At 41.3% G+C, this 124,552-nt stretch overlaps 2 protein-coding genes across 4 annotated transcripts; both read left to right on the forward strand.

The window, feature by feature from the left end:
• Positions 1–32,501: 32,501 nt before the first annotated feature.
• Positions 32,502–66,602, forward strand: LOC123801781 (adhesion G protein-coupled receptor E2-like). 3 transcript variants are annotated; one of them, XM_045812018.2, is made up of 19 exons: positions 32,503–32,651; positions 33,650–33,700; positions 33,962–34,084; positions 35,985–36,140; positions 40,200–40,346; positions 40,529–40,575; positions 40,698–40,775; positions 41,403–41,580; positions 48,463–48,570; positions 48,761–48,984; positions 49,212–49,391; positions 53,545–53,742; positions 54,022–54,257; positions 59,192–59,258; positions 59,667–59,758; positions 60,961–61,129; positions 61,214–61,324; positions 63,723–63,893; positions 64,201–64,422. In XM_045812018.2, exons 1-18 carry the CDS (start codon positions 32,621–32,623, stop codon positions 63,846–63,848), a joined length of 2,322 nt encoding a protein of 773 aa, XP_045667974.2. In that variant the 5' UTR covers positions 32,503–32,620; the 3' UTR covers positions 63,849–63,893; positions 64,201–64,422. The 3 variants fall into 3 exon arrangements, with proteins under 3 accessions (XP_045667976.1, XP_045667974.2, XP_045667975.1); XM_045812020.2 differs by lacking the exons at positions 63,723–63,893; positions 64,201–64,422 and adding an exon at positions 66,196–66,602 and having other exon boundaries at positions 32,502–32,651; XM_045812019.2 differs by lacking the exon at positions 63,723–63,893.
• A 3,151-nt stretch (positions 66,603–69,753) lies between these two features.
• LOC123801777 (adhesion G protein-coupled receptor E2-like) lies at positions 69,754–110,034 on the forward strand. The gene is made up of 20 exons (XM_045812013.2): positions 69,754–69,995; positions 71,942–71,995; positions 85,720–85,869; positions 87,807–87,857; positions 88,149–88,283; positions 91,649–91,804; positions 92,363–92,530; positions 93,016–93,062; positions 93,200–93,277; positions 93,701–93,878; positions 99,819–99,926; positions 100,094–100,317; positions 100,521–100,700; positions 102,054–102,251; positions 102,531–102,766; positions 104,961–105,027; positions 105,135–105,226; positions 106,422–106,590; positions 106,675–106,785; positions 107,803–110,034. The coding sequence occupies exons 1-20, from the start codon at positions 69,860–69,862 to the stop codon at positions 107,851–107,853; spliced, it is 2,589 nt and encodes an 862-aa protein (XP_045667969.2). The 5' UTR covers positions 69,754–69,859; the 3' UTR covers positions 107,854–110,034.
• Positions 110,035–124,552: the final 14,518 nt, after the last annotated feature.

The raw sequence follows: 124,552 nt of genomic DNA on the forward strand, positions 1-124,552 counted from the left end.
TGTGGAAAGCTGCTAACACATGAGCTCTCAAGTTGCTGCTTTTTACAAGTATATATTGTTAAATATAATATATTTAAGTGCATATATTATAAATAATGTATATAAATGATATATAATTTATCCCTCCATAAACTAAATTTATCTCCCTTAAATTCCATTTTCTCTAAATTCTGCACTTTCAATTGTAGAATACAAATTCAGCATAGGATATATGCTCAACTTGTTTCCCCTTTACTGGTAACTTCCCTTACTCTATCTACACACACACTCAGAGCCATGACAATGGTGTTGTGTCCTCCCACATCTGAAGCATAGATGAATGGGCAGCAGAGGACACTCTACAAGATAAACTTATTAGCTCACTTTCTTCTGAGAATTGAGTTTTGTAGTCAAACATTCATTAATGGGATAGCCATGCCTGAAGGAATCTCAAGAATGAGCCAACTCTGAAGCAGGGAATTTTGTGGTGGTCTTCTGCTATGTGCATGAAGAGGGAGAGAAGACTAGTCTACAGAGAGGGAGAGAAGAATGAAACCAACAAGAGGGAAGAAAAGAAAAGGCTGCATTCAACTGAGAGTGGGAGTGATGGGGAATCAACTTCTTTAGGTGCTGGTAATGCTACACATCCAAGTTATAGTCCCCAGAATGCCCAGAAAAAAATAACAATACTGTTAATACCCAACTTGATAATATTTTCAATCTTTATGGCCTAAAAGGATTCATATCCTCACAGTATCATAATAACTTACAAATAAAGATCAATAAAGTTTTTTCAATAAAAAATTGAAAATACACATAGTAAAATTGAAATATTTCCAATGATTTTTTTCAAAGTCCAATGAGTTGCAGAAATGTTTTGTATGTGAAAAAGTCATTTTTAAAAAATATTATAGAAATGCTAGTAAATTCTAGCAAATCTTTAAGGAAGAAATTATACCAATTGTTCATAATACTTCCAGGAAATAGAAGCAGTCAGAATACTTCTTAACTCATTCTCTAAGACCAATATTAACTAACACTGGAACTAAAGATGTTACAAGACAGGAAAACTACAGGCCAATATCTCTCATGAACATAGATGTATAATCTTCAACAAAATATTAGCAAATCAAAATCAACAATATGAAGAAATGATTTGACACCAAGACCAAGTGGAATTTATTCCAGATATGTAATATTGGATCAATATTTGAAAATAAATGCAATTCGTGCCTAGAGTTAACAATATAGAATTTTTTCTTGAAAATGTATTAACCATGAGATACTATGGACTCTGGGAACCAAAGTGAGGGCTTCAGAGGGGAGTGGGGTGGGGAAATGGGATAGGCTGGTGATGGGTATTAAGGAGGGTACTCATTGCATGGTGCACTGGGTGTTATACACAACTAATGAATTATGAAATTTTAAATCAAAAACCAGGGATGTACTGTATGGTGACTAGCATAATATAATTTAAAAAATTATATTAAAGCCTAAAAAAATGAAAATGTATTAATAGGATAATACTCTCTAGCTCCCCCCATCCATGTAGTTGCTTATTCAAAGCAAAGTAAGTCAGTCAGAGAAAGACAAATACCATATGATCTCACCCATATGTGGAATTTAAGAAACTAAACAAACAAAGGGGGGAAATCAGAGAGAGACAGAGAGAAAGAGAGAGAGAGAGAGACAAACCAATAAGCAGATTCTAAGTGTAGAGACCAAACTGATTGTTGGGGGGGTGGGGGGTGATGAGTGAAATAGGTGACTGGGATACACTGTATATTAACTAACTGGAATTTAAATAAAAACTTGAAAAATATAATAAAAACTTTTTTAAAAATAAAAGGAAGTAAAGGTATACAGACTGAGAAGGAAGAAATAACTATCTTTGTTCACAGTTGACATGATCGGCCATGTGGAAAATCCCAAAGAACCAACAAGAAAACCCAAGGAACTAATTAGCAAATACAGCAAGTTTGTAGAAAACAATGTAAAGTTGCAAAAGTTAATAACTTTCCTACATACCAAAAATGAACAACTGGAATCTGAAATTTAAAAACATGCCCCAAAAATGAAATACTTAGATAAATTTAAAAAGATAGGTGCAGAACCTATATGTGGAAAACTATAAAAAATGAAAGAAATCACAGAAGATCCAAATAGGTGGAGAGATAGCCTATATTCATGGATAGATTGGGAGCACCAACGTTGTAAGAATTCAATCTTCCCAACTTGATCTATACATTCAATGCAATCCCACTCAAAATGCCAGCAAGCTATTTTGGAGATATCAACAAACTGATTCTAAAGTTTATATGGGAAAGAAAAAAGACCTACAGTAGCCAACACAATAATGAAGAAAAGGGGGAAAGTTGGAGAACTCACACCCTGATTTCAGTACTTACTGTAAGCAACCTACAGTAATCAAGACAACATTATGTTTGCAAAAGAATAAACACATGGATTAATGGAACAGAGTTAAAAATCCAGAAAAGGGGCACCTGGGTGGCACAGCAGTTAAAGTGTCTGCCTTTGGCTCAGGGCATGATCCTGGCGTTATGGGATCGAGACCCACATCAGGCTCCTCTGCTATGAGCCTGCTTCTTCCTCTCCCACTCCCCCTGCTTGTGTTCCCTCTCTCTCTCTCTGGCTGTCTCTATCTCTTTCAAATAAATAAATAAAATCTTTTTTTAAAAAAATCCAGAAAGAGACCCATGCAAATAGAGGAAACTGGTCTATGACATAGAAGCAAAGAAAATTCAAGTGAAAAATTCAATGATATTTTCAACAACTGAAGCAAGAATAATCAGTCATGCACGTGCAAACAAAACAAACCTAGACACAAACCTTACACCTTTCACAAAAATTAATTCAAAATGTAACATACACTTAAAATGCTAAACTATAAAACTTTCAGAAGAAAGCATTGGAGAAAATCTAGGGGTCTTGTGTTTGGTAATGAGTTTTTAGATACAACACCAAAAAATAATTCAAGAAAGAAAAAATTAAGTTGGACTTCAAGTAAAATTAAAAACCTCCACTTGCAAAAAGCATTGTTAAGAGAAACAACACAGACCAGCCTAAATAACCACGGAATCAGCCTGAGACGAAGGAAGATACATCTGGATCCCTACAAATGAACATCTCCAGCGCTGAGTATTGAGGTACCACGACGGGAGCCATAAAACCGCGCACGGATATCGGAAGATAAACGGAAGGGGGAGGGAGCCGCCGCGTTTGGGCGCCAGGAAGCGGCAGCCACCTGCGCGGGGGAGCGGGCGGACCCGTGGTGGGCACCCGCGAGAGAGTGGACTGAGACCGGTGAGCCGTGAATGCGCACCACCAGGCATCTCGCGGAACACCGGAATCCCGGTGTGCTCACGGGATCCAGACTGAGACCAGGAGCTCCCGGAGCGTGCGCGGGGCGGCTGGCAGCTGGCGGGCCACCTGCACGGGGGAGCGAGCGGACTCACGGTAGGCTACCCACAAAACAGCAGACTGAGACCCTGAACCAGGTGCACGCGACACCAGGCTTCTCATGGAACTCCGGAATCGAGGTGTGCTCACTAGGCATAGACTGAGACCTGGAGACCCGGGAGCACGCGGGGCGGCCGGTGGCTGGCGATATTAGAAACACAAAGGACAGAGATGCGCCAGCCATGGAAGTGAGGGCAGGGACGCCGGGGGTGGGGCGCACATCCCGGGATGCTGCAGGGTTGAGCAGCACTAACAGTAACAGAGATAAAGTGGCCAGAACATCAGTGGAGAACGGGCCGCAATCCCGCTGTTCTGTGACAATGCAGCCTCTGCTGCTCTGACTCTCAGAAGAGGCATAGCTGACCGCCAGGGAAAGCTGCCAGAGAACAAAAGCCTGGAAATACCGGCTCACAGCGTGCCCATCCCCATCCCCCCTTGCGGGGGACACGAAGACTCTACCCAAACAGGGTTGCCTGAGTATCCGTGTGGCAGGCCCCTCCCCCAGAACACAGAAGGCAGGCTGAAAAATCAAGAAGCCCACAACCCAGGGCACCTGGGTGGCGCAGTCATTGAGCGCCTGTCTCGGGCTAAGGGCGTGATCCCAGCGTTCCGGAAAGGAGTCCCTCATCGGGCTCCTCCGCTGGGAGCCTGCTTCTTCCTCTCCCACTCCCCTGCTTCTGTTCCCGATCTTGCTGACTGTCTGTCTCCCTCTCTCAGATAAGTAAATAAATAAAATCTTTAAAGAAGAAGCACACATCTCTAAGATCCCTATAAAACAAGGGGCACGGCCTGGGACCCAGTCAATAATTTGGGCTCTGGACAACCACACAACCTCTCCTCATCAGAATGACAAGAAGGAGAAGCCCCCCCACAAAGAAAAGACAGTGAGTCTGTGGCCTCTGCCACAGAAATAACGAATATGGATGTAACCAAATTATCAGAAATGGAATTCAGAGTAACAAAGGTCAAGATGATGAGTAGACTTGAAAAAAGTATTAAGGAAAATGTTACTGAGAATATAGAATCCCTAAGGGCGTAAATGAGAGCAAATTTGACAGAAATTAAAAATTCTATGAGCCAAATACATTAAAACTAGAGGCTCCTACAGACAGGGTCACCGAAGCAGAGGAAAGGGTTAGTGAATTGGAGGATGGGTTAATAGAGGAAAAAATGAAAATAGAAGATGCTTTTAAAAAAATCCACGCCCATGAATGTTGGCTACGGGAGATTACTGACTCAACGAAACGATCTAATGTTAGAATCATCGGCATCCGCGAGGGGTAGAGAAAAACAGAGGTCTAGAAGAGATATTTGAACAAATTGTACCTCAAAACTTCCCTAATCTAGCGAGGGAAACAAACATTCGTGTCCAAGAGGCAGAGAGGACCCCTCCCAAGCTCAACCACGACAAACCTACGCCACGTCACGTCATAGTGCATTTCGCAAATATTAGATCCAAGGATACAGTATTGAAAGCGGCCAGGGCAAAGAACGTTCTCACGTACCAAGGCAAAGTCATCAGAATTACGTCAGACCTGTCTACACAGTCCTGGAATGAGAGAAAGGGTTGGGGGAGCATTTTTAAAGCTCTTTCAGAGAAAAACATGCAGCCAAGGATCCTTTATCCAGCAAGGCTGTCATTCAGAATTGATGGAGAAATAAAGACATTTCAGAATCGACAGTCACTAACCAAGTTCGTAACCATGAAACCAGCCCTACAGGAGATATTACGGGGGGCTCTATGAAAGTAAAAAGGCCCCAAGAGTGATACGGAACAGAAAGTCACAGCCAATACAAACAAAGACTTTACTGGCAACATGGCATCATTAAAAGCATATCTCTCAGTACTCAGTCTTAATATTAATGGCTTAAATTCTCCCTTAAAAAGCCACAGGGTTGCAGATTGGATGAAAAGAAATGACCAATCCATTTACTGTCTACAAGAGACTCATTTCGAACCCAAAGATGCATTCAGACTGAGAGTAAGGGGATGGAGTACCATCTTTCATGCAAATGGACCTCAAAAGAAAGCTGGGGTAGCAACTCTCATATCAGATAAACTGGATTTTAAACTACAGACTATAGTTAGACACACAGAAGGGCACTATATTATTCTTAAAGGAAGTATTCAACAAGTGGATATGATAATTATAAATATATATGCCCCCAACAGGGCAGCCGCAAGATACACAAGCCAACTCTTAACCAGAATAAAGAGACATATAAATAAAAATACATTAATAGTAGGGGACCTCAACACTCCACTCTCAGAAATAGACAGAACACCCTGGCAAAAACTAAGCAAAGAATCAAAGGCTTTGAATGCCATACTCGACGAGTTGGACCTCATAGATATATATAGAACACTACACCCCAGAACCAAAGAATACTCATTCTATTCTAATGCCCATGGAACATTCTCAAGAATAGACCATGTTCTGGGACACAAAACAGGTCTCAGCCGATACCAAAAGATTGAAATTATCCCCTGCATATTCTCAGACCACAACGCTCTGAAATTGGAACTCAAACACAAGGAAAAACATGGAAGAAACTCAAACACTTGGAGACTAAGAACCATCCTGCTCAGGAATGACTTGATAAACCAGGAAATCAAAAATCAAATTAAACAATTTATGGAGACCAATGAGAATGAAAATACAACAGTCCAAAACCTATGGGATACTGCAAAGGCAGTCCTAAGGGGGAAATACATAGCCATCTAAGCCTTACTCAAAAGAATAGAAAAATCTAAAATGCAGTTTTCATATTCTCACCTCAAGAAGCTGGAACAGCAACAGAGGGACAGGCCTAATCCACGCACGAGGAAGCAGTTGACCAAAATTAGAGCTGAAATCAATCAAGCAGAAACCAGAAGTACAGTAGAGCAGATCAACAGGACTAGAAGCTGGTTCTTGGAGAGAATCAATAAAATTGACAGACCACTGGCAACACTTATCCAAAAAAAAAAAGAGAAAGGACCCAGATTATTAAAATTATGAATGAAAAAGGAGAGGTCACAACGAACACCATTGAAATTAGAAGGATTATTAGAAATTTTTATCAACAGCTATATGCCAACAAACTAAGCAATCTGGAAGAGATGGAATCCTTCCTGGAAACCTATAAACTACCAAGATTGAAACAGGAAGAAATTGATTTCTTAAACAGGCCAATTAATTATGAAGAAATTGAGTCAGTGATAAACAACCTTCCAAAGAACAAAACTCCAGGCCCGGACGGTTTTCCTGGGGAATTCTACCAAACATTCAAAGAAGAAATAATACCTATTCTCCGAAAGCTATTTCAAAAAATAGAAACAGAAGGAAAGCTACCAAACTCATTCTATGAGGCCAATATTACCTTGATCCCCAAACCAGGCAAAGAACCCCTCAAAAAGGAGAATTACAGACCGATTTCCCTAATGAATATGGACGCCAAAATCCTCAACAAGATACTTGCTAATAGAATCCAACAGTTCATTAAAAGGATTATCCACCACGATCAAGTGGGATTCATACCTGGGATGCAAGCGTGGTTCAATATTCGCAAATCAATCAGCGTGATACATCATATCAACAAGAAAAGACTCAGGAACCATATGATCCTCTCAATCGATGCCGAAAAAGCATTTGACAAAATACAGCCTCCTTTCCTGATTAAAACCCTTCAGAGTGTAGGAATAGAAGGTACATTTCTCAATCTCATAAAAGCCATCTATAAAAAGCCTACTGCAAATATTATTCTCAATGGGGAAAAGCTGGAAGCCTTTCCCTTAAGATCAGGAACACGACAAGGATGCCCACTCTCGCCACTATTATTCAACATAGTACTAGAAGTCCTTGCAACAGCAATCACACAACAAAAAGGGATCAAAGGTATTCAAATCGGCAAAGAAGAAGTCAAAATGTCTCTCTTCGCAGACGACATGATACTCTATATGGAAAACCCAAAAGAAGCCACTCCCAAACTATTAGAAGTTATAGAGCAATTCAGTAACGTGGCGGGATACAAAATCAATGCTCAGAAATCAGTTGCATTTCTGTACACGAATAACGAGAACGAAGAAAGAGAAATCAGGGAATCCATCCCATTTACAATAGCACCAAAAACCATACGTTACCTTGGAATTAACTTAACCAGAGACGTAAAGGACCTTTATTCTAGAAACTATAAATCACTCTTAAAAGACATTGAGGAAGACATAAAAAGATGGAAAGATATTCCATGCTCATGGATCGGAAGAATTAACATAGTTAAAATGTCCATGCTACCCAGAGCAATCTACACTTTCAATGCTATCCCGATCAAAATACCGAGAACGTTTTTCAAAGAACTGGAACAAATAGTCCTTAAATTTGTATGGAACCAGAAAAGACCCCGAATCTCCAAGGAACTGTTGAAAAGGAAAAACAAAGCTGGGGGCATCACAATGCCGGATTTCGAGCTGTACTACAAAGCTGTGATCACAAAGACAGCATGGTACTGGCACAAAAACAGACACATAGACCAATGGAACAGAATAGAGAGCCCAGAAATGGACCCTCAGCTCTTTGGGCAACTAATATTTGATAAAGCAGGAAAAAACATCCGGTGGGAAAAAGACAGTCTCTTCAATAAATGGTGCTGGGAAAATTGGACAGCTACATGCAAAAGAATGAAACTTGACCACTATCTCACACCATACACAAAAATAAACTCCAAATGGATGAAAGACCTCGATGTGAGACAGGAATCCATCAAAATTCTAGAGGAGAACATAGGCAGCAACCTCTACGACATCAGCCAAAGCAACCTTTTTCATGACACATCCCCAAAGGCAAGAGAAACAAAAGATAAAATGAATTTATGGGACTTCATCAAGATTAAAAGCTTCTGCACATCCAAGGAAACAGTCAGAAAAACTAAGAGGCAGCCCACGGAATGGGAGAATATATTTGCAAATGACACTACAGATAAAGGACTGGTATCCAAGATCTACAAAGAACTTCTCAAACTCAATACACGAGAAACAAATAAACAAATCAAAAAATGGGCAGAAGATATGAACAGACACTTTTCCAATGAAGACATACAAATGGCTAACAGACACATGAAAAAATGTTCAAAATCATTAGCCATCAAGGAAATTCAAATCAAAACCACACTGAGATACCACCTTACGCCAGTTAGAATGGCAAAAATAGACAAGGTAAGAAACAACAATTGTTGGAGAGGATGTGGAGAAAGGGGATCCCTCCTACATTGTTGGTGGGAATGCAAGTTGGTACAGCCACTCTGGAAAACCGTGTGGAGGTCCCTTAAAAAGTTAAAAATTGAGCTACCCTATGATCCAGCCATTGCACTACTGGGTGTTTACCCCAAAGATACAGACGTAGTGAAGAGAAGGGCCATATGCACCCCAATGTTCATAGCAGCAATGTCCACAATAGCTAAATCGTGGAAGGAGCCGAGATGCCCTGCAACAGATGACTGGATTAAGAAGTTGTGGTCCATATATACAATGGAATACTACTCAGCAATCAGAAAGAATGAGTTCTCAACATTTGCTACAACATGGACGGCACTGGAGGAGATAATGCTTAGTGAAATAAGTCAAGCAGAGAAAGACAACTATCATATGATTTCTCTCATCTATAGAACATAAGAACTAGAATGATCAGTAGGGGAAGAAAGGGATAAAGAAAGGGGGGGTAATCAGAAGGGGGAATGAAACATGAGAGACTATGGACTATGAGAAACAAACTGAGGGCTACAGAGGGGAGGGGGTTGGGGGAATGGGATAGACCGCGTGATGGGTAGTAAGGAGGGCACATATTGCATGGTGCACTGGGTGTTATACACAACTAACGAATCATCGAGCCTTACATCGAAAACCGGGGATGTACTATATGGTGACTAACATAATATAATAAAAAATCATTATTAATAAAAATAAAAAAAAAATCGGCAAAGAAGAAGTCAAAATGTCTCTCTTCGCAGATGACATGATACTCTATATGGAAAACCCAAAAGAAGCCACTCCCAAACTATTAGAAGTTATAGAGCAATTCAGTAACGTGGCGGGATACAAAATCAATGCTCAGAAATCAGTTGCATTTCTGTACACGAATAACGAGAACGAAGAAAGAGAAATTAGGGAATCCATCCCATTTACAATAGCACCAAAAGCCATATGTTACCTTGGAATGAACTTAACCAGAGACGTAAAGGACCTATATTCTAGAAACTATAAATCAATCTTAAAAGACATTGAGGAAGACATAAAAAGATGGAAAGATATTCCATGCTCATGGATCGGAAGAATTAACATAGTTAAAATGTCCATGCTACCCAGAGCAATCTACACTTTCAATGCTATCCCGATCAAAATACCGATGACATTTTTCAAAGAACTGGAACAAATAGTCCTTAAATTTGTATGGAAACAGAAACGACCCCAAATCTCCAAGGAACTGTTAAAAAGGAAAAACAAAGCTGGGGGCATCACAATGCCAGATTTCGAGCTGTACTACAAAGCTGTGATCACAAAGACAGCATGGTACTGGCACAAAAACAGACACATAGACCAATGGAACAGAATAGAGAGCCCAGAAATGGACCCTCAGCTCTTTGGGCAACTAATATTTGATAAAGCAGGAAAAAACATCCGGTGGGAAAAAGACAGTCTCTTCAATAAATGGTGCTGGGAAACTTGGACAGCTACATGCAAAAGAATGAAACTTGACCACTATCTCACACCATACACAAAAATAAACTCCAAATGGATGAAAGACCTCGAGGTGAGACAGGAATCCATCAAAATTCTAGAGGAGAACATAGGCAGCAACCTCTACGACATCAGCCAAAGCAACCTTTTTCATGATACATCCCCAAAGGCAAGAGAAACAAAAGATAAAATGAATTTATGGGACTTCATCAAGATTAAAAGTTTCTGCACAGCCAGGGAAACAGTCAGAAAAACTAAGAGGCAGCCCACGGAATGGGAGAAGATATTTGCAAATGACACTACAGATAAAGGACTGGTATCCAAGATCTACAAAGAACTTCTCAAACTCAATACACGAGAAACAAATAAACAAATCAAAAAATGGGCAGAAGATATGAACAGACACTTTTCCAATGAAGACAAACAAATGGCTAACAGACACATGAAAAAATGTTCAAAATCATTAGCCATCAAGGAAATTCAAATCAAAACCACACTGAGATACCACCTTACGCCAGTTAGAATGGCAAAAATAGACAAGGCAAGAAACAACAATTGTTGGAGAGGATGTGGAGAAAGGGGATCCCTCCTACATTGTTGGTGGGAATGCAAGTTGGTACAGCCACTCTGGAAAACCGTGTGGAGGTCCCTTAAAAAGTTAAAAATTGAGCTACCCTATGATCCAGCCATTGCACTACTGGGTGTTTACCCCAAAGATACAGACGTAGTGAAGAGAAGGGCCATATGCACCTCAATGTTCATAGCAGCAATGTCCACAATAGCTAAATCATGGAAGGAGCCGAGATGCCCTGCAACAGATGACTGGATTAAGAAGTTGTGGTCCATATATACAATGGAATATTACTCAGCAATCAGAAAGAATGAGTTCTCAACATTTGCTACAACATGGACGGCACTGGAGGAGATAATGCTTAGTGAAATAAGTCAAGCAGAGAAAGACAACTATCATATGATTTCTCTCATCTATGGAACATAAGAACTAGAATGATCAGTAGGGGAAGAAAGGGATAAAGAAAGGGGGGGTAATCAGAAGGGGGAATGAAACATGAGAGACTATGGACTATGAGAAACAAACTGAGGGCTACAGAGGGGAGGGGGTTGGGGGAATGGGATAGACCGCGTGATGGGTAGTAAGGAGGACACATATTGCATGGTGCACTGGGTGTTATACACAACTAATGAAACATCGAGCCTTACATCGAAAACCGGGGATGTATTGTATGGTGACTAACATAATATAATAAAAATCATTATTAAAAAAAAAAAAGAAAGAAAGAACGAGTTCTCAACATTTGCTACAACATGGATGGCACTGGAGGAGATAATGCTAAGTGAAATAAGTCAAGCAGAGAAAGACAACTATCATATGATTTCTCTCATCTATGGAACATAAGAACTAGAATGATCAGTAGGGGAAGAAAGGGATAAAAAAAGGGGGGGTAATCAGAAGGGGGAATGAAACATGAGAGACTATGGACTATGAGAAACAAACTGAGGGCTACAGAGGGGAGGGGGTGGGTGAATGGGATAGGCCGGTGATGGGTAGTAAGGAGGGCACGTATTGCATGGTGCACTGGGTGTTATACACAACTAATGAATCTTCGAGCCTTACATCGGAACCCGGGAATGTACTGTATGTTGACTAACATAATATAATAAAAAATCATTATAAAAAGAAAAAAAATTCAAGAATAAAAAATAAACAACCCAACCAATTTAATAATGGGCAAAATATCTGAACAGACACCTCATTAATGAAGGTATAGTGATGGCAAATAAGCATCTGGAAAGATGCACAACATAATTTTTCATTAGAATATTAGAAAGTGCAGGAATGAGATACCACTATACACCTATTTGAATGGTTAAAAAAATAAATAAAACAAAGCTGGGGATATCACGTTGCTGGATTTCAAGCTGTACTACAAAGCTGTGATCACAAAGACAGCATAGTACTGGCACAAAAACAGACACATAGACCAATGGAACAGAATAGAGAACCCAGAAATGGACCCTCAGCTCCTTGGGCAACTAATTTTTGACAAAACAGGAAAAAAACATCCAGTGGAAAAAAGACAGTCTCTTCAATAAGTGGTGCTGGGAAAATTGGACAGCTACATGCAAAAGAATGAAACTTGACCACTCTCTCACACCATACACAAAGATAAATTCCAAATGGATGAAAGACCTTGATGTGAGACAGGAATCCATCAAAATCCTAGAGGAGAGTATAGGCAGCGATCTCTTTGACATAGGCCACAGCAACTTTTTTCATGACACATCTCCAAAGGCAAGAGAAACAAAAGAAAAAATGAACTTGTGGGACTTCAAGATAAAAAGCTTCTGCACAGCCAAGGAAACAATCAAAAAATCTAAGAGGCAGCCCACAGAATGGGAGAAGATATTTGCAAATGACACTACAGATAAAAGGCTGGTATCCAAGATCTACAAAGAACTTCTCAACCTCAATACACAAGAAACAAATAAGCAAATCAAAAAATAGGCAGAAGATATGAATAAACACTTTTCCAATGAAGACATACAAATGGCTAACAGACACATGAAAAATGTTCAAAACCATTAGCCATCAAGGAAATTCAAATCAAAACCACACTGAGATATCACCTTATGCCAGTTAGAATGGCAAAAATCAACAAGGCAGGAAATAGCAATTGCTGGAGAGGATGTGGAGAAAGGGGATCCCTCCTACATTGTTGGTGGGAATGCAGGTTGGTGCAGCCACCCTGGAAAACAGTGTGGAGGTCCCTTAAAAAGTTAAAGATTGAGCTACCCTATGATCCAGCAATTACACTGCTGGGTATTTACCCCAAAGATACAGACGTAGTGAAGAGAAGGGCCATATGCACCCCAATGTTCATAGCAGAATTGTCCACAATAGCTAAATTGTGGAAGGAGCCGAGATGCCCTTCAACAGATGACTGGATCAAAAAGTTGTGGTCCATATATACAATGGAATATATTCAGCTATCAAAAAGAACGATTTCTCAACATTTGCTGCAACATGGACAGCCTTGGAGGAGATAATGCTAAGTGAAATAAGTCAAGCAGAGAAAGACAATTATCATATGATTTCTCTCATCTATGGAACATAAGAACTAGGAAGATCAGTAGGGGAAGAAAGGGATAAAGAAAGGGGGGTAATCAGAAGGGGGAATGAAACATGAGAGACTATGGACTATGAGAAACAAACTGAGGGCCTCAGAGGGGAGGGGGTGGGGGAATGGGATAGACTGGTGATGGGTAGTAAGGAGGGCACGTATTGCATGGTGCACTGGGTGTTATATGCAACTAATGAATCATCGAGCCTTACATCGGAAACCGGGGATGTACTGTATGGTGACTAACATAATATAATAAAAATCATTAAAAAAAAAAAGAAGAAGAAGATGTGGTCCATATATACAATGGAATATTACTCAGCTATCAAAAAGAACGATTTCTCAACATTTGCTGCAACATGGATGGAACTGGAGGAGATAATGCTAAGCAAAATAAGTCAAGCAGAGAAAGACAATTATCATATGGTTTCACTCATTTATGGAACATAAGAAGTAGGAAGATCGGTAGGAGAAGAAAGGGATAAAGAAAGGGGGGTAATCAGAAGGGGGAATGAAACATGAGAGACTATGGACTCTGAGAAACAAACTGAGGGCTTCAGAGGGGAGGGCATGAGGGAATGGGATAGGCTGGTGATGGGTAGTAAGGAGGGCACATATTGCATGGTGCACTCGGTGTTATACGCAACTAATGTATCATCGAACTTTACATCAGAAACCAGGGATGTACTGTATGGTGACTAACATAATAAAATAAAAAAAATTTAAAAATAAAAATAAAAAGTAAAAAAGAGGCTTTGTTAGAAAAAAAAGATTTGTAATAAAGAGAAAACTCATATAAAAAAAAACTATGAAAAATTTCCTAAGCATGCTTTTACAGCCTATTTAATCCCCACGTTTGATTCCCTACCACCTCATTCCCTTTCTCCACTGGAAGCATTGCACTCCTACTTTAGGGCTTGGTAAGAATTAAAAATATAAGCTTGTCTATGAAGCCTCCACTCACCACCCCAGAAAGGGTTGAGTAATTTTGGATCCACTTCACCAGGATTACAGTGCCACATCAGGATATTTTCTTTATTTGTTTTCCCTTTTTGAACTATAAGGCCCTTGAGAGAAGGAATAATGTCTAATGCTTTTCTTCAATCCCAGAACATAATTTAGTGCCTAACATGCAGTAATTACTGAATAAATATTCATTGAACAGCTAAAGGGACAAATGTCAGAATGGGGTTAGACAGACATTTCCATCAATGGGAAAGAAAGGAGAAGCAGCAAAACAAGAACAAATGCTATTGAGGAAGGAAGGCCCAATGATTTGAGAGCCAACACTAGAGGAGACAGATTGAGGAAAACAATTTCTTACTATATACAGAATCTTTGTCCAGAATCATGGATGGTAACTTGGCAGAGCTTTGTATCATTAAATTTTCCTTTACTTGTTATCCCTGTTGATTCCCCTCAAAGTTATTACCAATAAAAGGAGTCCCTTGTGCTACACCATACAACCTCCAACATCTGTAAAGATGCTGCGGCTCACCCATAAATTATCAGGTAACAGCCTGAGCTCAGTGATCCAGTTTCCTCCTTAGGTAATGGATGAAGTTGGAGACTCTGCTCCTAGCAAGGGCAGCGGGATGGAACCACTCATGAGCATCCAGAGGAAGACACTGTTGGGTTTTCTCATCACCTGATATTAGTGAAGTAGCCTTGGAGAGGTGTAGCAAAAGCATTTACAGTTTCTGCGGCTTTGGGGGATGAATTCCCATTGAGTCTCATTAAGGAAGTATTCTTTTTTGTCTCTCTACTTCCTGGAGATTTGGTTCTCTGGAGGTAGAAGAAAAAAACAAAATACAAACATACACAGTTTTGACCCCTGGGAGATATCTTTGGAGCTCCATGTGTGCTCTTATCTCATTGGACTCCTTTCCCCCAGCAGGATATCTCTCCATAGGTATGATCTCTAGCATGCAGTACTCTTAATGATTGCCCCGTCCGTCTCTGCAATGCATTCCTCCTCCAAAAACCTAAAAAACAGTTGGACATCCTGGTGTTGTGAGAAGACTTCTGACCACATGCAACCTTACCCAGGCTCACCACTGCATTTTTATTATTATCCCCATGTTGATTAGTTGGTAATTGGAACAAAATAAAGGAAAAGTCATCCTTATCAAGAGGGCAAAAGGAGACAGGCCTATAAAATGGTTTCACAGGCAAGAGCTCTGGGAGTATCTATACATGTTAGGGGTCACAAGAAGCAGAAACTGGTCATCATCTTTCTAGGTTTCTGTGTAGAAGGGAACAGGTCCTGGGAATAAGTACATTTACCATGATGAGCACTGACTAATTATATAGAATTGTTGAATCACTATACTGTACATCTGAAACTAATATCACACTGTATATTAATTATACTGGAATTTTTAAAAAGAATTAATTCTCAAAATGAAAAAAAGAAAGGAACAGGTTCTGTTATGAGACTGGCTCATACATGGTGCTCAAAATTTATTTCATAATATTGCATGCCATCTAACAATATGTAAGTGTATTCAAGGAATTATATTATTAGCTATAAAGATGACTGTACAATCCAAATCAATGAGAAAGGTTATACTCGTGTTAACACTTCATGGGAAAATTGAATATGCTCTTTGGTAGATTTCTGCCCTGTGAATGGGAAGCACAGAGAGTTATGTGTACATATTGCAGAAGAATCCAATCTGTTTGGGGATATTGGCAGAGAAGAGGGAAAACTAGTGAGGAGGAGCCACTTAAATCCTGATCAAAAGGATGAGGGGAGTTATCTAGATGAACGTAGTGAGGACAGACATGCAAATTGGGCAGAATCCTCATTTGCATATCCATTTCTCATCCCAAAATCCATTTCTCTTAAATCAAAATAGACAAGGTGGAACCCACCTAATTAGGATGCCAGGTTACAAAATTCCTTGCAACAAATAAGAAGAAACTCGAGGGGTTTTTTTGACAGAAATAATTGGTTGTGATTGGCCGTAAGGATTCAAAACCATTTCCTAACACTGACTACTTGAACTAGGCATCTAGTCCTTTCATCCGGATGATGGTGATGAAGATGATGATGATGATGATGATGATGATGATACATTGTTAATACACTGGGACCGGAGTGAACTGATGCCCACGAACTTTTTTTTAATTATTATGTTCAATTAGCCAACATATAGTACATTATTAGTTTTTGATGTAGTGTTCAATAATTCATTAGTTGCGTATAACACCCAGTGCTCATCACAACACGTGCTCTCCTTAATACCCATCACTTGTTTACCCCATCTCCCATCCCCCTCCCTTCTGTAACCCTCAGTTTGCTTCCTGGAGTCCAGAGTCTCTCATGGTTTGTCTCCCTCCCTGATTTCTCCCCCTTCGGTTTTCCCTCCCTTCCTCCATGCTATTCCTTATGTTCCACATATTAGTGAAACCATATGATAATTGTCTTTCTCTGCTTGACTTATTTCACTTAGTATAACCCTCTCCAGTTCCATCATGTCGCTGCAAATGGTAGATATTCATCCTTTCTGATGGCTGAGTAATATTCCATTGTATATATGGACCACATCTTCTTAATCCAGTCATCTGTTGAAGGGCATGATTTCACAGTGGTCGCTGGAAACTAGTAATACCGAAAATAGTTACACCTGGGTTTAGTTTTAATACATGGAATCTACTTCTAGTCTCTAAATGGTTGGCTTTAAATGTTCAAAATTTGCACTTAAATACATTTTTTCCAACAAAGTCTGAAATTATTCAGCATTTATATTCACTTTACTAACAAGATTTCCCTCTGACCCCTCTCTCTTCCTATTTTTCATGTGATTTGTTATCTAGTATTTTGGTTAAGTTTTGTTTTAAACACTAAGAGTTATTTCTTACCATGATGTCTTAAAAATAAGTATCACAATAAGCCTCAGACCGGGAGAAGCTATTTGCAAAAGACATAGATGACAAAGGACTTTTATACCAAATAAAGAAAGAACTCAAAAATTCAACAGTGAGGGGCGCCTGGGTGGCGCAGTCGTTAAGCGTCTGCCTTCGGCTCAGGGCATGATCCTGGCGTTCCGGGATCGAGCCCCACATCAGGCTCCTCTGCTAGGAGCCTGCTTCTTCCTCTCACACTCCCCCTGCTGTGTTCCCTCTCTCACTGGCTGTCTCTCTGTCAAATAAATAAATAAAATCTTTAAAAAAAAATTCAACAGTGAAAAAACAATCTTATTTAAAAGTGGCAAAAGATATGAACACATGTCACGTCAAATAATATATGCAGATGACAAATAAGTATATGAAAAGGTGCTCAACTTCATATGTCACTAGGGAACTGAAAATTAAAACAATAAGACATCACTAGAAACTGATTGGAATGGGAAAAAATCACAACACCAAGAGCTGGTGAAGATGTAAAACAATAACACCTCTGATTCGTTGTTTGTGGGAATGCAAAATAGTACAGCCACTTTGGAAGACAACTTGGCATTTCTTTACAAAACTGAATGTACTTTTACCATATGATCCAGCAATCTTCTCCCTGGTAATTACCCAAATGAATTTAAAACCTATGTCCACATGAAAATCTGCACACATATATTTGTCACATCTTTATTCATAATTGCCAACACTAAGAAGAGACCAAGGTGTCCTTCAGTAGACGAATGGGTAAATAAGTTATGGTACTTCCAGGCAATGAAATATTATTTAGTGCTAAAAAAAGAAACGAACTACCAGGAAATGAAAAAAAAATAGAGGAAACTGAAGTGCATATCACTAAGTGAAAGAAGCGAATATGAAGAGGCCACATATTCTATAATTCCAACTATGTGACATTCTGGAAAAGGCAAAACTAAGAAAACAGTAAAAATATCAGTGATTGACAGTGATTGAGGGGGAGGGAGGGGTGAATATGCACTGCATGGAGGATTTTTAGTACAGTGGGACAATGCCATGTGATACAATAATGGTAGATACACTTCATTGTAAATTTGTCAAAACATTTAGAATGTACAATAATACAAGTGAACCCAATGTAAACTATTGCCAAAGGAATCTTGAAAGGAAACAACAAAGTTGGAGGCCTCACACTTACTAATTTTCAAACACATTAAAAAGCCATAGTAATCCAAGCAACATGGTACTGTCACAAAGACAGATATATAGAATAAAGGAACAGAATAGACAGCCCAGAAATAAACACACATGTATATGGCCAAATGATCCTCAACAAGGGTGCCACAACCACTCAATTTTGAAAGAACAGTCTACTCAAGAAATGGTGTTGGGAAAACTGGATATCCACAAAAGAATGAAGTTGGAATCTTACCTCACACCATACACAAAAATTTATTTCAAGTTCATCACAGACCTAAATATAAAAACTAAAAATATAAAACTCATGGAAGAAAACATAGAGAAAAATCTTTGTGGCATTAGCCTCCGCAATCATTTCTTGGCTATGACACCAAAAGCAGAAGCAACAAAAGAAAATATAGATACGTGCGACCACACAAAACTTAAAAACTTCTGTGCATCAAAGGACACAATCAACAGAGTGAAAAGGCAATCTGAAATAGGAGGAAATATCTGCAAATCATATATCTGATAAGGAGTTAATATTCAAAACATATAAGGACTCCAACAACTCAACAACAACAAAAAACAAAGAATCCAATTTAAAAATGGACAAAGAACATGAATAGACATTTCTCCAAAGATGATAATGACCAATCAACAAGCATATGTAAAGATACTCAACATCACTGATCATCAGAGAAATGCAAATCAAAACTGCAAAGAGATGTCACCTCATACATCCTCGGTGAGGATATACAGAAATTGGAACCCTGTGCCTTGTTGCTGGAAACATAAAAAGGTGCAGTCACTATGGAAAACAGTAATTCCTGGCAATTCCTCAAAATATCAAAAATAGAATTATCATATGATCCAAAAATCCTACTTCTGGGTATATATCCAAAAGAATTGAATGAGGCTTTTGAAGAGATTTCTGCATGTCCATGTTCATAGTAACATGATTCACATTAGCTTAGAGGTGGACGCAATCCAAGGGTCCATCAATAGATAAACTAAATGGGGTATACAAATACAATGGAATATTACTCAGCCTTAAAAAGATGGAAAATTCCGTCTGACGCTACAGCATTGATGAGCCTTGAGGACATTATCTTAAGCGAAATAAGCCAGTTACAAAAAGACAAAGGTTGCATGATCCCACTTATATGTGATATCTAAAATAGCCAAATTCATAGAAACAGAAGATAAGATGGTGATTTCCAGGGCCTGGGAGAGGGGATAATGGAGAGTTGTTGTTTAATGGGTAGAGAGTTTCAGTCTTGCAAGATGAAAAAGTTCTAGAGATCCATTGCATAACACTGTGAATATATGTAGAACTGAAGTGTACATTTAAAAAAGGCTAAGAAGGTAAGAAAAATGTATCAAATTGTATATTTTAAAGATGTGAAGGTTCTCGCATGTCAATAATACCTCAAAAAAGATGCTTATAAAAAGATACAACCACAAAAGGAAATGCTACTAAATTGGGCTTTATTAAGATGGAAAATTTCTTCTATTCATGAGAAGATAGTTCACAATACCAATATCCTACAAAGGACTACAGAATATACAAAGAGCTTCCACAAACAGAAAAAGAAACACAGGAGAGGGAGTTAAGATGGCGGAGGAGTAGGGGACCCCTTTTTCAGCCGGTCCCCTGAGTCGAGCTGGATAGGTTAACAGACCAGCCTAAATAACCACGGAATCAGCCTGAGACGCAGGAAGATACATCTGGATCTCTACAAATGAACATCTCCAGTGCTGAGTATTGAGATACCAAGAGGGGAGCCATAAAACCGCGCACAGATATCGGAAGATAAACAGAAAGGGGAGGGAGCCGCCGCATTTGGGCTCCGGGAAGATGCAGCCACCTGCATGGGGGAGCGGGCGGACTCATGGACAGCACCCGGGAGAGAGAGCGGACTGAGACCGGTGAGCCGTGAACGCGCCACCAGGATTCTCGCGGAACACCGGAATCCCGGTGTGCTCAGGGGATCCAGACAGAGACCGGGAGCTCCCGGAGCACGCACGGGGCGGCTGGCGGCTGGCGGGCCACCTGCACAGGGGAGCGGGCAGACTCGCAGTCGGCACCCGCGAAACAGCAGACTGAGACCCTGAACCGGGTGCGCACGACACCAGGCTTCTCACGGAACTCCGGAATCCCGGTGTGCTCACCCGGCATAGACTGAGACCCGGAGACCCAGGAGCGCGCGGGGCGGCCAGTGGCTGGCGATATTAGAAACACAAAGGACAGAGACACGCTGGCCCTGGAAGTGAGGGCAGGGACGCCGGGTGTGGGGCGCACATCCCGGGACTCTGCAGGGTTGAGCAGCACCAACAGTAACAGAGTTAAAGTGGCCAGAACATCAGTGGAGAATGGGCCGCAATCCTGCTGTTCTGTGACAATGCAGCCTCTGCTGCTCTGACTCTCAGAAGAGGCATAGCCGGCCACCAGGGAAAGCTGCCAGAGAACAAAAGCCTGGAAATACCGGCTCACAGCATGCCCATCCCCATCCTCCTTCGCGGGGGACACGGAGACTGTACCCAAACAGGGTTGCCTGAGTATTGGTGCGGCAGGCCCCTCCCCCAGAACACAGAAGGCAGGCTGAAAAATCAAGAAGCCCACAACCCAGGGCACCTGGGTGGCGCAGTCATTGAGTGCCTGTCTCTGGCTTAGGGCGTAATCCCGGTGTTCCGGAAAGGAGTCCCTCATTGGTCTCTTCTGCTGGGAGTCTGCTTCTTCCTCTCCCACTCCCCTGCTTCTGTTCCCGTTCTTGCTGACTCTCTGTCTCTCTCTCTCAGATAAATAAATAAATAAAATCTTTAAAGAAGAGCCCACATCCCTAAGATCCCTATAAAACAAGGGGCACGGCCTGGGACCCAGTCAATAATTTGGGCTCTGTTACATCGAAAACCGGGGATGTACTGTATGCTGACGAACATAATATAATAAAAAATCATTATAAAAAATAATAATAATAATTTGGGCTCTGGACAACCCCGCAACCTCTCCTCATCAGAATGACAAGAAGGAGAAGCCCCCCCCCACAGCAAAGAAAAGACAGAGTCTGTGGCCTCTGCCACAGAAATAATGGATATGGATGTAACCAAATTATCAGAAATGGAATTCAGAGTAACGATGGTCAAAATGATGAGCAGAATTGAAAAAAGTATTAACGAAAAGGTTACTGAGAATATAGAATCCCTAAGGACAGAAATGAGGGCGAATTTGACAGAAATTAAAAATGCTATGAGCCAAATGCAGGCAAAACTAGAGGCTCTGACGGCCAGGGTCACCGAAGCAGAGGAAAGGGTTAGTGAATTGGAGGATGGGTTAATAGAGGAAAAAATGAAAATAGAAGATGGTCTTAAAAAAATCCACACCCACGAATGTAGGTTACGGGAGATAACTGACTCAATGAAACGATCCAATGTTAGAATCATCGGCATCCCCGAAGGGGTGGAGAAAAACAGAGGTCTAGAAGAGATATTTGAAAAATTGTAGCAGAAAACTTTCCTAATCTAGCAAGGGAAACAAAAATTCGTGTCCAAGAGGCAGAGAGGACCCCTCCTAAGCTCAACCATGACAAACCTACGCCACGTCACGTCATAGTGCATTTCGCAGATATTAGACCAAGGATACAGTACTGAAAGTGGCCAGGGCAAAGAAATTTCTCACGTACCAAGGCAAAGGCATCAGAATTACGTCAGACCTGTCTACACAGACCTGGAATGAGAGAAAGGGTTGGGGGAGCATATTTAAAGCTCTTTCAGAGAAAAACATGCAGCCAAGGGTCCTTTATCCAGCAAGGCTGTCATTCAGAATTGATGGAGAAATAAAGACATTTCAGAATCGCCAGTCACTAACCAATTTCGTAACCATGAAACCAGCCCTACATGAAATATTACAGGGGGTTCTATAAAAGTAAAAAGGCCCCAAGAGTGATACAGAACAAAAAGTCACAGCCAATATGAACAAAGACTTTACTGACAACATGGCATCATTAAAAGCATATCTCTCAGTACTCAGTCTTAATATTAATGGCTTAAATTGTCCCATAAAGCGCCACAGGGTTTCAGATTGGATAAAAAGAAATGACCCATCCATTTGCTGTCTACAAGAGACTCATTTTGAACCCAAAGATGCATTCAGACTGAGAGTAAGGGGATGGAGTACCATCTTTCAAGCAAATGGACCTCAAAAGAAAGCTGGGGTAGCAATTCTCATATCAGATAAATTGGATTTTAAACTACAGACTATAGTTAGAGATGCAGAAGGGCACTGTATTATTCTTAAAGGAAGTATTCAACAAGTGGATATGACAATTATAAATATATATGCCCCCAACAGGGCAGCCGCAAGATACACAAGCCAACTCTTAACCAGAATAAAGAGACATATAAATAAAAATACATTAATAGTAGGGGACCTCAACACTCCACTCTCAGAAATAGACAGAACACCCTGGCAAAAACTAAGCAAAGAATCAAAGGCTTTGAATGCCATACTTGACGAGTTGGACCTCATAGATATATATAGAACACTACACCCCAGAACCAAAGAATACTCATTCTATTCTAATGCCCATGGAACATTCTCAAGAATAGACCATGTTCTGGGACACAAAACAGGTCTCAGCTGATACCAAAAGATTGAAATTATCCCCTGCATATTCTCAGACCACAACACTCTGAAATTGGAACTCAACCACAAGGAAAAATTTGGAAGACTCTAACACTTGGAGACTAAGAACCATCCTGCTCAGGAATGACTCGATAAACCAGGAAATCAAAAATCAAATTAAACAATTTATGGAGACCAAAGAGAATGAAAATACAACAGTCCAAAACCTATGGGATACTGCAAAGGTGGTCCTAAGGGGGAAATACATAGCCATCCAAGCCTCACTCAAAAGAATAGAAAAATCTAAAATGCAGTTTTCATATTCTCACCTCAAGAAGCTGAAACAGCAACAGAGGGACAGGCCTAATCCATGCACGAGGAAGCAGTTGACCAAAATTAGAGCTGAAATCAATCAAACAGAAATCAGAAGTACAGTAGAGCAGATCAACAGGACTAGAAGCTGGTTCTTGGAGAGAATCAATAAAATTGACAGACCACTGGCAACACTTATCCAAAAAAAAAGAGAAAGGACCCAGATTATTAAAATTATGAATGAACAAGGAGAGGTCACGACGAACACCATTGAAATTGGAAGGATTATTAGAAATTTTTATCAACAGCTATATGCCAATAAATTAAGCAATCTGGAAGAGATGGAATCCTTCCTGGAAACCTATAAACTACCAAGATTGAAACCAGAAGAAATTGATTTCTTAAACAGGCCAATTAATTATGAAGAAATTGAGTCAGTGATAAACAACCTTCCAAAGAACAAAACTCCAGGCCTGGACGGTTTTCCTGGGGAATTCTACCAAACATTCAAAGAAGAAATAATACCTATTCTCCTAAAGCTATTTCAAAAAATAGAAACAGAAGGAAAGCTACCAAACTCATTCTATGAGGCCAATATTACCTTGATCCCCAAACCAGGCAAAGACCCCTTCAAAAGGGACAATTACAGACCGATCTACCTAATGAATATGGACGTCAAAATCCTCAACAAGATACTTGCTAATAGAATCCAACAGTTCATTAAAAGGATTATCCACCACGATCAAGTGGGATTCATACCTGGGATGCAAGCATGGTTCAATATTCGCAAATCAATCAGCGTGATACATCATATCAACAAGAAAAGACTCAGGAACCATATGATCCTCTCAATCGATGCCGAAAAAGCATTTGACAAAATACAGCATCCTTTCCTGATTAAAACCCTTCAGAGTGTAGGAATAGAAGGTACATTTCTCAATCTCATAAAAGCCATCTATGAAAAGCCTACTGCAAATATTATTCTCAATGGGGAAAAGCTGGAAGCCTTTCCCTTAAGATCAGGAACACGATAAGGATGCCCACTCTCACCACTATTATTCAACATAGTACTAGAAGTCCTTGCAACAGCAATCACACAACAAAAAGGGATCAAAGGTATTCAAATCGGCAAAGAAGAAGTCAAAATGTCTCTCTTCGCAGATGACATGATACTCTATATGGAAAACCCAAAAGAAGCCACTCCCAAACTATTAGAACTTATAGAGCAATTCAGTAACATGGCAGGATACAAAATCAATGCTCAGAAATCAGTTGCATTTCTGTACACGAATAACGAGAACGAAGAAAGAGAAATTAGGGAATCCATCCCATTTACAATAGCACCAAAAACCATATGTTACCTTGGAATTAACCAGAGACGTAAAGGACCTTTATTCTAGAAACTATAAATCACTCTTGAAAGACATTGAGGAAGACATAAAAAGATGGAAAGATATTCCATGCTCATGGATCAGAAGAATTAACATAGTTAAAATGTCCATGCTACCCAGAGCAATCTACACTTTCAGTGCTATCCCGATCAAAATACCGAGGACATTTTTCAAAGAACTGGAACAAATAATCCTTAAATTTGTATGGAACCAGAAAAGACCCCGAATCTCCAAGGAACTGTTGAAAAGGAAAAACAAAGCTGGGGGCATCACAATGCCGGATTTTGAGCTGTACTACAAAGCTGTGATCACAAAGACAGCATGGTACTGGCACAAAAACAGACACATAGACCAATGGAACAGAATAGAGAGCCCAGAAATGGACCCTCAGCTCTTTGGGCAACTAATATTTGATAAAGCAGGAAAAAACATCCGGTGGGAAAAAGACAGTCTCTTCAATAAATGGTGCTGGGAAACTTGGACAGCTACATGCAAAAGAATGAAACTTGACCACTATCTCACACCATACACAAAAATAAACTCCAAATGGATGAAAGACCTCGAGGTGAGACAGGAATCCATCAAAATTCTAGAGGAGAACATAGGCAGCAACCTCTACGACATCGGCCAAAGCAACCTTTTTCATGATACATCCCCAAAGGCAAGAGAAACAAAAGACAAAATGAATTTATGGGACTTCATCAAGATTAAGTTTCTGCACAGCCAAGGAAACAGTCAGAAAAACTAAGAGGCAGCCCACGGAATGGGAGAAGATATTTGCAAATGACACTACAGGTAAAGGACTGGTATCCAAGATCTACAAAGAACTTCTCAAACTCAATACACGAGAAACAAATAAACAAATCAAAAAATGGGCAGAAGATATGAACAGACACTTTTCCAATGAAGACATACAAATGGCTAACAGACACATGAAAAAATGTTCAAAATCATTAGCCATCAGGGAAATTCAAATCAAAACCACACTGAGATACCACCTTACGCCAGTTAGAATGGCAAAAATAGACGAGGCAAGAAACAACAATTGTTGGAGAGGATGTGGAGAAAGGGGATCCCTCCTACATTGTTGGTGGGAATGCAAGTTGGTACAGCCACTCTGGAAAACAGTGTGGAGGTCCCTTAAAAAGTTAAAAATTGAGCTACCCTATGATCCAGCCATTGCACTACTGGGTGTTTACCCCAAAGATACAGACGTAGTAAAGAGAAGGGCCATATGTACACCAATGTTCATAGCAGTAATGTCCACAATAGCTAAATCGTGGAAGGAGCTGAGATGCCCTGCAACAGATGACTGGATTAAGTAGTTGTGGTCCATATATACAATGGAATATTACTCAGCTATCAGAAAGAACGAGTTCTCAACATTTGCTACAACATGGACGACACTGGAGGAGATAATGCTAAGTGAAATAAGTCAAGCAGAGAAAGACAACTATCATATGATTTCTCTCATCTATGGAACATAAGAACTAGGATGATCGGTAGGGGAAGAAAGGGATAAAGAAAGGGGGGGTAATCAGAAGGGGGAATGAAACATGAGAGACTATGGACTATGAGAAACAAACTGAGGGCTACAAAGGGGAGGGGGGTGGGGGAATGGGATAGACCGGTGATGGGAAGTAAGGAGGGCACATATTGCATGGTGCACTGGGTGTTATACACAACTTATGAATCATCGAGCCTTACATCGGAAACCGGGTATATTGTATGGTGACTAACATAATAAAATAAAAAGTAATTATAAAAAAAGTGAAGAATTGTTACATATAAAAATATTCTTACCTTAATAAAACTGAAATTTTGTTCTTTTAAAAAAAAGAAAGAAAAGAAAAAAAAGAAACACAACCAAAATGAGAGTAGGGAAAAGATTTGAGTTTCACAGAGAAGGCTATGCAAATGATCACTATGCGTAACATCATTAGTCTTCAGAAACATGCAAATAAAAACCACAAAAAAACCCTAAATGGGAAGAAGTTTCCTGTATTTAACTCAAAACAGGAAAAGGCCACTAATGGGGAAAAAATGGTGAAGTCCAAATAAAGTCTGTGGTGAACAGTAACATACTTCTCATGGTTTTGATGTTAATTTCCTATTCTCGATAAATGTGTCATAGTTACGTAAGATTCTGACATAGGAAAAGCTGAGTGAAGGGCACATGGGAATTCTCTATACTGCCTATGCAACTTTTCTAGAAATCTAAAATTATTCCAAAATAATGTATTTTTTTTAGGAATTATAAAAATGAGAAAGCCCTACATACCCACTACATACCTGCTGGGATACCCAAAATTTTACAGTAGAAAAATAGTAAACATTGTGGGAAATGTGGACATTGACACTCTCACAGTGATGATGGAAATATAAACTGGTAGGACCACTTTAGAAAAGTGTCTAGCAATGCTACTGAAATTATATGTAACCTGTGACCCATCATTTCATTCTTATGAATGCCCAAAAACTGAGTGCATGAATGTGTCAAAAATGTACAGGAATGTTTATGGAAGCTTGATTTATAATAACAAAAAAAATAAAACTGGAAATAATCCAAATGATCCTGAACAGTAAAGTGAATAAATAAACTGTAGTGTTTTCATACAAGGGAACACTACTTGGACTCCACACTGGGCATGGAGCCTACTTAAAAACAAAATCAGAAAAAGAACAAATTATAGTTACATGTTAGCACACAGATGAATCTCACAAACATAACAGTGAGGCGTCTGGGTGGTTCAGTCAGTTAACCATCTGCCTTTGTCTCAGGTCATGATCTCAGGATCCTGGGATCGAGTTCTGCATTGGGTTCCCTGCTCAGCTCTTAGAAACCATAATTCATTGAAATTAATCCAAAAAAGATATAGAAAATTTACAGCCCAATAATTTTTCCAGCTTTATGGAGGTATAATTGACAAATAAAATGTGTATGTATTTTGGATACATATGCAAAAATTAGATTGCTGGGTCATATGGTAGCTATACATTTTTCAAATTTCTATGCAGTTTTCCATAATAGTTGTACCAATTTATATTCCCACCAACAGTGCATCAGGGTTCCTTTTTTTCCCCTGCATCCTTGCCAACACCTGTTATCATTTGTCTTTTTAATAGTAGTCATCCTAGGGTGCCTGGGTGGCTCAGTCAGTTAAGCATCTGCCTTCTGTTCAGGTCATGATCCCAGGGTCCTGGGATTGAGTCTCGCCTCAGGCTCCCTGCTCAGCGGGAAGTCTGCTTCTCCCTCTGCCCCTCTCACCTGCTTGTGCTCTCTTTCTCTCTCTTGTTTTCTCTCTCTCTCTCAAAAATAAATAAATAAAATCTTTCTTTAAAAATAGGAGCCATCCTAATAGGTGGGAGGTGACATCTCACTGTGGCTTAAATTTGCATTTCCCTAATAACTAATGATGTTGGGGAACTTTTCATATATCAGCTGGCCTTTCATATATCTTCCTTGGAGAAATGTCTGTTCAGGTCCTTTGCTCATTTTTTAATTGGGTTATTATTTTTTTGTTGTTATTGAGTTGTATAAGTTCTTTATATATTTTGGATATTAACCCCTTAACAGATACAGTTGACCCTTGAACAACACAGGCTTAAACTGCATGGATCCACTTATACATGGATTTTTTTCCATAAACATATGTTCAGTACTAGAAATATATTGTTTCTCCCTTATGATTTTCTTCATAACATTTTCTTTTCTCTACCTTAGTTTATTGTAAGGATATAGTAAAAAAAAATACACTTAACATACAAAATGTGTATTAATCAACTATGTTACCAGTAAGGTTTCTGGTCAACAGTAAGCTATTTGTCATTAAGTTTTGGGGGAGTCAAAAGCTATACATGGATTTTTGACTACACAAGGGGTCAACACCCCTCACCCCCACGTTGTTCAAGGGTCAATTGTATATAGTTTGCAAATATTTTTTTCCATTCTATAGGTTGTCTTTTCACATTTTGATGTTTCCTTTTTCAGTACAGAAGCTTTTTGGTTTAATGTAGTCCCAATTGTTTATTTTAATTTTGTTGCTTGTGCTTTAGGTGTCATATCCAAAAAATCATTATGAAGACCCATGTCAAGCAAGTTTATTGTTGTTTTCCTCTAAGATTTTTATGGTTTCAGGTCTCACATGTACACCTTTTCTCCATTGAGTATTGTTGGCTCCCTTGTCAGATATTAGCTGACCATATGTGCTTGGGCTTATTTCTGGGCTCTTCATTCTGTTCCAGTGGTCTATTTGTCTGTTTTTATGCCAGTACCATGCTGTTTTGATGACTGGAGATTTATACTATAGCTTGAAATCAAGGAGTGTGATGCCCCTGGCTTTGTACTTTTTTCTCAGGATTTCTCTGACTATTCAGGGTCTTTTGTGGTTCCATATAAATTTTAGGAGTGTTTTTCCTACTTCTGGGAAAATACCATTGGGATCTTGATAAGTATTTCTTTGACTCTATAGATGACTCCTGTTGGTATTGACATTTTAACAATATTAATTCTTCCAAACCATGAACACAAGATACCTTCCCATTTATATGTGTCTTCTTTGGTTTCTTTCAACAATGTCCTACAGTTTTCAATGCAGAAATTTTTCATCTTCTTAGTTAAATTTTCATTTTAATGCTCAGTTTAATTTTAATTTTAAACTCATCTCTTAGACATTTTATTATTTTTATGCTATTGTAAAAGGTATCAATTTATTTCTTTTTCATAAATTTTACTGTTGGTGTATAGAAATGCTACTGATTTTTGTATGTTAATTTTGTATCCGGTAACTTCACTGAATTTGTTAATTAGATCTAACAGTTTTTTGGTTGGGTCTATGAATATGAATTATGCCATCCGCAAATAGAGACAATTTTACCTTTTTTTTTTCCAATTCTGATACCTTTATTTCTTTTACTTGCCTGATTGTTCTAGCTATAACTTCCAGTACTATGTTGAATAGTTGTGATGAGAGTGGGCAACCCTGTCTTATTCTTGATCTTTGAGGGAAAACTTTCAACCTTTCACCACTGAACATGATATTAGCCATGGGCTTGTCATTTGTGCTTTTCATTATGTTAAGTATGTTCCTTCTATGCCTAATTTGTTAAGAGTTTTTACCATAAATGGATGTTGAATTTTGTCAAATCCTTTCTGTGTCTATTGAGATTATAAAATGATTCTTTTCTTTTGTTTTATTAATGTGATGCATCACACTGATTTGTGAATGTTGAAACATTCCTTTTTAAGATTTTATTTATTTATTATTGATTGATTGATTTGAGAGAGAGAGCATGAGTGGGGGAGGAGCAGAGGGGAAGAGAGAGGGAGGGAAAAAGAATCTCAAGCAGACTCCATGCTGAGCATGGAGCCCAATGTGAGGCTCGATCTCAAGACCCTGAGACTATGATCTGAGCTGAAACCAAGAGTCAGATGCTTACCCACTGAGCCATTCAGGTGCCCCTAATGTTGAACGATTCTTGCATCTCAGGAAGAAAATCCCACTTGATTATGTGAATAATCCTTTTAAATGTGCTACTGAATTCAGTATGCCAGTATTTTTTAATGCAACTTTATTTTTTTTTAATTCAATTAACCAAAGTAAAGTTCATTGTTAGTTTCAGATGTAAAATTCAGTTAATGGTCAGTTGTATATAATACCCAGTGGTCATTACATCACATGCCCTCCTTAATGCCCATTACCCAGTTACCCCATCCCCCCACCTCCCTCCCCTCCAGCAACCCTCAGTTTGTTTCCTATACTTAAGAGTCTCTCATGGTTTGTCTCCCTCTCTGATTTCTTTCCAATTCATTTTCCCTTGCTTCCCCTATAATCCTCTGTGCTGTTTCTTATATTTCACATATTAGTGAAACCATATGATAATTGTCTTTCCCTGATTAACTTATTTTCCTCAGCATAATACCCTCCAGTTCCATCCACATTGATGTAAATGGTCAGTATCCATCCTTTTTGATAGCTGAGTAATATTCCATTATTATATACATATACCACCTCTTCTTTATCCATTCATATGAGGATGGACAACTGGGCTCTTTCCACAGTTTGGCTATTGTGGACATTGCTGCTATAAACATTGGGATGCAAGTGCCCCTTCAGACCACTACATTTGTATCTTTGGCTAAATACCTAGTAGTGCAATTGCTCAGTCAGAGAGTATTTTTAACTTTTTGAGGAACCTCATTACTGTTTTCCAGAGTGGCTGTAGCAGCTTGCATTCCCACCAACATAGTGAGAGAGTTCCCCTTTCTCCAAATCATCACCAACATTTGTTGTTTCCTGTTTTGTTAATTTTAGCCATTCTGATGGGTGTGAGGTGGTATCTCATTGTGGTTTTGATTTGTATTTTCCTGATGGCTAGTGATGTGGAGCATTTTTTCTTGTGTCTGTTAGCCATTTGTAAGTCTTCTTTGAAGAAATGTCTTTTCTTGTCTTCTGACCATTTCTTGACTGATTCTTTGTCTTTTGGGTGTTGAGTTTGATAAGTTCTTCAGAGATCTTAGATACTAGCCGTTTATATGATATGTCATTTGAAAACATCTTCTCCCATTATGTAGGCTGCCTTCTAGTTTTGTTGATTCTTTCCTTTGCTGTGCAAAAGCTTTTTTCTTGATGAAGTCCCAATAGTTCAGTTTTGCTTTTGTTTCCCTTGCCTTTGAAGATGTGTCTTGCAAGAAGTTGCTGTGGCCAAGGTCAAAGAGATTGCTGCCTCTGTTCTCCTGTAGGATTTTGATGGACTCCTGTCTCACATTGACATCTTTCATCCATTTTGAGTTTATCTTTGTGTATGCTGTAAGAAAATGATCCAGTTTCATTCTTCTACATGTGGCTGTCATTTTCCCAGCACCATTTATTGAAGAGATTTTTTTCCATTGGATATTCTTTCCTGCTTTGTTGAAGATTAGTTGGCCATAGAGTTGAGTGGCAATTTCTGGGTTTTTTATTGAGAATTTTTGCATTTACATTCATCAGGAATATTGGCCTATAGTTACAAGAAATATTTCTAACAATGAAATGTAAAATTGTATAATTTGTCAATGAAAACCTAAGATATAAAACTTTTAAGTCATTCATGTGGAATATCAATACCAGTTCTACTTATCTTGGGATTATAATATGGGGACAACTGAATAATTTTAAGGAATTTCAGAAAAAAAGCAAAAATTAATAATGGTAATATACTGTTGGTGAAATAATGGAAATAACTAATATTTGCATGATTAACTGCCTTTCACAAAGAAAGATATAAAGAATATTGTTTGTTAGGTATTTCCAATAGACCATGTAATGTGTCAGGTCCTTCTCCTGTTTTATCTCATTGAATGCTCCCAACACCCTGGTAGGAGTAAGTATTTCCAGCTTACAAAAATCTTAAGTGATGTATGTTCCTGATATCATAAAACTAGGAGCTATAAATTCACTAGCCTTCCCACCTTAACACATTCTTGTTTGATTGGAACCACTAGAGTGAAAACAATGAAGAAAACTAAGAATGAAGAAAAGTAATCTATATGGCTCAAATCTCAGGATGTAGAAGATACTCAATGAATATTAGCTAGATAGTGGTCTTATTCAACAATACTGAACTGCATCATTGGCCAGGGACCAACAGATTTACTCTTTTAGAAAGACCCTCTAAATAGATTCACCATCACTCACTCTTTCATCATTAGAAATTAAGAAATATCAGCAAGGAGGCTGGCAGTACAAAGAGTTGTAATGCTAGGCAAAGAATAAAAAGCAGAACAGGAAGATCTGATAAGTTCAAATTGGTGGAGGAAGGGGAAGAAAGCATTCAGGCTAGCTGTTTGCCAAGTCAGTTCTTCTAGGGTACATATTTGCTTCAACAGGAAGTATTATCAGCCCACAGCTCAAGATCGAATTCCCCCACTGCTGAGGCTTCATGTTTCTGTACCATGAGGGGCAGGTATTTTGCATTTCATTCAGGTAGGTAGAATTGTAAGAATCTTCCATTAAAACCATTTTAGTGTTCTTGATGCCTTTGAAGAACTGTCTTTTTCCTCTGCTTGATTCACAGCTCATTCTTGCACTATTCTCCAGAAGGATAATAACAAAAAAGGACATTTTTTTTCAAGAAGGAAGTGGTTTGAATTTGCAGCCAAGGGAAAATGTGGGGCTTATTTTGGGATTTCTCAATTTATGATCTATATATTTTTGTTATTATTACCTATAAATAATTTTGTTCTTAGAATAAATCGTGTGAAATAATATGGTACGTGGAATTTGCCTCCAAAATATCCAGTGGGGGAAGGGACTGAATAAAGTTGTAGATGAAATAAAAGTGACCATAAGTTTATGATTATTGTAGCAGGCTGATAATACACATAGGTTCAGTTGACTGTTTTTCCACATTTTACTATGTTTGAAATTTTCTATTAAACGGAAAAACATGTAAAATAAAGATCAAGTTGCACGAAGTCACAGAGCCAGTGAGGGTCAGAGCTAAAATTCAAATTTAATCACGTTCAACTCCAAGACCAGTGGTGTAATCTCAGGCCGGCCTGAAAGTGAAAATGGATTTAAGCCACTTCAAAAGAAGAAAGATCCTGGGTGTTAAGAACTAGTATTAGTATCTGAATAAAGACAGGCAGATCTGAAATTTTCCTCATAAGATGTATGTCGTAAAATGGATGGGAAAAGATGTTCTATTAATTTCCATCTGTGTAGATCTTGATCCCTATACTAAAAGCCTGCTGCTATCAATTCCGCAGGAGACTTCTGGAAGATAAAAGGGAGAGAGAACATGTGCCCCCCCTAGGTCCTGTGGGAAAGTCTAGGAGCCTGTCCAGAAGGAAACACTGGGTTGCTCCAGAAGCCATGGGGCCATAGGGGAGAGTCGTCTTAACCAGGTGGTAGTAGATATTTCTGTGGGTGGTTTGGATTTCATTCCTCAGCCATATTTACCTTCTCTCTCTCTGCTCTAGGACTTTGTGTCCTGCTATTATCACTGGGAACTATTGCCCAGAAGAAGAGAGGTGAGTATGTGTAACAAACCCCATCCATCCCCGAAGCTGAGGAAAGGGACTTCACACTAGCAAGGGCATTTTCTTGGGAATAGTCTTCTTAGGCTTTGAGAATTTGACCCTGCTTCTCCCCCAAACTTCCAGTCCATTACGAAGGATGATTCCTTGTATGAAGACAGGCATCACTTCCTTCTCTTCCTTCCATCTCCTCGTTCCCATCTGGGAGTTGGCATCTTCTCAGGGCCTTCAAACCCATATATCCATTCCCCACAGCTGCCTGTGCTCGATGCCCACGAAATGCCCACTGTACCAATGCCACTTCCTGCCGCTGTGATCCTGGATTCACTTCTCTGTCTGGAGAGGTCATCTTTAGCAACCCCTCAGAGATCTGTACAGGTAAAGAGGCTGAGAGACAGTAGAGGGGGTCATCATAGAGGGTTCACCTGGGGGAGTATCCAGATTCCTCAGCCCTTGAAGCACACTGAAGTTCTTTGTCAAGGGCAGGAGAGGAATGCCAAGAGATGGGCAATCATGTCTCATGGTCAAGGAGTACGGTGTTAAAAGTTTAGGATTTGGAGCTGGACTATCTGAATTCCAGCTGTGTGAGTCCAAGCAAATTATTTCATCTTCCAGTGCCTCAATCTCCTTATCTGTAGATCAGGGATAATGACATCAACCCATTTAGCTATTATGTGCTTTAAATCAATGAATACATATAAATGGAATCCACACAAACAGAAAGCAAATTGATGATTGCCAGTTGCTGGGGGAGGGAAGAATGGGGAGTGACTACTTAATTGGGTAAGGGGCTTTTTTTTAATTAAGTTTTTAATTTTAATTCCAGTATTGTTAACATACAGTGTTATATTAGTTTCTGGTGTACAAGGTAGTGATTCAACAATTCTCAGTTTTACACAATTACTCAGTGCTCATCATGAGAACTGTACTCTTAATCCCCTTCAAGCCCCTAAGGGGGTTTTCTTTTGGAGTGACAAAAATGTTCTGGAACTAGAGAGAGGTGGTGGTTGCCCAACATTGTGAATGTAATAAATGCCAGTGAGTTGTTCACTTTAAAACAGTTGTTTTTTTTCTATACCCTTTTTTTTATTTAAATTCAATTAGTCAACCTATGGTACATCATTAGTTTCAGCTATAGTGTTCTTTTGTTATGTGAATGTTACCTCAATCAAAAAATACATAAATGACGAATTAATATATGTAAAACACAGTGCGTTGCACTTGATAAGAAGCCAATACATTTTGCAACAACAGCAAAATGTAGCTGTTGTTGTTGTTGTTGTTGGCTGTTAATTGGTCAAAGACAGAGGCAGCATGTTGAAGGAGGTGGTCAGGGTGGTCCATACAGCCATCAGAGATTTGGAATGTTCTACCAACCCTAGCACTAACTTGCTGGGAACTCCCTATAATCTCAGTTCCTCTGTCCAAAAATACCCACATGCAACCTCATGCCAAGATGGCCATTTGCCATTTGTAAAACACTATTTCCAAAGTTAAAATTAATTTAAACTACCTAACAACCAGACAAGTGGATACTGTTATTATCCCCGATTTATAGGTAAGGGAACTGAGACTTGGAGAGGTGGTTTGCTCATATTCACACAGCTGGTCATACAACTGGAATTTAGATAGAGATAATCTGAAGTCCACAAATCTCTCAAACAAACACTGTCCCTGGAGAAGTTCAGATCAGCCCCTTGAGAAAGTCAATATTGGAGCCATCTTGTAAATAAGGAAACTGAGCCTGGAGAGGAGAAGCCATTTGTCCAAAGTCACACAGCTAAGAAGTGGAAGAATCTGGATCCATGGTTCAAACTGTGGTATTCCAATGAGTTTGATAAAATATGAAATGTTCCTACTGTGGAATATCTATAAGCATTAAAATTATTTTTTATTTTGATGTGGAAAAGTAGTCATAAGATATTCTAAAATTCTGGGAGAATTCGTATATACCAAAAGGTGTGAAAAAAAATTTTTAAGCTGTGGTCTGAAACCTTGGGAAATTGATGAAAAAGGACTGTGTTATCTTCATAACTGGTAATGCTGGGTGACAGGTTCATGTGGGGTTATTATACAGTTCTCCATTATTTAAAAGCTGTTGCAGTCTCAGTGGTTGGATAGTTCTGTGTTCTTTGCCTTTTCTGATTTCCCAGTTTTCTCCTGTAAACACATTATGTTGTTTGGAAAGAAAAGGCAAAGGGTAAAATCATTTGAATCTGGTTGCTACAGATTCTACCAGAATTTTGGGTGTTCCTAGCAGTTCCCACTTATGTTCCAGATATCAACGAGTGTGGCCCACCTCTATATGTGTCTTGTGGAAGCCTTGCACATTGTCACAATGTTGAGGGGAGTCACTACTGTGAATGTGCCTCTGGGCATGAGCTCCTTTCAGGGGGTACCAAATTCCAAAGTGAGAAGGAGAACACTTGTCAAGGTAAGTAGCTTCCCATACCACACATTTCTCCCACTCCCATGACCAACCTCATCCTGTCAATTTTGAGGACTGTCTTGGAACCATTATCCCTTATGTCCGAGAGTCCAAGAGAGAGCATCCTTGGGTCTATCAGGGGCTCATTCCTCCCGTTTCTTGTTCTTGTTCAGACTTACAATGCCATGTTAAAGTATATCTAGAAGATTCTTTACTGCAGCATCATATGCAATAGTCAAAGATTAGAAACAGATGACTTCCATTAGTGGAGAATAGTTTAACATATTATGGTACCTCCATACAATGATAAGCTTCAGAACATTTTATCAACTTGTTCTTCTCTTTGATGGACAATTCTATGAATTTTTTTAAAGATTTTATTTTTAAATAATCTCTACACCCAACATGGGACTCAAACTTACAACCTCAAGATCGAGAGTCACATGTTCTTTCGACTGAGCCAGACTGGTGCTCCAAACAGTTCTATGAATTTTCGCACACGTACACATTTGGGTTACCACCACTACATTCGGGATGCAGACCAACTAGTTCCATTATCCCAAAACACTCCTTCCTTCTGATCCTTTATAGTCACCCCACCCCTCCACCCTGGCAACCCCTAACCTACAGATGTTTTCTTTCACCTGTAACATTTTCTCTTGAAAATGTCATATGGATAGAATGATACAATGTGTAGCTTTTTGAGTCAGATTCCTTCCACTCAGTGTGACATATTTGAGGTTTTGTGTATCAATAGTTCATTTCCTTTTTTCCCCCAGTTTTTGATGTTTTTATTTTCCAGAAAGAAAATTGGCTACAATTAGCTTGGATTTAGATTTACAATGACTGCTTTCTTCTCCTATTTATCTGGATCTTGGGTTTGGCCAACAGTACAATTGCATAAAGTTACTTCCCCTGTGTGGGCTGCAAAATTCTAATCTGTTGCTAAACACACATGTCACATTAGTCTATAGATCACTGTTTTAGAGAGATGGGTATAGTAACCCTCATTTCTGGCTCTCTGGTAGAATCACCCTATATTTTTTAAAATACAGATGCCTGGGCCCTCCCTACCTGAGATGTACTGAACCATACCCAGACATGGAGCCCAGATATATATATTTCTTTAAAGTTCCAATCATAATTTTGATACTAGTTCATTCCTTTTTATTGCTAAGTAATATTCCCTTATATACAGCTGTGCCACGGTTGGGTTATCCATTCATCCATTGAGGGACATTTGGGTTGTTTCCAGTTTGGAGTGATTAAGAATAGAGCTAAATGAGATATCTCTCAATGAATTAAATTGGAATGCTTTCTGAGTTGTTTTAAACAGAAAAGCATGCTGTGGGGTGGTACCTATAGTATGCCAATGGCTTTTCTTCTCCCTTATCTTCCTTTTTATTAATCTCAAGCATGTTTCCATAAGTATATTTTAATCTTAAAGCTTTTTAAGTAGTAGTCCAAAAAGTAAATACTACTTTTTAGTAGTATTTAGACAATAATTTCGTCATAGACATGACTTGATTTTCTACCACTGCTCTGAGCTCTATGCCAGGCACTGTGACTCCAACCCGAAAGTATAGGCTCTGTCTCCTGGAGCTTTTACTCCAGTGGGCAGACAGACCTGTAGACAAATGAAATAGAAATCAAATATTTGTGAAAAATAATAGTCACTCTTCACAAACCATCCACTTCATGGGTAAACGATGTCTTTCTCACCACCGTTACCCAGTGCCTAGCATAGAAGGCATTCTGGAAATATGCATAAGTGAATAACTGGAAGAAGCTCCATCGTCACAGTGATCTGAGCTGTGGTCACATCTTGGCCCTGACAGTTGGCTTCAATTTTGGCCAAGTTTTTACAATCTCTGGTCTTGGTTTCCTCATCTCTAAGTCAGGAGCAAAAATACCTGCTCTTGAACAGATTAAGGGTTTAAAAAAAAAACCTGAATATTGAGTTATCTTACAAAGCTGAGTGCAATACACTTTTAAGAAAAACTTCATAGTCTTACATTAAATGAGGACTTTTCAATCCATTATTCATTTCCACACTAGTCATTTTTAGTTTACACAGTTGTTTGACCAATGTTTGAAAGTATCCAAAATGGCTAAGAGGCAAAGGGTGTTTAGTAACCACAAAAAGGAAAGTACCCATTAAATCTTTCAACATTAAGAAACGGGACAGCAATGTATTTGCTTTGAAATGGTTCACTTTTTTAAGATTTTATTTATTTGAAAGAGAGAGAGCATGTGAACAAGGGGGGCAGAGGGAGAGGGGGAAGCAGACTCTGCACTGAGTGGGGAGCCCAATGTGGGGCTCAATCCCAGACCCTGAGATCATGACCCGAGCTGAAGGCAGACACTTAACCAACTGAGCCATCTTGGTGCCAAAATGGGTTCACTTCTAAACATCAGTCTTACTGGGAGCATGATGCGTGTATGAGCTACTCACCATCCCTAAAGAAGAAAAATCTCTGATCTTAAGAGAAACATCCCCTACCCCACTGTCTAGATTACAAACAGAAAAATATATAGCAAGTATTGTCCAAACTCCACTCTCCTGGTTTCTAAGTCAGCAAAAGAGGATCAAATTTCTCTCCTAATTAGAAAAGAGGGAAAGATAAGTTGGAGCCAAGTGGATGTGAAGACACCCACACTTATTCAATGCTGTGACCATAGTCACATGCCTTCCTCATTTTTCACTCACAAACTGCTCAGAGGAGGAACTTCCTTTGGGTGGGGAGATAGCAGGGATGCCTGAGACTTTCTGGGGCCAAAACAAGTTCCTTCTGGGTGTGGCACTTAGGACAGATCTACCACCCACCCCACGGGCTATAGGCACTACAGAGAACTGTGTGAACCCAGAGCCCTAAAGGATAGAGCTGTGGCTGGGGCCATAGAAAATTGAGGGGTGGCATTAGGCAGTGGGGCTAGAGGCTTTGTGAGCTGGCTAAGCATACCTCCAGGTCATCCACCAGACTCCTGCAGCAACATAAGGGGCTGATACCAACACCCTTGGCTGGAAGCGATTCCCAGGCTCCTCAATGGACCACTGTATTAGTTTCCTATTGCTGATACAATAAACTTAGTAGTTTAAACAGTATAAATATATCCTCTTGCAGTGTCGAAGGTCAGAAGTTTTTAATGTTTCTTTCTAGAGACCCTAAGGGAGAATCTGTTTCCTTGCCTTTTCTGGCTTCTGGAAGCTGCCTTCCTTCCTTGGTACAGGGCTCCTTTCCCCATCTTCAAAGCCAACATCATATGTGTCATCTCCTCTCTTCTCTGATCTTCTCCCTCCCTTTCATAAGAACCTTGTGATTACATTAGGTACACCCAGATCATCAGAATAATCCCCCAAGATTCTCAGTCACCAAGTTCAAAATTTCTTTAGGATGAAAGTAACATAATCACAGGCTCCAGGCGTAAGGACTTGAACATCTTTGAAAGGACCATTATTCTGTCTACCATACTCACATCCACCAAGCAGCTCTGACCTGAGATATCACACACTCACACATATACACAGAGTTCTCATCTTGCCGACCTTGCTTGAAAGTAGAGGCCAGCCAACTCCTCATGAGAAAGGCTACATAACAAATATCTTAGGTTTTGTGGGCCAGAAGGTCCCTGTCACAACTTCTCAACTCTGCCATTATAGTGTGAAAGTAGACAGAGCCAACACATAAATGAACAGGAGTGATGGCATTCCAATAAAATTTTATCTATGGATACTAAAATTTGAATTTCGTATCATTTTCATGTGTCACAAAAGACGGCTCTTCCTTCGATTTTTTTTCTTTTTTAGCCAGTTAAAAATATAAAACCTATTCTTTACAGAAACAGGCAAAAGCTGGGTTTGGCTGTGAGCCATAGTTTGCAACCCCTGCTCGGAGGTGGCTGATGAGTTGGGAGTGCAATCACCAGATGGCATCCATCCATTTCAGCTATGATGGACTCCTTGATTCCTGACCTTAAGGAAGGTGGAGGGTAGTCGGGCTGGAGTTGAGTAGAGAAAAGGCCTGAGCTGGGATAGGGGACTGATCCTCTCTTTTATGTCTTCAGATGTGGACGAGTGCAGCTCTGGAAATCACCAATGTCACAACTCAACCCATTGCATCAATGTGAAGGGCAGCTATAGATGCTACTGTCACCATGACTGGGTGGCCAGGTCCAAGCCTCTGCATGGCCTGAAGCTCACCATCTGTGAAGGTATATAATCCTGACACACATACATGCATGCACACATGAGTATTACATGCATGAGCAAGTGTGTGCACATACTCTTGCACATGAACATGTGTGTGCATACATGCATTCACAAAACAAAAAGCAAGCACACACACACACACACACGCACACACCAGTGATGCTCCTGCCCCTTTTCCCTGCAGAGGTCCCCTTCTCCTCATGGACATCACCTTCCGGAGTCAGCAGCCAGGTGAGTAGAACTTCAGCAGAAGACCAGAAGCAGAAAGATTTTCACCAATCATCTTGTGTCCACCCTCTCCCCAAACTCCCTCTTCAGGCTCTCTGACCCAACCTCATGTCCCCTTTCCCCAGAGTCTCTCCCGCTTCTTTGACAAAGTCCAGCAGTTATCCCAAGATTTCAAGCCAGCCTTGGCCGAGAACACCATCCAGGTAAAATTGGAACCAAGAAAGAAGCAAGATATGGGAATCCCACAGAGACCTTCGGTAGGAGTGGAGAAAAGTCCCCATGCAGTGGGCACTGCAACTGGTCCCTCACCCATGGTGGTGAGAATACTAGGGCACTCAGCTATCTAGAAGGACTTTTAAAGACACCCAGATGCAATAATTTTTTTTAAAGATTTTATTTATTTATTTGACAGAGAGACAGCCAGCGAGAGAGGGAACACAAGCAGGGGGAGTGGGAGAGGAAGAAGCAGGCTCATAGCAGAAGAGCCTGAAGTGGGGCTCGATCCCATAACACCGGGATCACGCCCTGAGCCAAAGGCAGATGCTTAACCGCTGTGCCACCCAGGCGCCCCCCAGATGCAATAATTATTTCCCTATTTCCTTATTACTTGTTCTGGGCTTTGGGCTTATGTCAGCCTTGGCCTTTCTGACCTGGGTTGACCTCCAAGTAGCTGAGATCAAAGCAGCAAGAACCATCCTGGGATGTAATCCAGTGCCATTGTTACCCTCCAAATATCATCTCTAGGGTGTGTTCTCTAGGGCTGAATGGCCAGGTCTTGGTGCAACCCCTTTGATCCACTGCCCACTGGCTCTGTGTCTGCGTCTCCCCAGGACCTCATGCAGGAAGTAGGTGAGCTGCTGGAGACCCCAGGGGACCTGAAGACCCTGACCCCCTCAGAGCAGCACTGTGTAGCCACAAACCTGCTCATTGGCCTGGAGGACATCCTAAGAGTGCTAAGCAAGTTCCTACCCAATGGGCAATTGACTGTGCATGCTCCTGCAGGCACGGGTAAGTACCTGGGTCTGCATCAGACTCCTGATCCCCCTGTTCACCTTCTCACTCCTCCTTCTTCCGAGAGACGGCCCCTCTGGAGCCAGGTGACCACACTCCCAACGCAGAATTTTATTTAAAAGAACTTATATCATTTAAAAAAAGAAAAGCCACGAAACTACCTTTATTTCTTTTAAGCACAAAAGCTTAAGATTCTTTTATGTTTTTATTTATTGATCTTTTATGATATGTTAATCACCATACAGTACATCATTAGCTTTTGATGTAGTGTTCCATGATTCATTGTTTGCATATAACACCCGGTGCTCATTGCAATACGTGCCCTCCTTAATACCCAACACCGGGCTAGCCCATCCCCCCACCCCTCTCCCCTCTGACACCCTCAGTTTGTTTCCCAGAGTCCATAGTCTCTCATGGTAAATCTCCCCCGCTGATTCCCCCCCTTCATTTTTCCCTTCCTTCTCCTAATGTTCTCCCTGCTATTCCTTATGTTCCACAAATAAGTGAAACCATATGATAATTGTCTTTCTCTGCTTGACTTATTTCACTTAGCATAATCCCCTCCAGTTCCATCCATGTTGATGCATATGTGGGGTATTCATCCTTTCTGATGGCTGAGTAATATTCCATTGTATATATGGACCACATCTTCGTTATCCAGTCATCTGTTGAAGGGCATCTTGGCTCCTTCCACAGTTTGGCTATTGTGGACATTGCTGCTCTGAACAATTGGGTGCGTGTGCCCTTCTTTTCACTACATCTGTATCGTTGGGGTAAATACCCAGTAGTGCTATTGCTGGGTCATAGTGTAGCTCAATTTTTAACTTTTTGAGGGACCTCCACACTGTTTTCCAAAGTGGCTGTACAAACTTGCATTCCCACCAACAGTGTAAGATGGTTCCCCTTTCTCCACATCCTCTCCAACATTTGTTGTTTCTTGCCTTGTCAATTTTTGCCATTCTAACTGGTGTAAGGTGGTATCTCAATGTGGTTTTGATTTGAATTTCCCTGATGGCTAATGATTTGAACATTTTTTCATGTGTCTGTTAGCCATTTGTATGTATTCTTTGGAGAAGTGTCTGTTCATGTCTTCTGTCCATTTTTTTATTATTATTATGTTATGTTAGTCACCATACAATACATCATTAGCTTTTGATGCAGTGTTCCAGGATTCATTGTTTGAATGTAACACCCAGTGCTCCATGCAATACATGCCCTCCTTTTCTTTTTTTAAATAATAATTTTTTATTATGTTATGTTAGACACCATACAGTACATCCTTAGTTTTTGATGTAGTGTTTCATGATTCATTATTTGCGTATAACACCCAGTGCTCCATGCAATATGTGCCCTCCTTAATACCCATCACCAGCCTATCCCAATCCCCCACCCTCCTCCCCTCTAAAGCCCTCAGTTTGTTTCCCAGAGTCCATAGTCTCTCATGGTTCATTCCCCCTTCTCTTTACTCCCCCTTCATTCTTCCCTTCCTTCTCTTACTGATATCCCTGCTATTTCTTATGTTCCATAAATGAGTGAAACCATATGATAATTGTCTTTCTCTGCTTACTTATTTCACTTAGCATAATCTCCTCCAGTCCCATCCATGTTGCTGCAAATGTTGGGTAATCATTCTTTCTGATGGTTGAGTAATATTCCATTGTATATATGGACCACATCTTCTTGGTCCATACATGCCCTCCTTAATACCCTTCACCGGGCTAGCTCATCTCCCCAACCCCCTCCCCTCTAAAACCCTCAGTTTGTTTCTTCTGCCCATTTTTTGACTTGATTAGTTGCTTTTTGGGTGTTGACTTTGAGAAGTTCTTTAGAGATCTTGGATACCAGCCCTTCAACTGTAATGTCATTTGCAAATATCTTCTCCCATTCTGTGGGTTGCCTCTTTGTTTTGTCGACAGTTTCTTTGCTGTGCAGAGACTTTTTATCTTGATGAAGTCCCAAAAGTTCATTTTTGCTTTTGTTTCCCTTGCCTTTGGAAACGTGTGTTGAAAGAAGTTGCTGTGGCTGACGTCAAAGAGGTTACTGCCTCTGTTCTCCTCTAGGATTTTGATGGATTCCTATCTCACATTGAGGTCTTTCATCCATTTAGAGTTTATCTTTGTGTATGGTGTGAGAGAATGGTTGAGCTTCATTCTTTTGTATATAGCTGTCCAATTTTCCCAGCACCATTTATTGAACAGACTGTCCTTTTTACATTGGATGATTTTCCTGCTTTGTCAAAGACTAGTTGACCATGGATTTGAGGGTCCATATCTGTGTTCTCTATTCTGTTCCATTGATCAGTGAGTCTGTTTTCGTGCCAGTACCATGCTGTCTTGATGATCACAGCTTTGTAGTATAGCTTGAAATCAGCCATCATGATACCCCCAGCTCTTTTTTTCTTTTTCAACATTGCTTTGGTGATTGGCATTGAAAGTAGAGATTGCTCTGGGTAGCACGGAAATTTTAACTATGTTTATTCTTCTGATCCATGAGCATGGAATGTTTTTCTATCTTTTTGTGTCTTCTTCAATGTCTTTCATAAATGTTCTGTAGTTTCTAAAGTATAGGTCCTTTACCTCTTTGGTTAGGTTTATTCCACGATATCTTATGGTTTTCGCTGCTATTGTAAATGGAGTCAATTCCATAACTTCTCTTTCTACAGTTACATTGTTAGTGTATACGAAAGCAACTGATTTCTGTGCATTGATTTTGTATCCTGCCACATTACTAAATTGCTGTATGAGTTCTAGTATCTAAATCATAGAGGAGAACAGAGGCAGATAACCTATTCTACACTGGCCACAGCAACTTCTTTCAAGACATGTCTCCAAAGGCAAGGGAAACAAAAGCAAAAATAAATGACTGAGAAGATAAAAAGCTTCTGCACAGCAAAGGAAACTGTCAACAAAACAAAGAGGCAACCCATGGAATGGGAGAAGATATTTGCAAATAACATTACAGATAAAGGGCTGGTATCCAAGATCTCTAAAGAACTTTTCAAAGTCAACACCCATAAAACAAATAATCAAGTCAAGTCAAAAAATGGGCAGAAGACATGAACAGACATTTCTCCAATGAAGACATACAAATGGCTAACAGACACATGAAAAAATGTTCAAATCATTAGCCATCAGGGAAATTCAAATCAAAACCACAATGAGATGCCACCTTACACCAGTTAGAATGGCAAAAATTGAGAAGGCAAGAAACAACAATTTCTGGAGAGGATGTGGAGAAAGGGGATCCCTCCTACATTGTTGGTAGGAATGCAAGTTGGTACAGCCACTCTGGAAAACAGTGTGGAGGTCCCTTAAAAAGTTAAAAATTGAGCTACTCTATGACCCAGCCATTGCACTACTGGGTATTTACCCCAAAGATACAGACGTAGTGAAGAGAAGGGCCATATGCACCCCAATGTTCATAGCAGCATTGTCCACAATAGCTAAATCGTGGAAGGACCTGAGATGCCCTTCAACAGATGAATGGATTAAGAAGATGTGGTCCATACATACAATAGAATATTACTCAGCCATCAGAAAAGATGAATACCCCACATTTGCATCAACATGGATGGAACTGGAGGAGATTATGCTAAGTGAAATAAGTCAAGCAGAGAAAGACAATTATCATACGGTTTCACTTATTTGTGGAACATAAGGAATAGCAGGGAGGATATTAGGAGAAGGAAGGGGAAAATGAAGGGGGGGAATCAGAGGGGAAGACGAACCATGAGAGACTATGGACTCAGGAAACAAACTGAGGGTGTCAGAGGGGAGAGGGGTGGGGGGATGGACTAGCCTGGTGATGGGTATTAAGGAGGGGCACGTACTGTTCAGAGCACCGGGTGTTATGCACAAACAATGAATCATGGAACACTACATCAAAAACAAATGAAGTACTGCATGATGACTAACATAACATAATTTTAAAAAAAGAAATAATTTCCAGGCTAAGTTTTTAAATATTTATTTATTTATTTATTTATTTATTTATTTATTTATTTGAGAGAGAGAGCAGGGAGGGGAGGGGCAAAGGGAGAGGGAGAGAGAATACCAAGATCCACACTGAGCACAGGGCTTATATCAGATCTTCATTCCTTTTGATTGACAAATAGTATGCTTCATAGGGTTATACACATTTGATTTATCCATTCATCAGTTGGTGGACATTTAGGTTGTTTCTGCTTTGAGACTATTATGAATAATACAGCAATTAACATTCATGTTCAAATCATTGTGCAGATGTATGTTTTCATTTCTTTTGGGTAGATACCTAAGAGTGGAATTGCTGGGTCATACAGTAACTCTACGTTTAACATTTTGAGAAACTGCCAGACTGTTTTACAAAGTGGCTGGACCATTTACCTTCCCACCAGCAATGGATAAGCATTCCAATTTCTCCACATCATTCCAAACACTTGTTATTTGGGGGAGTTTTGATATTATAGCCATCTTTGTGGGTATAAAGTGGTATCTCATTCTGGTTTTAATTTTCATTTACCTAATAACTAATGGTGTTAATGATATTTTCATGTACTTATGAGCATTTTGTATATTTCTCTGGAGAAATGTCTATTTGAATCTTTTGCCCACTTTTTAAATTTTTTATTTAAATTCAATTAGCCAACATCATTAGTTTTAGATGTAGAGTTCAATAATTCATCAGTTGTGTAAAACACCCAGTGTTCATCACATCATATGCCCTCCTTAAAGCCCATCACCCAATTACCCTATTCCCCACCCACCTCCCCTCCAGCAACCCTCAATTTGTGTCCTAGAGTTAAGAGTTTCTCATAGTTTGTCTCCCTCTCTGATGACTTCCCATTCAGTTTTCCCTCCCTTCCCTTATGAGCCTCTGCACCTTTTCTTATATTCCACATACGAGTAAAACAGTATGATAATTGTCTTTCTCTGATTGACTTATTTCGCTCAGCAAAATACCTTCCAATTCCATCCACGTTGATGTCAATGGTAAGTATTCATCCTTTCTGATGACTAATATTCCATTGTATGTGTGTGTGTGTGTGTGTATCACATCTAAATGGTCCACATCACTTGGCATCAGAGAAATACAAATCAATATACAATGGAATATTATTCAGCTATCTAAAAGAACGATTTCTCAACATTTGCTGCAACATGGACGGCACTGGAGGAGATAATGCTAAGTGAAATAAGTCAAGCAGAGAAAGACAATTATCATATGGTTTCTCTCATCTATGGAACATAAGAACTAGGAAGATCAGTAGGAGAAGAAAGGGATAAAGAAAGGGGGGGTAATCAGAAGGGGGAATAAAACATGAGAGACTATGGACTCTGGGAAACAAACTGAGGGCTTCAGAGGGGAGGGGGGTGGGGGAATGGGATAAACCGGTGATGGGTAGTAAGGAGGGCACATATTGCATGGTGCACTGGGTGTTTTACGCAACTAATGAATCATCAAACTTTTCATCAAAAACTAGGGATGTACTGTATGGTGACTAACATAATATAATAAAAAAAATTTTAAAAATAATAATAATAAATAAAAATACTATTTTGTAAAAAAAAATCACAATGAGATATCACCTCACACCAGTCAGAATGACTAAAATGAACAAGTCAGGAAACAACAAATGTTGGACTTACACTGGACTTACACTGTTGGTGGGAATGCAAGTTGGTGCAGCCAGGCTGGAAAACAGTGTGGAGGTTCCTCAAAAAGTTGAAAATAGAGCTACCCTATGACCCATGATTGCACTACCAGGTATTTACCCCAAAGATACAAATATAATGATCCCCAACGTTTATAGCAGCAATGTTCACAATAGCCAAACTATTGTGGAAAGAGCCCAGATGTCCATAAACAGATGAATGGATAAAGCAAATGTGATAAAAATACAATGGAATATTTTTTATTTAAACTCCACTTAGTTAACATACAGTGAAATATGAGTTCAGGTGTACAATATAATGATTCAACACTTCCATACCTCACCTGGTGTTCATCACAACAAGTGCCCTCCTTAATCCCATCACCTGCTTCACCCATCCCCCCCACCTCCCTTTTGGTAACCATCAGTTTTTTCTCTATAGTTGAGTCTATTTCTTTGTTTGCCTCTCAGGTTTCTTTTTCCCTATGATCATTTGTTTTGTTTCTTAAATTCCACATATGAGTGAAATCCTATGGTATTTGTCTTTCTCTAACTGATTTATTTCACTTAGCATAATAGTCTCTAGCTCCATCCACATTGCTGCAAATGGTAAGATTTCATTCTTTTTGATGGTTGAGTAATATTCCATTGTACATATAAATCACATATTCTTTATCCATTTATCAGTTGATGGACATTTGGCCTCTTTCCCATAGTTTGGCTATTGTTGATAATGTTGCTATAAACATAGGGGTACATGTAGCCCTTCAAATTAGCATATGGTATTCTTCGGGTTTTTTAATTGGGTTATTTGTCCTATTATTGGGTTATTTAGAATTCTTTATATAGTCCGGATACCAGACCTTGTGAGACTTTGAGCTGCAAATACCAACATCAGCTTTAACAGTAGTGTTGTATATATTCTATATATTCTAATTTAGAAAATCTTTGAAATAGAATTAGAATTGTCATAGCAACAGAAGCCTTGACTTGTCCATTAGCATTTCCTCCCTTTTCCTGAGATTATGCAAGTTTAGTAGAAAATTTTCTAAATAAGTGCAATCTTTGGAGACCCTTTGGTTTTCAGCTTTCAAAAATGCTCAAATAACAGTATTAAACCAGCCACATTACTCTCACATTAGTACCTAAAATTCCTGTGGTTTATCAGCATATCGAAAAATGTAATCCCAATTCTGCAAGTGGTAACCTGACTTCTCCCATCCCTCCCGTCATTGCCACCACCATAGAACTGTCCCTGAAGGTGCAAGAGCAAGGAATCGGGGATGTCACCTTGGGCCAGAGCCATGCAAAGATGCAGCTGAACTGGGATGTGGTGCAGGAATCCAGTGACTTCGGTAATGACTAAAATGGGGAATGAGGGCCACTGAGACCTTGCGATGGGACAAGACAGCCAGGATGAGCCATGCACAGAATTAAAGATTAAAGGAAAGAGTGGGGTGGGTGGGGCTACAGGGGAAAATCCATCTGAGGAGAAAGGGGCCCTGTTGGACACCCCAACATATCAACATTGGCCTTTTCCTGCAGGTCCTTCTGTGGTGGGCCTCATCTCCACTCCAGGGATGGGCAGGTTGCTGGCTGAGGTCCCCCTGGTCCTGGACCCTGAGAAGCAGACAGTTCTGCATGAGGCACACAAGGGCGTGCTGCAAGGAGTCCCCTCTGTCCTGCTCTCAGATGTCATCTCCGCCTTTACGAGCAACAGGGACACCCAGAACCTCAGCTCCCCTGTCACCTTCATCTTCTCTCACCATGTGAGTGCTGGGTGAGTGCTCTCACCATGTGAGAGATGGGGCTGTGGGTGTGGAAGCCTGGGTCCTGGGCACAGCCTCGCTGCTCAGCTCAGCTTTGGGGCTCTGGGGAGCTCCCCTGCCAGTGAGTACCTCCCCAGTAAAGTCAGCCCTCCCTGAGTCAGCTCTGAGTCAACATCTCTGAGCACCAGAACCACCAACCAGCTCACACCTATGCCCTGTTCCTATAGTCAGTGACTCCTGGACCAAGGGAGGAGGTGTTCTGTGCCTTCTGGAAACATGGTCAGAATGGATATGGTCACTGGGCCACCACGGGCTGCAGGATGGTGGCCACCGGAGACACGAGCACCACCTGCCAGTGCACCCACCTCAGCAGCTTTGCCGTCCTCATGGCCCACTACGACGTGCAGGTGAGAGCCCATGGAGACAAGGATGCTAGGGACTACAGGCACCAGAAGGGAACAGATGTGATGAGAGAGGTCAGAGGGGAGCCAGGGAGAGTGGCAGCATCGAGGGCCAAACCATCCTCCTCTCCTGGCTGGGCGACAGGATTACTTCTTCTTGAGGTTCACCCAGGTGACAGCAGGTAAGGAACCACATGGAGATAAGAATGAGAACTGTTTTAGGCCTCGTGGATATCCAATTTCAAACAGCACCCCCAAAACAGTGTGTTTCCTCCTGCCACTTTGCTAAAGAATAGAATACATTGTACAAGTTTTCCCAGTTAAATTTTTGAAGAGATGAAAAATATGGTTTAAAACTCAAAAGGAACAGAAGGAGTAACATTGAGAAGTCTCTTTCCTTCCCATGGCCCCCAGCGATCAGAGTCCTTCTTGGAAGAAATCTGTTTCTTTTTAGCCCTTTTAGAGATATACTGTGTATAAAGCAAACACATATAATATATGGTTTTATTTTCACTCAAGCCATTGCCTACCATTTTCACTCTTATGCATTTTTCCACTTAAAATACTTGTGAGATTCTATATTAATACATAAAGACCTTCAGCATTCATTTTTACATCTGCATAACATTCCATTCTGTGGATGTTCCCTACTTTAACAAATCTCCAATGACAAACATTTTCTTTGTAATATTTGGTTTCTACAATGTTGCAGTAACAATGCTAGGTCATTTGTTATATATATATCTCCACATTTCTGTAGCCACCCAATGGATTCCTTTAAATTTTAAAATAGGTCATATTTTAATATAGTTTACAGTTTAATATAGTAAAATCTTAATACAGTTTAAAATAAACTGTATTATCATTCTTGGCTATTCCCCACCACCACCCATGCAAGGTGTTTAAGTGTATAGATTTGACTTTTATTTCATTTTTGACAATATATCTTGAAATCTATTTTTCAACATTTGCTCTCTTCATTGGTTGGGTTTTCTTCATTGAATGCATATAGTGGCTCTCATTTGCCTTGTTCCATATTTCTTTCTCCTTTGATTTCCTTTTACTTCTCTCCTTATATTAATAATTTTTATTATTATGTTCAGTTAGCCAACATATAGTACAGTATTAGTTTCTGATGTAGTGTTCAATGATTCATTAGTTGCATATAACACCCAGTGCTCATCACAACACGTGCCTTCCTTAATACCCACCACCTGGTTACCCCATACTCCCAACCCTCTCCTTTCTGTAACCCTCAGTTTGTTTCCTGGGATTTTTTGAAAAGCATCTTTCAACTAACATCTTCTTTCATGAAGATAGAAGTGTTCTCTTTTTTTTAATCTAAATTCACGTTAGTTAACATACAGTGCGTTAGTTTCAGGGGTAGAGTGTAACTCATCAGTTGCATGTAACACAGAGTGTTCATTACATCACATGCCCTCCTTAATGTCCATCACCCAGTTACCCCATCCCCCCACCCACCTTCCCTCCAGCAACCTTCAGTTTGTTTCCTAGAGTTAAGAGTCTCTTATGGTTTGCCTCCCTCTCTGTTTTCATCTTACTTTATTTTTCCTTCCTTTCCCCTGTGTTCTTCTGTTTTGTTTCTTAAATTCCACATATGAGTGAAAAGACATGGTAGTCTTTCTCTGACTTATTTCACTAAGCATAATACCCTCTAGCTCTATCCACATCATTGCAAATGGCAAGATTTCATTCTTTTTGATGGCTGAGTAATCACCCATTGTATATATTAACTTAATTTTGCCCATCTTTTTCATTTCTGTTCTCTATATCTTTTGAACTGTGCTTCAATAGGGTCCATTTTTAATATGACCTCTTTAAATTTTGCCTTCAATACTACAGGGTTTTTTTCTTCCATTTATGCACTTGGCTTTTGTAACACACAACTTCACAAGATTTCTCTTCTCTGATGCCTTGTATCTCTGCTTCAATTTCTTGCTTATAAAGGCAAGCTCTTCCTTACATCGGAAACCGGGGATGTACTGTATGGTGACTAACATAATATAATAAAAAATCATTATAAAAAAAATAAAATAAATAAAGGCAAGCTCTTCCTTCCACGTTTTGATTCAGGGTAAATCATGTCACAACTTTCATCTGCTCCATTTTAACAATTATTTCTTGAGTAATCCTTACTAACCTTTTTTTTCTTTTTTCCTCCTTTATTTCTCGTGATATTTTGTATAGATCTTGTGTTTGTTCCTTTTAATCACTTATCTTTAAGGCAGATGGTGTTTCCTGCAGGAGTGATTTCCAAGATGTGTATGTAAAAACATGGTCAGGGCTATATTACAGGTTTTTATGTGAGTTTTAAAAATTTATCTAAGCAAAATTAAGTCGGCAATGGGGCTTTCACATACAAAAACCAGTTTTCCTCCACAACTAGAGCCAAACTTCTTCCTGCAAATACGGTCCTTTTGTATAAGTAAACACTTAGCTTCAACTCCTCTGAATCTTTAAACAAACTGGTAGAAGGAGACTCCTGCCCACATCATTCCCACTATTGTCGTCGTGAAACAGATTATTCAGGTTTCCTCCGATGTGCACTCTCAGTCAATCTTATCTGATTTTAACATCTCTTCCAATTATTCTCTATTTTCACAGAAAGTGGAAATGATGTTTTTCGTTTTCATTACATTTGTGACATTTTAATTATTTCCAAGAACAGGTGTGCGTGTGTGTGTATGTGTGTATGTGGGTGTGTGTGCACATGCAACCTTTGGGCCACCGTTTTAAATTCCAAAATAATTAGCTTTTTCTTCCAAACAAGGATTTCAAACAAGGATTTCCTTTAAAACTTAATAAGTACTAGGGGGGTGCCTGGGTGGCACAGCGGTTAAGCGTCTGCCTTCGGCTCAGGGCGTGATCCCGGCGTTCTGGGATCGAGCCCCACATCAGGCTCCTCCACTGTGAGCCTGCTTCTTCCTCTCGCACTCCCCCTGCTTGTGTTCCCTCTCTCGCTGGCTGTCTCTATCTCTGTCGAATAAATAAAATCTTTTAAAAAAAAGTACTAGGATTTGGAATGAATCATCAGCAATGGGGAGAGAAGGGAGGGGGACCAGGGGAGACAGATAAGTGCATGTGTTTTGTGGTCCATATTATTTGTCCCAGCCCAAGAATATTATTATTTTTTAGCTGAACAGGTACAAATACTCGTGAAGGTGATCTCAGGTCATGGGGATGGGTAGAACAGAAGCATCACTTCCAGAAGAGCAACGTGTAAAAAGAATACTTAGTTTCCACATCAAAATACAGCCCTAATATTCAAGGGCTTGATATCCCGAAGGAGGATTATCCTATCACACAGGCACTGCTGAGTTTATATGAGCTCTACTTCTCTTCTAGACATCAGACCCTCAAGTAATTCGTTTTTTTAAAAAAATTGATTTTATTGGGGTACAATATTATTGCAATAAAAATCAGATTATAAGTGTACACTTCATGAATTTTCCCAATTGTAAACACCCTGTGCTACAACTCTCCCTGAGCTATAGAGCCCTTCCATCACCTCAGAAAGCCCCTCAGTACACTCTCAGTGTTCTCATCCCAACCCCCAGGAAACCACAGATCTCATTTTATCGCTATAGTTTACTTTTGACTGCCCCAGAGTCATTCAGTAGAGTAGAATTATTCTCTTTATGGTCTGGCTTCTTTTGGTCGACATTCTATGAGATTCTCCCATGTTACCATGTGTAACAGTAGTTCATTCCTTTTTATTGCTGTATAGCCTCCCAATATATGACTATTCCACAATTGTCTATCTGTCCTCCAGTTAATGGGCATTTGCATTGCTTGCAGTTTGGGCTATGATGAATAAAGCTCATAGGAAGAATCTTAAACATTGTTTTTCTGGACACTTGTTTTCATTTTTCTTGGGTATATACCCAAAATGCAATTGCTAAATCCTATGATAGGTGTGTTTTAGCATTAGTGTATGTTTAACTTTATTAAAAAAAAAAAAAACTCCCCAACTCCATTCCAAAACAGTTGTTACCTTTCATGTTCTCAAACAGCAGTGTATGAGAGTTCCAACTGCTCCATTTTGCTGGCATTTGATACTATCAGTGTTGTTAAGTTTTGCCATTCTAGTCTGTGCTTTTAAAGATGTGGCTGTGATGTCCTCTTTGCTGGGTCCCAGGAGGAGGATCCCTTGCTGGCTGCGATCACCTATGTGGGGCTGGGCCTCTCTCTGCTGTGCCTCCTCCTGGCAGCCCTCACCTTCCTGCTGTGCAAAACCATCCAGAACACCAGCACCTCCATCCACCTGCAGCTCGCAATCTGCCTCTTCCTGGCCCACCTGCTCTTCCTCACGGCCATCGACCGGACCGAGATCAAGGTACTGACACCGTCACAGAGGAGCCCCTGCCCTGTCCCAGGGGTGCTCAGTTCATGGAGCTGTGCTGCACTGATACCTTAATAAAATGTCCTTGGTTCCTGGGTAGCTTAGAGGGGTAAGTAGCCTATTTCACATTGACCAATGAACTAGAAGACAAACCCTCTCCGGACAACTCGACCATATGCCTGAGCATCCTCTCCAATGGCAAAGTATGGGAGGGGTCCTGGGGCCACCCTCCTCCCTGACAGTCCATCCTGGGGCACCTTTGTCCTCCCCCAGGTGCTGTGTGCCATCATCGCGGGTGCCTTACACTACCTCTACCTGGCCTCCTTCACCTGGATGCTGCTGGAGGGTCTGCACCTCTTCCTCACTGCACGGAATCTGATGGTGGTCAACTACTCCAGCGTGAGCAGGGTCATGAAGAAGCTCATGTTCCCCGTGGGCTATGGAGCCCCGGCTATAATTGTGGCCATTTCTGCAGCATCCAGGCCTCACCTTTATGGAACAACCACCCGGTAAATGCAAATTCCCACTGTCCTTCTCTTCTCCAGGACAACGTTGGCCGTCATAGAACCAATAGCAATTTAATTCCATCAGAACATGATAGGCAGAGAAAAGGTCAGTGGCCACTCCAAGGACATCTACCTGGTGGAAGATTGTGTTCATTGAAGTGACTGTTTTAAGTCCTTAAGATTTAATTATTTTTTAATTTTTATCCCATCTTTAATTTTATTTAAATTCAATTAGCCAACTTATACTACATCATTAGTTTCATCCGATTTTTTTCTTTTTCAGTTTTTTATTTAAATTCCAGTTAGTTAACATATAGCATTAATATTAGTTTCAGGTATAGAATTTAGTGTTTCATCATTTACATACAATACCCGGTGCTCATCACAAGTGCCCTTCTTAATCCCCATCACTCATTTTACCCAACCCCCTACCTCCCTCCCTCCACCAACCCTTAGTGTGTTCTCTATAGTTATGAGTCTGCTTTCTGGTTTGCCCTCTTTTTTCTTTTTCCCCCTATGTTCATTTGTTTTGTTTCTTAAATTCCAAACATGAGTGAAATAATATGCTATTTGTCTTTCTCTGATAAGATTTGATTATTTTAAATATCATGAAGTATGCTAACAATTATATAGTATAAATTATGTTTTATATTAATAACAATATATAAAATATTAATAATTATAAGTTAATATATAGTGAACATAGATGACGTGACTATTTTTTATCTTTTAGGCTTAATTACTTTTTTTGTGGGGTAGAGATGCTTGTATTTTCTTATTAGTTTCAGGGGCAGAATTTAGTGATTCTTCAGTTGCATACAATACCCAGTGTTCATTACATCAAGTGTCCTCCTTAATGCACACCCCACAATTACCCCATCCCCCAATCCTCCTCTCTTCCAGCAACCTTCAGTTTGTTTCCTATAGTTTAGAGTCTCTTATGGTTTGCCTCCCTTTCCGCTTTGATCTTATTTTATTTCTCTTTCCTTTCCCCTATGTTCATCTGTTTTGTTTCTAAAATTCCACATATGTGTGAAATCATATGGTATTTGTCTTTCTCTGACTGACTTATTTCACTTAGCATAATACCCTCTAGTTACATCCACGTTGTTGCAAATGACAAGATTTCATTCTTGTAGATGGCTGAATAATATCCCATTGTATATACATACTACTTCTTCTTTATCTATTCATCCTTCGATGGACATCTGGGCTCTTTCCATAGTTCAGCTATTGCGGACATTGCTGCTATGAACATTGGGATACAGGTGCCCCTTTGAATCACTATGTTTGTATCCTTTGGATGAATACCTAGTAGTACAATGGCTGAGTCATAGGGTAGCTCTATTTTTAATTTTTTGAGGAACCTCCATACTGTTTTCCAGAGTGGCTGTACCAGTTGGCGTTCCCACCAACAGTGTAAGAGGGTTACCTTTTCTCCACATCTTCACCAACATCTGTTGTTTCCTGAGTTATTAATTTTAGCCATTCTAACCAGTGCGAGGTGGTATCTCATTGTGGTTTTGGTTTGTATTTCCCTGATGACAAGTGATGTGGGGCATTTTTTGTGTGTCTAATGGCCATTTGGATGTCTTCTTTGGAGAAATGTCTGTTCATGTCTTCTGCCCATTTCTTGACTAGATTCATTGTTTTTTTGGGTGTTGAGTTTGATAAGTTCTTTATAGATTTTGGATGCTGGCCCTTTATCTGATAAGACATTTGCAAATATCTTCTTCCATTCTGTCTGTTGTCTTTTTGATTTTGTCAACTGTTTCCTTTGCTGTGCAAAAGTTTTTTTATCTTGATGAAGTCCCAATAGTTTATTTTTGCTTTTGTTTCCCTTGCCTTTGGAGACGTGTCTAGACAGAAGTTGCTATGGCTGAGGTCAAAAAAGGTTGCTGCTTGTGTTCTCCTCTAGGATTTTGATGGATTCCTGTCTCACATTTAGGTCTATCATCCATTTTGAGTTTATTTTTGTGTATGGTGTAGAAACTGGTCCATGTTCTGTCTTCTGCGTGTGTCTATCCAATTTTCCCAACACCATTTGTTGAACAGTCTCTTTTCCATTAGATATTTTTTCCCGCTTTGTGGAAGATTAGTTGACCATAGAGTTAAGCATCCATTTTGGGGTTCTCTATTCTTCAATTATTTTAAATATGCAGTGTATATTATATAAATATGTATTAGTATAATATTAATTGCATCTCATATATTAGTAAATCTTTATTATTAAAACATTCATTGTATTAAGTGAGGGGGTTCTTTTATTTTTTTATAATAAATTTCTATTATGTTATGTTAGTCACCATACAGTACATCCCTAGTTTTTGATGTAATGTTCCATGATTCATTACTTGTGTATAACACCCAGTGCACCATGCAGTACGTGCCCTCCTTAATACCCATCAGAGGTTCTTTTAAAATCTAGAAAACAAAATTGATATAAAGGCAGTCATTGATTTGTGTAAACTCCTTCTCTATCTTAATTTTAAAAGAAACAAAGGGTCATTTGGATGACGAAATAACTGTGACCACAGCTAAGATTTAGAAATCACTTCTGGTGTATAATCACTGTTCCAAATATTTTTCTTGTGTCAGCTCAAATCATCCCCCCAACAACCTGTGCAGTAGAAACTAGCATTGGGCCATATTATGGATGAGGAACTGAGGCACAAGGAGATTAACTAACATGGCCAAGGTCACACAGCTGGCTGGTGGCAGAGCTGGGGTCACATCCAGTCTGGCGCTCACACCACGCACCTATCCTGATGACATCAGCGAGCCCTGGCCAGCTGGTCTTCCTAGGGAGTTGAGCATAAAAGTCAATGAACTTTTTGCATAAAGGGCCAGATAATATTTCCAGCTTTGTGGGACCTATGATCTCTGCAGCAACTACTCAGCTCTGTCCTCAGAGCACAAACACAGCCACAGACAAATGGGGAGAAAATGAATGTGTAAAACACTCATTACAAGAGCAAACACTTACAGTAAAACACTTACAAGAGCAGGCAACAGCCACCCGGGCCCACAGGCTCCAGTCTGCCAATGCCCACCTTCAAAGCTTCCCTTTGATGCTTCCTGCTGGTATCATCTGACCCTCTCCCTGGTCCTCACACCTCCCACCTCACTCACAGCCCCCCTCCCTGGGGATAAAGTCCAGCTCTGTCATTGCTCTCTGTGTGGCCTTGAGATGCCTGACCTGTGAGTATGTGAGTACCTGTGTCTTCTTGAGGAATTAGTTATGTAATGCACATGAGCCCTACCACTGGGGCAGGCTCACTGTTTTGTCTCATTTGGGTATTTTTACTCACTTCCTGCATGGTCCAAAATTCTCACCTTGTCTACACCTACTCATCCTTCACATCTCAGCTTAAAAACAATTCAGTTGTTATGATTTACCTCCCTCTCAATTTTCATCTTATTTTATTTTTCCTTCCCTTCCCCTATGCTCATCTGCTACATAGTGTTGCTTCAAAGTATAGGGCTTTTTCTTTATGTTTCCACACACGTATTTGAAAATGCTTCTATCTTCATTAAAAAAAGATATTAGTTGAGAGATGCATTATACACAGAGTTGTTTCATTAAGTATATGGCACTTTCCTTATGCTTCCATACTTACATTATGGAAAGAGCCCAGATGTCCATCAATAGATGAATAGATAAAAAAAAAAGGTGGTATTTATATATACAATGGAATATTACTCAGCCATCAAAAAGAATGAAATCTTGCTATTGGCAATGACATGGATGGAACAAGAGGGTATTATGCTCAGTGACATAGGTCAGTAAGAGAAAGACAAATATATGACTTCACTTATATGTGGAATTTAAGAAACAAAACAGAAGAATATATGGGAAAGGAAAGAAAAATAAAATAAGATCAAGACAGAAAGGGAGGCAAACCATAAGAGATGCTTAACTATAGGAAACAAACTGAGGGTTGCTGCGGGGCGGTGGGGGGGATGGGGAAACTGGGTGATGTGTATTAAGGAGGGCACTTGAAGCAATGAGCACTGGGTGTTGTATGCAACTGATGAATCACTAAGTTCTACCTCTGAAACTAACAATACAATATATGTTACACTGAATTTAAATTAAAAATTTTGAAAAACAAGCAAAAACAAAAAATTCAATTCTTTCAGGAAAACCCTTTCCAACTATTGCGATCTCCTATACCCTGGACTAGATTATGGTTCCAGCTACATATCCTCATAGCTCCTCATACTTGATCATAAAATTCATTATCTTGATTTTGTCTATTGTCTAACTGTTGCTCCTCCAACTTCATTGGTGTCTCCCTGAGGACAGCGACCACTTTACCCTAATCCGAACCGGGTCTTCAGAGCCAAGCACAGATCCTGACACAGAGGATACACTTCATATTTGTCCAAAATATATATATATATATATATATATATACATATGTAACTTATTTTACTGATTGATTCTTTTTTCCTTTAAAGATTTATATTTATTTCTGTCAGCATTTCTGGAGGCCAAAACTTGAAAGAGCTCCTTGACAGGAATTTATGTTTCTTAAAAAACAATTTTATTACAGAATGCTTCACATGGAATAAGTTGAACATACTGAATGTATACAACTTGATGGATTTGGGGATAAGTATACACCCATGGAACCACGACCACTTGCAAGAGCATATACAGAGTTTCAGTAATATGAGATAAATAGGATCAAGATATCGATTATAAAGCCCTGTGACTATAGCTGACAGTGTTGTATGCTGAAAATTTGTTATGAGGATAGATCTTATGCTCAGTGTTCTTACACAACAACAGCAACAGTAAAATAGTAATAATAGCAATAATAATAAAGAAGGCAGGAGGAAACATTGGGAGGGGAGGGGTATGTCTATTTATCAATCCTTTATCCACAAAGGCCCATATTTTCTTGAATCTCTTCCCATCTCTCTCTTAGATGCTGGCTCCACACAGACAAAGGATTCATATGGACCTTCCTTGGCCCCGTCTGCACCATCTTCTCCGTGAGTAATGGATGACATCAGAGCAACCTGCCTGCCCAGCTGAGGGTCATTCAAAGACCAGGTGTATCAGGAGGGTGACAGGCAGGGTGAACAGTCATTCCAGTTGATCCAGGACTGAGGAGGGGCTCCCAGGAGGTAGGAATTCCCATTGTAAAACCAGGACTAAGGTATTTCCTGAGTTGTGGCACTTTCAGTGCTAAAATTTGGAATTCCCATGCAAACTTTATTGAAGTGGTCACTTAAGTTACAGGACAAAAATGGGCCTGAGTTACTGGGTGCTTGGTCTGCTTTTCTAGGACTGTTACAAAACACAAAACCTTCTTCCCTCCCAGGTTAGGAGCTGGTTGAGCTAGGACAAAGCTCTGCCAGAAGTGGAGTGTAGTTAATATGCCTGTGGGTTTTCTGCAGATTAATTTGGCTTTCTTCCTGATGACCGTCTGGATTGTGAAAAACAAGCTCTCTTCACTCAACAGCGATGTGTCCACTCTCCAGAACACAAGGTGAGGGTGGGTCAGAGATACACACCAACCCCCATACTGAACATTATCCTCATGCCTCCAAGGCTCTGGTGTCCCTTCCCAGGGCTCCCGAGGGGACTGGAAGAGAGAGGTGCAGCCACCCTCCTTGGCCGACCCTTAAATTCTGTGGTTTGCTGCTGACACCCACGCCAAAAACATCCCATCCATGCACAACCCCAACAACAACTATTTCCGCTGCAGAGAGAATTGACTTTGTTGTGATAAGCAGGGATTGCTACCGTGGGGCCATGAAAAAGATCCTGAGAACATTCATACCTTTATAACACACTCAGGAAATCCCATAACAGTTTTCAGAATGAGCACACCCATCATGCCCACGCCTTCGTGCATGCTCTGCCCTCTGCCTTCCCCTTCTCTGGCACCCGGTGAACTCAGCTGCATCAGCCACATGTCACACACCTAAGAGTCTGGGGACGTCCTCTGCTCTCCTCAACTTTGCACAGAGTCAATGGCCTCTCTTCTGGGCAAAGCATGCCCTGGCTCAGATCGTGGAGAGGGTGAGGACAGGAACAGCCCTGGATGGAAAGAAGTATCTCACTTCGCAAATGTTATCTGTGATCATTTGTTTTTGTCTTTCCACTAGACTTTAAAGTCTGTAAAAACAGAAGTCTTTTTTTTTATTAATAATTTTTTATTATGTTATGTTAGTCACCATACATACATCCCTAGTTTTCGATGTAAAGTTCCATGATTCATTGTCTGCATATAACACCCAGTGCACCATGCAATACGTGTCCTCCTTAATACCCATCACTGGCCTATCCCATCCCCCACCCCCCTCCCGTCTGAAGCCCTCAGTTTGTTTCCCAAAGTCCATAGTCTCTCATGGTTCATTCCCCCTTCTGTTTACTCCCCCGTTCATTCTTCCCTTCCTTCTCCTACCGATCTGTCTTCGCTGTTTTGAACTCCCTAGCCCCAGCCTAGAGCCAGGTGCACAGAACATTCAATAATGTCAGTTGAACAAAATTGGAGATCTTCATGAAACATCATGATCTTTTTGAAACTCACATTCTGGAGGGATAAGGTTTCTTTTTAGGGAATCATTGACAGTAAAGATCAAAGTTGATCGCAACTCAATCAGAAGCATCCATGGAGAGGACATGAAACCAGCCCCGGTGGTGTTACTCTGGGTGTATCATGACCTCCTTTCTCCTCCCACCCAGGATGCTGACATTTAAAGCCACAGCTCAGCTGCTCATCCTGGGCTGTACGTGGTGCCTGGGCGTCCTGCAGGTGGGTCCAGCTGCCATCGTCATGGCTTACCTCTTCACCATCGTCAACAGCCTGCAGGGCATCTTCATCTTCCTGGTGTACTGCCTCCTCAGCCAGCAGGTACCACTGCCCGACTCCCACCCAGGGCCCTTCCTGTCCTCACTCCCCTCAGTGAGCTGACCCAAGCATGCTTTGCCTCTGCAGGTCCGGGAACAATATAAGAAATGGTTCAAAGGGATCAGGAAAACCAAAGCCGCGTCTGAAAAGTACACTCTTTCAAGCGGGACCATGTCTGATGCCTCCAAACACAGTGAGGTAAGATTATGCAGTGTTCCCAGAGCACTTCACTAACCCATTCACTTGAGAAGCTCATGCCCACCTCACTGGCCAACCTGGGTGTATAGCAGGTGATGCTCTTGGATGGTTCACACTTAGTTTACCCCGCGACACACCTCAAGGCCCTTCCCTGTCTTGAAAGGAGGTCTTCCTATACTTAGGCTCATTGAGGTTTCATGCTCACGTTGACCCTTGCACATGACTGTCCTCTTTCCCCATAATTGTAGAGCACTCACTTTGTATGACATGTTGCATATGGTTTCTTTTTTTTAATGTTTTTTTATTATATTATGTTAGTCAGCATACAGTACATCCCTGGTTTCTAATGCAAAGTTCGATGATTCATTAGTTGCGTATAACACCCAGTGCTTTCTAATTGTACTTGATGAAGATACAAAAGATAGATACTTATAAGCAGAGAAGGAAGTTTGATTAGCTAAATAATTAGGAACTGATGATCTGGAGCAGTGGTAGACAAATTGCACAGTCACCACCCACCCTTTATCAAGTCATTCTGGAAAGAAAGTGAGACTCACAGGGTTTATGTTAATTATGCAAGGTTTTCAGCCTCTCTACTTCCCCCAACTTCAGGACCCCCTCACCCTGCCTGGCAAGTCATCTGAACATCTCTCCCCCACTTGCTTGTCCTCCTTCTAAAACTGTTCCTTCCCAAATGCTCTACTCATCAAAATCTCATCCTTCGAACTCTCTCTTCTTTCCAGCAGATGTTCTTACTGACTTCTTCATATAGAAAACATGAGTCAGCAGGAAGAAACAAGGTCAATTTTGCACTCTCAAAAACACCAACCATTTGGCATCCTGGTCATTGTCTCTTCATTCCATCTTGTCACCACAGATAGACAAAATATGCTTCCTACCTTTTATGGCTAATCCCTCCATCTGCACTCCTCCTGACTTCTCAGTAACTTCACATGACTGATCATACACTTTCTCTCTAATATATTTGGTCTCATGTCCTCATTAGCATCCTTTCCATCTGCACTGCAATATATTAAATCTCTCTCTGACTCTGAAGTATTAATGTTGTATATTTGATTCTTCCCTCTTCTTCCTCCAGATGTTCAAACCTGGATTTTGCCTCCATCGTTCTACCTAAAGAGCTCTCTCTTAGGCCTTCAGTGTTCTTCACTTACAAATATCTTTTGGTCCTCTTAGCTTTCTTGGCAGTACTTGGTAGTCTTGGCAGTACCGGATGCTGTGTTTGCCTCCTCCTTAATACTCCTCTTGTGTGTCTGGCTTCTATGTCTCAACAGTCCCTGGAAAACTTGCTATCTTTCTACCTGAGCTTTCTTCATATCCTTTATATACCGACTACACTACCTGGCTTGGTTCTAAAAACACTTCTATTCTCATAGTTTGGTACAAGATTTTATGATGTGTGTAGATTAATGTTTAGGAAAGTTAATGAGTACATTTAAAAGTGTACATCATGAGTGCCTTTGTGAAGGAGGAAATAATGTATGTCTACATATGCCAGTGTTTTGGAAGAGGCAGCATCAGATGTAGGGGAGATTTTTCCTACTTTGCTGTATATATACATTGTTAACATTATTTTAAAAAGAATATTCACATATTTGTGCTTGGAAAAATAAAAAGAAAATTCTAAGTTGCTACAAAGTACAAAGAAAGAAATTCACATGATGCGGATAACTCTCTACTTTTCACTTTAAAGTGTTCACCTCTAGAAGGGTCTTCTCCAGATTGTGGGGGCAATGCACAACTTTTCTTGGTGTGTTTAGATTTTCCATACCCTTTACTCTCCCAGCAATCTCTTTCCCTAGAAATCATTAATCCTCCACAAGCCATAGACTATCCTTTGGATCTGGGTAAGGAGGAGGAATGAACAACATCCAGTCACCCACAATATGATCTCCTTACTTCACTATGTGGAAGTGCCTAGCTGCTTCCTGAAGCAGACAGTATATACACTACTTTTCCCAATATGCAAACCGCCCTGAAAACAAGGCCCTCCCCACAAAAAACCTACAAAACAAAGTCCCAAGCAGAAATCCCAAACTGACCTTCTGGCGTACTCTTAGGGTGTTTTACAGCTGGGAAGTTCAGTTTGTACTGGCCTGAGTTCAAATACTGGCTCAGCTATTTGCTGTTTATTACACTGTAGACAAACATTTTATATCAGATGTCTTAGCTTCCTCATTTCAAAACCCTCTCACTATCCCCCCTGACTCTTTCCAGCACAGCTCCAGATTTCTCCCACCTGGCTCCTCCAGGACCCCACCCCACTTCCCGCCATCAGGCACTCATTCTCTCATCAGGACCCCTCAACCACTCTGACCCATCCCTCTGGCCCGCAACAGTCTCCCCCATTCTCCGACTCTCTCCAATTCCTTTTCAGGCTCATTCTTCCAATTCCTCACATCTCCCACATGCAGAATTCCTACTTCCCAGCTTCACAGAATCCCCAGCACCCAAGCCTTGGAGTACTGATCATGTTTCTGGATTCCTGGCCACGCAATACTGAAATTTCAATTCCACGTACTGCAGAGTCACAGTCTCCGATCTCCAGGTACAGGAGGCAGGGGTTTCTGGTGCCCAGGATCCTCTAGTCACAAACTTCCTGTTCCCAGATTTTGAGGATTCCAACTTCCAGAAATCAGCCACAAAGGGCTGAGTCCCAGCTAGGGAAGGTCCTCTTCATCCAGGGAAGTGCATACCGTCTTCTCTGCTAGCTATTAAGTGTATGTAGAAGAAAAAAATGTGACAGAGGAGACAGTTCACTTGAAGAATAAGTGAACAGGTGCTCACAATGGCCCATTTCCTACTCTCTGCTTTTTCTTGACCAAACTTTAATCAGGCCTCTCTCTTTCCTATAGGCCCCTGAATTCTGCTTACCCTCAAGTCTGAGCAAGTACCAAAAAAGTGGAACATGCCCTCCCCATCAGCCTCTCCTGGGAATTGGCTGACCACAGCAAGACCCTCTTTTTGTCACAACACACTGATAATTTCCCCTTATTTGTCCAGCTTCCCCTCCAAAGATGCTGCTTATTTCTGTTTGCTTCCTCCTTTACCCTATAAAATAAAAATATCTTTCTGTATGATTTTGAAATGTTCATGGGTTTCTGAGATCAGAATGTTCTCCCTGCTGCAATAGTCCTTCTAAGTAATGTGTTTCCTTATTCAAGCCCAGATTTAAATTTATTTGACATAAAATACAGAGATTTGCCTCATAACATCTGTACAAACAAAACCATGGCATTTCTTAATGCGTGGTATTGTTCCAGGAATAGAAAATGAGTCAATGAAACAAAATAAAGGATACGTCATGTATAGCAATGTGACATTCCATAAAAATGATATTTCAAATCAGTGTGTGAAACATTGCGTGTGAAGTCAGGGAAGTCACAGATTCTCTCAATAAATGGTGTCAGGACAACAGGCTATTCATTTAGGACAAATTACTTACTGAACAAATTCCAGGTATATTAAAATCTATCAAAATTATTCGAATATTAGAAAATGAAGGACAATGTCCTAGGCAAGAGTAAAGCAAAATTCATGTAGTCGATCATTGAAAACCTGGACAAAAATGAAATTGTAAGTTTATGGAAACAGCACGCTCCATGTCGTCTTTATTAGAATTGTAATAGGATTGATATTTACCCTGTTACCCATGTGAGCATGGACGTGCAGAATCATCAAGTGACACGGGTTTTGCAAGATACCCCTGCCCACGATGGCCCAAAACCACACAATGAACAGGGTGTACAAGTCATCCAGGACCCAGGATGGTGGGTGACTATTTGGTGCATCTCAGTGTCTGTCCCGCCGAGTCCTGAGCTAGGCCAGTCTGTTAGACGTCAGATTCCAGTTTGGAAGGGGCAGCTGCTTTGTATCTGGTTAATAATGCATGTGCTCCTCAGGGTCCTGGGGCTCCTTTAAGGATGAGACAAGGGTTGAATCAAGAGGGACTATGACTAGGGGCTCCTGGCTGGCTCAGTCGGTAAAGCATGTGACACTTGGTCTTGGGATGGTCACTTCAAGCATCATATTGGGTATAAAGATTATTTTAGAAAAAAATAATTTTTTAAAAAAGAGGCAATACAACTATGATTTATGAGCATATTTCAATTAAAATTTTGCATCTAAAAGGAGAAAGTTGGCCTTATTTCCTCTGTTAAAACCCCATCTGGTGCTATTGGGTTTGTTCTTTATTCTTTTATCCCTATGAAAATGGATGCTCTTGCTCTGGGATAATATTTATCTCTTGACTTTTGAAACTAGGAAGTTTCAGTATTCCCTTATTGACCAGAATAACCTTGGAGGCCTAAAATTGTTGGTAGTGTCCCTTCCAATTTAGCTGCTCCTCGAATTCAAGTGAATATTTTCTCTTCTTCCTTTACCCTTCTTCAAAAATAAAGCAGGCAACAAGGTTTTCCAGGGGAAAAAATGTTTATGTTGACAAAAGACATTGTATTCAGAGTCTGAATGCATGTGACACAATAAGAATTTTGCATTGTTTAACAAAAGATATCTAGATATAGATACATATATACACACCTATGTATTTTTAATGCCCTGAAGTCAGTAAGAAAAATACAGTGAATAAAATAAAGTGTGCAAAAGATAGGAGGATAGAATTCACAGGGACCATCGTGGAAATACAAAGACATATGAAAATTGCAACAACACTGTTAATGAGATACTAATTCATATATTAAGATAAATTGTTTACTCATCAAATTGGGGAGGTGGGGAGAGGAAAATATTTGATAATGTATAATTTTAAGATTCCAAGACGTCTGTAAACCCTAAGCCTTCTAATAGTTAAATAGAAACTTAGAATTGTAAAGTTGAAATGTCCTTTACAGATCACCTAGACTGGCTGTGTCATTCTACCAATTGAAGAAGCTGTGCATCCTTCAGAGAGACTGGTTTATATTCTTGACATCTTTGATATTTTCTTATCCATGAATATATAATGAACATGCCTTCCTGACAATTTTAAGTTCCTGTGTCTTTCTTCTATTAATTTCCTTCTAAATGAGATACATGATTAACTAGAGCCTAGAGGTCACTGAAGCCACAGATCAACAAAATTTTTCATGTTAAAAATGAAAAATAGGGGCGCCTGGGTGGCTCAGTCATTAAGCGTCTGCCTTCGGCTCAGGGTGTGATCCCAGAGTCCTGGGATCGAGCCCCACATCAGGCTCCTCCGCTATGAGCCTGCTTCTTCCTCTCCCACTCCCCCTGCCTGTGTTCCCTCTCTTGCTGGCTGTCCCTCTCTCCATCAAATAAATAAATAAAATCTTTTTAAAAATGAAAAATAAAAAAAGATATGATAGCAGCAGTGTTGATTGCATGTGGAAAACAAGTCGTCTCCTATGGCCCTTGGGTAATTTAATACATTCTCATTACATAGAAGAGTTGCAGACTTTATTACAACACAAAATGTATATGCTCTGTAACCCAGTACATAAACCACCTAGTCTAAAGAAACTTAAAAATGCTCTCCTTGTGGTAATTTTGAGACATTCACTGCAGCATTATTGTAGCAATGGGAAACAGGAGGCCATCTAAATGTGCATAAAAAAGGAGAAAAGCAAAATATATTTCGTAATCTACGTATATGCAACAGCTGCCAAAAAGAAAGACATGGATTTGTATACAGTGACATGCAAAATCTCTCCAAATATTGTTGACTGAAGAACAAGTTGAGAACAAAGTATAGTAGGGAAAACTTTATTTTAAAACATCACCATAGCTAAATTATATATAAACATTTTATATACAAAACAAAAACAGCACTCTAAAATATAGAGACAAGGAAGATAGAACAGGGACCTTAGGACTCAAAAACTATGCAGTGGCAAGTCCCATGAGTTTGTGTTTGGCCTCATCTTTCCCAGGCTTGAAACTAAAGAGGCTGGCAACTCAGAAATGCCAGCAGGTGCAGTCAACAAAAATATCCCCAAGAAAAGCCAATTCTCCCTATCCAAAGGACCAGGAAAGGGAGCGCCTGGCAAAACAGAAAATATTTCAGCAGTAACTACCCTATTCCAACCAAACGGCAGAGAAAAACTGGCCCCACATTTATTTTCATCAGCCAAGGTCAAGTCTGGAAGCCCAGACCTCTACCCTTGCCCAGTTGTGATGAAGCATTCCTCCCATCCCCTGGGGTCATGGCAGAGAAGGAGGTGGGACTTTCATCGTGTCAGTAGAGGCCGTGTGGGGGCAGTCATAAGGCATCCCTACGATCCCACGTCAGGGCGATGGACACAGAGGCTTGACGGTGAGGGAGAACTTCAACTCCACCAGGAACAGCAAGGTACCCCTTCCACACAGGAGTAGCAGCGGGCAGAGAGGAAAATCTGCGTTCCCACCCTTACTTGCCAGCAACAACATGGCCACTCTTCCCCCCACTCCCAGCCTGATGTCAGAAGAGTCTGCCAAAACAGATGATTTTAATAAAATCCAGTTTCGAAACACAATACCATAAAGATCAAGGAGACGATTTAAAAAAATCATTGTCATACCAAGGACCAGGAAAACCTCAACTTGAGATGACACAAATGTTAGAATTATCTGACAAATAGTTTACAGCAACCATCATTAAAAAAAATGTTCTAGGGCACCTGTGTAGCGCAGTCGTTAAAGCGTCTGCCTTCAGCTCAGGGCGTGATCCCGGCGTTCCGGGATCGAGTCCCACATCGGGCTCCTCCGCTGGGAGCCTGCTTCTTCCTCTCTCACTCGCCTGCTGTGTTCCCTCTCTCGCTGGCTGTCTCTCTGTCACATAAATAAATAAAATCTTTAAAAAAAATGTTCTAATGAGCAAACTTTTCTGAAACAAATGAAAAAACAGAAAGTCTTAGCAAAGAAACAGAGAACTTTGATAAAGAAACAGATGATTACAAAGACCTAATGGAAAGTTTAGACCTGAAAAATACCAAAAGTGAAATGAAAACTCTATTGGATGGGCTTACTAGCAGAATGGGGACAAAAGAAGGGAAAAAAATCAGTGAACCTGAAGACAAAACAATAATTTATGCAATCTGAATAAGACAGACAAAATAAACTATAAAAAAAAATTTAGCGTCTCAGGGACTTATGAGACTACAGAAAAATCCAATATTTCTGCAACTGAATTCCACGAGACTCTTAACTCTAGGAAACAAACTGAGGGTTGCTGGAGGGGAGGTGGGTGGGGGGACGGGGTAACTGAGTGATGAGCACTGCGTGTTATATGCAACTGATGAATTATTGAACTCTACATCTGAAACTAATGATGTACTATATGTTGGCTAATTGAATTTAAATTTAAAAAAAATGAATTCCACAGGGAGATAGAGAAAATGGAGCTGAAAAATTATTCAGAGGGAAAAAATTATTAAAATTTCTCAAATTTCCAAAAGACAAAAACATATAGATTCAAGAAGCTGAGGAAACTCCAAACAGAATCAACTTAAACAAATTAGGGCCAAGATACATCACAAACTTTTGATAACTAAAGACAGAGAAAAAAATCTTGAAAGCAATGAGAGATTATGATACCTCATCCCTAAGGGAACAAACATTTCAGATATCAGCTCATTTCTCATCAGAAATCATGGATACCAGTGGAATGAAACACAACATTTTTCATGGCGTGGATGAATGGATAAAGAAAATGTGGTGTCTATATATATAATGGAAACTTATATATATATATAAATATTATTCAGCCAGTTACAAAATAAATAAGTCATGGGGATACAAAGTACAGCATGGTAACTACAATTAATAATATCATATTGTATATTTGACAGTTGCTAACAGAATAAATCTTTGAAGTTCTCATCACACACACACAAAATTTGCAACTACGTATGGTAATGGATGTCAAGTAGACTTATTGTGATTATTTCACAATATATACAAATATCAAATCATTATGTTAAGCAGTCAGTTAAGCATCCAACTCTTGATTTCTGCTCAGGTCATGATCTTGGGGTTTTTTAATCCAGCCCCATGTGGGGGGGGGGTGTCCGTGCTCAGCAGCACGTCTGCTTGAGATTCTCTCCCTCCCTCTGCCCTTCCCCCCACTCACACTCTTTCTCTCTCTCGTTCGCTCTCTTTCCCTCTAAAATAAAAAAGCACTGGGTGTTATATGCAACCAATATATCATTGAACATTATATCAAAAACTAATGATGTGCTATATGTTGGTGAATTGAATTTAAATTAAATAAATTAAATAAATCTTTTTTTAAAAAACTGTCTTCTAACAGATACTAAATAGTTAATTCTGTTGACTCTGATCCAAGGTCTTCATGGGGTAGAAAGACCAGCAGAGTAATTCTTCACATTGGGAAGTTCTTATAATACAGAGGACCACATCTTCCTATACCACAAAGATTTAAAAACATCCTTCAAGGAGGCTTTCAGTACAAACACCAGTAATGCTACGCAAATAACTTAAAAAATAGAAGTGGAGTTTCTGAGACGTTAATCACAAGACAGATTGTCGGGAAAGAAGGATCCAGACCAGTGGTTTCCTATGGCAGCTCCACTAGAACCCAAGTCAGACTTAAAACAGGAAGTCTTTATAACACACACAGACCAAGACCAGATGTCCTCTGTGCCCGGGCTCGCGGGTGTCTGCACCATGACAAACAGAAGTCCACTGCTGCCGGGTAGGTAGAATTACAACAATAATGACAGATAACTAAAGCTATCTGGAAACTGTCTATCCAGTTAGAGAATATTCTGTGTTCTTGATCATCTGTTTTGTCCTCCCACTTTCTCTATAAAGGACAAAAGGAAGAGATTTTAGGAACGATATTGGCTCATTTATATTGTCTCAAAGGAGAAAATAAGTAAAACTTACTCCCGGAGCCAACCCCACAGAGATTTCTCATTTTACCACATATATTGGTCCAGTTTCTCCAGAGAAACAGAACCAGTATAAAGTGTGCGTGTGTCTGTGTCTGTTTGTGCATGTCTGTGTGTCTATCTGTGTGTGTGATGGAGAGAGGGGTGAGGGAGAGAGAGAAAGAGAGAGATTCATTCACTTTAAGGAATTGGTTCATGAGATTGTCAGGCTGGGAAATTGATATTCTGCAGGGCAGGCCAGCAGGCTGACTTGATGTTACATCTCAAGTCTGAAGTCAGTCTGGAAGCAGAATTCCCTCCTCAGAGGAGGAGGTCAGTCTTTTTTCTCCCAAGGCCTTCAACTGATTAGATGAGGCCCACCCACATTATGGAGGTAATCTGCTTTACTCAGAGTCTACTGATTTGTTAATCTCGTCTAAAAAACACCTGCACAGCAATATCTAGATGAGTGTTTGACCAAATATCTGGGTGCTGTGGCCCAGCCAAATTGATACATGAAATTAACCCTCATACTACCTATACTATTTTTTTCACAAGAGTACATAATCAAATTATCTGAAAACTCTAATGAGCTAAGAAGAGCATCATCTCTTAGTCCATAGGCTTTGTGTGGGTCATGGAATAGTTGAAAGGGCAATAACAGTGCATAATAGCAAGGACAGCTTAATGCTGGTTAGTCTTTCTTCCCCTTGATGCTTAGGATAATACCTGTTATGGAGCAAGTTAAATGTTCCTTATATATTATCCTCATTGGTTGTAATTTGTTCCCTGATTTTTGTGAAAATAGCCACATTTCTCATCATCTGATGTCCAGAAGATGATTATTTTTAGTACTGGGCACATTTTAGGAAAATCCTATAAAGGGATTGAGATATGGAAAGATTTTCACAGGGTTCATTGCCTCCCATGAATGGAATGACAGACTCTAACAGGTGGACAGGTGATTGCTGTAGGGTAGATTCCTTCACACCTGCCGTGGTTTTCATACCATGAAGCCTGTCTGGTGACTCATCACTCAGGACCAGACTGGGAGATAAAGGGAAAGGCTGTGCCCTCAGTGCGCTGTAGCAGGGCAGGAGCTCACTTGGAAGGAACCATAGAGCTATGGGTGCTGCACCGGGAGAGGCCACCCAACCAGGAGATGGTGGCTCCACCTGCTGGTGCCTTAGTTCTTACCCCTCACCCATCACCAGCTCCCCCTCTTGTGATTCCTGGGCTCCCTGCCTGGCCAATACCACTGTCCTGGGACTCAGACTTAGGGCTGGCTGACTCCCAAACCCATGCTCTTCTTCTGTGCCCCAAAACATGTGGATCCTGGAAGAGAAATCCTCAAGGTAGATTTCTGCCATCGCCAGAGAACAAAGGACCTGGCTATGGGCAAAGCACGCCAATCTGAGGACTTTGTGCTGCAAGATTTACCGCCTCCATCGGGACAGGCTGGAATTTCTAAGTTGTGTGCCTGATATCAGCTGTCTGTGTCTATTCTGTCCCCTTACCCGTAACACAGAGGCTCTATGAGGGTGGTGTCTGATAGTGACTGACTCCTCAGGGAGTCCTTGGAAAGGGAGGGAACAGGACTGGTCCTCAATTCTACATAAGGTACAAGAGCCTTGTGGATGCTGTTGGAAAGCTGTGAGCTGCAGGGTTAGAGCCACCCCCTCCTCCAGGAGGCAATGAGCATGCCACCAGGAGTTGAAACTGGAGCTCCACTCTCCTCTTTGTTCTCTCACTGTTTTTTCTTCCCTAGGACTCTTGACGCTGCTGCTGTTGATATTGGGAGCTGCAGCCCAGAGCAGTAGAGGTGAGATTGCCCAGACTTAGTGACATAAGCTCAGGAGTGCATGCTGGGTCTGTGTTCTGCACCGACAAGGGGTAAAGGAGGCTTATTCTCCAAGTGGCTCCAGGATGGTCTTCTGGAGATGAGAGAAACTGTTTTTTCCTCTCTAAATGTCCAGTCTTCTGTCTTTTCCTCTTCTGATGGCAGCCATCCCTTCCCTACCCTCTCCTACTCTACTCGTGGACTCTTAGCTGGCAGCTAGCTTCATCCATTCCTTGAAACTTCTGGCTGTGGTCTCCAACCCCACTGCTAGTTCCCCCACAACTGTGCTCACTGGTGCCCCATGAACTCTCCATGGGCCAATGCCATCATATGTCACTGTTCTCCAGGATTCAGTTCTTTGGGGAGATTTTTACCAGCTTATTGGAGAGTTGTGATGGTACAGGGACTTGGGGTGGTGGAGAGGCATGGAGACAGAGCAGGGAGATGGTGGGGCATCCCAAGCCCTCAGCCTCACTGAGAACAGCACCCAGCACTTCATTAAGGAAAAGAGAGAGGTAACAGGGCAGGGGAGTATGAGGGAAGTGGACAATCAGGTTTTCATGATCAGTAGGTAGGGTGTTGAGAGCTTACCCAGCAGAGCTGAGCTACGTGGGTTCAAAGTCCAGCTCACCGCTGATTACATCTGACATGTAGGAAATTTTTTCTCCTCTCTATGCTTAAGTTTGCTTGTCTGTAAATTGGGGACAATCATAGTACCTATTCCCCAAGGATGGAGTGAGATTTAAAATTCACGTGTGTGAAGAACAGGTAAAGACTAGTAGAGAGCAGACTGTCAAACACAAGCTATTATCATGGTCGCTGCTGTTATTACTGTGGTTATTCTCATAGCACAAGGAAAGGGGAGAGATTGAAAACAACAGGAGGGAAGAAACACCCAGGGCCTAAAAGCTCAGGTTTTCCTCCTGGCATGAGCTCACCAGGAACTCCGGCCTCCTCAGGATCATGGTTTCCCAATTTAAATTTCCTCCAACAGGGCACATGTTTCCCTTTTTCCCACATCTTCACCAACAGTTGTTATTTCTTGTCTTTTTTATAACAGCCATTCTGACAGCTGTAAGGTGATATCTCATTATGGTTTTGATTTTCATTTCCCTGGTGACTAGTGGTGTTGAGTACATTTTCATGTATCCCTTGGCCATTTGGATGTCTTCTTTGGAAAAATATATATTCAGACCCTCTACCCATCTTTAAATTGATTAATAATAATCTTTGGGGGGTTTTTGCTATTGAATTGCATGAATTCTTCATATATTTTGGATGTTAATCCTTTATGAGATAATATGATTTGCAAATATTTTCTCCCAAATTGTAGATTGCCTTTTCATTTTGTTGATGCTTTCCCTTGCTGTACAGAAGTTGTTAGTTTGATATGGTCCCTCTTGCCTATTTTTGTTTTTGTTGACTTTGCTTTTGGTGTCAAGTCCCACAAGTCATTGCCTACACCCACATCAATAAGCTCACTCCCTGTTTTCTTCTATGAACTTCATGATTTCAGGGTAGTATCATTCTTTAAATTATCAAATTTAGGCTCAAAGAGATCGAGTGACTTATCCAAGGTCTTACAACTAATAAAGTAGTAGAAACATGTTCAGGTATAAAACCAGGGGGGTTTTAAGTATTGGTGAGGATGTGGAGAAAAAGGAACCCTCGTACACTGTTAGTGGGAATGGAAATTGGTGTAGCCACTGTGGAAAACAGTATGGAGGTTCCTCAAAAAATTATAAATAGAAATATCATACGATCCAGTAATTTCCCTACTGAGTGTTTAGCCAAAGAAAACAAAAACACTAATTCAAAAAGATTTATGCACCCTTAACATTTATAGCAGCATTATTTACAATGGCCAAGATATGGAAGCAACTCAAGTGGTCCTCCATGGATGAAATGAGAAATAAGATGTATCATTTATCTGCAATGGAGTATCACTCACCCATAAAAAAGAGATCTTGCCATCTGCAACAGTATGAATGGACCTAGGGCACAATGTCAAGTGCAATAAGTCAGTCTGAGAAAGACAAATACCGTATGATTTCACATATATGTGGAATCTAAAATATAAAACTTTGTTATATATATATATATATATATATATATATATAGAGAGAGAGAGAGAGAGAGAGAGAGAGAGAGAGACTCTTAAATACAGAGAGCAAATTGGTGGTTGCCAGAGGGGAGGTGGGAGGGGGATGGGCAAAATAGATAAAGGGGATTAGGAGGTATGAACTTCCAGCTCTAAAATAAATAAGTCACAGAGATGAGAAGCACAGCATGGGGAATATAGTCAATAATACTATAATAACATTGTTTGGGGGCAAGTGATGACGTCAGTCACCATGGTGAGCACTGAGTAATATTTAGAACTGTTAAATCATTATGTTGTACGTCTGAAACTAATATAACACTGTATGTTAATTATGCTTCAATGAAAATATATTTTAAAAATGAAAGAAAACATTTCTAAAGTCTTTTACATTTGAGTATAGTTCGCACACAATGTTACATTAGTTTCAGACGTACAACATAATGATTAGACAAATTTATACACTATGCCGTGTTCACCACAAGTGCAGCTACCATCTTTCATCATAAAGCAACATTGGCTGTTACAATAGAATTGACTATATTCCTGATGCTGTGCCTTTTTTTTTTCTTGTTGAATTATAATTTTTTATTTGTATCATCTGCTTAATAAATAAAAAGTAATAAACTAATTAATACAGAAAAAAAACTTGTTTAGAGACAGCTTTAGTATAATCATTCAAATAAAAATAAAATAAATTTCAGAAAGAAAATTAAACATTTTTGTTGTTATTCAAAGTATGCATTATTTAAACAACTTGATATGATTAATGTAGATATTTCAGTGGAATATCCAAATCAGATAATAAAATAAACTGTATGGATTTTACACAAAAATTTAGTATTTATTTTCTTTTCTTTTTTTTATTTATTTATTTTTTTAATGATTTTTTTATTATATTATGTTAGTCACCATACAGTACATCCCCGGTTTCCAATGTAAGGCTCGATGATTCATTAGTTGCGTATAACACCCAGTGCTCCATGCAATACGTGCCCTCCTTACTACCCATCACCAGCCTATCCCATTCCCCCACCCCCTTCCCCTCTGAGGCCCTCAGTTTGTTTCTCAGAGACCATAGTCTCTCATGTTTCATTCCCCCTTCTGATTACCCCCCTTTCTTTATCCCTTTCTTCCCCTACCGATCTTCCTAGTTCTTATGTTCCATAGATGAGAGAAATCATATGATAGTTGTCTTTCTCTGCTTGACTTATTTCACTTAGCATTATCTCCTCCAGTGCCATCCATGTTGTAGCAAATGTTGAGAAGTCGTTCTTCCTGATAGATGAGTAATATTCCATTGTATATATGGACCACAACTTTTAATCCAGTCATCTGTTGAAGGGCATCTCGGCTACTTCCACGATTTAGCTATTGTGGACAATGCTGCTATGAACATTGGGGTGCATATGGCCCTTCTCTTCACTACGTCTGTATCTTTGGGGTAAATACCCAGTAGTGCAATGGCTGGATCATAGGGTAGCTCAATTTTTAACTTTTTAAGGGACCTCCACACGGTTTTCCAGAGTGGCTGTACCAACTTGCATTCCCACCAACAATGTAGGAGGGATCCCCTTTTTGCACATTCTCTCCAACAATTGTTGTTTCTTGCCTTGTCTATTTTTGCCATTCTAACTGGCATAAGGTGGTATCTCAGTGTGGTTTTGATTTGAATTTCCTTGATGGCTAATGATTTTGAACATTTTTTCATGTGTCTGTTAGCCATTTGTATGTCTTCATTGGAAAAGTGTCTGTTCATATCTTCTGCCCATTTTTTGATTTCTTTATTTGTTTCTCGTGTATTGAGTTTGAGAAGTTCTTTGTAGATCTTGGATACCAGTCCTTTATCTGTAGTGTCATTTGCAAATATATTCTCCCATTCCGTGGGCTGCCTCTTAGTTTTTCTGACTGTTTCCTTGGCTGTGCAGAAACCTTTAATCTTGATGAAGTCCCATAAATTCATTTTATCTTTTGTTTCTCTTGCCTTTGGGGATGTATCATGAAAAAGTTTGCTTTGGCCGATGTCGTAGAGGTTGCTGCCTATGTTCTCCTCTAGAATTTTGATGGATTCCTATCTCACATCAAGGTCTTTCATCCATTTGGAGTTTATTTTTGTGTATGGTGTGAGATAGTGGTCAAGTTTCATTCTCTTGCATGTAGCTGTCCAAGTTTCCCAGCACCATTTATTGAAGAGACTGTCTTTTTCCCACCGGATGTTTTTTCCTGCTTTATCAAATATTAGTTGCCCAAAGAGCTGAGGGTCCATTTCTGGGCTCTCTATTCTGTTCCATTGGTCTATGTGTCTGTTTTTGTGCCAGTACCATGCTGTCTTTGTGATCACAGCTTTGTAGTACAGCTCGAAATCCGGCATTGTGATGCCCCCAGCTTTGTTTTTCCTTTTCAACAGTTCCTTGGAGATTCGGGGCCTTTTCTGTTTCCATACAAATTTAAGGACTGTTTGTTCCAGTTCTTTGAAAAATGTCCTCGGTATTTTGATCGGGATAGCATTGAAAGTGTAGATTGCTCTGTGTAGCATGGACATTTTAACTATGTTAATTCTTCCAATCCATGAGCATGGAATATCTTTCCATCTTTTTATGTCTTCCTCAATGTCTTTCAAGAGTGATTTATAGTTTCTAGAATATAGGTCCTTTACGTCTCTGGTTAAGTTAATTCCAAGGTAACGTATGGTTTTTGGTGCTATTGTATACGGGATGGATTCCCTAATTTCTCTTTCTTCGGTCTCATTATTTGTGTATAGAAATGCGACTGATTTCTGAGCATTGATTTTGTATCCTGCCACGTTACTGAATTGCTCTATAACTTCTAATAGTTTGGGAGTGGCTTCTTTTGGGTTTTCCATATAGAGTATCATGTCATCTGTGAAGACAGACATTTTGACTTCTTCTTTGCCAATTTGAATACCTTTGATCCCTTTTTGTCGTCTGATTGCTGTTGCAAGGACTTCTAGTACTATGTTGAATAATAGTGGTGAGAGTGGGCATCCTTGTCGAGTTCCCGATCTTAAGGGAAAGGCTTCCAGCTTTTCCCCATTGAGAATAATATTTGCAGTAGGCTTTTCATAGATGGCTTTTATGAGATTGAGAAATGTACCTTCTATTCCTACACTCTGAAGGGTTTTAATCAGGAAAGGATGCTGTATTTTGTCAAATGCTTTTTTGGCATCGATTGAGAGGATCATATGGTTCCTGAGTCTTTTCTTGTTGATATGATGTATCACGCTGATTGATTTGCGAATATTGAACCACGCTTGCATCCCAGGTATGAGTCCCACTTGATCGTGGTGGATAATCCTTTTAATGTTGGATTCTATTAGCAAGTATCTTGTTGAGGATTTTGGCGTCCATATTCATTAGGGAAATCAGTCTGTAATTCTCCTTTTTGAGGGGGTCTTTGCCTGGTTTGGGGATCAAGGTAATATTGGCCTCATAGAATGAGTTTGGTAGCTTTCCTTCTGTTTCTATTTTTTGAAATAGCTTTAGGAGAATAGGTATTATTTCTTCTTTGAATGTTTGGTAGAATTCCCCAGGAAAACCGTCCGGGCCTGGAGTTTTGTTATTGGAAGGTTGTTTATCACTGACTCAATTTCTTCATAATTAATTAGCCTGTTTAAGGAATCAATTTCTTCCGGTTTCAATCTTGGTAGTTTATAGGTTTCCAGGAAGGATTCCATCTCTTCCAGATTGCTTAGTTTATTGGCATATAGCTGTTGATAAAAATTTCTAATAATCCTTCCAATCTCAATGGTACTCGTCGTGACCTCTCCTTTTTCATTCATAATTTTAATAATCTGGGTCCTTTCTCTTTTCTTTTGGATAAGTCTTGCCAGTGGTCTGTCAATTTTATTGATTCTCTCCAAGAACCAGCTTCTAGTCCTGTTGATCTGCTCTACTGTACTTCTGGTTTCTGCTTGATTGATTTCAGCTCTAATTTTCATCAACTGCTTCCTCATGCGTGGATTAGGCCTGTCCCTCTGTTGCTGTTCCAGCTTCTTGAGGTGAGAATATAAAAACTGCATTTTAGATTTTTCTATTCTTTTGAGTGAGGCTTGGATGGCTCTGTATTTTCCCCTTAGGACTGCCTTTGCAGTATCCCATAGGTTTTGGACTGTTGTATTTTCATTCTCATTGGTCTCCATAAATTGTTTAATTTGATTTTTGATTTCCTGGTTTATCGAGTCATTCCTGAGCAGGATGGTTCTTAGTCTCCAAGTGTTTGAGTTTCTTCCAAATTTTTCCTTGTGGTTGAGTTCCAATTTCAGAGCGTTGTGGTCTGAGAATATGCAGGGGATAATTTCAATCTTTTGGTATCAGTTGAGACCTGTTTTGTGCCCCAGAACATGGTCTATTCTTGAGAATGTTCCATGGGTTCTGTATATATCTATGAGGTCCAACTCGTCGAGTATGGCATTCAAAGCCTTTGATTCTTTGTTAGTTTTTGCCAGGGTGTTCTGTCTATTTCTGAGAGTGGAGTGTTGAGGTCCCCTACTATTAATGTATTTTTATTTATATGTCTCTTTATTCTGGTTAAGAGTTGGCTTGTGTATCTTGCTGCTCCCCTGTTGGGGGCATATATATTTATAATTGTCATATCCACTTGTTGAATACTTCCCTTAAGAATAATATAGTGCCCTTCTATGTCTCTAACTATAGTCTGTAGTTTAAAATCCAATTTATCTGATATGAGAATTGCTACCCCAGCTTTCTTTTGAGGTCCATTTGCGTGAAAGATGGTACTCCATCCCCTTACTCTCAGTCTGAATGCATCTTTGGGTTCGAAATGAGTCTCTTGTAGACAGCAAATGGATGGGTCATTTCTTTTTATCCAGTCTGCAACCCTGTGGCGTTTATGGGATGGTTCAAACCATTTACATTAATACTGATTACTGAGAGATATGCTTTTAATGATGCCATGTTGCCAGTAAAGTCTTTGTTTGTATTGGCTGTGACGTTCTGTTCTGTATCACTCTTGGGGTCTTTTTACTTTTATAGAACCCCCCGTAATATCTCCTGTAGGGCTGGTTTCGTGGTTACAAAATTGGTTAGTGACTGTCGATTCTGAAATGTCTTTATTTCTCCATCAATTCTGAATGACAGCCTTGCTGGATAAAGGATCCTTGGCTGCATGTTTTTCTCTGAAAGAGCTTTAAAAATGCTCCCCCAACCCTTTCTCTCATTCCAGGTCTGTGTAGACAGGTCTGATGTAATTCTGATGCCTTTGCCTTGGTACGTGAGAAATTTCTTTGCCCTGGCCGCTTTCAATACTGTATCCTTGCATCTAATATTTGCGAAATGCACTATGACGTGACGTGACGTGGCGTAGGTTTGTCATGGTTGAGCTTGGGAGGGGTCCTCTCTGCCTCTTGGACACAAATGTTTGTTTCCCTCGCTAGATTAGGGAAGTTTTCAGCTACAATTTGTTCAAATATCTCTTCTAGACCTCTGTTTTTCTCCACCCCCTCGGGGATGCCGATGATTCTAACATTGGATCGTTTCATTGAGTCAGTAATCTCCCATAACCTACATTCGTGGGCGTGGATTTTTTTAAGACCATCTTCTATTTTCATTTTTTCCTCTATTAACCCATCCTCCAATTCACTAACCCGTTCCTCTGCTTCTGCGACCCTGGCGGTCAGAGCCTCTAGTTTTGCCTGCATTTGGCTCATAGAATTTTTAATTTCTGTCAGATTCGTTCTCATTTCTGTCCTTAGGGATTCTATATTCTCAGTAACCTTTTCGTTAATAGTTTTTTCAATTCTACTCATCATTTTGACCATCGTTACTCTGAATTCCATATCTGATAATTTGGTTACATCCATATCCGTTTTTTCTGTGGCAGAGGCCACAGACTCACTGTCTTTTCTTTGCTGGTGGGGGGGGGGCTTCTCCTTCCTGTCATTCTGATGAGGAGAGGTTGCGGGGTTTCCAGAGCCCAAATTATTGACTGGGTCCCAGGCCGTGTCCCTTGTTTTATAGGGATCTTAGGGATGTGGGCTTCTTCTTTAAAGATTTTATTTATTTATTTATGTGGCAGCCAACAAGCGAGAGAGGGAACAGAAGCAGGGAAGTGGGAGAGGAAGAAGCAGGCTCCCAGCGGAGGAGCCCGATGAGGGACTCCTTTCCCGAACGCCGGGATCACGCCCTAAGCCGAAGACAGGCGCTCAATGACTGCGCCACCCAGGTGCCCGGGTTATGGGCTTCTTGATTTTTCAGCTTGCCTTCTGTGTTCTGGGGGAGGGGCCTGCCACGCCAATACTCAGGCAACCCTGTTTGGGTAGAGTCTCGGCGTCCCCTGCAAGGGGGGATGGGGATGGGCACTCTCTGAGCCGGTATTTCCAGGCTTTTGTTCTCTGGCGGCTTTCCCTGGCGGTTTGCTGTGCCTCTTCTGAGAGTCAGAGCAGCAACAGCCAAATTTCAGCCCCTGTCACAGAACAGAGGGATTGCGGTCCGTTCTCTACTAATGTTCTGGCCACTTGAACTCTGTTACTGTTGGTGCTGCTCAACCCTGCAGCGTCCCGGGATGTGCGCCCCACACCCGGCGTCCCAGCCCTCACTTCCAGGGCTGGCGCCTTTCTGTCCTTTGTGTTTCTAACGCCGCCAGCCGCCAGCCACCCCGCGCGCGCTCCGGAAGCTCCCGGTCTCAGTCTGGATCCAGTGAGCGCACCGGGATTCCAGTGTTCCGCGAGATGCCTGGTGGCGCACGCACCCGGCTCACGGTCTCAGTCTGCTGTTTTGCGGGTGCCAACCACGAACCCTCCCGCTCCCCCGTGCAAGTGGCTACCGCTTCCTGGCGCCCGAACGCGGCGGCTCCCTCCCTCTTCCGTTTATCTTCCGATATCTGTGCACGTTTTCATGGCTCCCCGCTTCGTACCTCAATACTCAGCGCTGGAGATGTTCATTTGTAGAGATCTAGATGCTTCTTCCTGCATCTCCGGCTGGTTCCGTGGTTGTTTAGGCTGGTCTGGTACCTATCCAGCTCGACTCATGGGACCGGCTGAAAACGGTGTCTCCTACTCCTCCGCCATCTTAACTCCCTGGATTCCTGAATTCTTGAATCCTTGTCTCTGTGACGTGCTACGAAACATCTAGTATTTATTTTCTGATGCACTCTTACGAGTAAGGTTTGGTGATGCCAAAATTATCTATTGATACTCCACTACTTATATTCTTCATTGCTTAAATTGCGCTTCATTCAGTTGGAAAATGCCTATCAGCACTGTTATGTGACACACAGTAATTACAAAGTTAATTTTGCAAATCTCATAAGCTTAGCACTTTCAAGATTCATTTGAATTCTTTAAGTGATATGCCTAATAATATTCTGAGCATTTTAAACAACTTTGTTAAATTTGAGTAAATTATTATTTTAGCTAAAAATTACATTGGGGTTCTTTCAAATTCATTTTTACTTTTGTCATCATGAATTTTAAAGGAGGATTTAAGCTTAAGAGATCAGTAAAATAGGGGCGCCTGGGTGGCACAGCGGTTGGGCGTCTGCCTTCGGCTCAGGGCGTGATCCTAGCATTATGGGATCGAGCCCCACATCAGGCTCCTCCGCTATGAGCCTGCTTCTTCCTCTCCCACTCCCCCTGCCTGTGTTCCCTCTCTCGCTGGCTGTCTCTATCTCTGTCGAATAAATAAATAAAATCTTTTAAAAAAAAAAGAGATCAGTAAAAAGAAAAAATGATAAAATTGTAATAGTCTAATCTCAAAAATGTACTCTTGCATAAAATATTTTAAAGTTAGTCATCTTTCTTTTAAAGACATTAGAATCATTTCAGGAGAGCAAGTCTTTTAGTCGATTTCCTTTTTTTATTTCATTAATATCAGTAGTAACTTTTTTAAATCTAATTTATCTCATGGTACTTATATGCCCTAAAATTACGTATTTGTTGTTTTCTAGTATCATGACCCCAATGAGCAACTGAATTGCTTACCTGAAAGTTCTTTTAATAAATTTACTTCCTAAAAAAATGATATCATAATATGCTGTGCCTTTTCTTCCCATGATTGATTCATTCCATAATTGATAGCCTGTATTTCCCATTCCCCTTCACCCACCCCCCAGCCCCACTCTCCTCTGGCAACCACCAGTTTGCTTTATGTATTTATAGGTCTGATTCTTTTGTTTTATTCATTTGGGGGGGGTTAAGATACCATTTATGAGTGATATCATATGGTACTTGTCTTTCTCAATCTTATTTCACTTAAAGTCATACCCTCTAGGTCCATTCATATTGTCTCAAATGGCACAATCTCATCCTTTTTATGGCTCTGTAATATTCCATTTTGTATATACCACATCTCCCTTATCCACTCATCTGTTGATGGACACTCAGGTTGCTTCCATATCTTGGCTATTGTAAATAATGTTGCGATAAACAACAATAAAAAAACACTTTATAAGCTAAAGAGCCCTATGCACGAATAAGATAATATTGTTTAGTACTATTTAAATCATTTATTTTGCTCCTGAAATAATTTTTTAAGTATACAAAAGCAAACTTTCAGGGCACCTGGGTGGCTCAGTCAGTTAAGCAACTGAGTATTGATTTCATCTCAGGTTGTGATCTCAGGGTCCTAGGATAGAGCCCCACGTCAAGCTCCCTGCTCAGCAGGGTTTCGGCTTGTCCCCTCTCCCTCTGCCCCTCCCCCGCTCTCTCTCTGTCTCTCAAATAACCTTAAAAAACTTTCAAAATCCAAGAATTTAATTACACTACATATCTGCTTAAGAAATGATACAAAACTAGAAGTGTATGCTTTTTAAAATCCTGTTACATATATCTTTTCAAAACATTCAAATAAAGGTAACGTAATTTTAACCTAAAAAGAAATAAGTCAAGCAAAGAAACACAATTATCATATGGTTTCACGCATATGTGGAACATAAGAAATAGTGCAGAGGACAATAGGGGAAGGGAGGGAAAACTGAATGGGAGGAAATCATTGAGGGAGACAAACCACATGAGAATCTTGACTCCAGGAAGCAAACTGAGGGTTGCAGAAAGGGAAGTGCATGGGGGGATGGGGTAACTCGGTGATAGGAATTAAGAAGGGCATGTGATATGATTTTTAAAAATTAAAATAAAAATAAATAAATAAATAAATAAATAAATAAATACTAATAATGGATTGGTAAGATAACCTTAACTTTAAAACAACACAGTTGTTAAACTATGCTGAAGAAGAAAGAAAGAAAAGAAAGAAAAGAAAAGAAAGAGAAAGAAAAAGAAAGAAAAAATTTTCAATCTCAGAAAGAAAATCAACTATTTTTCTCAAATGAGAAAAATAAAAATTGGGGCGCCTGGGTGGCTCAGCCAGTTGAGCATCTGCCTTCAGCTCAGGTCATGATCCCAGGGTCCCGGGATTGAGCCCCACATCAGGCTCCCAGGGAGCCCTCTTCTCCTTCTCCCTCTGCCTGCTGCTCCCCCTGCTATTGCTCTCTCCCTCTCTTTCTCTGTCAGATAAACAAAATAAAAATCTTTTAAAAAAAAAAGAAAGATGAAAATAGTTTTTCCTCTAAGAAAAATAAATACAACTTGAACAAAGGAAGCTGGAACTAAAATTTGCTTTAAAACACATTTTACAATGCCACTGAGGAGCTTTTATTCAAGAAAATAAGATCATAAAAGGAAATTTTAATACTTAAAAATGGTTAAGATGGAAAATTTTGTTGTGTGCATTTCACTACAATAAGAAAATAGGGGAAAGGAGGAAAATGTACAGTTTTTATACCAAGAAATATTTTCATGTATGCACAATAGTCCTAGATGCATATATATTGGTAAGTAAAGGAAAAATTCCTAGTATGTTTGAAAAGATAAGAAAAAATACCCTAAAATTTACCAGTAGTCTGTGTAGTGGACTTAGGGGTGATTTTTTTTGTTTTTATTTTTTTACATTTTCTTTGTCCTTCTAAATATCCATGTGTCATTTAATATTTGGGGGCAAGTAAATTGACCATAGAATAAAGGGTGGTATTGATTCCCGCCCAGCCCTCTATGCCTGAGAGGTAACCCTAACGGATCCCCCGTGCATTTGCGCTGTGTCTCATGGAGACTCATGGCTGGGTGAGCACGGCGGGGAGCCCTGCTGATGGTGTGCCTGGATCCCAGCTCCTTCCTAGGAGCACACCTGTCAGGTTGAGGATTTCTCATCATCATGTCTTCCCCACCCGCACAACTCATACCCACCTGTCCCCCACTGCATTCCACCCACCCAACAACCTTGAAGGCAGGTGTCCAGCCACTGCCACCATCTGAGAAGAGAAGAGGGCGGTCCCATTGTTCAGATGGGGGTGAACAGGAATGTGTCAGGTGTGTGTCTTCCCACATCCTGTCCTGTTCTGGTGCTGACACCCACAGCCTGAGCCTGGGGCCTTAGATAGGATGTCCACGAGCTCAGGTAGGAAACTGCTCTGGGGGACCCAGTTGCCTGCCCTGACTCAGCATGAGTCCTGAGTCCTTTCAGGCTCTAAAAGTCTTGTTGCCCTGATTGGAATGTACAGGAGAAAATATTCTGTCCCTGCATTTTGATGCATTCTTGACTTGCTGGTTTTTTGGGTTTTTTTTTTAATTTTATTTATTTGACAGAGAGAGACACCCAGTGAAAGAGGGAACACAAGCAGGGGGAGTGGGAGAGGAAGCAGGCTCCTAGCAAAGAAGCCTGATGTGGGGCTCGATCCCAAAACGCTGGGATCACACCCTGAGCCGAAGGCAGACGCTTAACAACTGCACCACCCAGGCGCCCCTTGACTTGCTGGTTCTTATTGGACTGTTATTTTTAGCCAGTGATGTGTAGCCCCTGCCCTGTGGGTCCCTGAGCTACTCACAGGGACCTGGCTCACAGGCTTCTTTCAGGTTTAGAGAACAAGGAGAGATAGGAGGCCAGGAAGCCACCCTGCGATGACTCAGCTGTGAGCAGCTTCCTGTTGCTTCTTCATTTCCCATCTATTATGGGCTCTAATTAAAGGGAATTCCCCCCAGGGGCATCCTGGGGCAACTGGTAAAGGCCTGACATTGGGATTTGAGGGCATGCTTGATGAGGATTCTGAGGTGTACTTGGACCACCGTGAGTAAAGTGGGTGGAAACCATCAACGGGCAGGGACATGACCATCTGCTTCTATCCTCAGGGGTGAATGATGAGTGTCACCCTGGACAGCCCCCAGGCCATGACTCCCTCCACTGCCTCAGCGTCCAGGGTGGCCTTCCACGCCCTGACGAGAGGCCACCCCAGGTCTCCAATGGTGCAAACAGCACCACAGGGGAGGGTCCAGAGCCTGACTCACTGCCTCTGTTTTTTTCACAAGGTCTGCAGAAAGGGGTGCAGACCTCCTTCCAGCCCCCATCATGGCACAGCAGAGTGTCTGAATCTAGGTGCCCTGGGGCCCAGCCAGAGAGCAGGGATGAGCAGAGCATGAGCAGGCTTTTGGAGAAGCTGGCTCCAGCTCAGACCGGCTCCAGGTGTGCCGCCTGGGAGCCACATCCGTCCAGCCTTCACTGTGGGGGTCAGACTGCAGACCAGGGCGTCAGCCCTGGTGAACTTACTCCTCGGGGAAGTGACCCTTTATCCTGTTGTATTCCAGACATCAACATGTGTGAAAAACAGTTGAGAAGATCCTGTCCAGCATATGCTGACTGCCAGGGCATGGACAGCAGCTACTGCATGTGTGGCCTGAGACAGGAGCTCATTTCTCAGACAGCATTCAGGAATGAGACTGAGAACATGTGTCAAGGTAAGCACGACTTTGCACCTGCTTTCTCCCCATCACTCAGCTCACTTTCTCCAGGCATCAGAGAGCTGCTCTGGGCACCTTTCCAAACCCCGAGGCTCAGATCCCTCCGCAGAGTGCCACTCACACAATTTTGGAGCGTCTCCCTTGCCATGTGGCACTTTATTTTCAGAAAACAGAGGGCTGGCATTCAGGATACTTCACAAGCTCACAGTGCAATATGTGTCTTCTTCTGCATCTTCTTCTGCTTCATCAGTGGCAGCCAGGATGAGACCTTCTCCCCTCTCTCTGGAATCCACACAGGCTTGGCCACACCAGGATGGACCCAGGAACCCTGTCCAGAAATGTGGGAAGGGGGAGATTCGAGGAAGGGCTCACCTTCCCTGGCCAGCCCTGCCCCTGGCCAATAACCCCACCTGGAGAAGACACCTCCTGGCACTGTAAACTAGCTTTATTGCCTTCCAGCTCTAATTCCCCATGCAAGCCTCAGCCCTGAACTTCCCCAATAATTTTAGTTTACAAGCCTGTGGGCAACTCGGATGACTGGGACTTGGAAGAGGTGGGGGGGGTGGGAAGAGTGACTGGACCACCCTACACACACTCTAAGATTTAGGTGAATGGACGAGGCTGCCATCTGGACCGGATGGAAAGAGAGGGGACCATTGCCAGAGGCCTGACCCTCTTCCAGGGAGGTCAACCCATGCCCCAAAACACTCAGGGACAGAAGATGGAGGCTGAGCCCCACTTGGCAGGTCCCACAGGTCTGCACCCCTGATGGGAGGCCAAGGGCCAAGAAGACAGAAATATCTGCCACCTCTCGCCCATTAGCACCTGCTCCTCTCTCCAGCCACCCAGCCCTCACCCACTGCTGGCCTTGCTCAGATGGGGATTCTCACCACTTTTTTTTAGTCCAGAGAATGCCTTCACAGGAATCCAAAAAGGCGACTTCACTGCCCCAAGGCTGCGTGACTGGACATCAGTGACACTGTACTCCCCAGCCTGGAGCCCACTGTCCAGGTGACCCTGCCTGTCCAGCATCACCTTCATTCCCTTGACACTTTCCCTCAAGCCCCTTAAAGGGCCTGGCTCAGGTGTAGGTCTTGTCCATCTCCGTGGAACTGGAGTCTGAGAGATAGTGTGGATGGGAGTGTGCTGTCCTGCCAGGCCAATGGAGATTCCAAAGGTTATGCAGTGAGAAGCCACGTGGGGAAAGTCAGGACAAAGGCCATCGCTGGGAACCATGACAGGTCCTGGTTGGGAATGCAGCATTTCCCCTGCACGTGGTTCCCAGAAAGGCCCACCCTGGACTTGTTCAAGTCCTCACTTGAGACTCAGGTGGCTGTGATGTCCCCACTCCATCTGGGAGCCTCCCAGGGAAGCTGAGGGCACCAGGCCTGGCAGACTGAGAGAGCTTGGGCCACTTCCACCCACAGCTGGACAACAGACCATCCGGCCACACTCTTTCCCCATGGGATGCTCCATGTGAAATTGAAGACACCCGTTCACCACGGAGGAGAGAGTGGGCCTTCTCCAAGCAGATTTCTGCTACTGCCAGGGAATAAAGAACCCGTGTGGGCAAGACCTCTGGACTGGAAGAGTTTCTCCTTCAAGATGAACTCCCTTCCTTTGGGAGACGTTGGAGTCTCTACGTTGTGTGCCTGACATCAGCTATCAGTGTGGGCTCTGTCCCCTCACCTGTAGCCTCTGGGGTTCCATGAAAGCTGTGGATATCCTTGACTGACTTCTCAGGGAGTCCAGGGAGATGGAGGGGACAGGCTGAGTCTTGGTTCTGTACCCAGTATAAGGGCCTCCCGGATCCTGCTGGAAAGCCATGGGCTGCAGGCAGAACCACCACCCCCCCAGGAGGCAATGACCATGTAGACATGGGTTGAAACTGGAACTCGACTCTCCTCTCTTTTTCATCTGTTTTTCTGCCCCAGGGATCTTGGTGCTGCTGCTGCTGACACTGGGGCCTGTACAGGAACTGAAACGTGAGTCTGCAGCCAGCCACTGGTGACATAAGCTGGGGAGCGCAGGCTGGGGTCCGGGTTTTCTCACCAACAAGGGGTAGGGAAGAGAGCTTATTCCACAAGTAAGGCTCGCAGATGGTCTTCTGGGTATAAAAGAAGCTGTTTCTTCCTCCCTGAACATCCAGAGTTTTCTGAGCTCTTCCAATGGCAACCATCCCTTCCCTACCCTCCCCTGCTCTATTCCTGACCCTCAGCTGGCAGCCGGCTCCCTCCATTTCTTGCACCTTCTGACTGTGGTCTTCGTCCCCACAGCCTCTGCCCACACAGACTGTGCTCAGTGGTGCCCTCCGAAATCCATGTGTGTCAATGCCAACGCCTGTCGCTGCTCCCCGGGATTCAATTCCTCGTCTGGGGAGATTTTTACCAGCCTGTTGGAGAGTTGTGATGGTACAGGGGCTTGGGGTGGTGGAGAGGCATGGAGATAGAGTGGGGAGTTGGTGGGGCATCCCAAGCCCTCAGCCTCACTGAGAGCAGCACCCAGCATTTCATTAAGGAAAAGAGAGAGGTGACAGGGCAGGGGGAGTACGAGGGAAGTGGACAATCAGGTTTTCATGATCAGTAGGTAGGGTGTTGAAAGCTTACACAGCAGAGCTGAGCTATGTAGGTTCAAAGTCCAGCTCACCACTGATTACATCTGACATGTAGGAAATTATTTCTCCTCTCTATGCCTCAGTTTGCTTGTCTGTAATTTGGGGACAATCACTGTACTTATCCCCCATGGATGGAGAGAGATTTAAAATTCACATGTATGAAGAACAGGTAAAGACTAGTAGAGAGCAGACTGTCAAACACAAGCTATTATCATGGGCACTGCTGTTATTACTGTGGTTATTCTCATAGCGCAAGGAAAGGGGAGAGAGTGGAAGCAACAGGAGGGAAGAAACACCCAGGGCCTGGAAGCTCAGGTTTTCCTCCTAGCGTAAGCTCACTAGGAACTCCTGCCCCCTCAGGGTCATGGTTTCCCACCTCGCTCCTCCCAGCAGCCCCATGAGGCAAACACAGTTACATGGTTTTTATTTCCTGCCTACACCCATTTTGCCTCCTCCACCAATTCCTCCCCTCCTCTGGCACCCACTCGTTTGCTCTATGAGTCTTTGTTTGTTTGTTTGTTTGTTTGTTTGTTTGTTTGTTTTTAGATTCCACATATAAGTGAAATCATATGTCATTTGTCCTTCTGTCTCTGACACAGCTCACTTAGCCCAACGCCCTCAAGATCCCTCTGTGTTGTTGCAAATGTTTCATCCACCACTCACGCATTGATAGAAACACGTTGTTTCCCTACCTTGCCTATTGTAAACGCTGCAATGAACACAAGGATGCAGATATCTTTCCAAGTTAGTGTTTTTGTTTCTTCAAATAAATACCCAGAAGTGGAATTGTTGGATCATACAGTAGTTCTGTTTTTAATTTTTTGAGGAACCTCCAGATTTGTTCCTACAGTGGCTGCACTAATTTGCATTCCCTCCAACAGGGAGGGAGCAAGGTTCCCTTTTTTCCACGTCCTCACCAATACTTGCTATTCCTTCTCTTTTTTAGAATAGCCATTTCAACAGGTGCGAGATGATATCACATTATGGTTTGGATCCACAGTTCCCTGATGATGAGCGGTGTTGGGTACCTTTCCATGTACCTGTTGGCCATTTGGATGTCTTCTTTGGAAAAAGTCTGTTCAGATCCCCTGCCCATTTTTAAATTGGGCTGTTTAGGCTTTTTCTATTGTGTTGAATGAGTTCTTTATGTTTTTTGGATGTTAATCATTTCTCAGATATATGATTTGCAAAGATTTTTTCCTATAGATTGCCTTTTCATTTTGTTGATGGTTCCCTTTGCTTTACAAAAGTTTTTTAGTTTGGTGTATTCCCACTTCTTTATCTTTGCTTTTTGGAGTCAGATCCAAAAAAATCTGTGCTGAGACCAATTTCAAAGCACTTATCCCCTGTGCTTTCTTCTATGAATTTTATGGATTCATTTTTTTAAATGATCACAATTGGGATCAAAGAGATTGATTTCTCCAAAGTCACAATTAATAAAATTGTAGAACCCAGATCAAGGTCTAAAGCAAAAGAGTTTTTATTCTTCAACAATGCAAGATCATAAAAGAAATTTATATGACTTAAGTATGGTTAGCATGGTAAATTTTATGTTATGGGCATTTTACCACAATAAAAAACTTAGTGGGGAGAAGGGGAAATAAACAATTTCACACTAAGAAATATTCTTCATCTGCGCAAAATCATCTTAGATGTATATGTATTGATAATGAAAGAAAATGTTCCTAGTATGTTTGAAAAGCTGAGGGAAAAAAATATCCAAAATCTTCCAGTAGTCTGTATATAGTGGACTTACAGTTGATTTTCTTTGTTCTCATTTTTCACATGTTCTTTGTTTTCTAAGATCCATGTGTCATTTAGTACTTGGGGAAAAGATGTTGTCAGATTTTAAAAAAAAAAAGATGTGACTATTAGCCCACGTTGGTGCATTTTCAGGTGTGTTCGTGGAGACTCGTGGCTGGGCGAGCATGGCAAAGAGACTCTACTGCTGATGTAATTGGATCCCAGCTCCTTTCTGGGAGCACGTCTGTCTGGTTTAAGAGTTTCCTGTCCTCATGCCTTCCACACCTTTCCTCTCATTCTCAACCGACCCCCACTCAATACCACCCTATCCCACAACCTTGAAGACAGGTCTCTCTCCGTTGTCACCATCTAGAAGAGTGGGCAGTCCCATTGCCCAGATAGGGGTGAACCGGAATGTGTCAGGTGTGTGTCTTCCCACATCCTGTCATGTCCTGGTGCTGACACCCACAGCCTGAGCCTGGGGTCTTAGAAGGAATGTCCACAGGTGCAGAGAAGAAACTCTGAATGTATCGTAATGTATAGGACCAAATATTCTGTGCCTGTATTTTGATTCATTCTTGTGTCCACGGTTCTTATGAAACTGTTGCTATTTTTAGCCAACAGCATCCAGCCCCAGCTCTATGAGTCCCTGAGCTACTCAAAGAGGACTTGGCTAATGGACATCTTCCCTGTCATGTTTAAAGAACAGAAAGAGATAAGATGCCAAAAAACATCCCCAATGATTCAGTTGTGAGAAACTTTGTGCAGTCATGTCACATCCCCAGTGTCTCCGACATGAGGGGACTTCCTTCAGGAGTGGAGATAGTATGACTCCCACAGAGACATCTTGGGGCATCTTAAAAATGCCTGATGTTGGGAGCCTGGGGGAATGGGTGATGAGGACTGTGGAGTGTAGTTGGGCCTCTGTGAGCAATGGAAGGTGTCAATGGGCAGGGGCCTGACCACCTGGCTTTATCCTCAGGTGTGAAAGAGTGTTACCCTGGACAGATTCCAGCCATGACACCCTTCACTGACTCAGCATCCAGAGTGGCCTTCAGTGCCACTGTCACCCTGACTGGAGCCCACCCCCAGGTCTCCAATAGCGCAAATAGGGACTCAGTGCCTCTGTCTACTGCACAAGGCCTGCAGTAGGGGGGTGCAGACCTCCTTCCAGCCCCCATCATGGCACAGCAGAATGTCTGAGTCTAGGTGCCCTGGGGCCCAGCCAGAGATCAGGGATGAGCAGAGCATGAGCAGACTTTCAGAGCAGCTGGCTCCAACTCAGACCAGCCCCAGGAATGCCACCTGCAAGCTGAGTTCTCTCCGGTCCCTATGGCTGAGTCAGGTTGGAGGCCAGGGCCTCTGTCCTATGGGAACTCACAGCTTTGGGAGGTGACCCTTTGCCTTGTTGTGTTCCAGACATCAATGAGTGTGGGCCGTCCTCGACAGTGTCCTGTGGAAAATTCGCAGAGTGCCAGAACACAGAGGGCAGCTACTACTGCACATGCATTCCAGGATATGAGCTTGCTTCTGGGGCAAGAACATTTAGGAATGAGCGTGAGAACACGTGTCAAGGTAAGAACCACCTGCACCTTCCATCCCCCCATCCGTGAGGTTTGAAGTCATTTACTCCATTTTGTCCAGGCGTCAGAGAGCCATCCTTGGCACCTACCTAGACACCCATACCTCTTTGAACCCCAAGGTCAGAACACTGCAGAGAGTAACTTCTGGAAGTTCAAAGAATTCCCCTCACTACCTGGCATTTTATTTTTGTGAAATTAAAAAAAAAAAAGGATGTCAGTCAAGGTAGTTCAGGAGCTTACAGCACACTATTTCCAGGGCAAAATCCCTCCTCTTCACCATCATCAGTGACTGCTAGGATAAGACCTTTCCCCACAAGAGCCCACTTGGGCTTGGCCATGCCAGGAAAACTCTCAGACCTCTTGGGCCATGTTGGACACAGGGACCCCATCCAGAAATATTGCAATGGGAAGATGGGAGGGCCAGCCCCCTTTCCTCAGCCTGCACTCTCCCTGGCCAACAATTTCAGCATCCAGACCCCCCTTCTCAGCTGCTTGGCCTCTGTCTATTTCCCTGCACAAGACTTACCCTGACTCTCCCCAATAATTTCAGTTCACACTCCTGAGAGCAAAACAGATGACCAGGCCCCAGAAGGATGTTGTGTGAAGTCTAAGGAGAAAAACATGGACCCACCCCCCTACACACATGGAGAATTGGGTGATGAAAAGGGGCTCCTGTCTAGACCAGAGAACAATGGAAGATATCATCGGGGACGAGCAGGCAAGCAGTTGCCCTGAGGGAATTAAAACAAAAACCATCACTGGGAGCCAGACTGGGTCTTGTTTGGGAAATGAGGCATATTCCCTGCACATGGTTCCCTAGAAGACCCACTATGGCCTTTATCCAAATGCTTAGGCTGGGACAGATGGTCATGATGTCTCCACCCTGGCTGAAAGCTGCCCAGGGAGCTGAGAGCTCTGGAGCTGAAGATAGGGAGGATTCAGGCCAGTTCCATCCATATCTGGGCAGCCGAGCATCTGGGCCACCACGTTCACCCATAACACACTCTGTGTGAATAAGAAAGAGCACCCACTCACAGGGAGGAGACAGTGGGGCTTTCCTGATGCTTCTATGCCCAAACTAGGCTCTCTGAATAACCAAGTGACCATCTGGGAAGGTGCCTGGCCTGATCTGACCCTAGACCCCTTCTGCCAACACACATACAGATGCTTTCACAGCTAATGAACTGCTGTTGTCCCCTGCAGGCATCTTTTTCCCCACCTGGACCCAACCCCGTGGAATCAAGAGCCGGGTGAGTGGCCCCAGCAGGGACTAGGAGACAGGAAATCCTTCCTCAAAGCATGGACCCCCCACCCTTCCTGGCCGCCATCCCCAAACTTCCGCACCCACATTGAGGCTCTCTGACTTCCTCATCTTTACTCTCCCCAGAGACTCTCCCACTTCTTTGAAAGAGTCCAAGATCTGAGCAGAAAGTTCATACCAGACTCAGTCCAGGACACCATCCAGGTAAGGTCAGAATCCACGAGAGACAAGTTGGAGACATCCCAGGAAGGCCCAGGAAAGCCTTGGTGTGGAAAGAGGCATCCCCCACACAGTGGTGGCCTCCCTGAGGCCCTGCATCTCCCAGGGTAGCTGGGAAGAACAGACATCCAGGTATTTGTACTCACGGGTAGACTCCCGCCTGCACGTACTAACAAACTTCCATCTTACTGTTCCTGGAAATTGGGTTTATGTCATCCTTGGCATTCATGAACAGGATTGACCATGAGTGACTGGATTCCAGGGGCAATCCCAGGAAATCCCAAACAGTGCTACCTTTATCCTCCAAATAGACAGTCTCTAGGATCTTGACTCTGAGGCTAAGTGGACAGCCTCTTCATGCAGTCTGTCTGGCCCATGACGCACTATTCTGTGTCTGCTTTCCCCCAGGACCTCATACAGGGGGTAGATGAGCTGTTGGAGACCCCTGAGGACCTGGAGGACTTGCCCCACTCAGAGCAGCACCATGTGGCCACTAACCTGCTCGTTGGCCTGGAAGATGTCCTGAGAAATATTAGCCAGGCTCTGCCCAATGGGACACTGACCTTCAATGCACCTGCAGGCACAGGTCAGTACTGGGGTCTGCCCCAGACTCTGCTCTGCCTGTTCCCGGCCTCATTTGGCCCCCAGCCTCCCTGGAGTGTGTGACCATGCTTGTATCTCAGTGTTACACTCATAAACCAATTAAAATAAGTGGTTAGAAAGAAATGAATAAATTATGCTAAGTAAAATAAGTCAGAGAAGGACAAATTCTGGGTGATCTCACTTATACATGGAATCTTAAAAAATAAATAAATAAAACACGCACACAAACACATAGATACAGATCAGTGGTTGCCATAGGTGGGGGTGAGAGGGGTGCTGGTGAGGTGTGTCGGGGGGGGCAGTGGGCTAAATGGTTGAAGGGGGTCAAACGATATAAAATAAATAATTCATGGGATGTAAGGTACTGTGTAATACTATGCTACATATTTCAAAGTTGCTACAAGAGTAAATCTTGAAAGTTCTTATCTCAGGAAAAAAATTTTGTAACTGTGTGTGGTGCCAGATGTTAGCTAGACTTCCTGTGGTAATCATTTTGCAATATATACAAATAATAAATCATGATGTTGTACACCTGAAACTAATGTCAATTATACCTCAATTTAAAAAGAAATCAATAAAACTACAAATAATATACATGTTCATATAAAATAAATTATGAACAGATGAATTAATGATAATGAAGAATTTACGATAAAATTAGAAATGGCTTCCCAAGAAAACAATTTATTTAATTTAGAATAATACGAATTTAATATTATCTGATATTTAAGTGTTTTATTTGTTTTATTTGAAGTAAAATTCACATACCGTAAAATTCACCATTTTGAACAAAGTGTACAATTCAGTGGCATTTATTTTTTTAATATTTATTTATTTATTTTAGAAAAAGAGGAAGTAAGAGCAGAGGGGAGGGGCAGAGGGAGAGGGAGAGAGAAACCTCAAGCAAACTCCCCGTTGAACACAAACCCAACGTGGGGCTTGATCCCATGACCCTGAGATCATGACCTGAGCCGAAACCAAGAGTCCAACACTCAACCGACTGAGACACGCAGGCACCCCAATTCAGTGGCATTTAGTACATTCACCGAGTTGTAATCATTGCCTCTATTTCTAAAATATTTTCATCACCCCTGACGTAAATACTATACCCCCCTCAGGAGTCACTCCTCATTCCTCCCCTCCCCCAGCACCTGGACGCTACTGGTCTGTTTTCTGTCTCTATGAATGTGCCTATTCTGGACATGTCATATAGAGAGAATCATACACTATGTTGCTTTATACTGTGGCTTCTTTCACCTAGAATGATGTTTTCAAGGCTCACCCATGTTGTAGCCTCTACCAGTGTTTCATTATTTTTTATGGCTGAATAATATTCCATTGCATATGGATACAAAACATTTTGTTCAGCCCTTCCTCCACTGATGGACATTTAGTTTGTTGCCACCTTTCGACCATTGAGAATAGTACTACTATGAATATTGGTTCCCATGTTTTTGTTTTAATAACAGTTTTGAGTTCTTTCGGGTACACAATTAGGATTGGAATTTCTGAGTCACATGGTAATTCCATGTTCAACTTTTTGAGAAGCCCCAAATTATTTTCTAAAGAGGTGATTTTTTTCATCTTCCATCCCCACCAGCAATAGGCTCCAATTTCTACACCCCCAGCAACACTTAGAACTTTCCTTTTGTTTTGTTTTCCGGTAGTCTTTTCAGTATATGTCTGGTGATATCTCATGGTGGTTTTGATTGGCATTTCCCTGATGACTAATGATGTCTCACATCTCTTTGTGTTAGTTGTTGAACTTGTGTGTAACTTTTTTGGAGAAATGTCTGTGCAAGTCCTTTGCCTATTTTTTAATTCATTGTTTGGCTTTTGATTGTTGAGCTGTAAGAGTTCTTTATATATTTTAATAGTAGACTCTCTGAGATATGTGATTTCCTAATTTTTTCTCACATTCCATAGATTGTCTTTGCACTTTCTCCATGGTCTTTTCACTTTAATGAACATTGAAGTGATGAAATCCATTTTCTCTGTTTTTTCTTTTGTTGTGTGGGCATTTGGTGTCATATCTAGGAATCCATTGCCAAATCCAAGACCTTGAAGATTTACACCTGTGTTCCTTCCTCCTAACTACTTCTAGTTCTAGTTTCACCCCATAAATATAGGTCTTTGTGATGAATGGATAGAGAAGATGTGGTGTATATATACAATGGAGTATTACCCAGCAATCAAAAAGAATGAAATCTTTTTTTATTTATTTATTTTTATTTTAATTAACATATAATGTATTATTGGTTTCAGGGGTACAAGTCTGTGATTCATCAGTCTTATATAACACCCAGTGCTCATTATATCACATGCCCTCCTTAATGTCGATCATCCAGTTACCCCATCCCTCCACCCCCCCTTCCCTCCAGCAACCCTCAGTTTGTTTCCAATGATTAAGAGTTTCTTATGGTTTGTCTCCCTGTCTGGTTTCATCTTGTTTTATTTTTTCCTCTCTTCCCTTATGATCCTCTGTTTTGTTTCTTAAATTCCACATATCAGTGAGAACATATAATAATTGTCTTTCTCTGATTGACTTACTTCGCTTAGCATAATACCCTCTAGTTACATCCACATCATTGCAAATGGAAAATTTTCATTTTTGATGGCTGTGTGTGTATGTGTGTGTGTGTGTGTGTGTGTGTGTGTGTGTGTGTGTGTATATATATATATATATATATATATATATATATATATATATATATATACCACATCTTCTTTATCCATTCATCTATCAATGGACATCTGGGCTCCTTCCATAGTTTGGCTATTGTGGACGTTGCTGCTATAAACATTGGGGTGCAGGTGCCCTTTCAGATCACTACATTTATATCTTTGGGGTAAATACCCAGTAGTGCAATTGCTGGGTCAGAGGGTAGCTCTATTTTCAACTTTTTGAGGAAACTCCATACTGTTTTCCAGAGTAGCTGCACCAGTTTGCATTTCCACCAACAGTGTAGGAGGGATCCCCTTTCTCTGCATCCTTGCCAACATCTGTTGTTTCCTGAGTTGTTGATTTTAGCCATTCTTTATTTATACAATAATATTTTTTTATTATATTATGTTAGTCACCATACAGTACATCGCTGATTTTAGCCATTCTGACTGGTGTGAGGTGGTATCTCATTGTGGTTTTGATTTGTATTTCCCTGATGCTATTGAGCATTTTTTCATGTGTCTGTTGGCCATTTGTATGTCTTCTTTGGAGAATGTCTATTCATGTCTTCTGTCTATTTATTGATTGTATTATTTGTTCTTTGGGTGTTGAGTTTGTTAAGTTAAAACAAATGAAATCTTTCTACTTGCAACAAATGTGGATGGAACTAGAGGGTATTATGCTAAGAGAAATAAGTCAGTCAGAGAAAGACACATATGATTTCATTCACATGTGGAATTTAAAAAACAAAACAGGTGAACATAGAGGAACGGTAGGAAAGATAAAATAAGATGAAATCAGAAAGGGAGACAAACCATAAGAGACTCTTAAACTGAAGGTTGCTGGAGAGGGGAGGCGGGGAATGGGGTAACTGAGTGTTGGGCATTAAGGAGGGAACTTGATGTAATGAGCACTGGCTGTTATATGCCGAATCACTAAATTCTATTTCTGAAACTAATAATACACTGTATGTTAATTAATTGAATTTAAATTAAAAAATAAAATAAATTTTTTTAAAAATTTGATGTAAGTCTTTGACCCATTCGAACTAATTTTTTTTAAAGATTTTATTTATTTATTTGACAGAGATAGAGACAGCCAGCGAAAGAGGGAACACAAGCAGGGGGAGTGGGAGAGGAAGAAGCAGGCTCATAGCAGAGGAGCCTGATGTGGGGCTCTATCCCATAACGCCGGGATCACGCCCTGAGCCGAAGGCAGACGCTTAGCTGCTGTGCCACCCAGGTGCCCCTCGAACTAATTTTTGTGTGTTGTGTGAGGTAGGGTTCCAGCTTCCTTCTTTTGTGTGTGGATAGCCAGATGTGCCAGGACCATTTGCTAGAGAGACTTTTCTTTTTCCACTGAAGGGTCTTGGCACCATTTGTTGGAAATGAATTAACCATAGATGTATGGGTTTGTTTCTGGACTTTCAATTCTATTTTACTGATCTGTAGGACAATCCTTAGGCCAGTGCCCTCCTGTTCTGATTACCGTAGGTTGGTAGACAGTTTTGAAATTAGGTGGTTAAGTACTCCAACTTTGTTTTTCATTTTCAAGATAGTATTTGGGTATTTGCAATGCCCTGTGAATTTTAGGATGAGATTTTCCATTTCTGCAAAAAATTAAATAACTAAAATTACTTTGAAATCCTGAAAGGGATTGCTGAATATGTACATCCCTGCAGGGACCATTGTCATCCTAACAATACTGAGTCTCCCATCCATGAACAGGTTACAGTTTTCTGTGTACAAATCTTGAGCATCCTTGGGTAAAATTATTCTATATATTTGTTGAATATTTTGGCATCTATGTTCATAAGAGATTGGTCTACAGTTGTTTTTTTTTTCTTTGTGATATCTTTATCTGGTTTTGTTTGCAAGGTAATGGTTCTCTCATAGAATTACTTAAGTAGTATTCCTTCCTATATTATTTTACTTTATTTTGTTTTATTTTATGGAGGAGTTTACAAAGGATTAGTCTTTTAAATGGATGATAGAATTCAGCAACAAAGCCATCTGGTGTGGGTATTTGTTCAGGGAAGCTTTTGATAAATGATTCAATAGGTCTTTACCTATTGCAGGTCTGTCCTGATTTTCTATTTCTTCTAAACTTAGCTACCCTATGATCCAGCCATTGCACTACTGGGTATTTACCCCAAAAATACAGATGTAGTGAAGAGAAGGGCCATATGCACCCCAATGTTCATAGCAGCTATGTCCACAATAGCTAAATTGTGGAAGGAGACGAGATGCCCTTCAACAGATGACTGGATTAAGAAGATGTGGTCCATATATACAATGGAATATTACTCAGCCATCAAAAAGAATGATTTCTCAACATTTGCTGCAACATGGACGGCACTGGAGGAGATAATGCTAAGTGAAATAAGTCAAGCAGAGAAAGACAATTATCATATGATTTCTCTCATCTATGGAACATAAGAACTAGGAAGATCGGTAGAAGAAAGGGATAAAGAAAGCGGGGTAATGGGGAATGAAGCATGAGAGACTATGGACTCTGGGAAACAAACTGAGGGCTTCAGAGGGGAGGGGTGGGGGAATGGGATAGGCTGGTGATGGGTATTGAGGAGGGCACGTATTGCATGGTGCACTGGGTATTATCGCAACTAATGAATCATCGAACTTTACATCAAAAACGAGGGATGTACTGTGTGGTGACTAACATAATATAATTAAAAAATTATTATGATTAAAAAAATAAAATAAAAAATAAAGTCAGTTTTACTAATATGGGCTATATGTTGGCTAATTGAACTTAAAAATAGAAAAGTCAGCTTTAGTAGTTTGTGACTGTGAATTTCCTCATTTCATCTAGGTTATCTAACCTACTGTTGAATATTGCTTATAATATTCTCTTATAACCCTTGATAAATTCAAATTTATCAAATATGAATGTATACCAAATATGTGAATACTATTATTATGTGTGCCAAATAATACTATTATTTATATATAATATATGATATCTAGAGCATGCATACCTTATATTATATGCATATATTATATCGTGTGTGCATTCTATAAATTATATAATATATAATATTCAAAATAATATTATATATTATATATGACTTGTATATATTTATATTATATATAAAGTATTTATATTATAGATTTAGGTAATGTATAAAATACTTTCATACATACATATATATATATACACACATAAAATGGTATTATACCAACCACTACAGCCACAATTACTAACCTAACTCCCTTATACGACTCTGACATCTTATAGACCTGGCCCTTGCGGTGCAGGAGCAAGGACACACAAACGTCACTTTGAGTTCCAATCAGGCGAAGATGCTGCTGAACTGGAATGTGGTGCACGAATCTGGTGACTCAGGTAACGGCTGAGATGGGAGGAAGGTCACAAGATGCCCAAGGATGTGACAAACAGGGAACTGAGGATAAAAGGGAAAGGGGGGTATGGTAGAGCCACAAAGTGTCCCTCTGAGGAGGAAGGGGCTCTGTTGGGTACCCCGAGGTGTTAACATTGGTCTCTTCCTGCAGGTCCTTCTGTGGTGGGCCTTGTCTCAACTCCGGGGATGGGCAAGTTGCTGGCTAAGACCCGCCTGGTCCTGGAGTCTGAGAGGCAGGCAGTTCTGCATGGGGCACACAAGGGTGTGCTGCAAGGAGTCCCCTCTGTCCTGCTCTCAGATGTCATCTCTGCCTTTACGAGCAACAGGGACACCCAGAACCTCAGCTCCCCGATCACCTTCATCTTCTCTCACCATGTGAGTGTTGGTGAGACGGGGCTGTGGGTGTGGAAGGAGCCTGGGTCCTGGGCACAGCCTTGCTGCCTAGCTCAGTCTTGAGGTTCTGGGGGGCTCCCCCATGGGTCCATCATTCCCCAAAGAAAATCCTTTGCAAGCCAGCTTTGGATAAGCATTTCTGAGCCCCACAACCACCAGCTCCCACCTACACTCTGCTCCTACAGTCAGCGACCCCTGGGCCAAAGCAAAAGGTGTTCTGCGTCTTCTGGGAGCACAGTCACGATGGATATGGTCACTGGGCCACCACGGGCTGCAGGATGGTGGCCACCAGAGACACCAGCACCACCTGCCAGTGCACCCACCTCAGCAGCTTTGCCGTCCTCATGGCCCACTACGACGTGCAGGTGAGAGCCTGAGAGGGGCTGCATTCCACGCCTATTGCTCTGTAACACATTTCCCCACATGTAGGGAATTTTGAAAAACACAAAATATATGTCTTGTGCTTTCTTTGGGGCAGCAGTCATGCATGGTGGGGCTGAATTGCTGTTCTGGGTCTTACAGCCTGAAATCAGCCAGAGCTGCATTCTCGTCTGTGGCTCAGGTTCTCCTGTGAGCTCCCTGGTTGCTGGCAGGATTCAGTTCCTTGCAGTCATAGCGCTGGGGTTACACTTTCTAGCTAGCTGTGAGCAGGGGACCTTGCTCCGCTCCTAGGGGCTGCCTGCATTCCTTCTCTAGCAGCCCTCACAGAGGTATCAGCATCTACGTCCAGAGGCCGGCAGGAGGAGCTCCCTCACCACAAATGCTCTCAAACTTTGAATCATTTTCTCCAAGAGCCTAGAGCTTTTAAGAGCGACTTGATTAGGCCAGGCCCACCCACAATAAACTCCCTCAATTTTTTTTTAAATATAGTCATCTGATCTTTATTTTTTTTAATGTTTTTTTATTATATTATGTTAGTCACCATACAGTACATCACTGGTTTCTGATGTAAAGTTCGATGATTCATTAGTTGCGTATAACACCCGGTGCACCATGCAATACGTGCCCTCCTTACTACCCATCACCAGTCTATCCCATTCCCCCACCCCCCCTCCCCTCTGAAGCCCTCAGTTTGTTTCTCAGAGTCCATAGTCTCTCATGCTTCATTCCCCTTCTGATTACCCCCCCTTTCTTTATCCCTTTCTTCTCTTAAAGACATAGGATCTGAATTCCATCTGCAAAATCCCTTCACAGCAGCACCTAAAATGGCATTTAACTGAAAATCCAGAAGAAAGTGTGTGTACACCTTCTGTTATTGACAAATTAGATTTCTGCTTATCACAGGGGCCTCAAGGACAGGAAGGCTGTAGAAAGGAAGATTTGGTGATAGCAGAGGTCAAAGGGGCCAAGAAAGCCAGTGAGTACAGATGGGTTAGGAACTATGTTTGCCTGCTCCCTTGGCCAGGTGAGCTGGTTACTTCTTCTGGATCATCACATCAAAGACTTACCTAGGGGATTTGTAAAGTAAAATAAACCCTTGTGAGTTCCTGGGCTCTGTTTTAAGTAAGGACTCTCTTATCCCTCAGTTCTTCCAAGATCTGACTTAATCAGTTCAGATTTCCATAAAAATTTAGCAAATTTACCCACCTCCTTCTTTCCTGGGCTACAGCAAAAATAAAAATAAAATATAAAATTTTAAAAATGGAAGCTTTTTAAATTACCCTAGAGCAGGAAAATGTAACTGCGATGTCCTCTTGCTACCCTTTGCTGGGTCCCAGGAGGAGGATCCCTTGCTGGCTGCGATCACCTATGTGGGGCTGGGCCTCTCTCTGCTGTGCCTCCTCCTGGCAGCCCTCACCTTCCTGCTGTGCAAAACCATCCAGAACACCAGCACCTCACTCCACCTGCAGCTCTCAATCTGCCTCTTCCTGGCCCACCTGCTCTTCCTCACGGCCATCGACCGGACCGAGATCAAGGTACTGACACTGTCACAAAGGAGCCCCTGCCCTGTCCCAGGGGTGCTCAGTTCATGGAGCTGTGCTGCACTGATACCTTAATAAAATGTCCTTGGTTCCCGGGGAGGTTAGAGGGGTAAGTAGCCTATTTCACATTGACCAATGAACAAGAAGACAAACCCTCTCCAGACAACTCGAACATATGCATGAGCGTTCTCTCCAATGGCAAAGTATGGGAGGGGTCCTGGGGCCACCCTCCTCCCTGACAGTCCATCCTGGGGCACCTTTGTCCTCCCCCAGGTGCTGTGTGCCATCATCGCGGGTGCCTTACACTACCTCTACCTGGCCTCCTTCACCTGGATGCTGCTGGAGGGTCTGCACCTCTTCCTCACTGCACGGAACCTGACGGTGGTCAACTACTCCAGCGTGAGCAGGGTCATGAAGAAGCTCATGTTCCCCGTGGGCTATGGAGCCCCGGCTATAATTGTGGCCATTTCTGCGGCATCCAGGCCTCACCTTTATGGAACACCCACCCGGTAAATGCAAATTCCCACTGTCCTTCTCTTCTCCAGGACAACCTTGGCCATCATAGAACCAATAGCAATTTAATTCCATCAGAACATGATAGGCAGAGAAAAGGTCAGTGGTCACTCCAAGGACATCTACCTGGTGGAAGATTGTATTCATTGAAGTAATTGTTTTTAAGTCATTAAGACATAATTGTTTTAAATGTTAATTATAAAGTATGTTAATAATTGTCTATTTAAATAAGATTGTGCATTATGTTAATAACTATATGCTAATATAATATTAATGATGTTTAATAATTATAAATTAGTTAAGATAAATGATGTAACTTTTTAATCTTTTAGATTTAATTATTTTACATATTAATTTAATAATTTAATTATTAATTCATTAATATAATTAAATATTCTATTAAAATATAATTAAATATTCTATTAATAACTATATTATATTAATGGCTATAGTCCATAATATAAATAGCATCATATGTATTGGTAAATATATATTAATATAGTATTCATTACATTGAGGGGACAGTTTTAAATCTTCCAGAAAGCAAAAATGAAATGAATAGATGGCATTGATTTGTGTAAACTCCTTCTCCATCTTGATTTTACAAGAAACAAAGGGTCATTTGGATGACGAAATAACTATGACCACAGCTAAGATTTAGAAATCATTTCTGATGTATAATCACTGTTCCAAATATTTTTCTGGTGTCAGCTCAAATCATCCCCCCAACAACCTGTGCAGTAGAAACTAGCATTGGGCCATATTATGGATGAGGAACTGAGGCACAAGGAGATTAACTAACATGGCCAAGGTCACACAGCTGGCTGGTGGCAGAGCTGGGGTCACATCCAGTCTGGCGCTCACACCACGCGCCTATCCTGATGACATCAGCGAGCCCTGACCAGCTGGTCTCCCTAGGGAGTTGACCATAAAGATCAGCAAATTTTTTCCATAAAGGGCCATATAATCAATATTTCCAGCTTTGATTATTACTCAGCTCTGTCCTCAGAGCTCAAAAACAGCTACAGACAATTCGGAAGGGAATGAATGTGTGTTCCAGTAAAACACTTACAAGGGCAGATGGCAGCGGCCCCGGGCCACAGGCTGCAGTTTGCCTATGCCCACCTTCGAAGCTTCCCTTTGCTGCTTCCTGCTGGTTTTATCTGACCCCCTCCCCAGTCCTCACACCTCCCACCTCACTCACAGCTCCCCTCCGTGGGGATAAAGTCCAGCTCTGTCATTGCTCTCGGTGTGGCCTTGAGATGCCTGACCTGTGAGTATGTGAGTACCTGTGTCTTCTTCAGGAATTAGTGATGTAATGCACATGAGCCCTAATGCTGGGGCAGGCTCACTGTTTTGTTGCATTGGGGTTTTTTCACTCACTCTTATATGGTCCAAATTTTCACCCATCTATACCCACTCATCACTCATACTTCAGCTTTAATACAATTCATTTCTTTCAGGGAAACCCTTCTCAGCTATCCGGATCTCCTATACCCCAGACTAGGTTATGGATCCAGCTACATATCCTCATAGCTTCTCATACTTGATCATAAAATTCATCTTGATTTTGTCTATCGTCTAATTCTTGATCCTCCCTCGCTGAGGTCTCCCTGAGGACTGAAACCACTCTACCCTAATCCCAACTGGGTCTTTAGAGCCAAGTACAGATCCTGACACAGAGGAGACACTCAATACTTATCCAAAACCCATAAATTAATTTATTGATCAATACCTTTATTTTCTTATTAAAAATTACATTTATTTCTGCCAGCATATCTGGGTGCCAAGACATAGAAGAGCTTTTTGAAAGGAACGCATCCTTTTTTAAAGACCACTTTATTAAGGTGTGATTGACATGTAAAACGCCACATGTAATTAATGTATACAGCCTGATGAGTTTGGGGCTAATACCCATGAAACCATCGCCACCATCAAAGGCATATACAAAGTTGTAGTTCTGCAAAATAAATAAGTTTAGGAGATCTATACTACCTAGTGCATATTGCTGACAATAGTGTATTCTATACTTAAAATTTACTAGGAGGGTGTATTAAATGTTTTAACAAAAAAATGATAATAATGAAGAAGGTAGGAGGAAACATTACAAGGGGAGGGGCAAGTCTACTTATCAATCCTTTATCCACAAAGGCCCATATTTTCTTGAATCTCTTCCCATCTCTCTCTTAGATGCTGGCTCCACACAGACAAAGGATTCATATGGACCTTCCTTGGCCCCGTCTGCACCATCTTCTCCGTGAGTAACACAAAAGCTTCTTCCCTGCCAGGTTAGGAGCTGGGTGAGTTAGGACGCAGATTTGTCCGATGTGGAGTGTAATTAATATACCTATGGGTTATCTGCAGATTAATTTGGCTTTCTTCCTGATGACCTTCTGGATTGTGAAAAACAAGCTCTCCTCCGTCAACAGAGATGTGTCCACCCTCCAGAACACAAGGTGAGGATGGGTCAGAGATACACACCAACCCCCATACCGAACATTATCCTCATGCCTCCAAGGCTCTGGTGTCCCTTCCCAGGGCTCCCGAGGGGACTGGAAGAGAAAGGTGCAGCCACCCTCCTTGGCCGCCCCCTCACATTCTGTGGTTTGCTGCTGACACCCACACCAAAAACATCCCATCCATGCACAACCCAAACAACAAACTACTTTCGCGCGGAGAGAATTGCCTTTGTTGTGATAAGCAGGGATTGCTACCGTGGGGCCATGAAAAAGATCCTGAGAACATTCATACCTTTATAACACACTCAGAAAATCCCATAACAGTTTTCAGAACCAGCACACCCATCATGGCCACACCTTCGTGCATGCTCTGCCCTCTGCCTTCCCCTTCTCTGGCACCCGGTGAACTCAGCTGCATCAGCCACATGTCACACACCTAAGAGTCTGGGGACATCCTCTGCTCTCCTCAACTTTGCACAGAGTCAATGGCCTCTCTTCTGGGCAAAGCATGCCCTGGCTCAGATCGTGGAGAGGGTGAGGACAGGAACAGCCCTGGATGGAAAGAAGTACCTCACTTCGCAAATGTCATCAGTGATCATTTGTTTTTGTCTTTCCACTAGACTTTAAAGTCTGTAAAAACAGAAGTCTTTTTTTTATTAATAATTTTTTATTATGTTATGTTAGTCACCATACATACATCCCTAGTTTTTGATGCAATGTTCCATGATTCATTATTTGTGCATAATACCCAGTGCTCCATGCAATACGTGTCCTCCTTAATACCCATCACTGGCCTATCCCAATCCCCCCCCCTCTGAAGCCCTCAGTTTGTTTCCCAAAGTCCATAGTCTCTCATGGTTCACTCCCCCTTTCTGTTTACCCCCCGTTCATTCTTCCCTTCCTTCTCCTACCGATCTGTCTTCGCTGTTTTGAACTCCCTAGCCCCAGCCTAGAGCCAGGTGCACAGAACATTCAGTAATGTCAGTTGAACAAAATTGGGGATCTTCATGAAACATCATGATCTTTTTGAAACTCACATTCTGGAGGGATAAGGTTTCTTTTTAGGGAATCATTGACAGTAAAGATCAAAGTTGATCGCAACTCAATCAGAAGCATCCATGGAGAGGACATGAAACCAGCCCCGGTGGTGTTACTCTGGGTGCATCATGACCTCCTTTCTCCTCCCACCCAGGATGCTGACATTTAAAGCCACAGCTCAGCTGCTCATCCTGGGCTGCACGTGGTGCCTGGGCGTCCTGCAGGTGGGTCCAGCTGCCATCGTCATGGCTTACCTCTTCACCATCGTCAACAGCCTGCAGGGCATCTTCATCTTCCTGGTGTACTGCCTCCTCAGCCAGCAGGTACCACTGCCCGACTCCCACCCAGGGCCCTTCCTGTCCTCACTCCCCTCAGTGAGCTGACCCAAGCATGCTTTGCCTCTGCAGGTCCGGGAACAATATAAGAAATGGTTCAAAGGGATCAGGAAAACCAAAGCCGAGTCTGAGAAGTACACTCTCTCAAGCGGGACCATGTCTGATGCCTCCAAACACAGTGAGGTAAGATTATGCAGTGTTCCCAGAGCACTTCACTAACCCATTCACTTGAGAAGCTCATGCCCACCTCACTGGCCAACCTGGGTGTGTAGCAGGTGATGCTCTTGGATGGTTCACACTTAGTTTACCCCGCGACACACCTCAAGGCCCTTCCCTGTCTTGAAAGGAAGTCTTCCAATAGATTCACTCACTTTCTATGCTCACACTAACCCTTGCACATGACTGTCCTCTTTCCCCACAAGTGTAGAGAGCCCACTTTTTGTGACATGGGTGCAACCCCTTTTTATTGTACTTAGGGACAAGATACAAAATACTCATAAGCAGAGAAAGATTACCAAGTAATCAGGAAGTAATGATCCGTAGTATTGACGAACAAACTGCAGAGCTTTTGTCCCTAGTCACTCCCTGCCATCCCTGTATATGATGAGCAATGCGTATATATAGTCATAAAAGTAAAGCGAAATAAGTATTAAGTCAGATAGGAGACTATTCTTCAAAGTCTGCATTCATTCCTAGTATTTCCAAATACACAAACCCTGCAAAACCTCACTAGAGAATCACAGAGGGCAGAGGAGAGATCTTGGCAGTGTGAATTGTACCAAGCATTTGTATGTTCAAAACCTTTTCTCTTCGGTAGGGAAAGAAAGGGATAAAGAAAGAGGGGGTAATCAGAAGGGGGAATGAAACATGAGAGACTATGGACTCTGAGAAACAAACTGAGGGCTTCAGAGGGGAGGGGGCTGGGGGAATGGGATAGGCTGCTGATGGGTAGTAAGGAGGGCACGTATTGCATGGTGCACTGGGTGTTGTACGCAACTAAGGAATCATCAAACTTTACATCAGAAACCAGTGATGTACTGTATGGTGACTAACAGAATATAATAAAAAAACATTAAAAAAAAGAAAGTTTAAAAAAAAACCTTTTCTCTTCTTAGACTTCTGTTGACGATATTGTGTAGTTTTCTGTGTAGACATCTTGCACCGTCTAACACAATGTCGTGTTTACACCTTCCTTCTTAGGAGAGTTATAATGAACAGCTGAACATGACGAACTTGTCTCTTAGGAAATGAAGAAAACACTGGCTTCCATCCTTTGGGCAAAGAGTATAAAAAATGCTTTTTCGTGTTTATTACAAATAACTCTTCTTGGCACTGCTGTGGGAGACAGTAAGCAGTAAACATTTGACATTCAGCTGCTGGAGACTTTTGGTTTTCTGGTTCATGCAGCATGCTCATCTCACTGCCAGTATAATCAGGAGCTATGACCCAATACCCTAGTAGAAGCCTCTTCTACAAAAATTCTCCCTCAGGTTGATGATATATAGCAAGGAAAACCAGCCACAAAGGACCTTCCTAAAATAGCATAAGAGAGGAAAGTAACATTCACATACCTGCATGTAGTATAAACCACTAATCCCAGTTGCTCAACACTTTCCTGGCTTTAGTACTGAAAGTATTACATCCCAGAAAACACTTTGGTTACAGGCAAAGTAGACCAGTTGGTCTCCATACATATATACATGCCTCAACTTCTTGACCCTCCATTTCTAAAGACCTACTAATTTATTCATTCCAGAAATATGTGCTGGACAGAGATCAAGAAGCTCCAATTCCTGATTTCACAGAATTTAAATGTGGGGGGAAAGTTTCATCAGAGTAAAATCAGAGCTGTGGGACTAGAGTCTCTGCATCTTTACATTTTATAAGTTGAGTTGTGGGAAAAGGTGTGTATGGCTACTGCACACTTTGTGAGATGTATTTATAGATAACATATTATTTCACCCTCATCATGCGATCTAAGCAAGATCTAAATCCAGAGCAGTTACACCTACAAGAAACTCCCTGAGGGTTCCCTCTGACCAATTCTATATCAATTTGAACATCAAGGAAAATGACCGTACCTGATTATAATGTTTCAACTGAGCATATCCATGAGTCCATACTGATGCTTTAAAAATTCATCTAATAGATGCAGAAAATACAACAGAACTAGGAGAGCATGAGTCTTCCAATATCCCATAAATGGCCACTAAAGGCACTGAGTGAAAGCATTTGGAGAACAGGCTGGGACCACAGTGCCAAAGAATCACCTCACAGACTACCAATTAATTACAAGGGACAAAGTGTACATTTGCAACATGGAGATCTGACAGCCACCACCTGAAACTAACAATGAAGTTTAATATCATCAGTGGTGGGGAAACTGACTTGATGTATCTCCTGATATGTCATGAAGTTACGACATCCCATTTTTTTTAAATAAAGAATTATTGGGGCGCCTGGGTGGCACAGCGGTTAAGCGTCTGCCTTCGGCTCAGGGCGTGATCCCGGCGTTATGGGATCGAGGCCCACATCAGGCTCTTCTGCTATGAGCCTGCTTCTTCCTCTCCCACTCCCCCTGCTTGTGTTCCCTCTCTCGCTGGCTGTCTCTATCTCTGTCAAATAAATAAATAAAATCTTTAAAAAAATAAATAAATAAATAAATAAATAATTATTAACAAATCAGTCTAACTGAAATGTAATCCAACTTTTAGGTTGTGGGTTGGCAAAGCATAGCATGCAGGCCAAATCCAGGGAGCTGCCTGTTTTTGTTAATAAAGTTTTATTGGAACACAGCCACACCGATTCATCGATGTATTGTCTATGGTCGCTTTCGTGCTACAATGTCAGAGTTGAGTTGTGATAGAGGCTGTAAGGCCACAAAGCCAAAAATATGTGCTACCTGGCCCTTTATAGAAGAAGCTTGCTGGTATCTGTCCTTTTAGACTTAACTTCCAATATATAGGAAATACAGAGGACAAAATAATTTAAATGACATCATGAAGAAAGCATCAGGCAAATCCTGAACATGGGCATTCAACAAGACATTTGGCCTGGCCTCTTCTAAAATCAATATCATTTTTAAAAGTGGCTAGAGGCTGCTCTAAATTAAAGAAATGAAAGTGACATTATAAACAAATTCATTCAATTTTAGTGGGACTCTGGTTCAGATACACGCTATCCATGACATTCTCCAGGCAATTAGGATAATTTGAATATGTATCAGACATTGAAAGTTATTATGAAATTTTTGCGAATTTTCTTGGATATAATGATAGTATTGTGGTTATATAGAGAACATTCCTTGAATTCCCAAATATTTGTTGAAGAAGTGTTGATGAAGTGTCATGATGTCTACCACTGATCACTGTATGTTTTAACAAGAAAATTTATCCATGTGTGGAAATAAATTGAGAAAGGTGTTTGAATGTGGCACTATGTTAACAATTGTTGACTCTTTGGGGCTCCTGGGTGGCTCAGTCGTTAAGCGTCTGCCTTCGGCTCAGGGAGTGATCCCAGAGTCCTGGGATCGAGCCCCACATCAGGTTCCTCTGCTGGAAGCCTGCTTCTTCCTCTCCCACTCCCCCTGCCTGTGTTCCCTCTCTCACTGTCTGTCTCTCTCTCTGTCAAATAAATAAATAAAATCTTTTTTTAAAAAAATTGTTGACTCTTAGTGGAGAGTATATGAGTGTTTATTGTATCATTTTTCCAAATTCTATGTTTAAAATGGTAAATAGAAGGGGGAATGAAGCATGAGAGACTATGGACTCTGAGAAACAAACAAGGCTTCAGAGAGGAAGGGGACGGGGGAATGGGATAGGCTGGTGATGGGTAGTAAGGAGGGCACGTATTGTATGGTGCACTGGGTGTTATACGCAACTAATGAATCATCGAACTTTACGTCAGAAACCAGGGATGTACTGTAGGGTGACTAACATAATTAAAAAACATTTTAAAAAATTTTTTAAAATATGCAACGAAAAAAAATAAAAAAATAAAATAAAATAAAATGGTAAATAAAAGGTGTCAGAAAAGCAAACAAATATATTAATTAGTTATTAATTCATTAAAATTATACACCCTCATAAATTCCTAGAGGTCCAGATAAGATGCTTTTTCCTTCTGCACAAAACTAACTTTGTGAATGGATCTTTTTTTTAAGATTTTATTTGAGAATGAGAGAAAGCACACCAGTGGGGGAGGGAGGAGCAGAGGGAGATGGACAAGCAGACTCTGCACTGAGCTCAGAGCCCTATTCGGGGCTTGATACCACAACCCCTGAAATCACGACCTGAACTGAAATCAAGAGTCGGCCACTTAACCAACTGAGCCACCCAGGTCCCCCATGAATGGATCTTTTCTAAAACTACGAATTTGCATGACTAATGGTGATGGATTTAAAATCAAAAATTAAAAATAAAACGTTATTAAAATATAAGAAAATAGAGGGAATCTCCACTTCTGCCTTGAAAATAAAAAATGTAAACAAGCATTGCCTTCAACCTAACAATAAGAAAAAATCCACATAAACTATGAAATCATTCATTTTCTTGAAACTTTAAGAGAGGTAAGGACAACAAAGTAGCCTGAAGTCTAAGGAAAGACAGATCATCCACAGAGAGACCATCAAGAGCACTGGCTGACCTATGGCAAAGGACAAAAAGAAGTGATCCGGGGGCGCCTGGGTATCTCAGTCGTTAAGCATCTGCCTTTGGCTCAGGGCGTGATCCCGGTGTTCTGGGATCGAGCCCCACATCGGGCTCCTCCGCTGGGAGCCTGCTTCTTCCTCTCCCACTCCCCCTGCTTGTGCTCCCTCTCTCGCTGGCTGTCTCTCTCTCTGTGTCAAATAAATAAATAAAATCTTTTTTAAAAAAAGTGATCAGGGTGCCATACAAATGCCACATTTCTGAGAACCTACATTTCTGAATGAATTGCTCAGGCCCAAGTGTGGACAGTCATGAGAGTATAGAAACTCTTGAGGGAGTGACAAGAATGGGGAGAGACCTCTTAGATACAGCCACACAGGGAAAGTCTACAGCTGAAGGTGGAGCAATGAGAAAAAAACCTTCTGGCAGAACAGCCCCCACAGAAAGCACAAGATAACAAGCTAACACCAGAATAAATTGAAGCCCAGAGTACAAGGACTCCTGCTTAGACTCAAGCTCTCTCAAAAATAGCCTAGCAGAAGAACAGGTGTGCCTATTTCCAGTAATAAATAGCCTATACCTTATGTCTGCTCCTCTACACACACTATCTAGCATCACTTCAAAGGTTATTAAACACAAGCAAAATAAGTAAAACAACCCATGCAGAAGTCGATAGAACCAGACTTAAAGAAAACTAGCAGAGGGGGAGTTTTGAATAACCCTCCTTCACATTTCAAAGGCTCTAGTGCAGTAGTTCTCACCTGGGGACAGTTTTGCTCCAGGGAACATTTGTCAATTTCTGGAGACATCTTTGGTTTCATGGCTAGAGGAGGACATACTGGCATTTACCGAGTGAAGGAAAGAGATTCTGCTCACCATTGTATAATGCACAGGATGGCCCTAGACACAAAGAATTATCCAGCCCCCACCCCCCACCACACCCCAGTGTCAATAATGCTGAGCTTGAGAAACTGCTGGAACTCCCTTCCATTATATAGTTGCTAAAAACAGGTGTTTTCCGACTCTCCATTAGAAACAGGAAAATTTCCTTTTTTTATTATTTTTTTTATTTTTTTTATTAATAATGATTTTTTATTATATTATGTTAGTCACCATACAGTACATCCCCGGTTTTCGATGTAAGGCTCGATGATTCATTAGTTGTGTATAACACCCAGTGCACCATGCAATACGTGCCCTCCTTCTACCCATCACCGGTCTATCCCATTCCCCCACCCCCCTCCCCTCTGTAGCCCTCAGTTTGTTTCTCATAGTCCATAGTCTCTCATGTTTCATTCCCGCTTCTGATTACCCCCCCTTTCTTTATCCCTTTCTTCCCCTACTGATCATTCTAGCTCTCATGTTCCATAGATGAGAGAAATCATATGATAGTTGTCTTTCTCTGCTTGACTTATTTCACTAAGCATTATCTCTTCCAGTGCCGTCCATGTTGTAGCAAATGTTGAGAACTCGTTCTTTCTGATTGCTGAGTAATATTCCATTGTATATATGGACCACAACTTCTTAATCCAGTCATCTGTTGCAGGGCATCTCGGCTCCTTCCACGATTTAGCTATTGTGGACATTGCTGCTATGAATATTGGGGTGCATATGGCCCTTCTCTTCACTACATCTGTATCGTTGGGGTAAACACCCAGTAGCGCAATGGCTGGATCATAGGGTAGCTCAATTTTTAACTTTTTAAGGGACCTCCACACTGTTTTCCAGAGTGGCTGTACCAACTTGCATTCCCACCAACAATGTAGGAGGGATCCCCTTTCTCCACATCCTCTCCAACAATTGTTGTTTCTTGCCTTGTCTATTTTTGCCATTCTAACTGGCGTAAGGTGGTATCTCAGTGTGGTTTTGATTTGAATTTCCCTGATGGCTAATGATTTTGAACATTTTTTCATGTGTCTGTTAGCCATTTGTATGTCTTCATTGGAAAAGTGTCTGTTCATATCTTCTGCCCATTTTTTGATTTGTTTATTTGTTTCTCGTGTATTGAGTTTGAGAAGTTCTTTGTAGATCTTGGATACCAGTCCTTTATCTGTAGTGTCATTTGCAAATATCTTCTCCCATTCCGTGGGCTGCCTCTTAGTTTTTCTGACTGTTTCCTTGGATGTGCAGAAACTTTTAATCTTGATGAAGTCCCATAAATTCATTTTATCTTTTGTTTCTCTTGCCTTTGGGGATGTGTCATGAAAAAGGTTGCTTTGCCAATGTCGTAGAGGTTGCTGCCTATGTTCTCCTCTAGAATTTTGATAGATTCCTGTCTCACATCGAGATCTTTCATCCATTTGGAGTTTATTTTTGTGTATGGTGTGAGATAGTGGTCAAGTTTCATTCTTTTGCATGTAGCTGTCCAATTTTCCCAGCACCATTTATTGAAGAGACTGTCTTTTTCCCATTGGATGTTTTTTCCTGCTTTATCAAATATTAGTTGCCCACAGAGCTGAGGGTCCATTTCTGGGCTCTCTATTCTGTTCCATTGGTCTATGTGTCTGTTTTTGTGCCAGTACCATGCTGTCTTTGTGATCACAGCTTTGTAGTACAGCTCGAAATCTGGCATTGTGATGCCCCCAGCTTTGTTTTTCCTTTTCAACAGTTCCTTGGAGATTCGGGGTCTTTTCTGGTTCCATACAAATTTAAGGACTATTTGTTCCAGTTCTTTGAAAAACGTTCTCGGTATTTTGATCGGGATAGCATTGAAAGTGTAGATTGCTCTGGGTAGCATGGACATTTTAACTATGTTAATTCTTCCGATCCATGAGCATGGAATATCTTTCCATCTTTTTGTCTTCCTCAATGTCTTTTAAGAGTGATTTATAGTTTCTAGAATAAAGGTCCTTTACGTCTCTGGTTAATTTAACTCCAAGGTAACGTATGGTTTTTGGTGCTATTGTAAATGGGATGGATTCCCTAATTTCTCTTTCTTCGTTCTCGTTATTCGTGTACAGAAATGCAACTGATTTCTGAGCATTGATTTTGTATCCCGCCACGTTACTGAATTGCTCTATAACTTCTAATAGTTTGGGAGTGGCTTCTTTTGGGTTTTCCATATAGAGTATCATGTCATCTGCGAAGACAGACATTTTGACTTCTTCTTTGCCGATTTGAATACCTTTGATCCCTTTTTGTTGTCTGATTGCTGTTGCAAGGACTTCTAGTACTATATTGAATAATAGTGGCGAGAGTGGGCATCCTTGTCGTGTTCCTGATCCTAAGGGAAAGGCTTCCAGCTTTTCCCCATTGAGAATAATATTTGCAGTAGGCTTTTCATAGATGGCTTTTATGAGATTGAGAAATGTACCTTCTATTCCTACACTCTGAAGGGTTTTAATCAGGAAAGGATGCTGTATTTTGTCAAATGCTTTTTCGGCATCGATTGAGAGGATCATATGGTTCTTGAGTCTTTTCTTGTTGATATGATGTATCACGCTGATTGATTTGCGAATATTGAACCACGCTTGCATCCCAGGTATGAATCCCACTTGATCGTGGTGGATAATCCTTTTAATGAACTGTTGGATTCTATTAGCAAGTATCTTGTTGAGGATTTTGGCGTCCATATTCATTAGGGAGATCGGTCTGTAATTCTCCTTTTTGAGGGGGTCTTTGCCTGGTTTGGGGATCAAGGTAATATTGGCCTCATAGAATGAGTTTGGTAGCTTTCCTTCTGTTTCTATTTTTTGAAATAGCTTTAGGAGAATAGGTATTATTTCTTCTTTGAATGTTTGGTAGAATTCCCCAGGAAAACCGTCCGGGCCTGGAGTTTTGTTATTTGGAAGGTTGTTTATCACTGACTCAATTTCTTCATAATTAATTGGCCTGTTTAAGAAATCAATTTCTTCCTTTTTCAATCTTGGTAGTTTATAGGTTTCCAGGAAGGATTCCATCTCTTCCAGATTGCTTAGTTTATTGGCATATAGCTGTTGATAAAAATTTCTAATAATCCCTCCAATTTCAATGGTGTTCGTCGTGACCTCTCCCTTTTCATTCATAATTTTAATAATCTGGGTCCTTTCTCTTTTCTTTTGGATAAGTCTTGCCAGTGGTCTGTCAATTTTATTGATTCTCTCCAAGAACCAGCTTCTAGTCCTGTTGATCTGCTCTACTGTGCTTCTGGTTTCTGCTTGATTGATTTCAGCTCTAATTTTGGTCAACTGCTTCCTCGTGCGTGGATTAGGCCTGTCCCTCTGTTGCTGTTCCAGCTTCTTGAGGTGAGAATATAAAAACTGCATTTTAGATTTTTCTATTCTTTTGAGTGAGGCTTGGATGGCTATGTATTTCCCCCTTAGGACTGCCTTTGCAGTATCCCATAGGTTTTGGACTGTTGTATTTTCATTCTCATTGGTCTCCATAAATTGTTTAATTTGATTTTTGATTTCCTGGTTTATCGAGTCATTCCTGAGCAGGATGGTTCTTAGTCTCCAAGTGTTTGAGTTTCTTCCAAATTTTTCCTTGTGGTTGAGTTCCAATTTCAGAGCGTTGTGGTCTGAGAATATGCAGGGGATAATTTCAATCTTTTGGTATCGGCTGAGACCTGTTTTGTGTCCCAGAACATGGTCTATTCTTGAAAATGTTCCATGGGCATTAGAATAGAATGAGTATTCTTTGGTTCTGGGGTGTAGTGTTCTATATATATCTAAGAGGTCCAACTCGTCGAGTATGGCATTCAAAGCCTTTGATTCTTTGCTTAGTTTTTGCCAGGGTGTTCTGTCTATTTCTGAGAGTGGAGTGTTGAGGTCCCCTACTATTAATGTATTTTTATCTATATGTCTCTTTAATCTGGTTAAGAGTTGGCTTGTGTATCTTGCTGCTCCCCTGTTGGGGGCATATATATTTATAATTGTCATATCCACTTGTTGAATACTTCCCTTAAGAATAATATAGTGCCCTTCTGCATCTCTAACTATATTCTGTAGTTTAAAATCCAGTTTATCTGATATGAGAATTGCTACCCCAGCTTTCTTTTGAGGTCCATTTGCATGAAAGATGGTACTCCATCCCCTTACTCTCAGTCTGAATGCATCTTTGGGTTCGAAATGAGTCTCTTGTAGACAGCAAATGGATGGGTCATTTCTTTTTATCCAATCTGCAACCCTGTGGTGTTTTAAGCAAGAATTTAAACCATTAATGTTAAGGCTGAGTACTGAGAGATATGCTTTTAATGTTGCCATGTTGCCAGTAAAGTCTTTGTTTGTATTGGCTGTGACTTTTTGTTCTGTATCACTCTTGGGGCCTTTTTACTTTTATAGAACCCCCCGTAATACCTCCTGTAGGGCTGGTTTCGTGGTTACGAAATTGGCTAGTGACTGGCGATTCTGAAATGTCTTTATTTCTCCATCAATTCTGAATGACAGCCTTGCTGGATAAAGGACCCTTGGCTGCATGTTTTTCTCTGAAAGAGCTTTAAATATGCTCCCCCAACCCTTTCTCTCATTCCAGGTCTGTGTAGACAGGTCTGACGTAATTCTGATGCCTTTGCCTTGGTATGTGAGAAATTTCTTTGCCCTGGCCGCTTTCAATACTGTATCCTTGGATCTCATATTTGCGAGTTGCACTATGACGTGACGTGGTGTAGGTCTGTCATGGTTGAGCTTGGGAGGGGTCCTCTCTGCCTCTTGCACATGAATTTTTGTTTCCCTTGCTAGATTAGGGAAGTTTTCAGCTACAATTTGTTCAAATATCTCTTCTAGACCTCTGTTTTTCTCCACCCCCTCAGGGATGCCGATGATTCTAACATTGGATCGTTTCGTTGAGTCAGTAATCTCCCGTAGCCAACATTCGTGGGCGTGGATTTTTTTAAGACCATCTTCTATTTTTATTTTTTCCTCTATTAACCCATCCTCCAATGCACTAACCCTTTCCTCCGCTTCCGTGACCCTGGCCGTCAGAGCCTCTAGTTTTGCCTGCATTTGGCTCATAGAATTTTTAATTTCTGTCAAATTCGCTCTCATTTCCGCCCTTAGGGATTCTATATTCTCAGTAACCTTTTCGTTAATAGTTTTTTCAATTCTACTCATCATTTTGACCATTGTTACTCTGAATTCCATTTCTGATAATTTGGTTACATCCATATCCGTTACTTCTGTGGCAGAGGCCACTGACTCACTGTCTTTTCTTTGCTGGGGGGGGCTTCTCCTTCTTGTCATTCTGATGAGGAGAGGTTGCGGGGTTTCCAGAGCCCAAATTATTGACTGGGTCCCAGGCCGTGCCCCTTGTTTTATAGGGATCTTAGAGATGTGGGCTTCTTCTTTAAAGATTTTATTTATTTACTTATCTGAGAGAGGGAGACAGACAGCAAGAACGGAACAGAAGCAGGGGAGTGGGAGAGGAAGAAGAAGGCTCCCAGCGGAGGAGCCCGATGAGGGACTCCTTTCCGGAACGCTGGGATCACGCCCTAAGCCGGAGACAGGCGCTCAATGACTGCGCCACCCAGGCGCCTCGGGTTGTGGGCTTCTTGATTTTTCAGCCTGCCTTCTGTGTTCTGGGGGAGGGGCCTGCCGCGCTGATACTCAGGCAACCCTGTTTGGGTAGAGTCTCCGTGTCCCCTGCGAGGGGGGATGGGGATGGGCACTCTCTGAGCCGGTATTTCAAGGCTTTTGTTCTCTGGCAGCTTTCCCTGGCGGCCGGCTATGCCTCTTCTGAGGGTCAGAGCAGCAGAGGCTGCATTATCACAGAACAGAGGGATTGCGGCCCGTTCTCCACTGATGTTCTGGCCACTTTAACTCTATTACTGTTGGTGCTGCTCAACCCTGCAGCGTCCCGGGATGTGCGCACCAACCCGGCGTCCCTGCCCTCACTTCCAGGGCCGGCGCGTCTCTGTCCTTTGTGTTTCTAATGCCGCCAGCCACCGGCTGCGCCGCACACTCCCGGGTCTCCCGGTCTCAGTCTATGCCCGGTGAGCACACCTCGATTCCGGAGTTTCGGGAGAAGCCTGGTGGCGCGCACCGGGTTCAGGGTCTCAGTCTGCTATTTCGTGGGTGCCGACCACGAGTCCGCCCGCTCCCCCGTGCAGGTGGCCCGCCAGCCGCCAGCCGCCCCACGCGCTCCGGGAGCTCCCGGTCTCAGTCTGGATCCCGTGAGCACACTGGGATTCCGGTGTTCCGGGAGATGCCTGGTGGCGCGTGTTCACGGCTCACCGGTCTCAGTCCGCTCTCTCGTGGGTGCCCTCTGTGAGTCCGCCCGCTCCCCCGTGCAGGTGGCTGCTGCTTCCCGGCGCCCAAACGCGGCGGCTCCCTCCCCCTTCCGTTTATCTTCCGATATCTGTGCACATTTTACAGCTCCCCTCTTCGTACCTCAATACTCAGCGCTGGAGATGTTCATTTGTAGAGTTCCAGATGCATCATCCTGCATCTCAGGCTGATTCCGTGGTAATTTAGGCTGGTCTGGTACCTATCCAGCTCGACTCAGGGGACCGGCTGAAAAAGGGGTCCCCTACTCCTCCGCCATCCTAACTCCCCTAGAAACAGGAAAATTTCTACAGCAACATATGAGGTGTAAAGAGAAAGTAGCTGTTAACAGGAAATTTCATATTCTCTTCTGTTACCCCCAAAGTTGAGATATCCTGTTCTCTTGGGAAACGCAGACAGTATTATGAATGCACAGGAAATTTCAAAGAAAATACATACATGCCACAATTTAAAATTTCATCAATATCATTGAGCACTACATCAAAAACTAATAATGTACTATATGTTTTCTAATTGAATTTAAATTTTAAAAAAAGAAAAAAGAAAAGTTAAAGAAGCAAAAAAAAAGAAAAAACTTCATAAATAACATCCTTTTAACCAAAAGCCAAAGGCCTTGGGGGAAAAAAAGGTAAGCTTTAGTACTTAAATAATAGTTTCAGGATGATAAAAGGCAACATTAATGAAGCCTAAAGACCAGATAAAATATTTTCAATGTTCACACAAGACTAATATCTATCATGTACAGAGAACTTCTAAAATTCAATAATAAAAAGGTTCACAAAACATTAGAAAATTTATAGGTAATTAACAGAAAAAGAAAAACTAATTGCTAATAAATACATAGTAGTCAAGGGTATTGAAATTAATAGAAGCTAATATTGTCATGCATTAGATTGAAAAAAAACTTCAAAATTAGACAGCATTCAATATGGGCTAGACCAGGATGAAATGCATATTCCCTTATGATAGGAGGGTAAATTGATATAAACACTTTATTCAGCGATCTGTTATTAAGAATGAAAATTTAAGATGCACATACCCACATACCCACATGCCCAGCAATCCCACTTCTTTTGAGCTACCTCAGAAAAACATTATTATGCTTGTAAGAAGATATTTACAAAAGAGTTTTTTGAATTACATTTGCAAGAGTGAAAACTATGCAAGCAATTAAATGTGCAATGCCAAGAGTGAACCCTAATTTAAACTATGGGCTTTGTATGATAATGAAGTGTCAGTGTAGGTACAGCAATTGTAACAAATGCACCCCTCTGGTGAGTGATGCACATTAACGGAGAGGGGGCGTAGACGTGTGTGGGGACAAACACTATGGGGGGAAATCACTGCTTCTACTTGTTAATGTTGCTGTGTACCTAAAATTGCTCTTTAAAAAATTAGTCTTTAAAAAATATAGAGCAATTTCACTGAGGCCCAGATCTCCTGTGGCTTCCCACTTGTTTCCCTTTCCCCTAAGGCATCCTTGTAAGTACTACTCTAACATGGGTATCCTTACATTGGTTCTGAGACCACCAGTGGGTTGGGAGAATCCATCCAAAGGACTGTCATCCAATACAAAAACACGAGCCCCTGTATAGGTATCTTCAACAGATGAGTGGATAAAGATGTGGTGCATACATACAACAGAATATGACTCGGCCATCAGAAAGGATGAATACCCACCATTTGCATCAACATGGATGGAACTGGAGGGGATTATGCTAAATGAATAAATCAAGAAGAGAAAGATAATTATCATATGGTTTCACTTATATGTGGAACATAAGGAATAGCATGGAGGACATTAGGAGAAGGAAGGGGAAAATGAAAGGGGGAAAATCAGAGGGAGAGATGAACCATGAGAGACTATGGACTCCGGGAAACAAACAGCGTTTCGGAGGGGAGGGGGTTGGGTTAGCCCAGTGATGGGTATTAAGGAGGGCACATGTTGCAAGGAGCACTGGGTGTTATACGCAAACAATGAATCATGGAACACTACATCAAAAATTAATGAAGTACTGGGGTGTCTGGGTGGCACAGCGGTTAAGCGTCTGCCTTCGGCTCAGGGCATGATCCCGGCGTTATGGGATCGAGCCCCACATCAGGCTCCTCTGCTTATGAGCTTGCTTCTTCCTCTCCCACTCCCCCTGTTTGTGTTCCCTCTCTCGCTGGCTGTCTCTATCTCTGTCAAATAAATAAATTTTTTAAAAATCTTTAAAAAAAATTAACGAAGTACTGTATGGTGACTAACATAACATAATAAAATTTTTTAAATGGAAAAAAAGGGTGTACATTGAAGCCATTCATTTTAGTGATGAATTAGTAAATTACAAATCATCTATTTCACAAGTAAAAATACATGTTCTAAATTTAAAGTGATGTTTTTTAGAGTTCTCTGAGGACTCTCAGTATTTGGAATTCAAGAAGGAGAGGAGAGAAATAGACCAGAAAAAATATTTAAATAACGGCTAAAAATTCCCCAAATTTGTTGAAAGACATAGTTTATTATGAATCATGAACCATGGAATGCTACACCAAAAACTAAGGATGTACTGTATGGTGACTAACATAACATAATAAAATTAATAAAAAAAAAAGAAAGAAAGCACACCTACACACATTATAATCAAACTGCTAAAAACCAAAGATAAAAAGACAATCTTAAATGAGCCAAGGAAAAATGATGCCTTACATAAGGGGAAACAGCAACATAAATTTTCATTGACCTCGTATCAGAAACAGCTGCAGGCAGAGGGCAGTGTAATGTTAACGGGCAGTTGGAACACATGGACACACCGAATCAGGTGTGCTATCATGTCCGGCAGACCCAGCTTCAGGGCGGGGCTGTGTGGATGTAGCCAGGGCTGCAAGGAGGGCCACTTGCGTATGAGTATTCTGTCTTATCCCATTCAATTTCCTTTCTGCCCTCTCAGACATGCAGGTCCCTGAATTCTGACTCTGACCCTAGAGCTTACTTTTGCTTATTATAGGGGTTGGCAAATGACACCTCATGGGCTGACTGCCTGTGTCTGTAAATAAAGTTTTACTGGTACATAGTCATGTCCATTCATTGATGTATTGTCTAAATAACTGTTTTGGGGGGACAACTGCACAGTTTAGTCATTGTAAGAAACCACATGACTCACAAAGCTGAAGATGTTTCCCATCTGGGTCTTTAAAGAAGGTTTACTGACCTCTGGTGCAGTCGGTGAAGGATCTCAGATATAAGCCTCATCTCCTTCCATTATGGGTGTCACATCCAGAACATTAGTCTTTGACCCAAATGTCCATGAAAATGTCAAATATGCAACTTCTATATTCAGAATTTTCACTGCTAGGAGGTAACCCAAATGGTCATTAATAAGCAGTTAAACATGATAGAGCCATAGTAGGGAATATTCTACAACTGCATAAAAGCTGAACATAAAAAATAAATTCCATGATTGTATACATAGTATGAATCAGTTTCTATAACATGCATGGAGATATATAAATATATATGTCCATGTATAGAAATAATAAGAAGGATAGATATAAAATTGTAAACAGTAGATGCCTGTGGAAAAATGTGTGTGTGTGTCTGTGAGATATGGGTCAGAAGTGGGATATAGGGGGAACTTTCAACGTATTGATGTCTGTGGTGCTCAAAAGAATTACAAGAAAATTATATATTTCTCGTGCAATGAAAAGTAGAACCACTAAAATCTTAATCTATTACAAAGAAAGAAAGAAATCCGTGTAAGTAGATCATTACTTCCATCTAGGGCTGGTGACATTCACACCTGACCTTTATGATTCTCAACCCCAGCATCTCTGGGTTTTGGGAATAGGAAAATACTGTAATATTTTCCAGGCTCAATTTTACTCAAATCTCTCTCCTCATGAAAACAACAATACTCCAAAAGCATAAACATTTTTGGCGGGGAGAGAAGTCACTTTCTTGTCTGAACACTTTCAAATGCTTTATAAGGCATATAGCACAAATTTCTCTCCTTTGGTTCTCCTCTTCCTAACAGAAATATTCCTTCCAAATTCCACTCCAAGGAGACTTTCCAAGTCCACCTCTTACCTACACCTTCCAGGCACTGTCTCAATATACCCCATTTGTGAGCATTGGTTTTTAAGTTTATCTACAACTGGGAACATGTCCTGACTCAGCTGCTTGCTAACTGTGTGACTGCAGACTAATTAGTTCATGTCCTTAAGTCTCAATTTCTTCATCCCTAAAATGGGTATAAAAAGATGTGTGAAATAATCTATATGGGTCATCTTATAGTATATTATCTCTTAGGAGTCCGGCAATATGCTATGTGCTTAGCACAGGATATCCAATGGGGAGGCAAAATAGACATAGTTCTTAGTCCTGTAGAACTAAGAATCTGGGGAAGAGATATCTGTGAGTTAGTTATTGCACAAATTAATGGACTGCAGCACAAATTAAGGCAAGTGCTACAAATAAAATGAACACCCTGAAAATTTCATTCCAAATATAATACTTGTGATATTGATTGAGATATATAGATTTTTCTTTCAATTTTTTTAAACTCTGACATATTTCAATGCATATGAGGAGAAAAATGTATGATTGCTTAGGATGATGGTAAGTAAAAAAAAAAATAAAGAGTCAAGATAAAGATGAATGTAGGTGACACTGGACACCACATATAGCAAAAATCACGGTGGTGTCAGAGGAGTGTCTGAAGTTGGAGAAGATTGACTTAACTCAAAGCATTTCCCATTCCCAGTGGTTAGTTCTCAGTGAGTGGTGGTTGTCATTAGTGGGAGCCCCCGGACCCACTCCAAGTCATGCTCTTTGGCTGCAGAACAACACGGAGGAGGTAAAAAAATTACCCACCTGAGTGTGGATGACAGTCAAAGAATGAGAGATGGAGACAGAGAGAAATGCACATCAAGTCAACCATGACTTTTTCGGTGTGGGATTCCTAACATTTTGTTTAGCTCCGTGCTTTTCAGAACTTTCCAAATATTCTGCATTTTTCCTGCATTCCTTTTGAAATTGGAAAACCATCCTACCTTTTCTCTGAATAGGAAGTCAACACTGTATTTATAATACAAACAATAGCTGCTTGAAGGCATTATTTGGCACATCTGCCCATGGACGGGGGTGGGCAGAGAAGAGAGGTGTGGGCACAGCTGCTCCCTTTTCTTCTCTTTTCTTGGAGAAACTCCTAAGATGGGTCTCTTCACCTGGCTCCCCCAGATTCTCCCCTCTCCTCACTACTTCTCAGTCCTTTTCCCCACCATCCTTCCCACCCTGTCCTGCAGCCATCACTGTATTCTCTAACCTCTATCTCCCTAGTCCTTCCTAAGTCTGCAACCCCCCACCCTATCCAAACCATTGCCCTTACTCTCATCATCCCCTTTTCTCTCCCATTCCAATCTCCCTAGTCCAGAAACCTCTACCAAGTCTAGAATCACCCTGCCCCGGGTGCCAAAGAGCACTGAGAACATTCCGATTCCATTCAAACACCCATCTCCTATTTCCTTCCCTGATCTCACATATCTGCCCAAACCTGACCATTCTTTCCATGCTTTCCCATATTCCCATTTCAGTAGCAGCCTCTCAGCCCCTCAGCTGGGTCTCTGAACCCTATCAGGTATCCAACCACCTCAAGCCTTCTTGTTTTCAATAAATACTCTGTTCTATATTAAAGTTGCTCTAATTTCCCCCCAATTTTTCACTCCTTCTCATTCTTCCAGGGCCCTTCTTTTACAAATACACACTCCAGTTTCTCCTTGTGCTCCCCTCCACTCACCCTTCTTGTATTTAATGGTTCCAGCCACCTGAGAACCATAGGACTTCTGTCCATCCAGGTTGCCAAGATCAATAACCCCCAGAGTACCCTGTGTGCTCCCAATCCCACAGCTCTCCTCATTTCTCCTCAAGCTCCCAGACCTCCCCATTTTATCACTCCCTCCCCTCCTATTCCTCCAGTTGCTATACCACCTCAGACCTAATCAGCCCACCATCCTGAATCCCCACAAGCCCTCTGAGTGGCTCCACTCCTGCACCCTCCTGCATCCTCCACCCTCCATTCCTGCATGGATCCTCTACCTCTCTGTCTCTCCTAGTCTCTCCCATCCATC

Source organism: Ursus americanus, chromosome 14 (assembly GCF_024610735.1).
Source record: "Ursus americanus isolate L20-20 chromosome 14, mUrsAme1.1.p, whole genome shotgun sequence".
NCBI lineage: Eukaryota > Metazoa > Chordata > Mammalia > Carnivora > Ursidae > Ursus > Ursus americanus.

Coding starts and splice junctions, on each gene's coding strand:
- LOC123801781 (XM_045812018.2), top strand. CDS start 32,621: ATGAGGGGCAGGTATTTTGCATTTCATTCAG. Junction 40,347..40,528: donor GAAGCTCACCATCTGTGAAG/GTATATAATCCT, acceptor TTTTCCCTGCAG/AGGTCCCCTTCTCCTCATGG. Junction 59,259..59,666: donor CCGTCTGCACCATCTTCTCC/GTGAGTAATGGA, acceptor GGTTTTCTGCAG/ATTAATTTGGCTTTCTTCCT.
- LOC123801777 (XM_045812013.2), top strand. CDS start 69,860: ATGGCAGCTCCACTAGAACCCAAGTCAGACTTAAAACAGGAAGTCTTT. Junction 88,284..91,648: donor CCTGTTGGAGAGTTGTGATG/GTACAGGGGCTT, acceptor GTTGTGTTCCAG/ACATCAATGAGTGTGGGCCG. Junction 91,805..92,362: donor GCGTGAGAACACGTGTCAAG/GTAAGAACCACC, acceptor CAATAATTTCAG/TTCACACTCCTGAGAGCAAA.